Genomic DNA, 144,179 nt, shown 5'->3' on the forward strand with positions numbered 1-144,179 from the left:
TAATACAGGATTGTGATTTTTTCTTCCTTTTTATCATGCATGTATATATATATGCATCTAATCAAAAAAAGAATATTAATGACTTGGTAAGCAAGAATCTCACACATGTTTATTGCATTTATTATTTTTTTAAGTGAAAATCTTTGATAGGTCTATTATAAGAAAATATTGAAATAAATGAAGCAAATTATAGTACTCGTATAGATTTCTTTAGTATTATTATAATATACAAATATTTTCTATAATATGCATTCTTATTGGGACTGTTATATTTATATTTAGTTAATTTAAAAATATACATTTAGAATATATGTAAAATGAAGTCAGTAATATTGAAAAATGGAAGCTTAAATGAAATAAAGCAAAACCAGGAATATATACTTACATAAATTTTAAGTGTTAAAAATATTTGCGAGGATAAAGGGGGTGTTGTATTTGCTGCCCATTGTTCGATCGATCGTTTTACCAATTAATTTTACAAATTCGAATACACTGGCACAATTATGTGAAATATAAAAAATTTTTTGCTGATTTCTTCTAACATTTTTTTGAGTTTCTTCGTTTCATCAAATGAATAACAAAAAAAATAACAATCAGAACTTTTAATATTACAATTGGTGTACTATTACCACTTTCATAAATTAAACAGACATAAATAGCAACGTGACTACTTTTACTAAAACATCAATATATTAAGTTACTTAATATATACGTCAAACTGGCTATAACTGGGCGAATAAAATTCTTTAAATGTCATAATAATTAGTTCCTTACACATACTAATACCATACATCATATTTGAATGCGACTTTCTAAACAAGTGAACAACACAATAATCCAACATTGTATTGTAAAAAAAAAAACATTTATTATACAAAAATACTTTAATTTCTTTGATGAGTAAAACATAAGACCTTGTGAGCCAATGAATAAATACAAAGGATTTATTGTTATAGAGAAAACGAATTGTTAATTGAAATTTTGGTTTTTTAATGTTTTTTTTGAAGGGGTCCAAATTTAAAATGGAAATAAATTTCGATAACAGTCTTCACTTATTCAAAACGAATTTCGTATTCACTTTTTAAATATTTGTAAGTATGTTTCTAGTACAATACCTGTAAATAATGAAAGTATATTATTTATATTTTTTTTTCAATTTTTTACGATATTATGTGTTAGACCAAACAGGAATAATTATAACTAATAAAATGTATATATTATTCTATCAATCGCCAATCACTACAATTATGTGGTTGGCAAGGCAAGCTCTGGCATTTATTAAACGCTGGTCGAGGAAGTTTAATTACCCCTATATTTTGAAATCAATATTTTGACTTATCTCTGGTCCGTCCCCATCTTGAATATGCCTCACAAGTTTGGTCGACTTTTTATAATATTCATATTAATAGGATTGAGTGGGTTCAGAAGAATTTTTTTGCGATTTATGCTTCGTCACCTTCCTTGGGAGGATCTTATTTTTTTTCCTTCTTAAGAGAAAAGGCTCAAATTGACTGAATTACCCACTTTAAGTAAAATACGTGATATTAATTTTTCAACTTATGAAATCTGATTTGATATCTCCTGATATTTTTAATAAGATTATCATTAATTCTATTGTTAGGTTTCGTTCTACTAATTTTTTTATAGTTCCGTTTCGAAAAACTAATTATGCGAAAAACGAACCTGCTAGTAGAATGTAGAAACTGTGTAACATACTTACAAGAACATTCTTGATTTCACTTTAACAAAGAACACTATATAAAAAAAAAAACACTTATTTTCTTATAGATAATTCATCTTTTTTCTAGACGATTCTAGCTTAATTAACAATAATACATATATGTATTGTAATTTTAGAATATCTGTAATTCTTTTTATTTTCTATTTTCGATTTAATGTAGATTTTAGTTTTCTGTAAGTCTAAATACATATGTAAATTGTATAATATAATTGAGCTAAACATGTAAAATAAAATAAAATTATAGCTCGAAATCGAATTTTGAATGATGCCCTTGACAAAAAATCATATAGTCTTTTAGGTAATATGAATTGCTTTAATCTACATATTACTAAAAAGTTTTCAAGAAGCTATCTATTATAAAGTCTTTGTCTTTTAATTTTTTTTTTATATTAAGAATGTTTGCTCCAATAAATTTCATTCAAATTGTTGATTAGCATTTTAGTATATATAATATTTTATTTTAGTAAAGAGAAGCAATAAATTTCTTACTTCTTTTACCTTTATTTCATCTAGCTTTTTCCTAATGTTTCCAATAATTCTAATGTTTAATAATGTTTACAATATATTTACTTGGAAATTCATCAGGCACACTCAATTACCACGAATTTATATAGGGACCGGAAAACATTTTCTCCTATATGAATAAAAATATTTCTTTGATTTCGAAAGAGTTTTAAATTATAGAATTATCAAAATCTGAAAAAATAAATTTAAAATTATTCTTTTCTATAATATTTTAAATTAAAATTTGCACAGATTAAACAAATTTGCAGAATATTATCTAAGATAGAAAAAAAAAAAAAAGGATCACAGAAGGAATCACAGAAGTACAAATATAAATTTTTTTCTCTTGCAAATTAAATAATTTTAGGATTATAAAATTTTCCGGATACAAATAAATCCAATTTAATTTTGTAGGACTCATTCGTATATAAATGAATTGATTTTATTGAAACAATATTTGTTTTTTTTTTTTTAAATAATTTTATTTCACATTTGCTTCCTTTCTCTTTTTATAATTTTTATTTTTTTTCTTTCTTTTTCAAATCTTACATATATAATTGTTTATTTTTAATTTTAATTTTTCTCTTGAATTTATTATACATTTTTTGTTTGGTTTCCTTTTTTAACTTTTTAATTTTTTTATTTTTTTTTTAAATATATTTTATGTTTATAATAATTTCTATATTAGCAAATAAAAATGAAAAAAAAAAAATTTTTTTTATATGAATCAAATAATTATATATATATATATATTTTATTATATATACATAAGTACATTATGTATATAAAATACATAATAATTTTTCTATAAATTCATTTTTTTGTTTTTACTTTTATAAAATGTCATTTGAATCAAATAATTTTTTTCTTTAATAAATTTTTATTTTATGCGATGATTTTTAATTTCCATTCATTTATCCTTTTTAATTTTAGATTTTTGGTTTTTTTCGTTTTCTATTTATTTGTGTCCTTTTTTTTTAATTATGAAAGTTTTTAATTCCTAAAAATTATTTTTATAATTTTTTTTTTTTTTTGTAATTTTTAATCCTATTAAATCTTATATGTATATATGTATTTTTTGTTTTTTTTTTATTAAATCTTAAAAATGAATTATATTTTATTTTTTTTAAAATTTCCTTTTCTCTTTATACATACTTATATGTATTATATGCAAATTTTAAAAACCATTTTTTTTTTATTTATAATTTTGTGTGTTAATTTCATTCAAATTTTTAATTATTACAGTTATCGTATATATTTATTATCTACTATATGTATAATGTACGTAACCAGAAGAAAAATTCTAATAATAATTTTTGTCAATACTTAGAAATTATATAAAAATTTTGGAATTTAATGAATTTTTTCAATGCGTTTGTGTGGGCAGAAATAAAAAATATTTGGAATATAAAAATTTTAGTTGAGTATAGGTACTGTAAGTATATTATACCTACTGTATTGTGTATGTTTTTTAATACTACGCGCAAACCATAAAACCTTACTCAAATTGCAACTATCGAAATCTCAGAATTTGTATAACAACATATGTTTAATAAGTTTTACTTCCATATTATCCAAAATAAATATTTTTAGTAATATTTTTAAATTCTTTTGGTTTTTTGACGTCGATTTATTTTGCTGTAAAAGTATACCGTCAAGAGTTTATTCATATTTTCATATTTCTCTTAATTATACTGATTTTTTTTAACCCATTCTTTCTCAGTTATTTAAATATAATGACTTTCGATATAAACAGTGACATTTTTTATCTATATAAAGCAAAATCTTTTGTTTTTGGCTTTAGAATACCGTACGAATTCGTTTATTTATTCGATATAATGTAACTTGAATAGTATTAATAAGAATTTATTAACTTTCTTGTAATTTAAAGGGACTTACTCAATTTTATCAGAATATTTTGCAAAATAAAAAGTCAATAGATTTGATTTCCATTGAAGTCTCCATATTTACTTTTAGAAGTTTTTCGATTTTGTATATACAGAGTCAAATTTCTCGTATACGAGTATTATTTTCCTCTATGTTTATGTATATAATAATATGTATATAAATTTTTTTCTGATTTATGGGAAATACACAAGTTTGGCGTAGCATTACAATGGCTATAAGAAAATAAAAATAACTTTAAATTAGCTATATAAATTTTCATTTGTTTTATTGTTAAACTAATATTCTTCTGGTATAATGCCAATTATATTATATGTATGTATATAAATACTTTTATATATAATTTAAATTTTTATTTATTTTAATAATACATTAATATTATTGTTATACATATAATAAAATATAATTTAATGCCTACATATAAACGTTCTTCTTCTATAACGTAATTAAAAGAAAATTTTTTAAATAAAAATTCTTGTATATTATTATATTATATATTTTTATATATATATATTTATGTTTTGTGTATGTAAATGTATATATATGTATATTTGAATTATGTGTGTAAATATAAATATTTCTTATGTTTTATAACTATATATAAATATTAATTTATTTTATTTATATTTTTATTATTTTTTTTTTCAAAAATTTCCTATTAAATATTTTAAATTTCTATAATAAATAAAAAATTTGGTTTTTTCTTGTACCTATTTTTTTTTTTTTTTTAAATTTTCTCTTCTTTTTTTTTGTTTTTATTTTAAATTATTTAATTTTTGTTTTCATATATAAAATTCAATAAAAACAAATATAGAAAAATTATTTTTATAAATATAATTTATTAAAATGTACAGAAAATTTTATACAATTAATAAAAATTATTTTATAATAATTAATAATAATTTTAATTAATTAATTTATATTAAAAAAAAAAAATAGAAAATTTTAATTGTAAATATTTTGTTTATAATTAAAAAATAAAGGAATCATCAGGGAAACATCAAGGCTTTGGTTTTTTTTTTTATATAGTTGATTAATAATTTTTAATACTTTTATATGAAAATTTGTATGTATGTATATGTATATTATGTACGTATTTTAATTTTAAAGATTTGATTTTTATACATTGATGAGAAGGAGGATTTTTTTTTTTTAATTTTTATTGTTTTATTGGATTTTTATTAACTATTTTATTGGTTTTACATTTAAAAAAATTGAAATTAAATTTTGAGTTTTATTTCATATTTTAATTTTAATTTTTCTCTTTTTTTTTTGGTTTTTAACATATCTATGTATATATTATATATATATATAGGAGTGTGAAAATATATTATTTTAATATTTAGTTTTTAATTTTTAATACAATTAACTATTTTTTTTTTTATTTTTCTATTACAAATATATACATGTATATATATATATGTTTATGTATATATATGTACATATGTACATATACTTTTTTATTTAACATTTAACTAATTTTCTTGTTGTTGTTGTATTTTTTTTTGTAATTTTTTTTATATTATTTTGTATTTTTTATTTTCTTTTATGTCAAAATATTTTATTTTAATTCAGTTTTTATTTCGCTTCTAAGCTATATATGTATGTATGTATATTACATAATTGTATATTTTATTATATAATATTTATTTTACATAATTAAATTTATTTTATACATTATAATTATTTTTTTTTTTTTATTTATTTATTTATTTTTAATTTTATTGATGTATTAAAATTTAAAGCTTAATTTTTAATTTGAAATTTAAATTATTTAGAAAAGAAATTTTACATAAATGTGTGTAAGTTGTATAAAATTAAAAAAAAAAAAAAAATGAAAATTTTATATAAAAATTAGGTAAAGTTAGTTAGTTATATGCTAGTTTTCTAGAAATTACTTAAATAAATTTGGTAATTTTATGATAAGATGAAGTCTACATTCAAGATAATAAAAATTAATTGAATAAGAATTAACAAATTTAATTGAAAATATAAAAGGCCCACACAAAAATACATTAAAATTGAGAAAAAGAGGAAAAAATGTAATTTTCAATTTTAATAAGAGTCTGATTAATTAAATCATGTATGTGTGGCTAGAGAAATTTTACTTGAAATTGAACCTGTCTTTTAACGAAAACGCTTGATTAAATTTTGATTTACAGTTATCATTATAAGCGAAAAATATCTTGCAATCGAAAATATAACGGGATTTTACAATAATTTAATATACATTAAAATTTTTGTTAATTTTTAAATTTTTCATATATTCACATCTCAAATTTTGGGATAATTTGTAGTCGACCCTCAATTAATTTCACTTGATTTTCCCTATGTTTTACATTTTCCTTTTGTGAAACCAAATGGAATTATGTATTCTTTTGTTCTGATAGCCAAACTGTTAACAGAGACTCATTATAGAATTATAATTTTACAGAAACTTTTCAGATTTTTAAAAATTTGAAATAAAATATTGAAAAAATTTTTGTTCTTTTGCATTGGAATAAGATAATTATAAATTTCACGCAGTGTTCATGGGATTATCACGCGAATTTGTGATTAAAATCAAAATATTTTCTATTAATTTTTATTATCTTGAAACAGCGACAATCTTACTCTTTTATATTTTCTACAATGATGAAAATGTTTCAAACAAAATTCAAAAAAAAAAAATTTATTAAAAACTGAATGAAATATTTTTTGTTTTTAATTTTTACTTTTAAAAGTTTATTTTAATTTTTTAATTATTTACAAAATATTAATTTTAAACTTTTATACTTTTAATTTTTTTTTTCTATTTTATTTTTTTCCTTATATTTTGGTTTTCAATCAAAATTTTTTAAATTATTGGCCATTTACATGTTGCCTTTTAACTCACATTTTTTTAAATTAAGTCTTATAAGTTTTGGCAGATTTTCTTTTTATTAAAATGTTATAAAGTTAAAGACTTAATTCCATTTTATTTTCTCTTGAATTTTAATTATTCACAGTAACAGCTTTTTATATTACAATATTAATATTTTAAATCATGACCATTTTTCTTTAAATTATGAATGAATTCAATTTTAAATTTCGAAAAATTTGGGCTACGTTTGGCACATCCTCAAAATTAGTTTTTCGTAGTGAGGTAGCTCAAAAATATAAACCCTAAAAATGAAATGGAATCTTAATAATGCATGCAGGTATTCATTAATTCTTTAGAGTTGAAAATATTTCTGTGACAACACTTTTAAAAATATTCCCTTTTCGTATTAAATCCGGATTAAAAAAGTCGCCGTGAGAAAAATATATTGTAAAAAATTCTGACCAGTTATTTACATTAGTAAAAATTCTAGCAAAGATTTTGCAATTTATTAGGATTACCCAAGTGCACTTTCATTTTGAAGTTGCATTTATTGCTTTTACATTTAAATTTCATAAAAATAAAAACATTTTTACTATACAACGAATAATCTATGTAAATTTTTTTTTTTAATTTTTTTATACCGTTAACAAAATAAAATATACAGTTAAAGCTTATGCATACTAAAAAGCAAACAGAAAAAAAATTACTATGTGCATTACATTTTAGCAAAAATAAAAAGAAAATACAACGAATTTTTTTTTTTTTTTGCCTTTTAGACTTTAATTCCGGATTTCGACAAAACGTTTTTATTCCATAAAAAAAACTATAAAATGGATGGAAAATAAGCAAAAAGCAAAAAAAAAAAAATGGGAAAGATTTATTTTTTTCGTTATTTATTTCTTCCCCAGATAAAGTTTATTTCCATCGAGAATTATTCAAATAATTTCCACGTTTTCTATTAAAAAAAATGTTTAAAAAAAAAAAAAAACAAAAAAATTGTGCACAAAACAAAAGAAAAATTTTTTATATCAAAGACAGAAAAAAGAAAGCATTTTCCTTGAATTTCTTTTTTTTTTTTTTATTGTAGATTTAAAAACGGTTTTCACTTTTCTTTTTCTTAAAACCAAAATAAATATAAATTTAAAATTTCTTTCCGTCTTATTGCGGTTTCCTATACTAATACTGAAGTTATGTCAGATGTTTTTGTTTAGAATTCAAAAATTTCACAGTTACGGAACAACAAAACACAAAACAAAGATGAATTATTTTTAAAAATAATTTTTTTTTTTTTGATTTGGTTATTAAAATAAATTTTACCCGAAATTCTCAGTTGACCATTTTAAAAAAGAAATAATTTAGGGTACGATTAAAAAAAAATATGATTTTTCAATTCCAGTGGAGCAGTTTTGTTTATTAATTTCATGAGTTTTGTTTGTTTATTAATTTAGTCCCAAATTTCCCAAAATAGTGAACATTTAATCCCAAAAATAGTGAGTCAGTAATGCATAAAACTATACAAAAAATGTGTGGTTATAAAACAATCACTCATTTTGAAATTGACTGGTAAGAATAAGGATCTGAAATAATAAAATATTTGATACTTTTCAATAATTTAATTGAAAATTTTAAAATTGGTGTTTAAATTACATAATAAAATTTTTGAAAGACATGGACGTATAAAAACGCTAGAAATGCTATAGGGTATGTACGAGTATATAAAAAACTCAGAGCACAAAATGCAACTAGAAGCTATAATTCATTAAAGCATTTTACAAACCTTCTATAGGCAGGAAGTCATAAGTACCATCTAATATATAATATGTGGAAGTTACATCTCCTGCCTCAAATTTTCTTTAAACCGCCTTACTTTCGTTTTATATTTTTTGAAATTTCAGAATTTCTAATTAAAATTCACAATTAACAATTATAGTTAAAAACTTAAAATCTACTATACATCAAAAATAGCAGCCATTGTTAAGATCAATTTAGAAATGCCTTGTTTCTTATTCCTTATATATCAAATATTAAACAACTCAGTTGCAACATTGGTCCACAATTATACCTATTAAATTAAAGAAATTCTAAATCAGAAAATTTTGCTCTCATTTTGAATATTAAAACAAACAATTTTTTTTTTGTAAAAGAATCGCGTTAGAGTAATAATTTAAACAAAAAAAAATTCTTTTTTTTTTTTTATTTTATCTACATAAAAATTATGTATATATCTATATATAATGTATATATACTATTATATATGTACATATTTATATATAATTTAAAATATTATTAAAACTGTTGGAAAAATTAATTTTTCTATTCATTGCCATTCCACTGGAAAAGATTAAATATCCATAATATTTTCTCATAGTTTTATTTTCAATGCCACCATTTTAAAAAACATTTTTTGTTAGTATTTCTGATTATTTTAGTTTTTTTTTTTGTTTTCTTTTATTACAATTTTCCACTTTTATACTGCTATTATTCTTATTTATATATTAGCTAGGTTGTTGTTGTTGTTATTGGCGTTGTTGGTGGTTTTGCTTTTGTTTTCCCTTTTGTATTCTGTTTTCTCTAGCTAAACGAGAAAAAGTTAATGTTCACTCAACCAAATTTTTAGTTGATTCTTTTTACCGACCGTATTGTGTAAACAATAGGTAGGTTATGTGATGGTAACAAATTTTGCATATCGAGTTTTCGGTGGGAACGTACTTCTCCATAGTAGGGAAGTGTAAATAAACTGTTTTTAGCAACCTGTCGGTCTGTCGGTCTGTCGGTCTGTCGGTCTGTCGGTCTGTGTGTGCACGCGTGTATCTCAAGTTCGGCTGAACCGATTTTGATGAAATTTTATATGTAAGTTTGTTTCCACCATGGCACGGATCGATCAACTTTTAGTATATATCAGGCCTCGGAAACTGCACTTTTTAGCGGGCCTGTTTTACATTTTTGAACATTTTGAAGAAAATATTCAACCGATTTACTTGAAATTTTATATATAAGCTCAGCTCGACCGTCCGCAAAAATTCGTATGTTTTGGAAGAAATCAGGCATCGGCAACTAGACGTTTACTACGGGCCAAAGATACATTTTTGTGTATATAAAGAGAAATAATCAACCGATTTCATTGAAATTTAATATATGAACTCCTCATATTAAAGCAATGAACATATAACTTTTTTGGAGAGATCAGGGCTCGAGAACTGATTTGCGGGCCGATTTTACATTTTTCACCATATCTACGGAACGAACTGATGGAATTTCTTGAAATTTTATATTTGAGTTCTGGTTGTTACCGAAACTAACTGGCGAGCATTTCAGGGAATTCGGGTACACAAAGCGAAACTCTACTAATGGCCAAATTTACATTTTTCTAAGTATGTTAACTATAAGCTTACTAATGTCCTAAAAATTGGAAAGAAGTATTTAACAGACATTTTTATAATATTCTTTAACACTTTCATTTAACTAGACAATACACAATGCGGTCGGTTATGTGCTGACCACATCAGATTTTTTTTTTTTACAATATTATTTTGTCGGTGAAGATTATGATTTTTAACTTGGTTTAGTTTGGTTTTTTTCATCTAGATTTTTTTGTGAAACTCATAAATACATATACAGTGTTACATTATATTACATACATTGTCTATATATTTTAATAATAATAATAATATGAATAATTTCTGTCTTCCTATTTCCATTTTCATCTTTTTTTTTTCTTTTTCTGAAAACTTATAAGTACATAAAGATATACCTACTAACATGAATAATTTAGTCTTAGGTACATGTACATACATATATGTATTTACATAATATATTATTATAAAAGACAAGGTTGTTTGATGAAATTTTTGTCATCATTTAGTTCTCGGAATTTTTTTTTAGGAAAAAAAGAAAAAATTTTTTTTTTTGTAAAAGTTATTCGGATGTAAAAGCGTTTAAAATTTTAAATTTGTAAATTTTTAGCTCATGCACATGTAAACATACGTATATATGGTGTGTAGGTATACAATAATTATGTGTATATTGTATTCAAAACTTCTTTATGACAAACAAAAAAAGTTCCATAGTAATTATTGACAAAAAAAAAAGTAGGTAAGAGATGAAAAAAAATCAATAATCGCGAAAATATTTTAACAAGGCCAAAGAATTGAAAACATTAAATTAAAATATGAAAAAAAAACACTAGAAAAAAAAAATGAGAAATAATGTCCTTGAAAATTTTATTTTTAGAGAAAATTAAAAAAAAAAAAATAAATAAATTCCAAAATGTTTTAATTACTGCAAGTATTCGACACAATGCCGCTACTTAATTTGGAATTTCACAATAAATAAATTCTAAAATTTTTTTTTTTCTGTAACATAAAAATTCTCTTACTGAAGGTCATAGACGTTTCTGTTGAGATTTTTTCTGTTTTTTTCTGTTTTTTTTTCAAATTGAAAATCATAAAAACAAATTTATTAATAGGAATACAATTTTTAGAGGACTAAACGCTAAATTTAATGAAAATGAACTGTAATTAAATGAAATGGTTGTTGTACAGGTGAAAATACTAAATTTTTTTAAAGATCATTGAGAAGTTACTAAAAATAATAAATTTTATTTGGTTATTTAATTTAATTAATAAAAAAAAATTTAATGAAATTTAATTAATATATTGAGTAGGAATAAATTATAGTAGTGCATTGAGTATGTTGTGATGCGATAAGACCAAACTCGATCTCACCAAATTCGATTTGGTATTTCGAATGAAATACTACTAAAAATTTATTCGAAAGCGATTAGAGTATGTAATGGAAAATACGCAAATATGGGGCTAAACGCTTTTAGGGAAATTCTTATAATTTTATTTGCTTTCTTCAGTTTCATATAAATTTTACCATGTCTAAATGGAATTTCTTTAATATTTAAGACGTTGATCGATTATGTTTGGTCCATTTCTTAATTAGTATACTGTTATACCTATAGAAGCGGAATATATAAATATTTATACCTTTTGAAACAAATTTGTTTTCCTCAATAATATACTAAATGATATTCCGGCCCAAGAAACACTCCACACTTTTCAATTTAAAATTATCACTTTATAATTTCAATAATGAGTGTTTTCTTTACTCCTTGTTAATAATTCATAATTTTTAATTGGTCTAATTCATTACTCATTTTCAAAACAAAATATATATACGTACTTTTAATATGAAAAAAAAAAAATCAAATTAATCATCAAGAGTAACATAAGTAATTGGAAATTTGACACAATTGCTTCATTTAACAAAAATAGGAAAAACGTTTTAATATCGAAATTATTGAATAATTCATTTTTTTGTTTTTTTTTTTCTTAAAAATTTTTCAATTTCTTTCTTCTCATCTTAAGATTCCTCTAAATACTTGTATACATTTCTTATTATATACCTATTTTTATGTATTTCACATATTTTGTTACATGATTATAAATATATAAAAATTTATTTATAATAAAAGTATACAAGTATGTATATATAGACTGTAAACATAAAGCATTAACATTAAAAAAAAACGAGAAAAAAAATAGAGTTGACCTTGTCAACTCTGTGATACCCGTACGAATTTGTTATCCTATGTGCGAATAAAGATGCCCTAACTGACTATGGGACAGACTATGACTTTAAGTTGCCGTATTACCATATTAATTTATGCAAAATTTAACTGCTATGTGTTTTTCAAAATACTGGTTGTCCCAAACTACTATTGAAGTTGTATGGCAGCTACCAGAAAGAGCCAAGAAATTTTAGCGAATTTTATCAAGCACATCGGCCCTGCTAATATATTCACTTGTGTGAAATCTCAATATCACAGCTTTTATAGTTTCTGAGATATAGCCAAATAACTTTTGAAGTTGTATGGCAGGTACCAGAAGGAGCCAAGTAATTTCAACGACTTTTATGAGACACATTGGCCCTACTAATATATTCGTTTGTGTGAAATTTCAATTCCACAGCTTTTATAGTTTCTGAAATATAGTCAAATAACTTTTGAAGTTGTATGGCAGGTACCAGAAGGAGCCAAGTAATTTCAACGACTTTTATGAGACACATTGGCCCTACTAATATCTTCGTTTGTGTGAAATTTCAATACCACAACTTTTATAGTTTCTGAGATATAGCCAAATGAATTTTGAAGTTGTATGGCAGCTACCCGAACCGGTACCCCGATCATGCCCAATTTAAATAGGGTTCTGGCACTTACTACAATAAATCATCTGTGAAAATTTGGTGAACTTAGCTCAATTAGTTTTTGAGTTATCGTTCGGACGGACGGACGGACGGACGGACGGACGGACGGACGGACAGACAAAGCTAAATCAACTCAGAATTTGACGCTGATCAAAAACATACACTTGAGTCTATATCTAACACTGTTATTTCTTAGTGTTACAAACGGTAAGGCAAATTTAGTATACCCTTCGAACATACGTTCGTACGGGTATAAAAATTTTTATTTCTTCATTCTTTCGTCATAAATTCAAATTGACTCGCTGAATCGTATTGAAATTTATAGCCTGACATTAAAATCAGCACTAGTTTATATCATAATTTTACACTTATACACGCATACATATTTCTATATACATATGTATTTGGAATTGTACGTATATAAATATATAATAAGGATAACAATAAGAAACAAATAGGAAAAAGAAATAAAGGAGACGAAAAATTTAAGTCAATATTTATGAATAAACTGGTGCAAAAAAAAGAACAATAACAAAATTTTTGTATAAAGGACGAAAGGCGGCGGGTATAGACGAGAAGAAAATAAAATTTCAGTCAAAAGAATTTTATTTTTTTCTATTTTATTTTTTTGTTTTCCTTATTATTTTTATGATTATTATTGTTTTCTTTTTTTTTCATTTCTTCACAGCTTTTCTTTTTTAATTTTGTGATGAATTTTTTGTTTATTCATCAATTTGTAAATTTCTATAATATAACAAGGGTTTCAAAAAAAAAAAAAAAAAGAAATTTTTTTTTTCTACAATTTTCACTTCCCCATCTATAGTTTCGGAATTTTTTTTTTATTTTATTTTAATTTTCTTTATTTTCTCTCTCTCTTGACTCATTCTCTATATAAAAGTTTTATTGTATATTCGAATAAAGTTTTAGAAAATAAGAAAAACAAAAATTGAAATTTTAACAACTTTATTTTGAATGCTCTATGGCTACTTTAAAAATGAATTCGTGATTTGAAATGATAAAATATTTATATTAAGGATTAAAATAACTTTTATATTGAATTGTGAAACCTTAGACTATTATTATTATAAGAGTATTATATAAAAATACACATAATATATAATAAATTTTGAATTTTGTTATACACATAATGTGAAATTTTGTTGTACAACCATAAGAATACCACAAAATTTCAGTATCTTAGAACAAAATAATAGGGTAATTTATATACTAGGTATATATGTACATTTCATATGCTCAATGTGTGTATGTATATATGGTATGTATAATTTAAAATCATTTATACCGCATATATCCTAGCAAGCATGTCCTAGTTATAGTTTTGAATAATGTTATTATTATTTTGCCTTTTTTAAATAATTTTTGGTATATAGGAAATTTACATTTTAATTAATGAAGTTTATTTAAACAAAAAATTGTAGAGAGAGAGAGAGAAAAAAAAAAAATGTATAAAGAAAATTATTATGGTTTAATTTTATTAGATTTTATTTTTGGTGCCAGAATGGTAAAAAACACAAAAAAAAAAAATCTTTTAAATTGGGTCAATAAATTTAAACAATCATTATACACGTAATAAAAAAATTTTTTATATACTTATTTTGGATCCTTTTTGGTATGAGAAAATATTTTATAAGCAAAGGTATGTTTTTGTATATATATATATAGAAATTTATTTGAAAAGCAATACAATAAAAACTAATTTTCTGAAATAATATCTTAAAAGAACGTACAGTCTACTAAATATATAGAAAATTCACGAATTCTGAAAGTAGTTTAAGTAGAAAATCACCTAAATTTCAAGTATAATTAATATTTTATTTCAGGTAATTTTATGTATAATTTTCAATTGGTTTAATTTTAAATAAAATTAAATTATAATTATATGGTTATGAGGACTGAATGCCTCACAACGTAAAACTCAGATTATCGTAAAATTATGAGATTTAATAATTTGGTTTTAAGTTGGTCCTGAAATAGAAAACATAATTGCATTAATTTATTTGAAATATTTATGTGCCCGCAATCTGATCATTGGTGCAGTGGTTATGGCACCGGCCCTTTAACCGAAGGGTCTCGGGTTCAAACCCCGGTCAGGTCACTATAAAAATTATATTCAATATTATATAACTTAATATGCAATACTAATAAATATTAAACAAGTAATTTTCAAATATTCATAATATTCGATACTAAAAATTAAGAAAAATAAACAGTAAATATTAATAACCTCAAATAATTAATATAAATAAAACTACGGTAGGCTAGTCACCTACCTAGCTAACTCTCTATGACTATAGAAACTAGGGCATGATATAGATATCATGCACTAGCCCTATACTCCTCCTAGGAGTGAAGAAGGAAAAAAAAAAAAAATGTGCCCGCAAGTGCCACCTGTTATCCATTAAAACTACAGAAGTTTTATAAGGAAAACATCCCTAGGACGACTTTTGTACTCAATTCTTAATTTTAGTTAAAAAAAATTGTTTCACTTTGCTCAGATCAGAATTTTATCATAAATTCAAAAATTTCAATAGATTTGTCCACATTTGAGATTTGATATTATACTGTTAATTACTGTTAATTATCACGAACTCGTCACGCAAACAAAACGTATACTCTGTTATATTTAAATTTCATTTCTGATTTTAAAATCACAGGACTCTATAATTTTATATAAAAATACAATATTAAACTTTTCGATGTTGTTCCCCACATTGAGACAACAAAAAACGCTTGTTAAACTTATCAATTAATTATTTTTTGTTTTAATAAAACCAAAACTATTTTTAAGTATTGGATGTGCCAAACATAGAATTGAATTTTTTGTTTTTCATATTGCAATATTGAGCGCAATCAAATATTAATGAAAAAAAATAGAAATTAATAAAATCTTTTATTAAAATTTATTATAAAATTGCATTTAAAATAATTTTTTTTCTTTTTTGCATCCAATTTTACAAATATTTTAATGGTTTGCTTGTACGTATAGAATGTACACAGTTGGAACGTTCAAAATTTTTTTTTTTTATTTCTAACAAAGAGGAGTGATTTATGCAATTTAGTTTTTTGTGTTTTCCTTTTACTAAATTTAAAAGAATTTTTTGCGCTTCTTGCTAGATTGCAAAAAAAAAAAAGAATTAAAAAAATTGGTTTTCATTTAACAATAATTTTGTTAAAAATTGGTTTTCGCAATTGGTTTTCGACAACACAATTTCTCGTCCAGAATAAATTATACACGATAACAGGAGGAAAACAAAAATATGTCGCATCGCTGTATTTTGTCTTTTTTCTCAACGTGTTTTAAAAAAATACATGGTTCAGCAAACTGTTTAAATGCATATTGTATATATACCCACATATATAATAAAAACTATCTATGCATTGGTAACGGAATAAATCGCATTTCTAATGAATTGATTGTGATTTTTATTCAACTCAATAGTTTAAGTTTTTTTCTCTCTAGTTTTTCATTGAAGCTGTTTTAATTTAAATCTGTAATCTTTGCCAACGTTTTCTATTATAAATTTTTTTCTTAACGTTTACCATCTCATTTTCCTGAAATGAAAATCACATTTTTCAATATTCCGAATGAATTTCCCGTTTTCAAAATTTAATTTTTTAATTCTTTTGTTTTACATTTTAACTTAAAAACAAAGAAGAGAAAAATCTTTTCAGTATGCTAGTCTTTCATGTCAGCACAGTAAAGAAAAAAAAATATTCCAACTTTTTTTTTAACACTCTCTGTTTTTAATTTTTAAGTCCTTCCTCCCGCGTTTTTCTGTTTGCTGCCTTGTCAACCAAAAGATAAATATGAAGAAATTTTAAAATCCATCATGGTAATTTTTGGTTAACAAAAATTCCAACAATTTATAACCATATATCCGTTTTGATATGACATACTATATATATTTATATATACATCTTGTGTACACGTTCATAAAATATTTATAACTTTTGTTCCACCAATTGTTATTCCTCGATTGCATTTAGGATAAAATGAGAGAACAAAAAAAAACAAAAGGGAAAAAAAAATCCCTATTGTTTTTGATGCATTTGCATTAAAATTAATTGGTGCCGTTGTTGATAATGTTGCTATTGTTGTTCATGTTCCAATAATGTTGTTGTTGTTGCACCTACAACCGAAATATATGAAGTTGTAAATTGATTGAAATTTTGTAATTCGATATCATTGTTGTGATGATGCTGTTGATAATAAATATTTGGTTCATGAATTGGCGTTTCAAAGTAAAACTGCTGAGCTTGTTGTTGTTGTTGTTGCAATTGTAATTGTTGTAATAATTGCTGATCGTCATGATAATCGTGCTGTTGTTGTTGTTGTTGATTTTCTTTTTGTTCATCTAAAATTGTTTGATTTAATTGCTGATGATTTTGATATTCATTAACATGTAATTCATTTGGTTGCTCTAGTTGTTGTTGCTGTTGCTGTGACTGTGACAATAATGTTGTTGATGATGATGGCGGTGGTGTTGAAATTGGACGAGCAAAATATTATAAAAATAAGAACGATATGCAAATTAATACTATAACTGAGTAATTAATAATACTATGATGCGAAAACATTATTGTTGACGCTGTTGATGAAAACGATGACCATGGAAATATCGATGATGATGATGATGTACTACTATAATGTGTAACACTTAAATCTCTCATTTCAGTATCTGTAATTGATAATTGAGAAAAAAAATTATAAAACTATTATTTTATTTAACTATTATTGAAATTGTAATTACTAAATGTACCCTACAGAGTTTTGCGAGGCCCAAACAATATAAGTATTATAAACTAAAAAAATGTTATTGACCCTAAAAAACGCAACTCTCTTCAGATTTTTTCATAAATATTATTACAAGAACTAAATGCAATCTCGTACATTAAATGCCATATTTACTTAAATTATTTTTAGAGCATAATAAATTCTTTTCCCTCGAATAAGTCGTAAAGAAAATTATGGATAGATGAAGATATCCTCAATTTTCGAAGCTAATTTCAATTTAAACTTTTAGGAATAACAGCAATTTTTCAAATATCTAATTTCTACAATATTCGTACTGAATTTGTAAAATCTTTAAGGATTAACAATTTACCATTTTTGGAATTACTAAAAATTTTATGTCCGATTCGATTTTAAATTTATTTATTAACAATAAAACCGACTTATTTCAAAAATTGCGTAATTTTCTTTTCTTTGTTTTATTTTATTGATTTTATAAAACAAACTTGAAACAAAATCACTTTACACTTTTGAATCAATTCAAATTTTAATGGAAATCTTTATTTTCTATTATATTTGAGATTTTCTTAAAAAAAATTAAAGTACAAAAACAATATTTAAATATTTTAATTTGTTTTTATCCTGTACATCATTGCTTTTATAGAATGTATAGGTACTGAGGCTTAGCACTGTATATGCATTAAGAATATTCTTTAAGTAAACTTATGTATGTGCATATACAGATGTAGTACCATTCCATTATTTCTTAAAGTAATAACATTATTCGTACACCCAAAAGGTACTTTTACTTTAAAAAAATATAGCTACGTATATAAAGCAAAAATATGTATTCAATATTATTATTGTTTTATATATAAATGTATAAATATTTTGTACATAATATATTTTATAATTATGTTTATCGTATATATTTCTGGTTTTATATCCTTATTCTTATATAAATAAACTTGCTTACCTGTATTCGATGTTGTAAATAGGAAAATATCAGAAAAATCACTCCAACCAAAACGATTTCTGAAAATTGAAAAATAAATAAACCGAGTTAAAGAAAAATACTTAAAAAATGAAAAAAAAAATAAAAATATAAAAAAAAGGAAAGAAAAATAAATTGAAATTTTTTTTTTTTGTTTTTGTAATTAATATTTTTGTAAGAGCTTCTGAATTTCTGTCTTTTTTCAAAAAAAAAAAAATTCTATTTAGAAAGTAAGGTCTGAAAAACAACACAACACCAAAAAGTAAATCTTTTTTTAATAAAATTGAAAATTTTGTAGTTTGGAAAAAAAAAATAACAAAAACATAACGGCATAGTAAATATAAAAGAAAGAGAATAAGTCTGCAAATAAGATTAGTGCAATATGAAATCCTTATTTATTTTTCTCAAATATACCGACCGAATATTAAAGGGAAGATTTTCTTTTTTTAAAATGAATTTGATACTTCTAGGTTTAGAGTTTTGGGATGTACAATATATAGGGACATACAAAACATTAATTCATCTAAATTGAATATAACAGTTAAGATTTAAAGTTTGAAACATTTGTGTAAAGATTTTTTACTCAAAAATTTGCCCAAAAATTAAATAAAAAGAATAACTGTTTTTTCATAAGAATATCATACACACATAATTGAATCTTTAATAGAAAAATAACAGCTTAGTTAGGTTTATCTCAATAGCAATAAAATAGGTATTTTAAAATTTGTGTTGATGAGTGTTGAGGTGTTTGCTTCAGAGAAGAGTTTTATTTCAGATAAAACCACTAGAATTAGAATAATTAATAGTATTTTAACTCCTAATTTTAGGATTATTAAAAATAATATAAATTGAATGCAAAAAAGTTGGAAATTTTAAATAAAAGATAAAATAAATTTAATATTTTTATTAATTAATTGGCCACGATAGCGATATTTGATGCGAAAACATTATTGTTAATTTATTTTTTAAAAATTTTGATTCAAATAATGCAAACTCGGTAACCTCTCTGCTATATTAGCATTCACACAAAATATGAATTTGTGAGAACGTGCCTACTACTTGTCTCTTGTTAAGTATTACGATATTTTGTATTGAAGTTTTTTTACGAGCATGAATACAAAAAAATTAAATCAAAGTTCATAATATTCCACAATATTTTTTTATTCTCACAAACATCACCTTAAATGAATACAAATTCCAAAAATTTTATGAATTATTCAAAAATTCTCTCGTAATTATTAAGAATTAAAAATATTGAATTGCATTCACATACTCATACATACATAATTATAGCAAATATTTGAAAAAAAAATGACAAAAGAAATTCTTACCTTGCTTGTAATTTTGCTTCATATTGCTGATCGGGTTCTAAACCCCTAAGAATATAATTCATTCCTTGTGTATAACGACTTGTACCTGACATCGCTTGTAAAATAATTTCACGCCATTCATATCTAGACCAATGCATACCCGTACTTGAATAACCAGAATGAAATAGCATTGAATCCATAAACGATGGGTTCAATGGATCATCGTCCTGTTTACAAAATACAAAACAACAAATAAAAAGAAAAAAAAAATTTCCATTATTGTCATTATAAAAAAATAAAATATTCTTTGATGTCAAAAAACGAACTACAATAATATTCTTCTCATTTAGACATTGTAAAAAATAGAAAACAAAAGAAATGTTTGATAAAGATTTTTATATAAGAAATTCGCTTTCTAACCTAAATTTACAAAATAAATTTTTTTATTTTGTTTTCTATTTTAAAATAGTGAATTTTAATTAAAATATGCTAAATGCGAACAAAAAAAATAAAGGACAAAAATCCAATTTGATTTATTTTAAATACTTTTATTTTGTTTGTACATTAAAGTCAGTTTTTTTTTTTAAGAAAAGAAAGGATAATATTGAACTAGAAAGCAAGAGAACAACTGTATGTGAAAGTTTTATAGTACATGTACAATAATTATTTTGAAGCGAATGTTCTAAGCAGGAACATGTATAGAGAATATGCATGGAAATCAGAAAGCCTGTTTGATTTATATTCCCAAATTTATTTTAACTTATATTTCGAACACTTGTAATTCGGACACAGAATCTTTCATTTGTAATACTCGTACATTAAGAATATTTAATAGTTTGCCACAAATCTGAGTTTATTAGTAAACTTTGATAATATTAGTAAAACTTATCATAATATTAGTGAACTTTATATAAAAAATATATGTAGGATTATGTTGACTGAACATCATTATTGTTGCTATGAAATACACATTTCGCCGGTAACTTAAAATACACATTGCCGGTAACATGATATTCACATTTTGCCGTAACATAAGTAAATTACTGTAATTTTTTAAATCGTATGATCTCTATTACTTTGAATTTTATGATCTTTTGTAAAGCACATTCAGTGTGTATTTTATTGAGCTGCAGAGTTGTTTAATATAAATTTAAATCGAGCTATTGCGTTAAATTAGAGTAAAAACCTAACACGTGTTATGTTGTATCGCTTTGATTAATTAAAGAAATTTTGTAAATTACGATAATTATAATTGAACTCAATATTAATTTGGATAAATAAAGTGAATAAGCCCAATATTAATTTAATTTCGGATTTTATTTCCTACATATATTGAGTTTTAAATGAGAATTATGTCAGTAGCCCCTTCTCTAATAAAAGTGTAACAACATTTTTCGCCTACATGTAGCCACAAGTATTACCGAAATTTGTTTTTTGGATCCTATTAACTTTGAACTTCACAAATTTGAAATACTTTCAATGTTTTACTGAAAAAATATTGAAAATTTTAATTCCAAGTAAAAAGTAATGTGTATACATACGTACATGAATATATTCATTTATTACCACCAACGGATCTACCATATATGCAAAGTAAATATTTTCAATGAGCGCCGAAGATTAGGAGGTGCAACTGAAAAAATTCTTTCAAATTTTTTCTATTATAAGTGTTCTTCAAAAATTTTTTTCTTTCAATTTTTTAATTACTGCGAAATTATAACTTGATAGCATGTACGTACGTACAAAAAATTTTAATTCTATGCCTAATGTTTTGGTTCAATTGTGCGCTATTCGCAATGTTTTTTGCATATATTCATTGCTTTGAAACGAAAGGGGAGGCACACATTTTGGAAACCGTATAGGGCATCGAACAAGCTAGAACCGGGCTTGTTTATTACATAAGGTAATAAGATTTTGTTTAACGAACTAATATAAAACCTGAGATTTTTTTATTAATTATTGTGGTAAAACAATTTAATTTTATTTTGATTATTAAAAGATAATGGTATAAATTGCATATCTTTAAAAAACCAAAAATTTTAAAACACACTTTTTACTTGTCTGATATTTTTTTGCAAATCTATCATAAAAAATATTAAAAGTCATAATATAAAATCTTTTACAAAATGATTTCTACAAAAATTTCATTTTGATTTTACCATTTTTAATAAATTTTTAAAACCCTTGGGTTATTTATTATATATATAATATTGTTCTATATTATATTTGTTATACGTATAATATTACGATGAAGCCTTTTGATTTTTGTTTTTTGTACAGTAATAAAATGTTCATATACTATCACAGATCACGAGACATAAATTTTATATTTATAATTTTATAATCTCTGAACGTCGCTCATTTCAATTCCAATTTTCATACGAGTGCATTCAATTTGGTATAATGAAAATGAATTAATATTTATTTTGGTCTTTGTAGAAGAAAATGTTCAGTAGACATGTAAATTTTTTATATCAGACAAAATTAATTTTATTTTCTGTTTTTTAATAATTTTTATCTTTCTATCAATATAATTATATATATTTATATAATTATATATATTTATATTTGCATTTTAATTATTGTCCCCATACACCTGTAATTGAATTCGTATAAATGTTTAAATCAACCACAATTCAAAAAAAAAAAATGGAATTTGTGTATCAAGCTGTATATGAAGTATTCTGAATTTTACTAAAGGCGCTATTATTATTGTTCAGATAATATTTTACTAATTACTGATGATACAAAGGATATTATGTGAATTATAAGGGGAGTATTTGTTTTTTATGTTTTTGAAAAATGGGTCAACTATATAAAATATTTTATATGCTGGTTTAATAGATATTATAAGTTTTCTTCATCATTGCGCCAATATAATGAATAGTTGAATAATATAATATTGAAGTAAAATATTTAAAATTGTCATTAATATAAATGTTTTCTACATAAAATTGCATTTTATTATTTATGCAGGAAAGAAACGTGTAAAAAAGTTAATGCATATTGTAAATGCTCTATGGCATTGTATAAAGACTAATTATTTTAGTAAGTATAAAAGAAATTTGTTATTATAAAATAGTTTCCATGAACTCTAAATGGGATTAGATTCAAATACCTTATAGTATATTTTGAAATAATACCGAAAATGGTGTCAAATTAAATGCATGCAAGATTACCTTCCGATATGATTATAATATAGCAATTTTGTAAGATAATTTTATGTTGATTGCCATCATCATATTGTGAAGATTTTGCGTTTTTGGAATAACATTACTATTTTTATTAGGATTATAATTAGTATTAATTGAAAATGTTTAATTAATTTTCATTATTTGTTTTATTTTTTAGATTTTATTCATAATTGAAAATTTTATTACACAATTATTAGGTCCAATGAAAAGACTGAACGGTTCAGTTTTTGAAAAATATTTATAATTGCAGTAAAAACCTTAAAACGGTATGGTCTTTGAGATCAGTCTATATTGCCTTCCCAGAAGTCTTAATTAAAAATTATCATATTGAGTTACAAATTTTAACATTAAGGTCATTGAAGGAGGAAATAAGTGAATAAATAAATTTATTATCATTTATGAGAACGTTCAATTTGCTGTTTTAATAAAATCAAAAACTTACATTTCTTTTTAAATATGGATAATTTCTATTAGGTGGATTTCCAAAACCAGGAGCTGATGCAACTGCATTATGACCACCATCGAATGTATTTTCAATAGCATTTTGTGTTGGTCGATAAAATAATTTATATTCCTCGATTGGAGCAAATGAATTCACAATCCACGATATGTTATATCTGAAAATAAATAAAAAATATAAATTTGAATGTCATACAATAATTGAAAGCTAACCCAATTAATAATAATGATTTACATAAAAAAAAAAACAACAAAAAAATATATTTTCATCTTTATTCTGAATCATTATAGTAATAAAACAAGATCATCAGCACAGATTATTATGAAAAATAATATTGTTATACGGCTGTTATACTCGTATATTGAAATTTTGAAAAATTAAATTTTATTTTAAATTCGCTTCAGGCCCAAAATTTAATAAAAAAAATATACTTATATTAAATAAAATTGATGATATAGATCAAAAGATACTTGAAATTATTATAGCAGTCAAGGACATTTTACATTTCAATTTTATTTGTAATTATATTTTTTTATGGTTATTTGTAGAAAATTGAAAATATTTTATAGATACAGTTCGGTTATCAAAATAATTTTTTAACAAAAAAAAAAAAAATTATGAATAAAAATTTTAATTAAAGTAAAAGTAATTTATTTTTATTGATAAAGTCATGCTTTGTGGGAACAAAAAAAATATATGGTAATGGAAAAATTCATTGCAGAATCAATATGTGAATGGCTGGAAAACCAATCAGTGACATTCAGTTTTTAATTTAAAATTAATGCCTTTATGCAAATGATTCGTTATTCTGAAATACTTTTCAAGAGTATATTGGGAATAGTTTTTGAAAAAACTTTTATGGTCCCTAATATTGTGATTTTGGAAAAATTTTTCAGTGCTTCACTCTCAGTTCTTCTAAGAATTTAAATTGAGATGACTAAGTTGATATTGTCGCATTCAGAATGGAATTTATTTACCATATTATTACATGCTTATATTAGGTACATTAACTTTGCGTTATTAGTTAAGACAGATTAATATTTACTTATTACAATTTAACTTTATCCTTTTTAGGAACTGGACATCTTTTGCCCTAACATTAAAGAATTATTTGAAGATTTTAAAGCACTATTACAATTTATTATAATTCATCTGTATTAATCATATTCTTACCTATCTTTCCATTGACTTATTGGACCAGAACGAAATGATGGTATATTTGGTTTTCCAGTTAAAGAAATTGTTTTTCTTGCTTTTCCTAATTGATTGTCTGCTTGACAAGTATAATTACCAAAATCCGTTGAATATACTTTACGTATTATTAATGAATGTCGTGCTCCACGACTCTCCATTATATGACGCTCAGTTGTATCTATTTGCATCGTATCTTTTAACCATGTTACCTATTATTAAAATAAAAAAGATTGATGAAATTAGTATGTAATAATTTATATTCAATTTAAAAATAATGATAAGAGCTGATGAAAATATTAAAAATTTTATGTATAAAGATTATTTGTAAAACACATAACCGAACGTTGTACAAATTTCGTTCATGACGTATTAAAAAAAGAAATTGATTATGGCAATCAATACAGATCATAGTACTCGTATGTATACATTTACGCCTAACTTTATGCAATAGTTATGTATCATGTTAAATCAATAATTATTAGTATGTAAGTATATAAATAAATACTGTTATAAAGGCTAATAAATACTGTTATAACGGATAATGTTATAAAGGCGATATACACACAAACACATATATGAATATAACAATACTTATGTGTTATATGTATGTAAACTTTTTTTTTGTTGAAAAAAATTGAAATGTGAGAAATTAATGGGTTTGTAATTCAATTATAATTCATTTATTATATTATATGGCTGAGGATATTCAGAAAAAATGTGATGAATGGTAACGGCATGGTTAATAGAATGTGTAGATTGATATAAATAATTTAATATATAAGCTATATAACCTAAAAGTATAATTATATATTATATAAAAATTAAAATCAAATTATTGATTTGTTAACAGCCTTTTGGGGTCAATAAAACAAAGAGGAAATAAATGAAAAAAAATATGGTTAACTCTTCATTTTTAAAATTGAAAGTAATATTAAATTTGTAAAAAATTCAAAATCAATATAAACACGTTATGACCCAAATAAAAGTTGAATTTAATTGAATTTCATTAATGGTCATATAAATAGAGGGAGTTTTCCAATAAGCTTTAATAACTAAATTAAATTACACACGTAGATACAATGTAATTTTCAATTTAAAAATGAAAAATATTTTACATGATATATTCAACTTTATGAAGAATATGGCAGTTCCAATATAATTTAAAAATCGCACCGGTCAGATTGATCGTCTCTAACTAGTTTTCGCAAATGCAAATTATATACTGTTCATCTACAAAAGAACGAGCGTGGGCAAGTAAAGCTTAAAAGGAATCGTGTTAAAAGGAATTGAAATATTTAGATATTTTAAAAGTTTTACAATTTAAATCCCTACACTATAAAAACCTTCTTAAATTAATTGAATCAATTATATATTCTTTTTATTCATTTAAATTTACCTCTGGTTGTGATTCACCGTGAACAATACAAACAAGCACTGCTTCCTGACCTTCTCCACTATACACAACTGTTTTTTCTACTGTTATTTCCGGTGGATCTATATGGGAAAAATTCAATAAAAATGTTTCAAAGTTTTATTCTAAATGTATTAAAGATAAACTAAAATTGCTGCTTAAAAAAGTCAAACATATCATCTCTAAATTAGTTCTATTAAATCAGTTTAATCTCTTCAAAAAACCCTCTGTAAATAATTTCCGTAATTTCTAAATAGTTTCAAATTGAACAAAAAAAAATTTCTTAAACTAGACACAAGCGCTTAACTAAAATGGGTAATTAATTACAAAATAAACGATTATAGGTCATATTATATGAAAGCCCAGTCATTTATACTATGAGGTAATTAAATTTAAATAAAAAGTTTTCGGAAGAACAAAAAAGTTTCTTTATAAACTGACGAACTACTTTAATGAGACCGACCATAAATAAAATTTTATTTTCTGAATTTCTTTATAAACATACATAAATAATTCTTTTAAAAATTCAAATATTTGTAATTAATGCTAAAGGGAACTAGTGCTGCAGGTTATGCAACAATAAGTTTTCTCTATTAATTCAAATATTTAGAATTAAGAAAAGAGGGAAAACAACTTATAAAATTCAATTGAATTACTTTTTGTTTACAAATTTTTTTTTACCTTTTAGACCTTTTTTTTGTATTCTCATAATATGCTTAACATTATATGCCTATACACACACACATATATTACATTGAATCTCTTGTTTATTAAGAATGAACACAGAAAGAAAGAGAAATGGTGGACGTCTGCTTTAATACACAAGCATTTAAGTTAACAAAAAGCATTTTTCTATAAATAGACTAACTATGTAATTTGATTTTCATTACAGAATTAGGCATACAAAAAAAAGGACTTTTATATTTTTTATTAAAGTAAATTACGATCTAGTATTTTAGAAATGAGAGAAAAAATTAGTACAAACACATACGAGTATAAAAATTTTTTTTTTCATACAACTACTCTGAGCTTTGACTATATTACTTTTCGGCTAATAAAAGGTTAATTTAATTAATAATGGTAAATTAAATCCGGAAATATGTAAAAACTTATGTTAAGTCAACTGTATTTTTTACTTACACAAATTTAAAAGAATTTTATTTATTTTTTTTCTTTATTTCTGTTTATTGGGTAGGTACTTTGATGATCCTACATAATATAAGAAGACTACAAAGATGTTATAAATATGGTCCCTCTCTATTCTATACTTGAGGAGCATTTTTAATATTACGAACTAAAAATTTAATCGAGGGTTAAGTCTAACTAAAATTAGTTCTGTTAAACACACATAAACATGTAATATCTAAAATGCTAAGTACGGAAAATATTTTGTTTACTTTTTATTTACCTATACGTCTTGTAATGTACCTGTACCTATGTGTATTATGCGATAATAGTGCAAGCAATTTGAATAAAAATAAAAGATTAGGGTGATATTGGCTTACATAAAAATAAAAATGTGAATAAATTACTAAATTAAACAAAAAGAAAAGACAAAAAATTATTAAAGTTTTATAAACTCGCAGTTAAAAGAACTATTCCACTATGTGTGTAAGTGTGTAAGTAATTTATTAAAAGATATTTCAGTGTGGATAATCCTAACCGGAAGACTTCAGAGTAGTTAATTATAGAGTAAATTTTTAATAAGAAAAACATATTTAACGTGAACAAGAAGATTAAGTGGGAGGTAGATAATGTGGGAGATTGTCTGACAGATGCGGTTGGTTTAATAATACAAAATGTAAACACTCTAAATAAATTCAATAAGAATTGAGAAAATTTGAAAATTTAATTAAAGTGTTAATAACTAGTTATAAAATTTTATAAAACTTACATAAAACATGTAAAATAATTTGACTTGATGCTGGCTGACCTACACCATTATTTGCTGTACATGTATATGTTCCGCCTTTATGTCGATCCATATTTTCAATTATATAAACATTAGAAACATACCTATCCTCACCTGTAAATTAAAAAAAATTAATAAAAATTATTATTTTTCACAAAATTTTATCTAATTATAAAAAATAAGAAATGAAATACAAAAAAAAAATTTGTCAATAAAGTAGGAGACAATGAAAGCCAATTAATATGAAATCAATATTGTCTTTTAAATTACGAAATCAAGAGTTGGTGGAAGTCGTAAGAAATCAAGAATAAGATACATTTCTGTTTAAACTTTTACGGGTATTGAAGTACTGGTAATTTCGACTAACATTTCCAAACCAACCAAAAATTGTTTCAAGCAAAATCAAGCATCTGGAATAAGTTTTAAATTATAATTTAAATTCTTTATATACCCGACACCATTAATGAACTTATAGGGTGAATATAGGATTAACAACCACTTAACACAGTCGTCTGATCAGTCATCTGAGGTCTGTCGCACGTTTGACTTAAATAAAATTTTAGCAATAATTTGGCGGTCGCTCAAATACCCCGTCTGTCCGTCGTCAATCACAGGAATTTAATACGAAATTCAGAAACAATTTTAGCATCCAAAGCAATGTGTAGCTGTGTGTTTTGTTGTTGAATCTAGGCTGTATAATAATTTGCCGACTGATCTCAAAGATATTATGAACATTGCAGTATTTAGAAGGTTTTAATTCTAATGTATACATATCTATAACGTGTTTATATAGATTCGTATAATACCAATACGGTGCCAGAACATTTTTAATTTTGAATTATTTACTTAACGCTTTAAGAAAAAGAGAATAATATATAAATTAATAAATAATAGTTTTGGTAGCCGCCATCCTTAAAACAAATTTTAAAAGTTTGTTATCTGGAAATTAATGGTTACTTCTTAATTAAAATTCATAAAATACTTTCATGAAATTTATGTAAAGAAAATTGATTATAAATGTGCTCTACATTTTTAATAATAATTCATTCTTTTATTTCATACCACAATAGCCAGAGAGATCTAGCTAATCTTGCCGGAGATATTATAATATTTCGATATCAAAAAAATCTGTGATTTTCTAATAAAAAATAGCCTTATTATAGGTAATCGAAAATGGCATTTAATAACGGAAAATAATGTGCAAATATTCTGAAATTAATTTTTCTTCTCACTGAATAGAAGATTAAAAAAAAATAATCAAGAAATATTGAAAAAACAAATAAAACATAAAAGCCTTGAAACACATATGTTTAGAGAATGACCTAGATTTCTTATTTTATTTACTACCTACATTTTAGGCATAACAAATAACTATAAAAATAGAAAAAAGACCTTACAGAATCTAAAGATTTACGAGAATAACCTATTTTTTTTCTACCGTTTTTTTATTTTTTTAATTTTCAAATATTTCCTTGAAAGTGTTACAAATCGACAAATTTTAAATTAAATTTTAGATAAACCAATGTATGCATATGTGAATCTATACACAAAATATTCATAAGAGTATACTCGTACACATTATTATGTAAAGTTTTTATTCATGTAATGTAAGTAAGTATTTTGAAGTGGAAATTCGAATGCTATATGTATTTTCAACCGGAATCTGGACAAAAATTTATAAAATGTTTTTCCTTTTATGTAAACATTATGCATAATATTGTATATACAATATTCTGTACGTAAGTTGAACTTTTTCATGTATTAATACGAGTATAAGCATTACATCCTGAAATTTATCAATTAAGTTTTTAAAAGAATTTATATTGAGGTGTATTATAGATACACCGACTGGGTACTATCCATTGGTCAAATTTGCATTCTATTTATAAACTGTTTCTTTACAATTACTCGCATATCATTGAAAGTGTCGTGTCTTTTAGACGTAGGTTCTAAATAAACCTTATCTTAACATATTTTATCCTAAAATATTTGACACTTTTGACAAATTAGAACTATTATATGATTTTGATAAAGGATGGGAATTTAAATACAACTAAATTTTGATTCAGTAATTTCGAACGTGCATAAATAACCGAAAGTATGTTAAGATTTACGGCAATAATAACTTAAACTCTAATTGAAATAAGATCACAAAATTTTCACAGGGTCATGCGGCTAACAATGATATAAAAGTTATAACTGTCTTTAACTGAAATCGATCCGAACACCGTTTTTAACAAAATCAATCCGAACACTTTAACCAAATTCGATCGAGACACCTTTTCATGTAGCTAAGTATATAAATTCAAAAGTAATTTGATCATGAAAAATATCAAAGAAGAAAAGAGTTTATAAGGTCGTAGGTATTGCTGAATGAATCCATACTACTATATACGATTTATTATTAAAATTACATTTTAAATTAATATAAAACAGATTCTCATCCAGAGTACCGAATTTCCTAACTAAATTTCATTCATGTCAGTAATCAATAACAAAATATTTTACAAAAAAAAAGGACATCAACTTTAATTTTTTAATCTCTTTAAAATTTAATAGGAATTTCTTGCTCAAATTGAAATAATTTTATTATTACATACATAGATAAATAATATGACCATATATAATATAGAATAAGTGTTTTTAATGTTAAGTCCAATTCCATTAGGATACCTCGGGATATCAATGATCTATTTAAAATTTTTCTTTATTTATTTTTATTTTTGCATGTCTCATTTTTACATGTGGTTTATCGATTTTTATTAAATTAATATTATACATGTAATATGCACATATATAAGTACAATATGCAGGTAGATGAAGAGAATAATTTAATGTTATCTATACAGGATAATTCAATTGAAAAGGAAAAGCGTATACAGTAAGTGTTCACAATATGTGCATTTTTGGTGATGGAAGTAAGCAAATCTGTTACATCAATTGTATTTTGTATCTCGCAAGTATATATATACATATATGTATAGATTGTGTGTGTGTTATTTTAAATGTATTAAGGGTAAACAAGATATTTTTAATATCCTTTTGGAAATGGTTTTTAACGCGAGCGAAACAAAAAAAAAAACAAGTTATTTTTGCCGCTTTTTCTGCTGGAAAATATTCTTTTTACTTACTTATTGCGTTTTTGTAAAATTTTCTCTGTTTTTAATTTTCTCTCTTTATACTTACATAGGTACTTGGTTTTTTTTTTTTTTTTTTTTTATTAAATGCAGATCCTTGTGCTTTTTTCTTGTTTTATATTTAATATATTTTATTGTTATTTATTAGCGTATTTTATTACAAAAACTTTCATAAAAGGATTTATTTACAATCACGTTTTATTTTATTATCATTTCGTTTTTTTCGCGTATTTGGTATAGCGAAATGGCAAAATAAGAAAGAAAAGTAGATAAAAACGGTAAGAGATTCAAATATCAATGTTATTTTATATCCTCTTTTCTCTTTTACTCATAGTGTGCTCGCTTCTCTCTCCGTATTCCATCCCATTATTTAATACCGGGTCTACTGCATTTTCATTTCACTTCGTCCTTTCCATAAGGCTCCATTCCTTCTCTCTTTTAGTTTATATTTAAAGAAGGGGTGGTGTGAAATGAAATGTAAAGCTTTTAATATGTAGACCATTGCAAAATGGTGAATTTACTTTTTTTTGTATTTCCTTTGTTATTATAGAATTTTTCTTCCAATTTTTTTTTATTTTTGTATTTTGAATGTGATTAAATTGCCTGATTTCAGCTTTAAAATCAATGGACATAAAATTTCTTAGAAAAAATTTTATTTTAAGGAATTAATTTACGCAAAATGACCAAAAAGTATTCACAATGTGGTATTTAACAACTCCAGCATTTGAGAAATTTAAAAAAATGAAATTTTTGGTGTAATTTACAAAATATAAAGTACGCACTTTCTTACATAACATGGTGTCGAATATATAAGACGATTCAGGGTGTTCTTATCTGTGTTAGTATCTGTGATCTTAAAAATTACTAGCTATTTTTAAAAAAAAATAGTTGTTATCTTTTAAATTTACCTATAATTTTATAAAATCATCTTGAAAGATGATAAAAAAATTTGTTTCAAAACTTATTCGATTTCCATATTTCTAATCATATTTTAAAATAATCTCGAGATTCCAATTTTTTTTGTAAAACTTAAAACTTTAAGAATACTAAAAATAAAGAAGTATTATCTTCTTTCCTGAGCAGCAGGATATATTAAATATTTTTTAATACTTAGTCATTATGTTCTTATTATAAACATATTTCAAAGCCTTTCGTTGATATTTCCTATATTATAACGTTACTCAACAAAAAATAACTCTAATACAAAAAGCTTAATACCTACTTAATTGTAATCATAGTTTTTCATTTTGTTATACTAGCTTTGACCCATTATAAATAATAAATGTGAAATAGTCGTATTAAATTATTGTAGTTATAGTATACTTCCGTTTAAATATAAAGTAAACTGGAATACAAGAATAAGCAAAAAAAAAAATAATAACCTGGTAAGGAATTAAAACAAAAAAAAATATTGTCCTTTTTTTGTAATAGAAGAGAGAATAAGCGAACAAATTACAAAATGACACGTAGATATCGCAGTGTTACGGACTATGTAGAACGAGATTACTATTTACAGGCATCCCATGGCTATTGGAATAAATAATTTGCTTTATATATATTTTAGTTGAACAGAGATAGTTGTTAAAAAAATTTTATCATATTGAAAGGTGTTACCAGTTAAAGCATATTGAATATTTTTTAGCGATTTATTTGTTGTGTCAATATTTTTTTTTCTAAAAACACTGAAAGTTCCCCTATAGTGCTGCAATAATAATTAGTGCAGTTTATGTTTTCAAAATTGTCAACAAAATTTTATAAAAACAATATTTGAATTGAGCAAATATCGAAGTTACTTTTATAGATTTTTAACATAGGATCTGTATATTATTGTTTTACATCTTAAATTGTCCTGTACGAAAACCTGCATGGGAAAATGTATAGAAAACTAAGTGAATCCTACATCTACTCTTATCAACTTTTACTTTGACTCGAGAGCTTTTTTCGACTACCTTAATCTTTAATATTAAAATAGTTCTAAAAAATTACGAATAATTTTTTTTAACACATTTTCATTAGTGCTCCAATTTTGAAAGGTTTCCATAATATAGTTAAATTTTTGAACAACAAACCAATGCTATGTGCTTTTCTCAAAATTTATTACAAATTGCTATAATTTCAAATTTTTCAGTGACAACACTATTCAAAATTAAGATAAAAGATTATATTGAGAATGAAATGTATATACGTATAAACAAACAACGACATAGAAAAAACGGCAAAATAAAAAAAAGCAAGGAACAAACCAACAAGGATAATAATAATAACAATAATAATAATGAAAAAATAAACATTATTCTAAAAGATAAAAAAAATGTTTATTTGTAACCAACACATTTGTATTTACTTCAATAAAAAATAAATAATATACAACACTGTGTAGGTATGTACATATATATATATACATATATATACACAAGGTGATTGAGTAATCAGTGACATAATAAATTAAGGGCATCCTAAATACCATCATTTAGGGCTTCAAAAATGAGTAAAATTTTTGTTCATAACTAAGTGTCAAATTTCAACGGAGGTACGAGTTTGATTTTAAAGAATTTTCTGAACAAGTGGTTTTGCTTGTAACTTCCCTTTCGAAAAAGATAGAAGCTTCCACATCTCAAATAAATCAAATATACAATTTGAAGAAACAGGCCTGTAACCGACATAGTTTTTTATTTAGTATTTTGTGTACTTTCGGAATATAAAGCATTTTCCCTTTCTTTTACCCGATAATTTAATACAAAATTTCCAACCCGAGAATTTCGTACAAAATTTTTTGATACTTCAAAAATTTTTTTTACAGAATTTTGTACAGCTACTTCAGCTGTAATTTAGGTAATTAAACGTTAAAAAATCCGTCAGATAATAGGAGGTATATTACAATAACTATTTCTATGTCATGATTTCAAAACCCTTAACAAAACGTAGAAACTCAAAAAATTGTCACTTTTTAGACTTTTATTGATTATAAGGGTTGTTATTATCAACTATCATTAATTTTTGATTACAATAGTCAATATAGAAAGCAGTCGACTTTTTTGTAGGCCATTTTTGCAAAGAAAAAAAAACGAAATTTTATGTTATGTCACTGGTTACTGAATCACCCTGTATATATTATATGCACAATATAAAGTAAAAAAATAGAAATGAAATAATAAATGAAATAATAATCTTACCATTTGGCAGAATATTATTTTTTCTGGTCCATGTTATATTTGGTGTTGGATTGCCTTGTGCTGAACATTCTAATCGTACGGGTGAGCCTTTTTTAACTTGTATGAGTCCGCCATTTGTTACGTGATGAATTTTTGGTGGAACTTGAAATGGATAATGAAAAAAATGAAAAAAAAAGAAAATTATTATTTTGTTTTTGTTTTTTTTGTTTTTGGAAAACTCTTGTTTATTATGATGATTCATTTTCATCTTGTTTTTTTTTTTATGTTTCCTTTTCTTATTCCTACTTTATGAAAAATAATTTTCATTTAGTTTTTTTTGGCACATTTTTGATTTTTCTTTTATTATTTTGACTTTACTTAACTTATAAATATATTACATACATACATATTTTTTTCTTATATTTGGTCATATATAAAGTTGTAACGTAATTGTACATACAAGTGTATGAACAGTAAAAAATGTGTTTATTCATAGTTACTTTATTTGTACTCATATTTAAATAGCAATACGTGAATGTGTATGTATACAAAGTAATTTATTTGAGACGAACCGTGAGAAGTTTATAATAAAGTAAAATAAAGTGGGAGCGCGAAGAGTAACAAATTTGTTTATGTTTCTCGTTTCCGGAACGTTGCTTATACCTAACCTATTAAAATAACCAAAAACAGAAAAATGAAAGTAATTTTGTACGTTAATTTCTTAATGACAAAATGGAGAACTGAAAAAAAAAATATTATTTTTTATCATTTCCGTAAAAATAATTTAGTTTATAAGAAGATTTTCTCATACTTTAATACTGAAAATTATTTGGTAAAATAAATTTTATTTATGATTTTTAAAATTGATGCTGGTCTGCAAGATATTAATTTTTATAAAAACATTTTAATGAAAAACATTTATAAAAATCACTTGTAACTTTGAAAATATTGGCATGTCTCTTTGAATAAAGAAATTATGAAAACTCTAAAGAACGACTGACATATTTGTTCCATTTACAGAAATTTTACGCTCATTGCATTTTAGTGTCTAGTGTTTCTCTGATAAAGTGGCAATCTTATAGAGATGTGGTTAAATTCACAAAATTGAAACTTATAAAACTTTATAGACGACAAATAAAATTTTTATTTATATAGGGAAATTTGGTTAGAAAATTTAAATTTTCCTAATAAATTAAAAATATTATTAATTAATATTGTAAAACAATAGTAAAATTTTTTAACAATTACAAAAAATTGCATAATTATTGGCGTAAACTTATTTTTTCTATAATAGTATCATAAATAAAATATGTTTGAATAGAATAATTATGACGATTTTGAATTGCAGGCCAAAGATATGGGTTGTTCACATTTTAATCTGATAATATGCAAAAATATTACACCGGGTAATTTGTTTTTCGTATTTTCCCTATTTATTTTAATTATAATTGTAAATATGCGAATAATAACTCCTGAATAAAATATGAATTTCGTCGTCTGTTTTTGATGTATTTATAGAGATCTAATTTAAAACTAAATCTTTCTACTTGCTTTCAAATATAAATATCTAGTAAATTTACCCATATTAATTTCAACTTATTTTGCAGCATTCTTATAAAGGACTATTTAATTAAATATAAAAATTTAAAGCAAATTCAGTCATATTTAAAAATTTTCCAAGTTATAAAAAATTTAAAGAACTTCTAATGAAAAATACAATGACTTTATATGTACATACAAGTGTATATGATATCATAATTAAGATAATAGACTTTTCTACTCTGTCATATTTCCATATATATATTTAAAATTAATGAAAAATGAAAAAGAAAACATAATTATAATAATAATAAAAATTAAATTTATTGTTTTCCTAAGGGTGAAACACCTTGTCAACAAAACAATAATAGGCGGTAAAGTTGGCTAGAATGTTAAACATATCTATACTATACGTACAAGTATATTCATAACACATGTACCTATAGTTATTCGCACATAATATTTTATATTGCCACGAATCTATAGAAATAGTATAGGTAGATATATAAAAAAAATTTCTTTTGTTTTTTATATTAAATTATGAAGTTGAAAAATTTCTTCATACTTTATTTTTTTGTCTCTCGAATATTTTCTTGTTTAATTTTTTTTTTCTTAATATTTTCTCATTATTTTAGAAAACAACAAAAGATTTTCTCACTGATAATAATAATTTACGGAAAAGAGAATTCAGTGACAAGGTTATAAAATACGCCGCTCTTTAATTTGCCAATAATCATTTATTTGAAATCTTAGAGTTTATTTTAAATTTTATTGTATAAATTTTAATTTTGATCGGAATTTCATGTCAATTTAAGGATGGTTCTATATTAAACATGTAAGATTTTAATAAAAAAAAACAATTCCAAGATTGTGTTTATTGAAATATTATGGGAAATTAGAAAAAAACATGTTAGAAACAACTCATTATGAGCAATGCTAAAACAGGGAAAAATTTCAGGAGCATAATCAATATTGTCTTTCGGTTCCGACGAACAAAATCACGGTATACAAAATTAACAGCCAAAGAAAAGGCATTTTACAAAAATTGATTGTTTTTATTTTTGCCAATTTAAGTTAATTTTTTTTTTTGGTTTATTTCTTTTATGCCCTAATTTTCAACATATTATTAAACAAATATTATAAACATAAAGTACAATGTTGAAAATTGTGGTTTCTTAGGAGACTCATTTCATTTTATTTTAATTTTTGTTTTTCTAAAATTAATTTATATCTTCATTTCCATTTGTTTTTTTTTATCCTGATGAAAATGGTAAACAACAATAGAATTTAATTTTGTTTTTGTCTCGTTTTTTTTTTTTCATTTTTCCTTGTTATGCCTCTTATTTTAATAAAAATAATTTTTTACTTGTTGAATATTTTATGAAATGACTTTTGGGATCTTTTATATTCCAATCAAATAATTTATTTGAACTAAATATAATTCTAATGTTTATACGTTCATGAGGGATTACATTAAAATGAAAAAATAAAAAATTAAATATTAAAAAATTTTGCGCTCCAAATGATCGTATGTACGTATAATGATTTGCAAACTGCTAAACCTTAATTTAAATATTGTTTCTTACACATGATTAAAATAACATTAGAATTCAGTGATTTTTTGTTTAATATTATTCCAGTTTAATATTTTTATATTTTTTTAAAAATAACGAGGAGATAAGGTAATGTGATTGCTTATGCGTTCTTTATAAATTAAAAAATTAACAGTATATTGTTACCAATTTAACAATAATGACAATATTTTAGTGGAAAACTCCTATAACTTTGCATTAGTATTAATTCATACATAGGAATGAGGTTAGAAAACCACAATTTCAACTTTGATTATTGTGGACAGATAAGTTTACAAAAAGGCGATATATTTGTATTAATGGCTTCGATTATCATTTCGAAGCTACGCTCCCACAATGTATGCACTTCTTTAATAAAATTCTTAGAACCAAAAAATTATTTTATTCAAAAATCTCATTCATACCTCATAGTTGGTTCAACTCACATTTTATATATTAAAAAATATTTCGTTGCTAAAACTGTATTTTAAGATTTTTATTTAGAAAAATATCTCATTGAAATCAAATGTTATGAATTACGATGTTATTCCTCTTGTTCATTTTCCTTGTTTTCGAAACAATTTAATTGAATTTTTTTTAGAAATTTTGTGAAAAAAAATATGCTTTAATTTTAGATGATAAAAAAAATAATAAAAAAAAAAATTCTTTTAGCCCCGCATCCGTTATTTCATTTCTCAGAAAATCTCATTACCTTAAAATATGCCCTGTAGAATAAGGGAAAATTAATCTTTAAAAAAAAAAAAAAGACAAAAATTTTTAGAAATAAAAAATGGTATCACTTAAATTATAAAACGATATTAAAAAATTGGGATCATTCCACTTTAATCCCAGAAAAAATACATAAATTTTTATTTAACAAGGAAAAAATAATATAGAAAAGCGAATATAAGGTTTAAGTATTTCAATTAAATTGTAGCTTATGTTAAAAATTCAACGTGGGCAATGTTATAAAAATATCTCTATTTGAATCTAATCTAAATTTTTAATTAATATTTTGAATTAGGTACAATTTGAAGGTAAATTTTTGATTTGTAAACAATTATTATAAATTACATTTTATCCATATTAAAAATTCTGTAAATAATTATGTATAAAACTATATGAAAAGTAAAATATACTTACTTAAAATTTCTACATGATGAATTATTTCTTTTGGTTCCAATGTGGCTATTTGGCAAATATAATCACCAGCATCAGCTGGTGTTGCATCTCTAATTTGTAATGTATTACCATTAACTAAACTAATTCGGGGATCAGGTGATACCCTTACAGAACCTGCTGTTAATATAGCAATTCCTCGTTTCCACGCTAAAATATATTGACCTGGAAAAATAACAAGGAAAATATGATTAAAGAAGAAATTTTATTTAAAATTTTTATAAAAATTTTGAACATTTTCAAATGAAATTTTTTATAATAATATTAGTTTTAATCCCTCTTAAAATGATGAGTTCTATGCGTATCAAAACCTTAAGTCTGCCGTAGCAGGAAAACCTATTTGAAAATGTTTGACCTACAACAAGTACAGTAGCTGAAAAATATTTGTTAAGCGAAATTAACTTAGAATATAATAAGATCCCTGCACAGGATTCAGTAAAATTTCAATCAATATAAAGCATTTCAATAAACTGAGTTTGTAATCAATTTAAATTTTCCTATGATTTAATAAATATTTAATCTAATATTTAAAAGTTTTCGAATGAACAGTTTTCCAATCAAATTCAATAATTTATTGTGGAAGAGCGTTCATAAATTCCACTAAATATAAAATTAGCACTTTATGCTACGTTTATATAGCAACTTTATTGATTCTGATGTTTATCTTCATCTTTTATGTGCTAAAAGAAATTTTGTTAAATCCTGTTAAAATTTTTTAAGATTTTCTAATAAAGCGGAAATAAATATTTTATAGACAGAGCTAGCAAGCCAAAAATAATCATATAAAATAATCTGAAAATAATAACTTCTCATTTATAATGTCTGATTGCAGAATGTGTACATACACTTTTATATATATTATTTATTAACGAATGTTATCATGTGAAATCGAAATAACCGCAGAAAACCATAAAAGTCGAAGTGATCTTCGAAAAAATCCACCAGAAATAAATAGATAATTTTTTGCTGTCGTTTCGAATGTTCATTATTTTTAGGATTTTATTATCAAGCAAAACTAATCCTCATTCTATACAATATTTTTAGGCTTCTCTTATATTTTAATCTATCTTTCTCTTTTATATCAATATACTTCTATATGAAACATTCAATGACACATAAATATAATTTTATATTTTCCTCTCAATAATACATCAAAAACATACTTTCAATCGTATTATCCTTAATCTGATTTTGTAAAAAATAAAAGAAAAATAAAACGTAAAACAAAAAAATTGAGAAAATAATAAGCAAAACAAAAATAGTGGAATGTTTCATATTTTCTTTTTCTCTCTTCTTTCTCGTATTTGTTCTAATTTATTTTTTTTTCCTTTTATAGTCCAAGATTATATGGCAGAGTCCTTCCGAAGAAATAATAATAAAATTACTAGGTTCATATTTTATTATTCAATGAATTCTTGGAATATTATATAAGACTTCATATTGAAAATCAAATCGTTATCACAATATAGGATATTAAAAAACAAGAAAAAAAAATTGAAATTTTGGAATGAACCCGAATGACTCAATCATCTATTAATACGATAGCTATATGTATATAATGTCCATAATAACGAACTTTACAAAATATACAAAAATTTCCTCTACGTGTGCACATTTTGTATGAAAAGTATTAAACAGGGTGCTTTTTGTCAAAATAATTATTGAATTCTGAAAGAAGTAAGTCTGCAATATCGCATTTAATAATGTAAGCTAATTTTACATGATAATGCTGCTGGTTTTATTTGGCACATTTGTTATATATGACGTGGCTTATTTTCGTTGTGAATAGATGGCTTGTAAACTGCGTGTATCGTAAAAATTATTACTGTAGAAACCAAAATTTTGAGAAAAATCTCATGATAATTTTTTTATAATGTTTTACATCTGTTGCTTAGTTGATTGAGCATTCTCCCTTAAAAATGTTTGCAAAATGGGGGTCGTGCAAAATTTTAAAATTTTTTATTTTTTTGCCTAGGTAGTTATTTTAAAAAGTTTTATTTTTTTGCCAAGGTCGGGGGTCGTTCAAAATTTTAAAAAATTTTTTAATTTTTTGCCAAGGTTGGGAGTCGTTCAAAATTTTAAAAAATATTTAATTTTTTGTCAAGGCCGGAGGTCGTTCAAAATTTTAAAAAATTTTTAATTTTTTGCCAAGGTCGAGGTTCGTTCAAAACTTTGAAAAATTTTTAATTTTCTGCCAAGGTCGGGGGTCGTTCAAAATTTTAAAAAATTTTTAATTTTCTGCCAAGGTTGCGGGTCGTTCAAAATTTTCAAAAAATTTTTAATTTTTTGCCAAAGTCGGGGGTCGTTCAAAATTTTCAAAAAATTTTTAATTTTTTGTCAAGGTCGGAGGTCGTTCAAAATTTTAAAAAATTTTTAATTTTTTGCCAAGGTCGAGGGGCGTTCAAAACTTTGAAAAATTTTTAATTTTCTGCCAAGGTCGGGGGTCGTGCAAAATTTTAAAAAATTTTTAATTTTCTGCCAAGGTTGCGGGTCGTTCAAAATTTTCAAAAAATTTTTAATTTTTTGCCAAAGTCGGGGGTCGTTCAAAATTTTTAAAAAATTTTTAATTTTTTGCCAAGGTCGGAGGTCGTTCAAAATTTTAAAAAATTTTTAATTTTTTGCCAAGGTCGAGCGGCGTTCAAAATTTTAAAAAATTTTTAATTTTCTGCCAAGGTCGGGGGTCGTTCAAAATTTTCAAAAAATTTTTAATTTTTTGCCAAGGTCGAGGGGCGTTCAAAATTTTAAAAAAATTTTAATTTTCTGCCAAGGTTGCGGGTCGTTCAAAATTTTCAAAAAATTTTTAATTTTTTGCCAAGGTCGAGGGGCGTTCAAAATTTTAAAAAATTTTTAATTTTCTGCCAAGGTCGGGAGTCGTTCAAAATTTTAAAAAGTCTTTAATTTTTCGTTAAGGTCGCAGTCGTGCAAAATTTTAAAAAAAATTTTAATTTTTTGCCAAGGTCGGAGGTCGGTACCGCTTTGCACTACCCGAATTCCCTGAAATGCTCGCCAGTTATTTTCGGTAACAACCAGAACTTAAATATTAAATTTTAAGTAATTCCATCAATTCGTTCCGTAGATATGGTGAGAAATGTAAAACCGGCCCGCAGATCAGTTTTCGTGCCCTGATCTTTTCAAAAAATTTATGCGTTCATTGTTTTAGTACCAAAAATTTAAATATTAAATTTCAATGAAATCGGTTGATTATTTCTCTTTATATACGCAAAAATTTATATTTGGCCGGTAGTAAACGTCCAGTTGCTGATGCCTGATTTCTTCCAAATATATAAAATTTCAAGTAAATCGGTTAAATATTTTCTTTAAAGTGGTCAAAAATGTAAAACAGGTCCGCTAAAAAATGCAGTTCCCGAGGCCTGATATATCTCAAAACTTGATCAGTCCGTGGCACAGTCGAAATAAACTTATACATAAACTTTCATCAAAATCGGTTCAGCCGAACTTTAGATATGCGCGTACACACACAGATCGACAGACCGACAGACCGACAGGTTACTAAAAAATAAAAAAAATACCAAAAATGAAGCTAATTGCCTATTTTTTTTACAAATTCTTTAATAAACTTTAAAAAATCTTTATCTTGAATTCTGTAAGGTCCTTATTACATAATTCCATTTTGCGTTGCAACCTTTTATTAACTTTTTTTAAATGAATTTTACATTACAAAAATTACTCTGCATTGCATTATAAATTAGGTAACAGTATAACATATAATTGTTATGTAACAGATTAAAATAAATTTGTAACATTGTAAGCTAATTTAAATTTTATTGTAATATTAAAACTGTTATTAAGGTAGTTACAATATTATTATTGCTGTTGTTTTCATAATAATAAATAATTTGGAATATAATGCTTGCGCACGTACACAAATTAAATTCCAATTTGTGTGTTTGTTTTATATAGAAAAAATGTAGCAATAATTTTGGAAAATTTAATATTATTTATTATAACTTTATTATAACATAATTTAAAAAGTTACTTTTAATCGTTCTATGCACTTTTAGTTGGTCTTATTAAGATTTTTTTGAATGCTCTAATTAATTATTTCTTACCATTTTATAGATTGAAAATTTTATTGAAAATCTAAATATTTAATAAATTTTTTTTTCTAATTGCAATTCTTAAAATAAAAGAATTATGCTTAGGTTTAAAATCGAAAGTAAAAAATTTTAACATTTGAGTGTCTTTTTTACACATAAATAAGTTTAACTGCAACATTGCCAAACTATTCTGCACAATTATTTTAGAAATAAAAAACTATCTTGTGTTTGCAAAAATCAAGAGCTTGAAAAATATTGAGATTACTTTTAAAGATATAAGATTATTTATTACTGTTATAGGCCCATTATCTTCAATTTTACAATTTTAAGAAAACCCTTCTTATATACTCGTACATTACTAACTTATATACATTTTAATTACTATACTCATATACATTTTTCCAACTCCGCGATTAATCACTTTTATATCACCCACCTATAATTAGGAAAAAACAAATAGTTAACTGCTTTAATAGAAAACGAGAAAAAATAGAGTTGACCGTGTCAACTCTGTGATACCCGTACGAATTTGTTATCGAATAAATATGCAATAGCTGACTATGGAACAGACTATGACTTTAAGTTGCCATATTACCACATTAATTTATCCAAATTTCAGTACTGTGTTTTCAATATTTTCCAAGAAAGACCCAAGCAATTTCAACGAATTTTATCAAACAAATCTTCCCAATTAACATATTCGCTTGTGTGAAATTTCATTATCACAGCTTTTATAGTTTCTAAGATATAGTCAAATAAGTTTTGAAGTTGTATGGCAGCTAATCGAACCAGTCTTCCGATCATATGCAATTTAAATAGGGTTCAGGCTAATACTACAATAAATCATCTGTGAAAATTTGATGAACTTAGTTCAATTAGTTTTTGCGTTATCGTTGGGACGGATGGCCGGACGGGCGGACGGGCAGATAAAGCTAAATCGACTCAGAATTCGACGCTGATCAAAAACATACACTTTCTTAGCGTTACAAACGGTAAAGCAAATTTAGTATACCCTTCGAACATACGTTCGTACGGGTATAAAAAAAAATTATTTTTTTTGTACTATGATTTTTTTGTTACTATTTTTTAATAAAGTGCAAATTATTTTTTAATTATGTGATTTAATAAAGGAATTACTTAATTATAGCAGTTTTTTGTTTTATTTTCGCAAAATTTTGAAATTTAATAAAATATAATTGCATTCAGTCATTGTTATCATATACAGTTTAATTTTTTAACTTTGTCACATTGAAGACAAAAAAAAAAAACAAAAACATAATTATTACCATATAGACCTAACCTATAATTTAATTTCAAAAACATTTGCTTTCATGCATTGTATTGTCATTCTTTAATAACTCGAAACACTATATACTATAAAAGGATTTATACGCTGAATATTAATTACTTTTGATAATATTTAAATAATCATAAAATAAAAATAATATTGTTAAAATTTAATACATGTGTACATTTTTAAAATAAATTTCAATAAACTGAATCGGAATATTCAATTTCCAATAATGATAATTTAAAATTTTATTTTAATTAAAATAATTATTATTTTTTTGTAATTAATGATTATTATAGGTTGACTTTTCTTTGTCATAAACAAGCCAACAATATGCATACCTGATAATAATAGTGTTGTGTTATGACTTTTAAAAATTTCATTAATTAAAATTGTAAAAGCATTTTTCAAAATAAAAACAAAATTAATTTTCTTTTGTTTTAATTCACTAGGGTAAATAGTAACTTTCAAAAGCTTTGGAAACATTATTTGATTTTTTGTTAGCTAATTTACACAAATTTATGCTTTTTCATGTATGTAGATTTAATTAGATTTTTCTATTATTAACAATCACAAATGTGGGCAATTGCCCCAAATTTGGAGGCTTTTTACCCAAATTGGCAACTATTTTCATCGCAATTAAATTTTGCGTATTTGCCACGCCTATTATACCCCTTGAAAATTTCGCAGAAGAAAGGCTTTTTGAGAGCAGAAGAATAGGAAGATATCCAAAATTTTCCTTATCACCAAAAAGTAGTCATATGTGAGTTCAATATGAGCAAATAAAAAGTAGCGTTTTGAAGAGAATTACGAAAACAGTAAATTATTTACATTATGTACATGTTTATACCGTAACTGGAAATTAAAATTACAAAAATCTAGCATCTAGCAGTCGCATATAATTTATGCGTTTTTAAAATATTTTCCATATTATAAATAAAAAAATTTTTGCAAATACCAATTTATTTTGTAAAGAATCTTCGAAAAATTTATTTTGACATACAAAAAGTATATTTTCTTATGGTTCTACCAGCCTATACATACACGCCAAATACAATTTTTATTAGACTGTACCATTTTATATTTATTAATTTAAGAAAATATATTTAGTTGGTTTTTAAAAGTAATAAAAATTATTTACGATCAATACGCTGGCTGCAAAGGTCATTCAAAAATTAAAAAAAAACAAGAAAATGTTTTTCTCACATACTTTTAACATTAAATTTATTTTAATCATAAAAAAAAAAAAAGAAATTGCACAATATAAACTTTATTGAAAAAACGATGATTGATACAATAATGAAATGACATAACATAAAAATGAAAAGGAATAATGGTAGTCCTCCATCACACTCAACATTAAGCTCAACTGTATGAAGATAACAAAAATATTGAAATGCGATTTACGATTTTGTAAATTTAATGTGGAATTTGCGTTTGCAAAAAGCTGGAAACAAATCTCTTTGTAACTTTACAAGTCTTTGTATGTCGCATGGAAAGCATTTCATATAACAATATTTTGCGTATTGTACAATTAAATTGAACGGTACTCCCGAAATTTAGGAAAACTTTAAAGCTTCGATATGCAATGCTTCTTAAAAGTAAATTTTTTAATCTTTTATTGCTCAAAAATACCTGCTCAAAATTCTCACTGTTTTGTTTTAATGAGCCCTCATTTTACTCTTAATATTGTTCGCTGAAAAATATTTCTGTATCTTACTTTCTGCCCCTATTTTTTCGACCTAAAGACGAACTCCAAGTTAGTTATGCAATACGATTTTTATTAGGTAATCCCCTTTTCGAAAAGAATATATGAATATAAAAATTTTTCCCGAATTATTCAATTTTTGGCATTACAAATCAAAGTGGACATCATTGATTTACACTCTTCGGCAGATTTCATTCAACACAACAACAAAAGAAAGGCGGAAAATGGCACATTTAAAATGTTTTCCTTTTTTTCACGAAATGAATAAAAACAAAACAACGACCTAAATTATTTCCTTCAATAAGAATCAAAAAAAAAAAAATGCAAGGAAAAAGAAAAATTGATCGAAAAGGAAGGTAATAAAATATCCAAACAAAACCAATCGTTCGGAAAACAATCTAATGGAACAACTTACAAACGCTTTTTTTTTCTGAATTTCCACTTATTGTATATATCGTTATAAAATCTCATAAAAAGATAAATATCCCTTAGGAATTTTTAAAGATACAATAAAATGCTGAAAGAAAAAATCAAATAATTCTTAAAAAAAAAAAACAAAAATAAAGCAAAAGAGTGAGAAATATAAAAAAAAATTGGAAAAAAAAAATTAGAATCCTTATGTATCGTATTAAATAACGAAAAGTAACCTTAAAATTTACGATAAAAACTGTACAATCTATTTCAAATGAAATAAGAAGAAAAAAAATAAAACAAAATTAGAAGGTCATAAGCATACCTGGCGTTCTAACTTCACATGGCAATTGAATTGTTTGACCTACAACAAACTTAAATGCCGCTGATGTGGAAAGAAATATTGGCTCAGTCTTCATTCCAAGTTGACTCGTTGATATTGCTGAAAATAAAGGAAAAAATTAAAATTGAAATAAAAATTAATATTTTTTTCTTGTTCCTTCATTTTATTTTATATTTTTTTTATATGAAATTTTTTTGGTACATGTATGGTGGCACAAGGTTGGTATATTTTCTTTAAATTAAATTTAAAAAAAATTTAGACTTAAATTTTGAACAGACCAGCCTAAAAATGAAGTTCAATGAATTTTTTCTATTTGTCCTGCAGGTTTTGTGTGGTCCTCTAAATTAAATATGGCAAATAATTATTAAAATTTGTAATAGAAAATAGTAATGAAAATATGAATTTTTAAAATTTTTAAAATAAACTTTTAATTTTCAAGTAGTAATGACCACCGTACCGTCTTTCTTCCATAAAATACCAATGTTATTTTAATTTAACATATTTTCCGCAATAATATATATATAAGAGGAACCTATATCGCGATGTTACTATCCTTAAGCAAAATTTAAAATTATTTTCAGGAAAAGTGTGCAAAAAAATATTAATCTTTCAATTATTTGGAATGTAAATGGCAAAAAAACTTAAATTAAAAAAAAATGTTATCGTCCCTAATTTTTTAAATGTTTCAAAGGCTGCAAGGCTTTGTTCATTAGTATAATATCAAAACTAAAAAGTAAAAAAAAAAAATCCAAATTTAGAAAATAAAACTGTTTTAGAATTGGAGAATAGGAAAATGGCAATTTAGAAAGCCAAAATATTGGCCAATTATAAGATTTTTTGATATTGAATTCATTTAGGTCCTCATTACAATAGGTACTCTAGATATCTAAATACCTAACTATTCATATTTAAAATTTAGTATTCCTGATAGCACATATATTGCTGACATCGTACGAAAAATATTTAATTTTAATGGCCATTAAAGCTATTTAATGTTAATACTTATGTACTTAAGGACCAAAATTTTTTATAATCAAATTTTAAATGTTGCTTAAAGAAAATTACATAATAAAAATTTTTTTTTTTTCTTAAATATTTTAAAGATATTCCATGACAAGATATAAAACCGTACCCTTCCATTCTTGATATTTAAGATTTCCTATTTCAAGCAGTTTTTCAAAAAAAAAATGAAGAAAGTTCTTATTAGTTTCACTCTTTCCGTCCGTGCACATGTTTACAAAACTTCTACACTCGTGGAGATAGAAAACTGAAATTTCATACGTACATAGACCTTTTCTAGAAACTTAATTTCAATTTATATAAATGCAGAAAGCTAACGGGAACGTCGTTTAATTAAGAAATATAATTAGTTTTCTTAACTCACAAAAATAGCCCAATTTTTTTTCTCCACCCTGAAAGTATGCAATTTTTATGAATTATGGTGTATGAATGAAAATTATTTTAATAATGTAGTGCGTATAATTTTTTTAAAAGCAGAATCTTCACTTGTTTAATTGAAAAGTGCTACATTACAAACCATTGATTTGACCCAATTTTATTTAGATATATAAGATGAATTGTACATTAAGATGTTGATTTTTTGAAATGAAACATTTAACCCTTAAATGATAATGCGAAAAAGAAGAAAAGTAAAAGGGTTTTTGTCTCCTTTTTTATCATAAAAACTTTAAAATAGACACATTTTGTTTTTACTTATAAGTAAGTGTATGTAAATGTATAGGATAGTTCCATGTAATATGAGAAAATCCCTTTAAACATTAAATTTTTACATATTGAATGTTCGTTATGATATCTTCCTTAAAATATACTTTAGGACACGTAATTTTATTTTTTTTTTCCTTTACTTCTGATATTCATTATAGATTTTCAACACATAATCTTATAAAAGGAGTTAAATTACCCTAATGAATGCTTTTGGCAGTAACATAATCATTATAATGTTAGGATTTAACTATAATGCCCAACTATCATAAATTAAAAATAAAAACAAAAATTATTTTTCTAATTATGTTTACACAAAATATTATTATTATTATAATATTTTTATATTACTGTTGCAAATACCAACATACATATAATATACTACATTTATATTATGCTATATGCCTATACAACAGGTCCATTTTCAAGAAAATTCCATGCTTATGTTTAGTTGTCATCGAAACAAGAAATGGGAGATATTAAATTATTAGTTATTATTATACAAAATGTATAATATAATAAGAAAACTAATTCGAAACCCACATTAATAACTATTATTTTTAATGTTAGTTCATGTGTATTGTTACGAATTTTAATGAGAACTGTTTTCTTTTTTGGGTATAAAATTAGTATATGCATATATAAGTACAGAGTAAATTACAGAGAAACTTTAATATTTCAAGGAACCTTTAATAAAAATTAACAATTTAGACTGTTTACTTTCTTTATTCAGCAATTTAATTACATTAAAGCATTGAAATCTATTGAATTTAATTTTGTTTTTAATGACTTTATGGGAAATGTGTATAAATATGGATAAGGAGGAAAAAATACAAAATGTATAAGATTTTTCCTGATAACTAGGATCTTTTGTTATTAGGCTTAAAAGAACTCTAAAATTGAATACGTAATTATGCTTGTTTTTTAACTAGTGGACTGCGTAACTTTGTAAATAATTTGAAAACTTTTTGAATTTAACAATTTTCCGACTCTCTGTATAATTTTATAAGATTCAAAGCGAAAAATATCTTAAATTTAAAGTTAAAATTATATTTTTTAGTCTTTCAACTTTCAATTTAAAAAATTCATATGTACATACATACAATAAATATATATTTACTCAATATTTATGTAAAATATTTTTACTTAAACCACCAGAAGAACAAAAGAATAAAATTAAAAAATTTAATGAAATTAAAATTTAACTTTCTAAATAAAAAAAAAAAAACATTAAATATTTCTTTTCATTTATTAATATCATTTTTGTGGTATTAATTTTGTACATTCCTTCGCTAATTTTCAAAACTTTTCTTATTCAATTTTTACCCAGGATAAAGTAAAATATTTTTTCATATATCATAATGACACAAGTTTTTCTTATTTTGTCTTTTTCATATTATTTTTCTTTATTGTATGAATACTGGTTGCTTTATTACCAGTCATTGTGGTATAAAAAGGAATTCTTATATGATTAATTCTTATGTCATAACGTGATATACCATATATTATATTATTATGTATGTACTCCTGTTCGTCTATATACACGTTGTATATTTATAAATGGAGTTATGTATATTTTCATTTGCATTACAATAATAAATTTTTGATATGAAAAATGCCATACAGGGTTGTTGCATTTCAATTTTTTGATACGACACAGTATAGATTAATACTTGCTTACAATAAGCTTTGCTTTTAATAGCATCTTCTAAACTTAAAGGTGATGAGAAAAAGATTCATAAGGAAGTGCGATATAAAATGAAAGACGCAAACCTAGTGTGAACATATCCAATACTATTAAAATTTTTATTGAAAATTACAATTTAATTTGAAAATCTAGCTAAAAAGCTATAAGTGTAATCAGGTTTTTTATAATAATTTTCTTACTATTAGACAAAAGTGTACGCTTTTGATCAGGATCGAATTCTGAATAAGTCCGCCCTCGCTCACCCACCCGTCCGAACCGAAACTTAAAAAGTAATTGAGTAAAGTTTTTCAAATTTTCACAAATAATTTACTAAAGTGAATACCCGAACCCCTGTTTGTTTATAGCTCAGAAACTATTAAAGCCGAAAATTTAGGCAAATAAATTTGGTAATGTAGCCATTACTTTCAGTAAAACTAAACATAAAAAGCCAGACCTTGCATGAAATTTCGAAAATCATTTATTCGTACGGGTATCACACAGCTGACACGGTCAACATTATCTATTCCCATTTATTTTATTTTTCATTTTCTTATACGACAGGTTCTTATGTTTTCGTTTACATTAACTTGCCTATAAAATTTTTCCTAAAACTCGATTTACTTTTAAAGTAACAAAAAATTCTTGACTTAGTTAACTTAGATTGATTTATAAATTTTGAACACAATTTTCCAAGACTAAACATTTCGGAATATAATGTTGCATAAATTTTTTTTTTCTTCACATTTTATTCGGTTAAATATTTTTAAGCAATCAGTATCTCAACATTATATAAAACTTCAAAGTAAACAGTGCTGAAATAAAATGCTATGTAAAGTGATTTGTATTTTTTTCTTCTCATAACTTATTTGAAAACGCAGCACAGTCATGATTGCTTGAATATAAGAGTATAATATAATTGCTTATACTACATAATGTTATACATAATGTTATACGTATGCATATTACAAGCATAAGTTCACGTACTTTAGTATAACGAAAAATTTCAAAATATTATAGAAACGTATAATATTATGTGTAATTGAAGAATTTCTGAATTTGTAGTATTGTAGAGTTAAAAAAAAAAGAACAACAAGAATAAATGAACTGAGTTTCTTATACACTTAGCATTTGTATATCAAAAAAAAGACTAGAGAACAGAAATAGAAAATTCAACTGTGTTATTAAAAAACACATTATTTTTTTTCTAAATATGAGTAACTGTATACATGCACATACTTAAGGAGTTTTTTTTTTTTCTTTATGTTTTTATTATCAAGGATTTTAATGAAAAATTCTCTTAAAAATTATTTGCGGAGATTTTTTTTTTTGTGATTTTGATATTTTTTTTTTCTTTTTTTAGTTCCTTATTTTTATTTTTCCATTTTTTATGCTATTTTTCTTTTTTTTTTAACTTAAACGAATTGAAAAAAATTTTCTATATTGTGACATTAAATTGCTCTGAATCCCGATTAAAGATTTTAAATATAAAATTATTTTGGTTTTAGTTTATACAATCACAACCCGCATGTTCCTCATAATATATCGTGCGAGTGTGTGTAAGTATATAGCATTCTACTTAAAAGATTTTGCTACCTGATTATTTATATACTTTGTAGATGAAGTCATTTACATAATACATCATATTAGGGGGTAATTCCACAATTGTGACTACATAACTTTAATTATAGGCTTCCAAAACCACAACATAAGTTTCGTATTTCATATTTTAAGTAAAATTTTCCAAAAACTCTTAGTTTTTACAAATACGTAAATGTTTATATACATATATAACGAAGCTTGATTGAAATAAGCAACCTTTAGCTAACAATTTTTTGGTGTAAAATCAAATTTTACTTTGAATTCTCAGTAATTAACATATGCATTTAAAATGAGTTTGTAAAATGAAAATCACAGAAAACAATACTTTAATAATTTAAATTTTTAGATGAATTTTTATAATTTTGAAATTTTTTGAATATTAGCTTGAAAGTCTTTAAAATTTTATATAATTACTTAATAATTACTGTACTCTTTTCAATAGTTTCCTTTGGGGAAAGGAAAACTCTTCAACTTGCTATATTTCATATTCTATAAATATTTCAATAAGATATGGAAAAATATACGAAAAATTGCCACTAAAAAAATTATATTTGGTTTTAATCCAAATACAATATGTATGTATACATGTCTATAATTTATAGTAGCGGTTTGGTATACGCGATATAACGCTTTTATTCATTCAAGTATGTTAAACATTATTTAATTAAAATTCTCTTCTTATCTTCTCATGTCTTTGTCATAAAATATCTACATATATTTTTCAAATATTTTAGATCTAAACATTTATAAATTTAAGTGATATTTTTAAAAGAGAAAATCAAACAAAAATACATATATATTTGTATGTATGTATATATGTATTTACATGTATAACATCGCAATTTTAAAATAGTGAATTATGAATTCAATTTATTTGTTAAATAACAACAGATGGCGCATTTGTGGATTTTTCTTTTCAACTATTTTCTATATGTACTTAATTTATGTAATATGAGAGAAAAAAAAACGTTGAAAAATATTAAATTAATTACGAAACTATGAGGTTTAAGTAGAACAAGCGATTATAGAAGAAATATAATTTATATTCCTCTCATATTATAAAATATTTAAAAGGATAATAAGTATATATACATATATGTTTACATATTATACATGTATACAATATGTAAAATACGAATTAATGGTATATAATGTTTACATAAAAGTTTATATGCTTTAAGATACAAGGCTTACAAAAATTTTCTTTTTATATTACAGTAGAGTATTTATATGTAGCTGTGTAGGTAGTAGCACAAATATATCTTCTAAAATTTTAAATTTTATCTGCTTTCAAGGAAACATCTTTCATTCCAATTTTATCGCGTATATATTTTAAAAGATAGGAATTTTACCTTTACTTTTCAATTTTCGTATATTATTAGCTTTTATTTAATAACAAATTATTGTGTAAGTATTATTTTTTAATAAAAACTACTTTACAACTTTTTAACATTTAATATACATAAATTAATATGAAATAATTATTAAATATATACATACATACATAATGATTACATTACCTACGTATTATATTACAAAACTTAGAGAATTTTAACATATTTATGTTTGTATACCTCATTTTACGATATGTTCTTGAAAAATAATTTATTTGATGGAAATATCTAGAGTAGTGTGCTTATATGGTGGAATTAAATTCCTATAAAATTTGTTATAATGTAAGTAGATATATTGTTTTTATATTCCGTTACTTTCGACGTTTACATTATAAAAGAAATGTGTATTAAATTTACTTAAAAAATTTACTAATAATATTAATTTTATGTACTTTGAAATAATTAGAAAGAATATACTTGAAAGTGGTTTGTAAAATGAGTTTTATGTAACTAGGCAGTAGTCAATGCCGAACATTTTAGTTTTTCTTTGTATTCTGTATTGCACGATCCAAACCGAGTAGGTTTTATATAAAAATAAACGGAGCTGTTGCAATATTTAAAAGAAATGCACTAAACACTTTTCCAAAAATTTATAAAAAAAAATAAAATATTTCAAATATAATTCAACGCCAAATTGTCGAGTAGTCGAATTGTATCAGACATGCTATTTAACAAATTTTGATATCAATTGTATTTTGAATGTAAACAAAAACAGGGTAAATTGAGGATCAGAACAGTCTTAACAATACAACAAAATACGTTCCAGTATTCTGATAAAATTATTAAGAACATAAAATGTAGAAACCTTTGTGTATTATCTAAGAACAGTAATTGGTGTCAGTACACACACGTGGTTCTTTTCAATTTGTTATACAAACTGCCCATGGCTTAATAAAATATTTTTAAACAATGTAGGCCTATAAATATTTATTCATTATTATCTATATTTCAATTTTTAGTTTTGCAACGGTTTGACTGCTTATTTGTATTCCATGGGTTATTGTTCAAGCCCGTACAAATGCAACAGTATAATCGCATGCAACTAAGTAATCAAACAGTTTGCAATTGTTTGCGAACTGATTGTAATTTGAATTCGTGCAATAGTTTAGTTGATTAGATGTTAGCGCAATATTTCGACAATCAAGTAGCCATTGCAAAACTAAAAATTATATGTCTGTCTGTGCCCTTAGTAAGAGAAATGAAATTTTCTAAATTAAAATGAAATCAAATTGGGTTATAAGAAATTTACGTTATAAGAATAAGAGATTTCATTTGAATACTAATTTTTCTCTTTAACATTTAAATTTTCATTATCAAATTCAATTTCTATAAAAAAAAATTCTGAAAATTTCTAAGAACTTTCAATTTATAATTAAAGTCGTATAAAAGTGAATTTAAATGTAGCGGCTGTTGTGTTCAATTCACTTTTAAAAAATTTTTAATTTATATTTAAGGAAGCTATGAATGTATAATTATTTAATTAATTTAAATGTTAAAGCTAATTAACTATAAGTTTTAACATGAAAATTTTATTGTATTGTTACTATTTTATTCGATTTAAGTATAATAACTTTGAAATAATATGGGAGAGAATATAAAGTTAGAATTTTTATTTATAAAATTGTACTCTATGCGAATACGACTAAAAGCCTTAAAAGTTCTCTTGTACATATATGTAAATGTAGGTACACAATTCCATTTACAATTTATACAATAATAATATATTTGGCAATTAATTTTGTAAAATAAAAAATAATGTTTTATTTTTCATTTTCTGTTTTGCCTTTCAAATTAAGTATATACGAAGTGTAACAAAAGAGAAAAATATTTTACGTATATTTTCACCCATAGTTTTAACTGGAATTAATCCTTTTTCTGTTATTTGAAATATTATTACTGACACGTATTATAATACGAACGTAATGACTAACAAAATTTTATTAAGCGTATACAAATACTCTTTTTAATTCCGAAAAATAATATCACCTATGTGCCGTACCTCATATTAGTCAAATATTAATAATGTCAACAATATTTACTAATTCCATTAAAGTTTTTCACTAGAAGTTGCCAATATTATTAGAGGATACACTAAGTTTAATTCGGCCCGTTGTGATACCGCTAGATGCCATATTATACAGTACATGTACAGTTTTGAGACATTTAAGTGGGAAGTGGGTTTGACTTTTTAAACATGTCTACATTATGAACGTACAGTAAACATAATTTTAATTTTATTACATAACATCTGCCTAAAAGCTATGCATTTAACTTTTTTGTTTTCTACTTGATTCAATGTAAAATGCTTGTTCTCTATACCCATTTATTTTTCAAGTTATTTTCAGTATTTATTTTCACAAAGCAATTTATTTAAATAAAAATGAATTCCACATTTTATGGTTTCACATCTTTAAAGTTGTTTATTGCCGTTGTTGTTCTGTTTTCATGTTAATAATTTTTTTTTTTTTTGTGTATTTCTACTCTTTGTGACAACTATTTTGCCACACTTACTGTAATTGTTTTTTCTTTCACTAACCAACCATACAATAATACAGAAAAAACTTGACTTTCATAGCGCAAAAAAAAAAAAAACAAATATACAAACATTTATTATTGTTAAAATATTCTGTAGGTACGTGTAAATATTATAATATGTATGTACACATACATACATACGTATATAAAAATTGTAAAATGAGCAACAAAACAAAAACTTAAAATAAGTGAAAAAACGAGCTGGCTTATTTTTGAAAGTGTTGATCTTTTATGAAGCGCGCGAAATAGCTTTCAAAAATGTAGAGGGCGCGAAAATGAAATAATGAAAGGAAAATCAAAGTCACACGAGAGGTTGTTACGAGTATCAAACACAAAAAATTAAAAAAACAGAAATTTTTTTTTTTCTTTTACAAAACGAGTTCTGTTTTAAATTTTTCATTTACAGTAAGTAGAATTTCATTTATGTATGTGTATAAAGAAAATTTAAATAATAATTTAACATAAGCGGAAAAGGCCTTAATATATCCAATAAAATAAATTATAAATTGTAAAATTTTAATAAAAGTATGTATGCATGTTATTTTGTAAAGCAATCGTTTTTTTACACTGCAATAGGCAGATTTTTTAAACATCAGATTTCTTTGTGAGTTTTGCCTTATCACAACTTTCTTTGGTACAGAAAATTTTTAATTTATAATTTTTTCATTTATGGAATCAATGGCATATACTCGTTTTTCACTCTCTTTCACCTATATCAGAATTTTTCTTTCGGCCGTTTAATTACAAATTGAAATTATCTATTTAAAATTTTCAAAAATTTTAAAAAAGGAAGGATATTTTTGTGTTCCCAATATAAAGAAGGCGCTAGTTCAAAATTTTACGACGTCTTGTCAAATATAAGGTTTTAGAATTAATATTATAGTTTTTCCATTAGCTGTCTTCCTTAAAATTTTAATAAAGTAAGCTACATTATAAAATCTACCAGCGGCTTTGTTATGAAAAGAGAACTCTATTAATGTTATACTTATATTGTAATGTACAGCAATAAATTTTATTTTATATACCCAACTAATTTGTATTGCAATATTTTTGAAAAAGTTCTAAAGAATTAGCAATTTTTAGATATTTTATAAAGAATTTATGTCAAAGGGAATATATTTTTATAATATGAGACTTTTATACTTTGAAATAATTTACAAGAAAATTTGTGTTCCTTTAAAACTTATACCATAATAAATATTGAGTCAGTTTGTAGCACAAATTATTTAATATACATTACATATTATAATGTACATTAAATGATTTTAATATTTCGACTGTATATTATATAACGGTACTCATACAAAACTTACCATTACACAGGTTCATAGTATTATACACAAATATCACTAAAATCGTTAACAGATGCTTTATGGCCCATCTTCTTGATGTTGTTATTTCATCTGTTAAAATTCGATTTCTCTTTTTATTAAATTTATCATTTTGTTTCCTTTCCTTTATTCCTATATCAATAATATCAGTTGTTTCCACTTGTTTTGGCATAGTTACAAATCTTGTTTGAAATATTTCTGCGTTTGGTAGTATTTCTTTTCTAAATTTATTTTCATTCCTACTGTTATCATCACATTGTGATTGAAATTGTGATCGCATATCTACAGTATCATTATTGTTATCCTTATTTTTATTATTTATATGATATTCTATGTCAATGCTATTTTGATTTGGAGAGTTTCTTCTTGTTTTCATTACGTCAATTTGTCTTAATAGAAATTTTTTGTCTATTTTACGTTTAAGATGAGATTTTTTAATATTTTGTATACTTGAATTTTCAGAACTAATAATTGTTTCTATTAAATTTAAATTCTCCAACATAATTCCAGTTTATAGTTTAGATATCACCGCTCTAATATATAGTTGAATGATATTGTTTTTCAAATCAACAAAATTGTTTAATTAAAGCGTTCAATAAGCGTTTAAAAAAATCAAATTCCATAACAAAAATTATTGATTTCATTTTGTGCCCATTTATATTGGGAATTTTCGAGAGTCGAATGTGTTCTTTTCTGGATTTAACCTGAAAATAAAAGTATTAATTATTAATTTTGTTAATTATAAAAAAGAATTAAATATTTTTTGAATTTATGAATTCTATATTGAAGTAATGACATAATCTGTACACTAATAAAATCGGCTTGCTCAGGTTTTAAAAATTTTTTATAATCTAAAATTAGTAAGAATTTAAATTTTTGACTTTAATATTCTAAAATGATTAAAAAAAATTTTAACCACGAAAAAATAAAATTAAATTAATTCAGAAAAAAAAAGAAAATTTTGGATCATTCATGTCATTATTTCACTTTCATTTGCTTGAAGCAAAAAAAGAAAAATAAAGGGTTTCTTCCTTATTAAATTAAAATTAATAAAATGTTATAACAGGATTAAAAGAAATCAATTTAAAAATTATTTCGAATTCATCAAAAATAAAAATCCAAGCAAAAGAAAAAGAAAACCGAAAAGATTCCAACGCGGTCCCCTTCTGAATAAACTTTTAATGCGAAACAATAATTAAAGTAATTAAAATATGAAGGATATTTTCCTTCCTCAGAACTCGGAGTCATTATTATCAAAATATGTAAGTAAAAACAGTCAATATAAAATTCAGGATTTAATATTGTATTGTAGTTTTGTATAAGCGTACAAATTTTTTCATTAATATCTTCTTAAATAATCTTTTTGAGTTTCACTCCCGGTACCTGAATCTGTTGTTTCAATTTGGTTCAATTGTAATAGAAGCCGCTCTTATCAGAAACGAAACAATTTCTGATATTTCGGTAGTGTTTTTGCTTTTTTCGGTTTTGTGTTATTGTGTTATCGAATGAACGAACAGCCACGACTAAAACAATTCTATATTATTTATTTTAAGCAGGAATATATTATGAGTACATTTGTGAGATTGAGTGATTAAATTTACTTCATTTGATTACTTAATTTATGCTAAGTTTTCTGATATTCTTCATAACTCAAAGCAAAAGCTATTATAACAAAGCCTGATCGCTAACGAATGATATAAAAATTTTACAAAATAATTTTTATTCAACTTAACCCAATTTAAACTTTTCAAAATTTTTTTTTTCTATGCTCTCACACTCTTATATCCTAATTAGTCAACATCTGTTTTCTAAGGGTTGTTCAAGAGAAAAACAAAATAACTTTTAAAAATGTGATAGAATAAAAGTTTTATAACAAAATTTTCTAATTTAAATACATCTTGGATACTAAATAACTAAAATGGAAAAATACTTTGTACACGTTTTTTCCTTCTACAAAATCTAATAAAACAAGTTTTTGGTAAGGTCAAAAAAAAAAACAAATTCCAAAGATATTTTCATTGAAATAAAAATAACAAAAAAAAAACAAAAAAGTCGACAAAAATTATAAAATATCGAAACAAGGATACTTAGGATACAAGAAAAAAAAAATAATTTTTTTTTTATATAATTTACTTTTAAGTTTTGCCAATTAACCTAATTTTCCAGTCAATTTGGTTTTATATTTTTCTCTTAATATTTTTCTCCTGCACACTCCAAACATATTTATGTATAGTGCTTATATTGTATACCGTGTTACATTTATTTCAATATTTTTATATTAGCATGAATATATTGGTATGATATTATGCGTATACCAGTTTTTTTTTCACATCTTTTTCCAAAGAAAAAAAAATTATCAAGTTATCCTGTTATAATCTTAAATACAAACTATTCTTTACAAGATAATTAAGGACCATGAATTCTTGTTGCAACATTTTTAAATAAAATTTACTGCATAAAATAAATTTTAACATTACCGTAAAGGATATGCGTAAATTTTCATATGTATAGATATTTAAAATATCTACATACATAATTTATGGGAACAAAAATATTATTGTAGGTAAACCATTATAAAAGATAGCCACTGAAATTGAAAGTTTCCATTATTTCTCACACATATTCAATTAAAAAGCCCGCTGTATTTAAATTCAGAAATGTAAAACATATTTTTGTATAAAAGAGAGTGGAAAATCTCTTTCAATTTGTATTGTACGCAACTTCGCCTTTATCTACATTCGTGTTCTCTTCTGGACTACTTTCTGAAAAGTATGAAAGACTTGAATGGGTAGTTTGTAAAAGTATAAAAAACTTGAAAATTATGAACTGTAAACAGTTTATAAATATGAAATATTATTTTGGAATGCTACAATAATCAATTCAATTTGAAATTTTGTTGGGCTTTTCTTTAGAAACTTGTGAATCTTGTGAGAAAATCTATTTGAGTCGACCATACTTTAATAGGTAGTAGGTTAAAATTTCATTGTCTTTTTCAATTTCAAAATATTGAACTTCAACCTTTATTAAAATATTCTGGAATAATGACGTCAAATGACACAGATATTCAAATTTTAGAATCGGCAACACAAATTTTATTTTCTATTTTTCAATTTACGATATCAATTTAATCTATCATATATGAATTAATTTTATAATTCGAATCTATATATAATATGAAATATTTTCACTTTTCATGCGTACTTTACATAATATATTATTTTGTTAGATCTATATTAGATTGTAATGCCAATTGAAGAATAGATTTTGTATGTACAAAAATAAAAAAAATGTAAATAAAATTTTTATTTTAATTAAATTATTAATTATTTTGAAATAATTTAATTAAAATATTTTGTTATAATTTATTATCTTCAAAAAATTTAATATATTAAATTTTCGTAATGGTATAAGTTTTAAAGATAATTAAAATTAATTAATTAATAATATAATTGTTTTTTTAAAGGTTACTGTGCAGTAAATACCACAAATATCAATTTAATAAAATAATTATTAATAAAAAAAATTATTTAAAGTGAAAAATTATTTTTTGGCAATATTTTCATAATTTATTTGGCTTTGTTTTCAGACAATATTATTCGTATATATTACATATATACGAGTATATACAGTATATGTACATATTATGCAGTTTACATAATATACAGTAATTTTTCGCAAAAACTCGCTATAGGAAAATTCAATATACTAAGTGTCTTTGATTGTATCTCTCTTTGAGTAATTTCGCAAAAAGTTGAAAATTTTCCGTCCTCAAAATAAAATCGTAGATGTTAACTGGTTCAATATTTACAATGGTTGCTGTAGTGTGAGAGAAATGATTGTTTGTTTTTTCCGCTATGATTTAAAATTTTTATGAGAATTTGTAAAAATTTTTGAGAAATTTTATGTAACATCGAAGAATTTATATAAAATTAATATAAAATTTCTTTTCGAAATTGAAATTGGTATCTGAAATTAGTCGTAACCTAATTTTTTAATTATGTATAAATTCATTGTGAATGTCCATTGTACAATTCTTTAATATTAGCTGGAATCAATGATTTTATTTTTTAAAATTAATTGAGCAATTTTTCAAAGATTAAAATTTCGATTTTGTACAATAAAATAAAGTAATTTTATATTTTATTATTTATTCATTAATATATACATATGTATGTGCGTACATTCCACATAAAAAAAACATACATACAAAATACATATTTATATTTAATTTCATTATTTTCCTTAATTTTTTATTTTTCCTTTTTTTTTCGTAATTTTATCCTAAAATTGGGACATAAAATTAATCAATGTCACTTTCATAATTCAATTGAAATTAATAGACCTGGAAATTCTTTTCATTTTTTTCCCCCTTATTTGTCTTTTCTCCAACCAAGGATCTATAAAAATAAAGCCAATATTAAAGAAATATAAAATGAGAAAACAAAACGCCAAATAATAAAGTAAAATGAAGAACAAATAAATATTCTCAAATCAAATAATATATAAAAACCAAGAAATAGATATGTACATACATGTTGGTATATTTGTAAAAATTTATATTTAGGCACATTATATAATAGGTATTTAAGTAAAATTGCTCCATTGCGAAAATACTGAGACAAGAAATGATTAAAACAATAAAGGAAAACAGATAGATAATGGAAAAAAACAAAACACACTTTGTCATATTTTCACTGCTCTAGTTCAGTTGTTCGGTCGCTTTAGTATTTAAAACGAACTATATTGGCTAATGGCCAAAAATGAAATGATAAAAATAATAACAATAATAATAATAAAACATAAAGTATACGATTATAAAAAGCATAAAAAGTAAGTGACCGAATTAAAAATAAATTTCATAGCATCTTTCTTAACATAAATTTCCGTAATATTTGCAGAAATAATAATGAAAAAAAAATGGTGGATAATGAAAATAAAGTTAGGTCAAATCAATGGTTTGTAATGTAGCACTTTTCGTTTCCACAAGTGCAAATACTGTTTTTAAAAATAATCTTGTTAAAATTACTTTCATTCATATACAAAAAAATTGCATATATTTAGGATGAGACAAAAAAAAATTCAAAGAGGCATTAACATAATGCTCGAATTCAAAGGTTATTTGCGTGTGTTAAGAAAAAAAATATTATTTTTACAGCATGGCATACATCGTTAGATTTCTGCATATTTATAATAATTTGGAAAAAATTGCAGTATCGGAAAATTTTTGGTGCCAAAAATTTAAATTTTTCAAATTTCTAGAACCGAAAATTTAAGACGGTGTACAGATGAAAAATTGTTTTTCTAACAAAATAAACTTTTTATTATAATCTAAAATTAATATAAAATTATTAAAATTATCGTCTGGGAGTATAAAAATCTATATACTTATGAAATTCCAGTTTTCTATTTTCAAGGGTGTAGAAATTTTTTAAATATGTTCACGGAAGAATTGACCGACACACAGAAACTAATATGAACTTTTTTTTCGAATTTTTTTTTTTTTTTGAAAAATGCTAAAGAGTATACAGTAATGACATTTTTAGTTCGAAAAGTTTTTGTTAATGAATGTGTTGATTTTCCAATACTTATTTGATTTTTATTGTTACACTTTTAATTTATTTTTTCGAAAATTATTTAATTTCAAGAAATTCTACTTAAGTATCGTCTGGTGGTGGGGAATGCCCGTACGTAAGAAAATATTCATTTCAAATTGGGAAACTTAAACAAACTCACTTACATGAGACGTTTATAAATATTCAATAACTATTTTATTATTATATTGAGTACTCACTGTATATTTTTTTTCTTCTTCCTAAAACACTTCGGAAAATCTAGATAAAATTATTTTGCGAATATAATATAGATACGCTATAAATATATTCTTACATTTAATATACATATATATTTAGCAAAAATATTAGTATATCACAATTGTATATTCGTATCAACTTTATTACTAAGGTAAATGAGTCTAGACATTTATAGAATACAATTAGTTAAAATGTGACATATTTTGTTTTTCCATTTTGTTTTGTATTTTTGTGCAAACCATTCTATAAGGTATAAGAAAATATAATTTATTTAAAGGGAATATTTTGTTATATTTGTTATACGAGCTCGTATCTATACGTACAAATATAATGTTATTGTAAAATTAAGTGTATTGTTTGTCATAATAAATAAAAATTTCACAGGTTTAACATTAAAAATTGATAAAATTTATTATTATTGCAATTATTATTTTGGGATAAAATTAAATGGTTTAAAATTGAATACTATAATAAATATAAATCTCCTCTTTGTAAATTATTAGTTGATTGTGTATTATGTACTTCCATATAGGTAGTATTTATTGAACATTAAAGTTACCATGTGAATTCACACCAAATTTATAGTTAAAATTTAAACTAAAAAAACAATAGTTTGATATCATTTATAATTAACCATATTTTATGGTAAAACGTAAACAATTTTAATTATAATTGTAAACAAAATAATAAATAATTAAATTTCAATTAGAATATTTTTTAATGCATTAATTTATATTTAAATACCAAAGTGTAGTTAATTAATGAACAATAATATTGCATATCAAGTATTTTATTTATTATCGAATTTGAAATTTTTGGAGTTAACCATTGTTATTGCGTAATTTGTGAGTATTGTAATCAAAAATGTTATAAATACACTTTGTAGTATAAAACAAATTTAATTAAAATTTATATAAATTATTTTACTATTAAATAATATTATCAGTGTTGCACACCATTTTTGATATTTTTTGCATAAAAAACATTACTATAACAAGGTAAATTCCATATTACTTTAATAAAACCAAAATATCCAAAAATATGAAAATCTTATTACACTCAGAATGTGAAATTTTTATAACTTTCATTTATTTTACAAAAAATCTATTTTTAACCTTTTAAGAAGTAGTCATCAGCATTAAACTACAATGTGTATTTAAGGTTTGTTAACAAAAAAATCAAAATCTCAATAGTGTAATTTAAAGTTTAGTAGAATTAAATGTTAGGCATAAAAATACTGATTTTTGTCCCTTCCTGTTACAAAAATATGATGAGATCAGTGTATTTTAATCGAATTTATTTTCATTTATTTAAGAGCCATTCAGATTATTTAATGATAAGCATCATATGAAATTTAAGGTGAATTCCACCTTAACTCCTTAATAGATAAGCATTAAGAGAGCTTTGAATATATTTTGTTAAAATGGAGATTCAAAATAATTTTTCTTTTTAGCTTTCAGTTCGGATTATGTCAATTCTTTAGCAGGCAATCTGCTTCTGTGCTTATCAATGAAAAGCTGCATAAAAATGAAGCCATTAATAAATTTAGAAATCACTACAAAATTGAACTGTAGTAATAGTCTAGATAGCGAGATTTAATATATGCCACAAGTTGACTACTCTAATGACATAAATAAAGTAAACTAAAACATAAAAAAACATTAAATCGAATCAGCTGTGTGTGCAGCTGATCTCATTGAAAATGGTTGATTTACGCTTTCCTACCATATAGAAGTACTTTATCGTCTAAACCTGTACAGGAACAATTGGGCGGCATCACGTAGTCTTCCTTATTGTATGTATTGCGATCGATAATATTTTAGCCCGCCAAACAACATCCAATATACAATAAGTAAATTGAGTTTTGGTTGGTGGGATCGGTTAGGATTTTTTCTTTCATCATCTTATTTTATCCTAATTTTCATAATATGAATTTGACAAGAGACACTAAGGAAATATGAGGGTTTCGAACAAAATTGAATTGAACATGAAATTAAATAAAATAAACAAAATAAAATGGAAAAAAAATTGACAATTGCATGTTTGTTGCTAATAATAAAAAGAAAAACAAAAACAACAATACAAACATAAAAAGTATAAAAACGTTAAAAACATTATTACGGATAATCAAATATGTATAAGAAAAAGGGAAACAAATTACGGAAAAGATTTTTTTTCTTTATATCAATTACCACAATGTTCTCTTGTTGTTATTATTCTTCAATTTTCTATCATTCTGGAAGTAAGTTTTCGAAAATTTAATCAAAACAAAATAAGAAACAAGATAATAAAACCTATAAGGATAAAGATAACAATACAACAAGTAGACCGCAAAACATACACATTAGAAGAAATAAAAACTGGGAGGTAAAATGGGACACGAAAGGATAACGATAATATTTTCATTTCATTAAAGGAAAATATGAAGGACAATATCGCAACGGATCCTAAGCAGACAAAAGCTTCCTTTCTTGAAATAGAAACTTCCTTTTTTTTTGTATATTTTATTTTTATATGCCTATTTTCTTTTTTGGTCCTACGCTTTCCTGTTTATATAAGCGTATTGTTCGGTTTCGTATACATCAGTCCTTTATTAGGATATTAAATCTCAAATCAATATAGTTATCTAAATAATGATTGAGGTAAAAAGGAAATATTCTTTTATTTTTGTTCTTCCCCTTTTAAATGTACACGACGACGTACATACGAAGTATATACATATTAAAGTTGTTATTCCACCTATAAGCTTCACGTTATATAAAAAGAGAAAATAAATGACAATTTAAATTGAAATAATTGAATTTTTTGTGCGATATTAATTTTTAAACCGCAGTATAATCGAATGAAATTTGTCATAACAGGGAATTGACTAAATATGTGTACAAAAGAAGAATGTACCAATACTTGATGACTTTCAACTAATAATGAAGGTATTATAAATATAAAAGTCATTAACTGTACAGATGATAACAGATTAAAGTTTATGAGTTAGATGCATGCTTTAAAATTCTATTATACATAATAATTCGGCTTCTTAATCGGAAATAATATAAAAGACGAAATATTATAGCTCTAAATTGTTGATTGCGGATATCCAATGGAAATTAAAATAATATTAAATAATTTAAGAAATTTTTATATTTTAAACAATAGGAAAGAAGCCGTTTTTGTCCGTTTTATTTCATACTTCATTTTAACAAATATTATAACAATGAAAAATTGTATACACAACAGAGCTATCAAAATACTATGAAGCAGAGGTGGTCAAAATATTATGGTTTTCCTCAATTTAATTGTTAAAAGGAATTTGTTTGAGAGAAATTTAATATTGTATTTATTAACAAATTTAGCTTTCAGGCCGGTCTTTTAAGATAACATTAGGATTCTCAATACTTCTAAGTGATAATCAGAATAAAATCAATATAACGGTGCACTGTTGCCCCCGTTGTGCAAATCTACAAATTTACAAAATCAATATAAAATAGGAGATTGAACTCTAAACATTTGATTTAAAATAATTTCTTAAAAAATCCTAGAATAAAGAATTAGATTTTTAGCTTTAATTCAAAATATTTTATGTACCGGATATATCACATATAAGTACAGTTGTTGTAAGTATAGTTCACCGTTCAAATTTTAAGTTAGAGCTTATAATTTAATTTTACAAGAAACTCAATCAATAGTATCTCAAAGTTGCTTTGAAATTATTCTGATACTATCCTAAAGCATTGTACACATACTGTACACATTATGTACATTTTAATGTAGGAAAAACTTTTCATTTTATTTATTTATTTTTGTGTTTTATATATTTCTGTTTTTTTTTTTATTATTATTTTTTTTTATCTTATTACCGATTTCTTTTGATGACATATAAAAAGTTGCTGATGGTTGTTAAGCTTTGACAGCAAGTATTTTTGTCTTTTAATCAGATCCAATATACATAAGGATTTAAACTACACCTACATGCACGTATATTATATAAACACATTAATACGATGTAGATTTTCCTTTTAAGTACACAATATGTGTTGTAATAGTAAACACAAAATGTATGTAAATGTATACGTATAAAAATATGTAAAACAAATAAAATAAAATAAAAAAAAATTATTAAGAAAAAGAGGAAGTTGTAAAAGAGAAAAAAAAAGAACAAAAATGATGAGGAATAATCAAAGACATTAAGTGCAGATGTTGGCAATTTCGGAATAATATGATGTGTTATTTAATGGATATAAGGTTAAATAATATTGACGTAAGAGTTTTTATACGAGTACATACACTCTGGTCCTATATAAGATTTTTTGTTTTTCTAAAATAATTTTTATACCAACCAGGATCCCACATTTATGTTTTCATATTAGACAATATACAGATACCTAAACATACATTTTATATATCATATATTTACAATAACAATAATAATAATAATAATGGTATATAAAGTAATACAATGTTAATCAGATATTATAAAATAAGAAATATGTATAAGGTTATATTAAACGTTATAAAATTGAATTTAATACAATCATCAAATTTATTAACACTAATTATTATTTTAACAATGTTTATTTAATCAAAACAGAAAAATGAAGATATGAAAAGGAAATTGCTTAGTAAAATTTATTGCGATTGCCATATATTTTTTAGTATAAGAAATTTATTATTGGTGTACATAAGGGCATAGTATTAAAAAATTTAATGTTATTAAGGAAACTATTAAAATTTTTCATAATATTAATAAAAAAAAAACAAACATGTTTTTATAAAACTTTCAAATTATAATTGGATTTGATAGTGCAGGTGAATTTAGGAACCCTATATGGTAAAATGAGTTCGGAAATAAAAAAACTTATTTCCATATCTAAAAGATTTAATTTCTACGGGGTTAGCTCAAATTCTGAAATTTTTGGCACTAAAAAAAGCAATCTGAAATTTTCGTACAACTTCAAAATCGTTATCTTAAGAGGGAGTTAAAAAGTCATTAAAAATTTTAGAAATTCAAATTCCTCTTCCAAATTTTTTTGTGCTAGAATAATATTGTCATAATTTAGTTTAGCATGTATTTAAAATCTGTTACATTTGCTTTACTTAGAATTATCTAAAATTTTATTTATAAAAACTTATCGAAGAAGATGTATACATATTTCAAAAATCACAAAAAGGACACAGTAAATGAGAAAAACAGCAATTATTTTTCGTAAAATTCTATTACGGTACAGCAGAATGAAGAATGACTTAATGCTAATGTTTCACAAATCCAGTCCTTTTTTAAAATTTATGAATTTTACATTAATTTTTTTACTTTTATAAAATAGAAAAATATTTATTGCATTTTCAATTTAATTTTAACTTTAAATAGTTAAAAAGAATTGTAATTTCCGTAATAATTAATTCTATTGTTTTGTTAGTGTTGCCTCTTAATGATTTTTAAAATGGGAAAATTTAAAACTTTTTAAACAGTTTCTGTTGATGATGGTTCTTTTACCGGAAATAATAACGAATATTGAAGAATATTTTCTTAAAATATTGGGTTTGTTTGTTTGTGTTTATTAAATTTTTTTTCAAACAAAAAATATTTAATTGATCGCATGACGTAACATTTCGCTCTATTATGAGGATTTCTTTTTTTTGTAAAAAATCGTTACTTAAATTGCTCAAAGTAAAATTCAGTAATGAAAAATGACAGAAATAGTTTCTATTATTTCCGTCTATACAAAAGCAGTTGTAAAATATGAGAGAATATTTTGTACTTTGTCAAAGTAACAAAAAAGTTTTTAATAAAAATTATTTTCGTACTCTACTATTTACAATTTATTAAATATTTCTTTATAAAAAATGTTCCAAATTGTGCGCGTACAATATTTTTTAAGAATATTGAGTTATGCTTAACAAAGCAGAGACTGATTTTATGTTTCCTTTTGGATACTCGGCTAAGATATTATTCTAGATAATAATTAGAGTAGATAATAATTAAAGTAGATAGTAAAGTAGATAGCAAATAGAAATCATTATTATTTTATAGATAACAATTATTGTAATATAAATTATGTAAATTATATGAAAATTTGATCTATACGCCAACGATTTTGGATGTGCATTAAAATGCGTTCCAAATCCATTTGAAAATGGACGTGAATCAAAATAACATTTGAATATTTATGAAACTAAATGAGAAAGCGAAAAACGGATAACATATTCTGGAAGGTCTTCATTGGAAATCTGTAAAAGTGTTCTTAAGTCAAAAATCACGAAAGTGGCGTATGCATCAAAATAGCACTCAGGTGACTGACAATTTCCTGTGGTCCGCCAAGAGTTATTGCTTAAACAAAGAAACTAACAGTTTTTGGTTAATAAAAAAATTCTTATAGAATTTGCTGTTTACTAAAAATTGAAGTTATTTCTTAAACATATTATAGGGAATAACTCCTTTGTTTTGTAAAATTAGTCAAATCATATAGAGTGGGTCGATTTTATAGGGAATCTTTTATGAAAAAAAATGCAAATTTCTTTAATATTCAAACATCTTAACATTTTATTAAATTACAACTTGAAATATCAAGTTCTAATAGAAAAAAATAAAAGATTCGAAATAGCTACACATTTCATCATTTCATATTATACAGAAAATAGAAAATTAACTGACATTGTAATTTAATACTTTAATTGCATGGGACTACTCCAATTACTTCAACTTCAAAGTCTAATTTTATTTTCGCAAGCAAAACATGAACAATAAGGGCATTTCTCATTTTTAAAAATTTTATTTTAATTTTCATATTCTTACGAATAAGCAATTTAATATAATTAAAATTTTAATTATTTTCGATTAAAATTTTTGTCAACAAAATTATTGATATAAGGATCTTATTACAGAAATTTAAAATTTATTCTAGGTAAAAATTTCTATTTCATTTTGTATTTAACTATAATTTCTTATAAATAAATTAAGAAAAAAAAAATGTTAACTTATATATTAAAGTATTCTTCTACTTGTATATATAAATATAATAATATACTACACGTCTAGCACCTAGAAATTTTTACTGGCTCTAGGTGTTTTATTCCATTAAAATTTTAATTACAAAACATTAAAATTTCAAGTGTTTGCTCGTTAATTTATTGTCGTTTTCATTATCAATTCTTAACAATATTATAATACAAAAATTTTCCTAAATCTTATTTACCCTATACAATTTTATATCCCTACATTATTTGCCCAAGTTTGTAAATATGTGTATTAATAATATGATATGTAACATTATTCACTTAATATTATAGTACAAAATAAAATAAGTATAATATTGTGTAGATGGTAATTTTGTTCGGTAACAAGTGCTTTCAAATTTAATTATACGAAGTACAATGAAATTCACATAATTACATAATATACCACTTTCAATTTAGTGATTTTTAGGGTGATGTGTGTATGTGTGTTGTGTTATATACTTTGATTCAACTTTTTTTCTCATTGGGAACAAAAAAAAAGAAAACAAAATAAAAAAAATGCAAAAAATGAACGCTTTCATCAAGACGTCTAAGTTCATTAAATTAAATATAATGGTTTTCTAGTAATAATAGCATTTTTACCGTTAATTATAGCATAAATATAATAGATTAAATTACAGACATAAATGTTTAAGACGTTTACAATTACAACTGAATTAGAATGAAATTTTGAAATGTTTGAAAGATTTTCATGTATATATGTGGAAATGTAGATATTTGTACAGGTCTAGAAAAAAACAAGTAAGATTTGAAGAAATTTGACAACTTACTGTAGGATAAAAATTAACAAATATTGTTGGTCACTTTTGTAAAAAAGAGAAAATTTTTCTATTAAAATCATTTAAAACGCAGAAACAATTTAAAAAAAAATTAAAAAGCTTTGGATACTATAGTATAACAGTTACATTGCGCAAGTAATTAAATTATTTAAGAAATCGATAGGTTATTTAATTAACATCCATTATAAAATTTTCAAAAAATTTCACTTATTTCTAAAGTAACGCGGAGAAGTCAATTCGATCTCAAAATTTAAAACTGTTATACATAAGTATACTAAACAGGAGATTGGTTTAAAAATTGGTTCATTAGCTGTCAAATACTTATAGTGTTAAAACTTGAGAGGAACCGGCGATAAGGTAACATTTTAGTTCTGATCAAATCTTCAAATGATCTTCTAAGTTATACTCCAAGACACAAACATATACGTTATGCCAACAAAAGAAGGTCACATCTTCAAATGGTATTTTTATAAAGTACGGTGTATTCCAATTTGTGTTGACATTATATGTAGGTCTTTCAAAATGGATTGCAAAATTTGTAATATCCAAAAATTTTACCAATGTGTCATTGTAATAAAAAGGATTCTCAGTTATATTTTTTAAAGGTAAACACCATAATATATCAAAATTTTCAAATAAACCAAAACGGAGGCCTAACAATAACGACATTTAACATAATTTCTTTTTTTTTTTGTTAACAAGTATAATAAAAGGTTTTATTTATTCGTACGTATTATTTAAAATAGCGTACAATTTTATTCGCATAATATGAATTTTTTGTACCATTCTTATACGGGCACAATATATACATACACATATAGGATGTAGAATTTACATTTTTAAGTGGCAATAAAAAAAAATCTGTTTAGAGTATTTTTTGTATAAAGAATGTGTATATGTATGTATATTATATACAGTTGGGCATACTTAAATGCCTTATGTAAAAATATTCTCACTAAATATACATAATATTTTTTGTGATATAAAATTGTGTAAACAACACTGTATAAGGCTAGATTAGCGTAACTAAAAAAATTTTCATTTTTTTATCAGTGAAAATATTATATACCTGTATATTATAACAAAAATAACTCGTTAATTGCGGATACAGTATAACACACAGGGATATTCATTTAAACATGCGTTAAATATAAGTGGTAAAAAATAGTTCATACCTTACATAATTATATTTAATACTTAAGGGTAGAGAAAATTTAAAATTATTTAACAATTATAAAAAATTTTTTTTTTCTTAATAATTCTTATAATATACAAGAATAAACTGTTTCTATTATATTTTATTGAAATATTATACTTTAATATTAAAGATGCATTGAAGATAAAAAAAAAATATTTTAAGGAATTGAAACTGTTCTACTTGGATTTTCTTAATTCTTCTCGTACTTGCTTCAATTCAAATGGAGACACAAGTTAATATTTATTTCTAACATTTTCTAGCTATGGATTCCTAAGTTATTGTTATACTAACATGAGATAATTTGAGATTTACTTATTGTTATAAGTAAACTGTCTTTGCCAAAAATAGTTTATAAAAAATTGCATGTTATTCCAATTGAATACCGAAAAGCTTACAAAATTTTCTAATAGATAAAGGAAAAAAATCCAATATGTTAAATATTTTTTTAATCATAAAACTTATTATTTTGTATGACACATTGTAGAAAATAATTTAGATTCATTGTTGTTCTAAAAATCTTTGATATTTCAAGAAAAAGTAAAAGTTTTCAAATTAAGATTAAATTACACAAAATCGAAATTTTTTTCCTAAGGACTTTTCAATATTATTAAAAAAGACAAAAAAAAAAAAATTTTTTCTTTATTTTTCGTATACAAGTTTTCCTTATTCTTAAGTAGTTTCCGTCTTAAAACTGTATTTACATAGTAACTTTTTATAAAATGTTTGAGACAATTATTACGAGTTAGGAAAAAGGGGAGCTTTCATATGCATAAATACAAAATATTTTTTAACAAACTTTTATAAACTTTTCATGTTTTCAGTGTTCTTTTTGTTGGAATAGTCTAAAATCGTTTGTTTTTTTTTTGCTTTGTGCTAAAAATATTTTTTTTTCTATATAAAATGTACATAATTTTAGAATATAAAAAATATATGTATGTTTATAATATAAATAATTTAAAAAAGAGAAAGAAAACAAGATTTTTTATAACAACTGAAACTGTCGTTTCATGTCCCAAATATATGTTAAACCAAGTTATACAAATGCTTTGACAATCTTATGTTTATTATGTAAATTTTAAAAAAATTTTCTCATCTTTTTTTTTTTTTTTGATAATATTTTATTCATATTTTTTTTATATTTTTAAAAGAGGGAAAAAAATAAAAAAAAAAAATGAATACAGGAAAATTTAACCAGAAAGCAACATGTGTTTGCATAATTTTAATACAATATTTTTATATACTGTTATATCATTATTATTATTATTATTATAAAAATGTATATGTATGTAATGTACCTACAAATTTGTATAAATATACAAAGTTATCTTTTTCTTAAAGGACATGAACTGATATCAATTTCATTTTATAAATACATAGAACTATTTTTTTTTTTAAATAAAATTTGTATACATTTGTGTGTTCAAAATGAAAATATTGCTTAAGGAATTCCTTAACTGAAATTATATATAGAAATACACAAGTTTATTGCATAATATTTGGTTTTGAAGTTATTTGTCAGGGCCATATGTATGGCGATATGATTTTAATAATATATGAAATTCAATAATTATATTATTAAAAAAATATTTGCTTTTAGTGTGTCATTCTTTTAATAACTTTTAATTTATTACAGTGTCATGCGGAGTCAGAATTATATGTATGTATACATACAGTTTTTACATTATGTAGTAATTGAGTAGAATTAAATTATACATTAAATGTAATTTCTATTTAATTGAGGATTATTAAAGGGTATATTTACTGAAGAGTCAACATAATAACGGTAAATTTTGTTATATTTTTAATTCAACAATATTTTATTTAAAGAAATATAATAATATTTTACAGAATTATGAGAGTGAGTTTTGGAAAGTGAGGAATTTTTAAAATTATAGCTATTTCTTTAAAAATCCTAATTGAAAAATTTTTTGTTTTTAATTATGTACTCGTACAACCAAATTTAAAAATTTAGTCAAAAATTTTAATTTACTAGATTTTCAATTTTACCTAAATCAATAGAACCTTACATATTTACATATATTTAAAATAAGTTGTTGAACAATTATTATTAAAAAAAATTATACAATTTGCTGTGTTCCTTTATAAGAATTGAACACTGCAAATTAATAAATTTAAAGTATTTGATGATAGTTTCTAAATGAAGCATTAATTTTCATGAAAATCGTGTTAAATAGGAATAAAAACTAATTTTCATATAAAAATCTTGTGCCATCCAACATCTATTTGTATGAATAACTACTCAACTACTACATTATGTAAAAACTGGTTTCCTCTTGATTGTTACGTAACTAGTGTATTTAAAGATCTTATACGACCTTATCTTATATAAATGTAAAACAAGAAATAACTTAATATTTATTATAATCTCTTATAATTCCTGAATATCCTATTATATTGGGTACAACTACTTAAACTTCAACACTATACAAATATGCATACTTTTAAACATCTTTAATTCTCATACATTGTATGTACACTTATTTTTCTACCCACATACGTACCTATATTATGTAGATATTTTCTCATTTAATTTTATAATTTAGTTTTTATGTATAAATTGCAGTATAAATATATACATATACATATATATTTATATCTATAAACTTAAATAAATATTTAACAAAACAAATAAGATAAAGTTTGCTTTAACACTTTTGCTGATATTGTACAAAGCTTTAAACATAAAATGCACATGGCTATATAAGCTTCATATGCACATTATATATACGTACAAATTTATATACACACATAAACGTATATGGTATACATCACGTTAAGAGTACATTATCCTTATATTTTGTACACAAATAATAATTATATTCTGATATTTGATTATTATTATGTGTGTTTATAATTACTATTTTGTGTACGTGACGGATTTGATATTATTATACTTTTTGATATTGTAAAAATTTCTGATTTAAAATGTCATATCGGAATAAAATTTCTATATATGAAAATTTCTATATATGAAAATTTTAATTGACATTGACATTATGCAATAGAGAGATGAAAGTAAAGACCAAATATACAAGATATACTTAAACACAAATACACAAGCACATCACATATTTTATTTTATATGAATTTTACATAATAATTTTTGAATATATGAGAGATTCACTTTATAAGTACTCGTATGTATAGCTACATTGCATATAAGCAAAGTTTCAGGATCTATAATAGATAATATCAATACAGATTTTATAAACGTATTGTATATGTGTATGTATTTTATTTATGGATGTATGTTCAAATAGTATTTTAAAAGCTAAATATTTATCAATATTATTTAAAAATTTTTTTATTCTGATTTTTACGAGTATATGTATATGATTTGCAATTGACACTTTCGAAAACTTTTTAGTTTACTTTTTTCTCTTCATTATTGGTATGATAAGAAAATAAAAATAATAATAATTTTTTTTTTTTTTGTATTAATCTACATACGATTTATTGGGAAAATATTATTTATCATGTATCTATAATAAAAATATTACATATAAATAGTGTATAACAGTAGACATACATACATATAATATATTAATATAATAAAATTTTTTCATCATAATTGGATTTATAATTTTCTAGATCATTCAATCGATAAATTTTTACTCTTAGTATAACCAGAAGACATATTATAGCTTCTGCTTGAATAAATTAAGAATATTAAGAAATTTGGAAGAGGAGAAGAAAAAAAAAATAAAATAATTTATGATGAAAAATTACTTTTACATTTTGATTTATACAATCAATAATTCGTAAATTCAATTTATGTATACATAATATTGTATATGTACATTTATATAATATATAAATATTGCATGTAAATAATAATATGTATACATTTACATAATATTTATTTGCAAATAAATTGATTATTTGGTATTCCTACCGTTGATATCATAAGGTAATCTGTAGATATCATTAAAGTTTAATAATAAATAAATAAAAATTCGAATAAAATAATTATGTATAATATTTTGTATAATATAAATTCCTTAGGGCTAGATGAATGTTTATGTGTGTGAGTACTTACATATGGTTGTATTTCTGGACAAGAAATATTTTAAGATTAAATCAAAAATGTTTACATATGGGTATTTTGTTTATAACATTTTATTGATTAAGATTTAAGATTGAAAGAAAAATTGTATATGATCCAAATTAAAGTGTTTAATTACGTAAATATGCACATTTCGGATTACAATCACAAAAATTATTATATTGCAATATTCGTTTTACAAATATTCCATATAGTATTCAACATTTTTGAAAATCTAATGTTTTGATTAATTTTTCATATTTTTAAAAGCAAATTGTATTTATGAGTCATGCTTGATTTAATTATTTTAGAAAATACATAATATTTAAAATAATGTGTGATATGTGTTTGAATTTGGTGTTTGAGATCCCTAATCAAACTCCGTTTTCGGCAAATTCCCTTCTATACCGCTCACCCATCGAAATTCAATTCCATTTTATTTCACAGATAGCGATGTTTTCAGGGAGGGAGGTATGGTAAAAACAAAATTCTACCTTCAAGATATTTCCATCGAGCCCTTTCTCAGCTCTTTAAGTCATCTGAAACCTCATATCTGTTAATTTATCTCCACCAACCAAATCTAAAAACTAACAAAATATTTGTATATAGAAACTATTGTTAATAGAAAGCTATACTCTAACGAAATATGAATGATGTTACAAATATTTTGCATATTATACATAATCATGTAGTTCAATTAACATTTTTGAAAAAAATTTATGATATTTACTTGGAGATCAGCTTTAAAAAGGTTTAAATGTATGTGCATATTTATACAAGAGGTTCGAAAAACTCAAAATGAGTTCAATACAATTTAATGTTTTTTACAACAAAATATAAGTTAAAAGTTTTTTTTTTTGAACAGAAGAAGAACTTAAGAAGATACTATTTGTATTAAAAATATATATGAACATAAAAATAACAATGGTAATTCAGAGACAAAAAAAACTATATATTTTTTTAAATATCCTTGAAAAATGCCCCATATTTACGTCGCATTATGCCAGTGTATTTATTTTTATTTTTGCTTTTGTGTTTCCAATATTAAATTGTGTCACATGCTCATATATACTTGTAATATGTATACGTATGTCTAAAATATTAACATTGTTCTTTAAAAACTAATAGAAAAATGAAAATTTTTAACTAAAAAATATTGTGTTATTAGCTAGCTGGCGAGAAATAAAAATTAGTTTTTTTTTTTGCTTGTGGCTTTTTGCGTCTGTATAAATGGTTATGTGCATGTAACAACATAAATATCCTATTTTCTATATATTAAATATGTAAATATTTTTATAGTAAAAATTTTGTCGAAACAATTTTTTTAACATGAGGTTAATATTCTTCCAACTTGTATAATATTGGAAAAATTACGAAAACTGCGAAAAGAATACATAATGCATGAGTAATGAATACTTTGAAAAACAAATTTTGATTTGAGTCTTTAACCTAAACAATTTACTCATTTTGCATGACTTGAACAAGTTTTTACGTAAAAAATATCTAAAATTTTCTACATAATACGGAATTGTTATCAAATTTGTTCATTGGATTTGCATTTTAGGAAAATATAATCTCTCCATCTTGTTGTACAATTTCTTTTCTTCTAATTTAAAATTATATTTCAGCACTATATACGTACAATGTTAATACCACTACTTGAACATTGCCTGGCAATATCTGATATAAAATTGTAGATTCAAAGAATTTCATTATCTTTTACACAATATTCACGATTAAATTATTATTGATTTAACAGGATTAAAATAAGTAATTGAAACTTTCGCGACTAACGATCATTAATAAATATTCTGCATGAATAAAATTTTTTAATTATTTATTTTTAATAAAACCTTACCTCTAATCTTTTAATTTCAATAATTTTTCTTTAAAATCCTTATAATTTACAATTTTTTTACAAATATAGTCCCTACATATTAAATTGTGTAATATATTAAAAGTAAAATAAAAGTTTTTTCTTTCCGATAAGCTCATCACAAATTCATTATTTATGACATTTAAAATTGGAATAATAAATAAGGAGACTATTAAAATATTCTGATAAGTGGTATATAATATTTTTTTTTTTTTTTATAACGAAAACTTTCTTAGAAAAAGGATATACAAATAATTTTGAAAAATAAAAAAGTATAAAAAGTTTTTTAACCCTTTCGGTAAACACAAAAACCAAGAAGAATAATAAAATTGCCTTATATTACGTATACATCAATCTTATTTTTCTCACTTGGTACGCACATTTTTTGGCATAATATACAACCATATTATTATAGGTACATTATTTTTTACCAAAATATATTATATTATAATAAAAATCTAAAAGTCTATAACATATTATAAGACAACACAAAATTAATATATGTATATAAGGATACTGAATGTAAGCAAAAAGAAAAAGGAATAAAACTTGGAGCATATGATAAAAAGTGTTGAGGCTAAAAAGACACCCAAGAGAATTAAAAATTTCCTTGTAAGCCAAAAAAAAAAAAAAATAGTAGTATGTATAAAGAAAAAAAAATAAATAAGTGAAATCCCTTTCCGATCTTTAGATCGTTTTGTAAAATAATCCTTCACTTAAATAAAACAAAATATTTTTATATTGAATATTCTTATATGGCATCTTTGTATAACTATTTGTTTAGCTGTATAATAGAAATACATATATAAAAAATGTGTATTTTACATGGTTCCACATTCACATATGTGTGCAAGGATAATTATATATATTTATATGCCCATTTCTTATAGAAGTTGTTTGGTATACTTATATATTTCATCTTTATAATATTTGTACAATTTATTTGCACGCTGAGTACATACATTTATATATAAGTACATATTTGTGCATCTACCTACAAAAATTCTGTGGTTTCAACAAAAAACTTAGTAAATTAAAAAAAATTTATCAGAAGCAAATTAAGTTTAAAGTTTTGTGCAAACAAAATGCATTTGAACGTCTCGGAAATAGCGAGTTGACAATTTGTATGATTTCTGAACAAATCTTACTTTATGTCACTAACATCTCAGATGTAATAAGGTGTACACTAAATAAATTACGAAATATATATTCAAATAGAGAAAATTAATATTTTTTAGTATATCAAGAACTAATAAATTTGATTGGGGCAGAATTTGTGCAAGAACAAAAAGTATTGTATGGACAAACAATGTGAATGAATATTATTTACAATTTGATTTTGAGACTTTCATTTACTTCTATTCCATATCATTTATTGTAAAAAATTAAAAGTGTTATTCTCAATGTACAAAAAATTCCACAACTTACTGTTATTTTCGTTTTTACTTTTATTCTTTATTTTTTTACTTAGGTACATATATTTTGTATATACATATTTTACTATAATATTTTCATTCCAAATTTACTATCCACTTTTCCATTTAACATAATACAAATATGCACACATTCCTATAATATTTCTCTAAAGTCTACGCACGCACTTATAATATTTTATCTCTTTCCTTTATAATAAATATTAGTCTCTATTTTGTGTTATACAATACACTTACGCATGCATGAGTATACATAAGAGATGTAAAAGGGGAAACAGGAATGAAAAGAATTGAAATAATTCACTAGAGATAGTAACTATTAAGCAACAGTGCAGAATTAAAGCATATAGATATTAAAAATATGAGAGTAAAACGAAAATTTTTTGGTTTTCATGTTATACGAGTATATACGCCTAAATTTATGTTAAGTAAATAACGTATATTATAATTTTAAATTTTCGTTTTAACGAATACAAAAAAGTGATTACATACTTTTATTATGTAAAATAATTAAAATACTGGACATTATGTTATGGATTTAATTATAGATAGTGCTTTTATTGTGCTCCACTTATACATATGGAAAGTATATTAATTTGGAGAGAATTAACTTTGCCAAAGATTAAGAAATTAAAAAGTCAAATTATAAAGTAATTATCGAACGAGGTCATAATTTTGTAAAAATATTCCGAATGAAAATTTATCAATTTAAATTTAGTTAAAATTTCAAAATTATTGCTTACGTACATTTATTTCAACCTTATATCGTAGCTTAGAATTTTTAATATATTCTAAGTTACGATAGAATTTTTAATATTAATAGGTTCGATCATAAACATGAGTATATGCTAAAACCTCATGATTGTATGTGAATATTTTTACTTTTATCAGGATCTTGAACAATGTAATTTTTTATTTAAATACCTTATTTATTGTGATATTCACATATTTTTAATAATTTTGCCATAAGAATACCACGGGGAACAAATTTGACAGCAATTCAGTTTACATTTAGATAGTTACAGTTCTTAGGCCTAACAATTTGTTACTATGTTATAAAAAATACAAAAATACAAACTTTAACATTTATGGCAATATATTATATTATAGATTAGGGTTTTAGTTGAAAGGATACAAAACTATAATATTTTCTCAAAGAACGTTCTATTTAAATACTCATAATTTCAAATATGAATTATGGAAAATAAGTTTCACTCTTTATAATGTACTTACATAAAATATAGGAATATTGTGCTACATAATATATGTATTTAATATTTTCGTAAACGAATTGTTTCTTAGGATGAAAATGCTTTTAATTAATTAATGGTAAAACAATAATTGATTAAAATCTTATTGAAATTATTTTAGCTGAAAGTTAAATTTTTGGCAGAATTCCAGTAAATAAAAATCGATTTCAATCTTGATTTGAATAAAATTTGCAAAACTTTAAAAAGGCTAGTTGAATTGTAAATAAATGTAGAATTTTTTGATTATTTTACGCTGGTCTCAAGGCCTATTAAAACTCAAAATCATTTGTCGCATTTTATCATGCAACTTTATTTGCATTTTCAATTATATTTTAAATTTAAGTAGCATTTTTGATATTATGTTAACGTAATCTACATATTACATAAAATTTATTAAGTGTCTTCTCTGCACTACTAGCGATCGGTATAGGAATTAAGAATTATTAGTTTAGAAAAAATAGTTTAGAAAAATGTAGGGATTTTGGAACTTGTTTCTAAATAATAGACTTTTTTTCGAGAATTTCGAGTTATACCAGAAACAACAATTTTTCAAGTCCTATCAAGGCCTGTTGTACTAAAATTAACAGCTGCCAAATGTAGCCACACTATAGGAAAGATTTAGGCGAACCGTAAATTATGATCGCATCAAGAGATTTCGGGATGTATCAGAAAAGCAACCCTGTTAAAATCAAAGTCCAAAGGAGAAGAAGTTAAAAAAAACAAGAACGAGTTAGCTATACTTTTTTTTTAAAACCGACTTAGTTCCTGGGGCGAAAATCGTTACAAGTATGTATATTCTAGATTTGGAAAATATGTATTTATCACATAATTTCGTTTAGTAAAACCTTTTGATTTATTCGTATACATATTATACGGAAAACAAAAAATATCGAATATTGAAAAGCACTAGAACAAATAAATAAAAAAAAATGTAATTTCCGTTTTTCTGAGATCGTAGCAATGCGCAACTTCTTAGCTACATCATTATAAAATAAAATTAATTGAACAAACACTGTAAGATTTCTCTGTTAACTTCGATTTCCTGAAACACGAAAGCCGATTATTTCGCTTGTATTATGAATGAATATAAACCTTTATTTAAAATTAAATGCGAAATAAATTAAATATTAATTCTAATGTAAAATTGAATTTAATCAAAACTTTTTTACTCAAAATTTAAGAATTTTATTTTAAACTACACACAGCTTTATACTGGACTAAACTGAATCCCTTAAATTGAATAAATAATTTGTATATAGTTGGTCCTTTTAATATTACTTATATGATAACCTTACAGTCGACCGCAATATTTTTAACCCAATTTTATTTATTCTTTTTTTCGGCTTTTTTTTTCATATACAACAATAAATACTGAATTTTTTTCTTTTATTCCTCTTATAATATATATATACAGAGAGTGAGAGAGAGAAAAAAAAAAGGATGAACAGGACACGATTATCAATAAACAGGCACATTATATTACACAAAAGGCACAATATATAAAAATATAAGGCGAATTTAGTTATGGCAAATAAGATCTATATAATATCTGTTATATTATATTATAATACGTGCATATATAAGCGTATATTAATGTTCATAAACACAAATAATCAATAAATATACAGTTAGGTACATACGTTTGCTAAGGACTTGGTTTTCGAATAAATACACAAAATGTGTATTGAGTATGTTTCCATCTATAGTGTAACATTTAATATATGTTTTTTCTTTTTTGATTTTTTAATATTCTTCTCGTCTCCTGCTCCCCTTTTCTTTCATGTTATTAAATGAAGTTCGTGGACACATCCATCAAATTTTTGTTTTCCTAACACTTAAGACACATTATTATTTTGTTATTATTTTCTTTTATTCTTTTAGTTATTTTCATTTATGGGTTGTTTTTAGGACAAAATGTTTATATCTTTATTTATTTATCCTCTTATTATTGTTGTCTTTCTTTATTAAATAGAATTAAAACGAGAGAAAAAAGTGAATTATATTTTTTTTTTGAGAAAAAAAAACATTTTGTTAAGAGTTTCTAAAAGATATCAAAATAATCCGATAAAAATATACTCATCCTTATTAAAGATTCCATATTAAATTTTTCATCATCAAATGGAAATCAAGGAAATTTGATTTTGAATTTTTGGTTTAGATATTTGTATAACACTCTAAGATAAAAGACAATAGATGCTGTGCGAAATAATTTCAGAAAATTTGTAAATTTAGACAATTTGTAATTATAGAAATACGTGGCTTTTCAAAATATTTTATATAGTTATATTGCTCATTAAAGAGATGGAAATTTGACTGTTTCACATTTAGACATAGGGCAAGTTAATGGTTCATTTATTCTACATGGTTCATATAATTAAAAATTTTTCAAAAATAACCCAATTTTTTGGTATAGAAAGCGGTAATGTTCAAAATAAGATGTTTTGAAAATTCCTTTTTATGCGATTAAAATTTTTATATCAATAGAATTTTGCTCTTGTTATTGGAAAATTTAGATTTAAATTGCTTCTAAATTTAATAATAAAATATTATTTTTCTTTAAATTGCAACACTAATTGGACATAACTAAAAGAGAATCATACACAGTCAAAAACAATCATACAAATTTTCAATTCATACATAATTTTTTCATACAATTCGTATTGTCCCAGAGAATTTAATAATAAAAAACACACAATAAACCAATTTCATTTTGCAGCAATAAATTACATTCCTATAAAGGAATATATTATTTCCTTGCCAAGAAAATCAAATCTTCATTAGGATTTTTTTGATTTCCTATTTAAAATTTTATTTATAACAATAGAATTTAGATTTTTGCACACAATTTGTACTTTAAAAATATTCTATATTGAATGAAAATAAAAAAAATGAAATTGAAATTAATACTCCCCAACCTGAGATTTTACATGTAGACATCCTTTCATTATATAGGTACATCCTTTGATTGATTTAGTAGATTTTTATCTTATTGCGATACAAGAAAGTTTTCATGATATGTCCTAGATTTTTTTCAATAAATTCGACAGGTATATGTTACATATAGTTTTTAATGTATACTATACGAAAAGGTATAGTCGTACGTAAATAAGAAAAGGAAATTTTAAAATATACAGTATGGAACCTATGTAGGTCTGGTTCATTTTGTAAAAATTAGAATAAACATATATCATGTATAATAGAATTGATTTAGTGTTTTATTTCATCGAATATTTTGATTGTTATTTGAACCTAAACCTTGATAATATTTATTTTGCTAAAATAATATAAGAAATTGAAATTTCTTACAAGTATATCCTTTTATATAACCTCTGTTAAATAGCTGTGCTTTTTATGAAGGCTTCAACTTCGTAATTTGTGAGGGAATATTAAAACAGAATATAATTTTAATCCAGATTTTAAGCTTTGTCCTAAGAACATTACTTAATCTCTATAAAACAGCATTCTTATATACTAAACTTATTGTTTTTCTTGCATCCGGTACGTGAAGATCAGCCAGGCATATGTTCTGTTTCAAATAATTTCGGTTTATTTTAAAATTTTTTGTTTTGAAAATCGATCTTGTGTTCTTTACCTTTAACCCTATTGTATAAAAGAAAATTCTTCAAAAGCTAAAAATTTTGAATGCATATTTCATGCCATTTGCACACCATTTGAAAAATTTTTTGAACATGTCCATATAAATGTAGATATATTTATAATATTAACTGAATGAAACTGATTTTCTTATTCACAAGACTCTACATTTTTTTTGTACAATTTTATAGTTTCTTATTGTTTTATTCTACATATAAATTTCATATTACTTTGTTCCCCCTTCTTATTACAAAAAGAAATTATTTGTCATTAGTGCAATGAAAAGGAGCTAGAGAAAAAATAAAACACTTAAAGTCATAAATTAGTAGACGTGTTAGCGAAAACATAATAACATTTTATATACATAATATGTATATATACTTATGTATACAGTTAATTTTTTACATTTATATTTCACTACTATTCTGTTTGCTTTAAATAAGAAATATGAGTACAATTAAAGTGTATATGTATGTAAATAAATAATATATGCCAAGAATATAATTGTATATATAATAAATGTCTTATATACTAAATTATATTGTATATAGAATATTATTTACGAGAAACAAATGAAAATATGCATTTGCTTAATATTTTATGAATTAATGTACAATGTGCACATGCATTCACGAGTATAACGTATAAAAGTGGAGAAAATTATTTTCAAGAAAAAAATGATTTTAAAATGGGCAAAATTTTCTTTTAAAAACACTTAAAATATATAATATACCTTATATACAATCACAAGTAGGCACCATATATACAAAATATTTTGTGAGTAAAAACTTAATGTATATAATTGTGTTAAATTAAAGGAAATGAGAACAAGCACTCTTCTTCTATAAATTTTCCTACCATTGTACTCATGAATCTATATAGCATAATATATATATATGTGCATCGTATGTGTGCATATATATAAAATAAATTGTTGGTTTTTCTATTGTTATCAAAATGAACAGAAACAAAAACATGTAATTATAATAAAAATAATTTTAATTATTAAATTATAAATGAATAATTTAATTAGAAAACCTTTGAACTTATACTTTAGAGGTCAACATTATTTGTAGACCACAATATTTGAAAAATAAAATAATATAGTACAAACAAACTTGTCACTAAATATTCTAGTACGAACTGCTTTCTATATGTTAGCATGTATAATTGTACAACAACGCTTCATATAATGAAATTTATGGCGTAAAGTCTTTGTTTTATTATTTTGGAAAAAAATATTAAAAACAATATTGTTTATTTTTAGAAGGAGGCGTTTAAAACTTGTGAGGGCAATTGTAATATTTCGTAAATTAATATATTAAAGTTAATGAAAATTTTAGCATTTATTTTAATATTTGCAATTTAATTAAAATTTCCATAAGGTTTATTAGCTTTTTAAATTTTATTTAATAAAATTTTCTTAAACAATTTTCTTAACAGAAGATAGATTGTAGATTGTAGATTTCAAGGGAACCGAGTGGGGCAGGAGTAACCCCCCAAGCCACCGCAGCCATTCTTGACCTATTGTAGCCTCCCATCTATAATATCCCCGTCCCAACCACAAAGCCGGAGATATCCCTAAGGGACTTGGACAACAGTTCCCGAACACTTAGGGAGCCATGTTCAAGACAATTACAGCGCCGAACAGCCAGTGCCGGACAGTCGCAGAGAATTTGCACGGCGGTCTTATCGCCGCCCCCACAAAATCTGCACAGGGGGGAGTCCGACTTTTCCAGCCTATGCAGGTGGTATTTCACTGGGCAGTCACTCACCGCCTGAAGAAATTCGCAATAGTGCGAACCCGGCTCCTGCTCATCCCCAGCAACTCTGCGGTGAAAGAAACACCTTCGCATGACGGCACCCTTTCGTGTCCCGCCAGTGATGGCCGCATTCCGCCGCGAGCAGGCAGGCAAGCCTTAACAGAAGATAATTTTTATATACAAATGAAATTTTAATTTTAAACTTGAGATATGCGACTTTTTACTAAATGAGAAGGAATCCGTAAACCAGTGTATTGACATTTTCTTTCACGAAATGTCATAAACCGTTTGCAATAGATGCTTGTTGTGAAAAAATTAATTTTTTATTAGTAACGAAAATCAACAAACTGGTATATATGTTAGGGCACTATTAAACGAAACACCTCGAATGTTTTGGAAAACCATCTTTTAAATAATAAAAGTAATTCGACTCATTTAAAATTTCCACACTTATACAAATCAAAGTTAATGTTTTCATAGTATTGCCAACATTTTGAAATTTATAATACAAAATATTATATTTCATAAAAATTTCCGCATTTTCATTAATTAATTGTACCTACATACTACACCATTTCTGAAATATGAGAATTTTTTTTTGAAGAAGTATCCTTATATAATCAATTTACTTACATTTTTTTTTCTATGTTCTTTAATAATTTTTAATATTAATGAAACGTATTTACGTATTTAAATATGAATTATGATATCCTTGAAAAATTTAATAGCTACCTTTAAGGATATTTTAAATATTAATGATTATTATAACCTTGTAAATTATATTTTATATTTAAATAGAGATTTTTTTTTTAAGTATAAGTATTATAAAAAAAATTTACTTGTATATTAAATTATTTACCTTTGTTGCATGTATATGTATAAGTAACATATAATTCAACTAAATTAACAGTAATTTGAAAATGAAGAACTTGTTCAAAAGAAATTGATGTAGATAAAAAACTTCATCAATTTTTTTTCTTTTGACAATTTAATTTTTTATGAAGGAAATTAATATTTTACTTAATATTCATAATTTTCTAAATAATAATAATTTTTTTTATAAATTATAATATCTATATTGTATTACTAATAAAATTACAATTATGTTTATGAAGAGCCTTATTATATTACAAAATAATTAATAATTTTCTCTTTAATCGAAAAATTTAATGAGAAAATCTTTTATAATAATATTATTAAATATTTTTTTAAGAATATTTCTTTATATAAAATATATCCTTCTTAAACCTATATTATTTTGCAGAAGTATCATATAAATATAATTATGTATATAATAATAAAGAAAATGATTTAGAATTAATATTATAATTCAAAATAATTTTAGAACAGTTGAGAAGATATTATTATAAGAAATTCTTTATTAATAATTTCCTATAAATTGAAGTTCAAATAATTAATAATTTAGTTCCTGTATAATGAACAGTACACATAATGCAATAATATTTTAATAATTCTGTATTACATTTAAGAAGCTTTATAGGAGGACAGCATTTAAGCAAGGAAAACAAAACATTGCAATTCGATTTTATTGTAAATTGAAACTTTACCAAGTTAAAATATTTTACTACATTCTATTTATTAATCTTAAATTTATTTTGAGAAAGTTTCCAAATTATTTTATTATATTTTAAAGATCTAATATCTTCTTTATATCGTCGTTAGTTGTTATTTTTTTAACTAAATTTTATATAGGTAAAAAATTTTTTAATCTGAATGCCGCAGGTATTTTAATGTTTTATGTATCTATACGCGTATATGTCATTTGTAGATGTAAGTATAGTTATAACAATAGAAGGGTTGTCAACCTAAAAATTATTTAACTTGTCAAGGTCACATTACTAAAATAATTTTATAAAAAGGTCTTAAAAATTATCTTATATTATATATAGGTATATACTTCTCTTTTGATATACTTAAAAATTTTTGTGGGAATTGACATATTATTATATAAAATATTATAAAAATATTTATTTGTAGTAAAAACTGTAGGAATTTTTTACTTAAAACGTTTCTTTTTGTGCCTTTATTTATAAATAAACAGGAATAAATCCTAAAGAAGCACATTTCCTTATTTCGAAATTTATAATACGGATTTAAAAGGGAATGAAAATTGTGTATAGGAAGAAAACTAGTTTAAGTACCAATTACAGCAACGCTGTAAATACTTTTGTAAAAACTAGAAAAATTGCATATATTCAGGGGCTGTAAATTTAAGTAGCACTACGTATATATGGAAAATAAAAGATTTATATATAAAAGAACTATTAGAAATTGACCTTCACAATTATGAAAAATTCATAACAAGGCTATAATTAAAAAAAAACTTTTTGTATACATGCAACTACAAAGAAATAAGAATGCTTAACAAAATATTAAATAATATTTTGAAATATCCCACGAATTTTAATAGAAGGCTGGCGAACAAATTAACATGAACTACTAGAATGATATGCCGAAATCTATATTCTCCATTTTTTTGAGAATATTTACAAAAAACGAACCGTTTTTTCAACCATCCTATATAATTCTCTTTCTATTAAATAAAAGTTTGAAATAAGTGTCCTTAAATTTAAGTTTTATTTGTTGTTTTTTTTTTTGCTATAGTTATACACATTTCTTTTAGAAGCCTCTTTTAAAATAAAACGCCTGTCATCACAATCACCTTTTATATAAATAGATTCTGACAAAAATACATGAAAAAAAAAAAATAATATTCTAAGGTACGCCTTTTATTATGTATGTATGATTGCATATTCAAAAACAAAAACAAAACAAGAGTGGAAAAAATGTTCAAGACGTTTAAGAATTAACAACAAAAATAAATGAATAAAAAAAAACTGAAGGATCAGACTAAAAAATTGTTTTGGAAAAAAGTCTTTTTGTTTTCTCTTTTTTTCAACACCAATTCATGAAAAACAAAGATGAATTTGAAGACGGTGGGTAATTTTATATTTTCTCCTACTTATGTTTTTCTATTCAGCTTTCATAGTAAAACGAAAAATTCCTTTATAAGCAGCAAAAAAAAAATTTCCTTAAAGGAATTATACACAGAGTATCCTGTTATTTTTGATAAATTGATGAAAAAATTTAAAAATATTTTTGATTGTGTTTTACAAAAAATTTACAGCAAATTTTATTTAAAATCTTCGTGGAATCTTCGTGTAATATGAAAACCTTTTGTGTATAAAAAATAATATGCAAAATTTTGAATCGATTCACTTGAAATTTCTAGAATATTTTTCAAATATGGAAAAGAACTTTCAGTATTAAGCATTTACGGATTACTCTATTGCATTAAAATCTTGTGCTTCATATGGTTGAAAGTCCACAAATCGTGTTAAGTTAATTCTTTTCTAGATTCCAGATTGTGAAGATTGAAATTCCATTTAATTTTGTTGAATTCAACTCTTTCCCAAAATAACACTATACCCTGTAAAAAATTTAACGGAACCGGTACAAAAAAAATTTTTTCTATTTTTTTATAAAATTTTTCACGTTTAACATATTTCTTAAACAGTTTTCTAATAATAATGATGGTATTTGAAGCAGGCACTCTACTATAGCATCACAGACTTTTGCTATATTTCTAAAAAATCTTTTTGCATTGAAAGGCAATAAATTTTGGAAGAATTCGAACTGATGTGACATAGGAAGAGTATAAGAAAATATTGAAAATAAAAGAGAAAAAAAAAATGGTTATACACGGATCTTCAAGGACTTGTTGTTCCTATGCTTAACAAAGAATTTTTCTTTCTAATTTTTTCTTCTTCTTTTCTTTTTTGCCTTCGTTACTTTGACATCTTAAGTTTATGCGGAAAAAAAAAATAAATGCGCAAAAAAATACTTCGATTTTTTTTTTTTCTTTTTGTTTGGAACAAAAGCAACAATCTCTCTACCTCTACATTTTTGTAACATAGATTGCGCCATTGGGGCGCGAATAAGTGTGTGTATACATATAAAATATTATAAAAGGAAAGGATAATAAAGAAAATATTGACGTTTTCCATTCATGAAAATCGCTTCCTGAATAAATTAAATAAATCCCATGGATTGGGCTTAAGCGTTTCAAGTTTTTTCCTTCTTTTCGTTCTTTTTTTTTGATATTTCGATTTTCACATATAAGATTTGCTTTTTCCCCTTTTGACTTGGTTTCAATTGTATTCAGTTCTGTTTTTATATGTTTTGTATTGTTAAGGATATTATTATTATGTAGATATGAGCTGTGCCTATAAAAACATGGGTATAGAACTTTTGTTAAAATATAACTGGTGTTTATTTGCCACTTCAATATTCACCACTAAACTTTAAATGATTAAATTTATCATGCAAATTTTTCAAAAAAAAATAAAAATTTTTTTTTGTTTTCTCTTACTTTAAGCAGTTTAAAAGAACGCCATTTTTTTTTGTGTAGTTTTTGCCTTTTAATATTTTGAATTTATTATAAATACAAGTGGATAAACTAAGGCTTTTAGAAAAATTGAATAATAAAATGATATTATAACAAAAATTGATATATTTATAGAATTTCAAAGGGTTTAAGATAACTTTGTAATTGTAATTGATTTCTGTACTTTGCAGTATTTTTTTTAAGTTTTAATACAGAGAAACTGTAAGGATAAAAAGTTGAGAAAATTTTAAAGGATAAAAACAGGCGATTTCAACTTGGTTTTATTAAAGTGAGTATGTGTAAATATTTTATAGTTTAAAGTAAAAATTTTAAATCTCAGTAAGGCCATACAAAATATGATATTCGAAAGGGAGTTTCGTTTTTTGGAAAAGACGAAAAGCAAAGGAGTTACTGTTCGAAAAATGAACTATTTTCAATGCTTTTCTTTACTACAATTGCGATTTTGAAATATTCGCTCGTGAAGTTGTCACATATATTGGAAAAACTTCAAGAAAATGAAAGTTAATTTTCGTTACTATGAAAAATACCAAAATATTTCCCATATTGATGTAAACAGCCTATTGTTATTTTTATTAACACTTAAAGTATAAATTCTAAAAATTTAAAAGTTATTCGAATTGAATCAAATTTCTGATTCAAATGAGATTCAGTCTTTTATATATCTGACATTTGCGACAAAAGTTGTTAGACCAATATCATTTTTTGACCATCAATAAGTCACATTTAAGCTAAAGAAGGACTATATATGAATTACATATTTCAAAATGTTGATATCTAAGTTATAAGAGTTCCGAAAGTATACCCAAAATTTTCAATTTTTCATTTAAATCTATGGTATAATACTGTTACAACAATTACTGTTATAACTGTTAATTTAACAGTTATAACTGTTATAACTGTTATAACTGTTAATATAATATGAAAAAAATAATTTTTAATTGAATATTGTAATAAAAAATAATTTAAAAAGTAAAATTAAAATTGAATAAGAAAACTTGAATGATTGAAGTTTCAAATATTGTTTAAATTGAATAATATTTTTAAAACTCATATATCACAATATAAAAGAAAAATGTTATCATTTTTATAAAAAAAAAATTGAAGAACAAAAAAAAAAATAACAACAATGCGTTTTTCTCCAAATTGAATTTTTTTTTTGTTTATTTTTATTTTTTTTTTTCAATTAAAAGAGAAATAAATCTGTTCATCTACTCTTCTCTATAATTGAAATAAAGTACTTCAACAATAAAACATAACTAATTCTATAACATATCCGAACGACAAAATACAAACACCCAAACACAATTATCGTATAGAGTCCTTTTTTTTGTTGTAAAACCAAAACATTTCAATTTTTCATTTTATTTCTATTTTTCGTAATGGTGCTAGTTTTCTTTTTTTCATTTGTTTTGATTTTCTGTCTTTTCTTTTTTTTTCTATTTTCATTTATTTTTAGTCTTCATATTTCAAATCAAATTTAATTTTTCCATTATTATTATATTTCTGTCTTGTTCACAAAATAAAGGACGAAAATAAATAATTTCAAAAGGAAAAAATATTTAAGATCGTAAAGGATTTTTTTTCTTTCTTTATCAAAAAGCAAAAGAACTCATAATTTTTCTCATACTAATTTTATGTGTTCTGTTGCTGCTCTGTGTTATTTTTTCGTTATATATACAAAAAAAAAAAAAATGTTTCAGAAAGTACCAAACGTAGAAATAAAATTTTAAAAGTACTGTAAAAAAGAAAATTATTAAATAGAACAAAAACTATTTTGAAAGGAACATATAACGAGTATGTGTATGAAATTTCATTATAAAAGAAAAATATATTAAAGAAAATGAACATTTCTTTTCTGATTTAGTCCTTTATCATATCAAAAAACAAAAAAAAAAAGAATCCCATATATACTAAAATGTCCAGAATCACATAACACAACAAAACTCATATATCTATAAAAATTATTTTCTCAAAAAAATATAATGGTAAATTAGGGAAAGGCTAAAAATAGACAAATTTTTATTTTGTACCTTAGTAGGCACAGGGTTATTTTTATTTTTCTAAAAATAAATTTTTCCTTTTTTAATTGAATGAATGAGTTTTGGTAAAATAATTTATAAAGAAAATAAGCATTATTTTCTTTTTAATGAAACTTAATATTCAAATCAAAAGGGTAATGTTTAAATTTAACATGAGTATCATTATATAAAATTACTCACCATAGTGAGAGGGAAATATTTTTAGCAGATAAAATATGAGTAAATAATTATATATGTTAATTTCTCTTTGCTTTTAGAATGAAGTATTTAAAAAGAAGAGAATAAATTCAATTAAGATGGTTAGAATTCTAATTCAAAATATTTTCCAATCCGATTACGGAAAAAAAAGAGAGATCATTAATAAAATTTGAGGTTTGTTTTACTGGTAAAATTACAAATAGTAAGATTCTTTAAAATAGAGACAAACAATAAATTTTCGAGTTTGCTACAGACCTTTTCTGTCAAAAAAATTATTAAAAAAACATATTAAAAATTTGTTGAAATCAACTCTTCCACAAAAATAACGAGTTATGAGTTGAGAGACTCAGAAGCAAAGTGGTCTAACCCTTACTCCCAAAAAATTGCCACAATCTATGGATTAGGCCACTTTTGCGTTGGAAAAAATTAAATTTTGGGTTTAGGCCAAAAAAAATAACTGAATGGAGGAAATTTTTGACTTATTTGTCGATAAATTTAAATTCGGAACCTAATTTCGAACAAATTTCTAACAAAACAAAAATATTGTAAGTGAGGGTTAAGTCACTTTGCTCCTAATCCTCTCAATTAAGCATTTATTAATTTATTATTAAAATTTTAAAGTTTTACAATAAATTCAAATATTGCTTCCATTTTTTATAATTTCTCAAAAGATTACTCTTTTTCCAAAAATCTTAAATAAAAGAATTATATCCAGTAGGGCTTTTCTTCGGAATTTCAATTTCTTTTTTATTTTCCTTTTATTTTCAGAATCTTGCACAAAAAATTTCTTATATCTTTAGCTCATCCTGTATACCAATGAATTTATATGAGCTAATATGGAAAGTTTATTAAAATTAAAAAAAAAAAAAGTATTTTTATATTTTAATAAGTTTCTTGTTTTTTTTTCATATTTTTGTACCTTATATGTGTATTTATGTATTCTATTTACATGTGGAAAAAAATATTGTGTAAATTTTTCATAATAATATTTTTAAATTGCAGTATTTTTAATAACTTTTATTTTGCTTGAATGGTTTTATTACAAAAAAAAGAATCTGATGGGGTCAGCTCATAACCGACCATAATTGTGTAATTTGGCGAATATGTTTCGTAAGATTATTGAAATGCATATAAACACTTTTTCCAAACTTTAAGGATCCTAGTAAGCTTCTAATTAGCGTTCCTAGAAAAATGTGAATTTGGATTTTTGTAGAATTTCGTTTTATGTCGTTCAAATCTCAGGAGGTAGCGAGTTCTTAAAGCGAACATATCTCAAATATTAAATTTCAACAAATTCCGTAAATTAGTTGCTTAGATATCGTAATACTGTTAATTCGGCCACTTGTTCGCTTTTCGAGCCCTGGTGTTTTCAAAAGTTTTACACATTCACTTTTTCGTCACCCTAAATCCATATATTAAATTTCAAGAAAATTTTGTTGATTATTTTCATAAATATAGTCAAAAATTTAAAATTCTCTCCCAAAAGTTGATCGAACCGTCTCATCTCCTATAAAAATCAGATATAAATTTGCGTAAAATCAGTTCAGCCGAAGTTGAGATAATGATCTACAGAGACAAACTGACCGAAAGAGAGATACACAGACAAACAGATTGACAGACCAATATCTCTCTAAAAATAGTTTAATTACGCTTCCCTAGTATGGAGAAACACATGACACCCAGCAACCGAAATTTTTACATGTGAAATTAGGTGCCATCACATAACCTACCTTATTGTATGCAATGTGGTCGGGTAAAAAAGAAATCGTTCTGTTAGAAATAAGACTTATTATATTTAGAAAATTTTTAATTTTTTTTGCTTCAAAATATAAAACAACTTATGCAATAACACAATTATGTTCGTACTTTTTTATAGGTGACGAAATTTAATATAAAATTGCATGTATGTGTGCTTTAGCATATCATTGAAAAAATAATTAAATTTTTTTTATAAAGAATACCATAAATACAAAATACCGAGCTTTAAAATTGATAGAAAATCTGTTTGTGGTAGAAGAGTTAGCATGAATTTAGTACAATTGTGTAAGGTTTAGAAATTTTTTGAGCTATAAAGATAGTTTAAAAATTCTCATAAGAAAATAGATCTATTTCCAATAATGTTAAATGGACATTTAAGTTTTATACACTCCGATTTAATCGCAGGGGTCGAGGAAATTTCATCTTCTGGAAAATATGCGTTGGCAGCCCGTTATTTTATGTATTAATTGCCTATTTAAATTGTTGTTTATTTTATTACTAGTTATTTTAGAATATGGCAACTGTGTTCAATTTTTATTCCATGTTAAGAGAAGTAAACATTTTGTAATCTATCAATTTAATTATAATAACTATCAAATCGCAACAATTTCAAATCTCTACATGAAATCTCATAGATAATTTTCTCTTTAAATTGTTCTAAATATTCCAAAAATTTTATACAACAAATCGATGGTCAAGCGAATATTTAGTACTGTGGGTCCATAACGTTACATGTTCTAATGCTAGTACACACCGAAAACCGAAGCATTGAAGACAAGAAATGAAAAAATTTCATTGTATTTCTAAAAATAATTCTATTGTGGACATTTATTTGTTTAATATTGTTATACACACAATAATGATTCTTTCTACATATGTAATTGATAACATACACATATGTTGGCTATATTTTTGTTAAAATTAATTTAAGGATATTTTTTGTTTTCGCTTCTTGATTTTTGTATTTGGTTTTTCGATTTCTAAACTCAAAATATACTTTCAAGTTTTATTTTATTTTTTTATTTTTCTATTGTTGGCTTACGAAAAGTAATACTAGTATCCAAGCTGAGGGTATAAAATCCATCAAGTTTTTGCCTGACATTTTATTCTTTGTTATACAAAACCTAAATACACTTTATTTATGTATGTATGTGTATGTTTAGATACATGCATTTGTCATCATTTATTTAATATTATATACCAGAAGATTTATACGTTTTATAGTTTAAATAAAAAAAAAAAACATACAATTTTGGATAAAATCCTTTTTTTTTTTGCTTTTTTTTTTCGTTTTTTACCAAAAAATAATATTGTAGCAGAATATCGAAACGAAAGCGAAAACTTTTTATTTTGTATAAATTTTTTTTTTTTTTTGTGTAGCAGATGGATGGATCATAATGGTATACAAGATGAGGATGAAAACTAAATATGTAATATTATAAAATTACATACAGAGAAAAAATGTACGATATTTAATTTATGTTTAAACATATGTACAACAAAAGTAAACACGTTTCGAAATAACAATATTATTTAAAAAAAAAATAAATCTTAAAAATGAAATAAAATTGTAAAAAATTACAACAAAGTCACGAAGATGATACAAATTGTGACATAAATTTAACATCCTTTTGTCTTTAAGGATGCCTATATGTAGTATAACTAAATCTATATTATATTTTATTGTATTTATTATACTGATAACAGGATATGTACATAATATGTGGTTTTATAACTATATGTTGATATTTAGGTATTTGCATTTCGGTTTGATGCCTAAATTTTATAGAAATTTTGGTTAGTTCTTATATGAAATCCAACTACATAAAATCATACAAACTTTAAAGTTAAACCATAAATCTAGAGAAGCGTATCATTTAAATTATCAAGAAAATTTAATAATTTCAATGATACGCTTCTCTAGATTTACCAAATATGTTAGCTTTTAATTTGCAGTTTAAAAAACAATTATGTAGCAAAATTATTATTTAAAACAGCAAATGCCATACAATTATAATCATGAAGAGCAAAAACGCACAAATGTTGATAAGTCACGTTCATTTTTTCTAATAGCTAATAGCCGGTTTTTTTATGATACAGATATTTTCATAATAACAGTCAATGCCTATTGTGGAATAGCTATAATAATTCATTTTAATTAATGTATTAAAAATTCATAAAATTCATAAATATTTTTCAATTTTCTTCAAAGTTCTAACGACTGGACGAATTATCAGTGACAAGATTTCAAAAATATTCAAATTTTTAAAAAATACTTTAATTCTGACAAAACAACAGTCAAAATAACCGCCCGTGTTGCATGCAATCCGGTTGGTAAAAATTAATTATCCAACTCTTCTCATGTTCTAATATTTTATTTTTTAATCGAATTTAATCCTTTTTGGTTCCTACAATATTTCGAGTCACCCTATTGTAAGTAAGAGAATGTTTCATTTGATTGAGTTACCAAAAATATGTATTTTATATAACTCTATGTATAATGTGTAATATATAATATAAACAGAATACGCAAAATAAAAAAAAAACGAAAGAGGAGCGAAAAGGAACCAAAAATAATAAAAATATCAAATATTCGTTCAATACGCGTGCATGAAAAATAATTAATATAAAAGATATCCTTAGCGATTTTGGTATATTCATGTGGTGCAAATATATATACATATAATACTAATAATATATATACAATGCAAGTATAAAACAATGATGTAAATCGTGTAGAAATACTAATAAAAATGTTTTTACTTGAAAAATTTATGTTATGTATTTTAAATTTTCATTTTGATATGAACAGGAAAAGTCTTTAAGTTGTTAACAATATTTAAAGGATGTATATATATAAAATAAAATTGTGGGACTCGTAAAATTTGAAGTGATTTTTGATTTAAAATCGTTTTCTTGGAAAAAATTAAAGAAAAAAAATAAAAATTTGAATTTTAGAAATTTTGCATATTTTTAGGGGTAATTTATTATAATTAAAAATTGTTTTACACAATTTCATTTAAAATTTTTTTCATTTTATTTCTGGATTCCTATTTATCACAAAAATAACCAATTAAAAAAATTATTAAATTTATATTTTTCTGGGAAGAGGACAAAAAAGGACTTTTTTTCCTACTTATTTTCCTTATATTTTCACTTCTTATATTTCTTATATAATTTTTTTTCTTTAATTTCTAAAATTGCTATAATATTGTAACAAACTTTTAGATATGATCATAAAATGATGTAATTTATATGTATATATATATATACATACATAGTGTCTAATAAATTTACTTATTTCAGTTATTTAAACATTATGCTTGCTCCGGTTTATTTCCTGGCATGAAAATTGTTAATAGAATTCAACTGAAGGGCACAAGAAAAAAAAATATATATGTATTCAATTGTACACATCAATTTTTCCACTTGAACAAAATTCCCTCTTAAAATGACATTTTAGTGAAAACAAAAATAAACCTTTTGAGAAAATATAACATAAAAAAAAAACAAACATAACTACAAAACAAAATTATTAGAAATCTCATTTTTATTGGACCGTTACTATGAAAGCCCTATAACAATATCCTCACAGATGTTAAATATTATGTCTTTTGAAAAGGAACAACTGATTTTTCTTTCTTTACATCCTGTTGAAAATAAATGTTTCTTTATAGAAATTGAATTCATCTTTTTCTTTAAAAATATAATATATTTTTGATGATAAATTAGGGTATACACACCATGGTAATCGTATACATACATACATATTTTTTTTTCTTCATATATTGAACTACTATACAAGAATATATTTGTGAGACAAAATTAGGTCAGGTTTATATGAATTGTCTGTATATAATATGTAAAATAAGTGAAATTGGTAATTTGTTGTTTGATTGATTCAACAAAATTTTAAATTTTTAAAAGTATGTATATTAAAATTTTTCAAATTGTTATATTATGTTATACAAATAAATTTTTTGAAATTCGATATTCTCAAAGTACATCCAGTTGAATTTAGAACAGAAGTTCTAAATTGTAATTGAACGAATAATTAAGTGTCGCATGGTATGATTTTGGTTTGTGATGTAAAATCTGTTGTTAGGAAATGCGAGTCGATTCTAAAACATATAGGAAAAACTAAATTAAATTTTAATATAGCATAAAATTTTCTATTGCAACTGATATACAATTTTCTCGACTCTCCTATATTTTATTGTGAGATAAGATCGTATCTGGTAATGTGCCAAAACAAAAATATTTTGATTGACTTTATAAAAATAATTGATTTTTTTACATAGTTCTTCAGTCAAAATTTTGTATAAATCCAGTTTAAATATACATTGTATAATACATTTAAAAAAATTTTTTAATGAAAGGATGAACCAGTTAATTATAAAATTTTGTAGAAAAAAAAAGAAAACTGTTAAAATCTATTTATAGTGAGAATTCTTTGTAATTTGTATACACACTCTTATAAAAAGTTCAGTTTTTATGAACCACCACACTATTGACACACCAATTATGGTGAGATTTCGTTTTCTGATTTTTTTACATACACCTTTTCAATTATATGAAGTTCTACTTTTGATTCCTCTTTCTTTCTTTTTTCATTTTATAAGTATCCGACAAAAAAAGCAATCATGCAATCAATCATTATGTTCTGGTTTTTCTTCTTTCCTCTTTACAATGTAGATATACATAAATTTTATATCTACATATATGTATGTATATGTATGTATGTATATTCAAATATACCTGTAAAATAAAATTTTAATAAAAATACAAAATACATATTTTTTTTTCATCCTTACAAAAAAAAAATAAGAAAAAAGAAAGTTTTGAAGTGAAAAGCGATTAAAAAAGGAAAATGTAAAAAAAGCAAAACATGTGTTAATGATCCTTTTATTGGAACCGGAAATGAAAATAACAGAATAAGTGTGTATAATATTGGTACTTCACAGAAAAAAAAAAAACATAATGTGAGATAAAAATTCATCAATCCCTTCCTTCATTTTTTTTTTTTGTACTTTTGATTTCTTTCTCTTGTTCCATTTAAGAATTCGTAATGATGTTCTTTTACAGTGACTCAATAGAAACATATGTATGTATAAACATATGTATAACCTGAATACATACATATGTATGTATTCAGGTTATAATGAACTTGAAGGGAGAATCTTTATTAAAATGAATTTGATTTAAATTTTTTAGAGAAATTTAAAAAGAGAAAAAAATTTTTTTTTTAAAATAACATTGAAAAAAAATATTACTACATCTGACATAGTTTGGCATGGTCCTAGTGATTAATTTTAGCAAAACTGGTAAAAATCGAAGTATTACAAAAAATTAACACTTCCAGCCATGTTCTATTGCACTGTATTCTTAACATTAGTTGTTACTTTTTTTATCTTGTGGTACTAAAATAGGCAAGTTGTTTTCGCTTCTCAGAGCTAATAGTTACTCAGATGCAGTATAAAATTTTATTATTTTCGCAATTATTTAATTTGACTTAAGCATTCTCTTTCCAGATTTTATATATAAATTGGCCAAATTGTCTAAAAATATTTTAGCTATTACAGCAATATTTTATTGCTGCACAAAAAAAGAGCATTACAGTGAGATTCGTAAGAAAAATATGTTCTGTTGCAAAAACAGTCATACTATTTGGTTAGACATTATATATCACAAACCAGCTGTGGATATAACCAGCTACAGAATAAAAATGCTTTCAATATAGAGGCAGGAATATTGCTTATTTTGTAAATTTTTTTAAGCAAATTCACATTAAAAAAAATCTAGTTACGTTTTTTGGCTACTAAAATAGTGAAAATTTCTTTCAGAGAAGGAAAGCATGAAAAATATTGAAGTGTATTTTATGGAAATCTAATACAGAAGATTTAATAAAATAATTTTATACACAATAAAAATCTAAACCTGATTCTCCATGTTATCTATATTTAGAAGAGGAGGGTACCCTTCCAATGTTTTGAATAGCTACAACATAAATCATATGAGCATCTGCTATAATATCGGAAATAATATCAACTGGTTTGTTATATATACAACAGCTGATGTTGAATTCTTGAAACCTTATTGTAAAATTATTTTTCAATAGTTATTCCATATAAGAGCAACAGAAAATTCATATGAAATCGTACTTATTTCTCTACATACATAATTTACAAAAGAAAATATGAAAAAAAGAAAATAATATGATAATTTTATAGACGTTAAGAATAGATAAGCTGATTTGGAGACATTTTTCTCAGAAAAAAATACAAATAAAAACGCTATTCATAAACTCACACTCGTCAAAATATTTTTTAAAAGAAGTGCCTAATCTTTGACAAAATCATACAAAAGAATTTAGTATAGTTAAGTAATCTTTTTTGAGGAAAAAAAAATTTATAAGAAAAACTTTTATAATTGAGTCAAAAAATTTTTAAATAGAACCATAATTATAAAAGTATTTCATAATGATGTTTTGCCCTTAAAATTGTGTTAATTTTTTATGAAAAACTTTTGTATATAAATAGTAATTTTTACATTGGCTTGAATGTGAACAATAAAATAATTACGAAGTTGCTTTATTAATTGTAATTAAATTTAGTTACCAAATATTTTGGAACTGACAATAAGGCAAAGAGACTCATATTGTGTAATAAATGAAAATTTAGATATTGATTCACTCAATTTGTGATATTAAATCTGACTAATATAATCAAAATACAGATGTATGAATGTCGGAATAGTTAATTTGCCTACTAATAGTTGTAGTGTGCCATTACAGTAATCTATATTATATTACGATATTCTAAGAATATTTTTATAAACCTTTTATTTTCAATTTAGAAATTAATTTAAAATCCCATTTGAATAATTGAACATTTCAAAATATTTACACTACACCATAGGTTTTGATTTCAATAATAATTGATTCTCACTTGAATTTAAAAAAAACTCAAGAAACTCTCATAAATTCCAATTAAAACTCAGTATAGTAAATTGACTCGTAAGTACATGTAAGAAAAAAAGCAATAAAATACCTTTCTGAATAATCTCAAGACATCGCAAATTTTTTTAATTCTGACACTCAGCGCGCTTACAAACTGAATAATATTATGTACAAATATTATGAGATCATTTTGCTTGGAAAAAAATCTTACTAAATCATCATTATTACTTATGTGAATTTTCTTTCTTAGCTCATCAGAATGAAAGTATTAACTTCTCTCATATTTTCATTTCCATTTTAAGAATGCCATAAAAAAATGATGAAAACCACATGCAATTTAAAAATATTCCCAACAATATTTCAAGTAATCTGCATAATATTTACGCTCTTATGGATGTATGTAACAGGATTTGATCATCATAACATTTTATCCGAAATCAGAAAAAAAATATGTTTATAAAAAGAAAGAGATGACAATAAAATTAGCATGTAAATATTTCAGAAATTGAGACGTCTATATGTATATAGTAAATATTTTCAAAATTTGATTATTCTTTTGTCAATTTTTAGCACTTTTCCAAAAAATTTAAAAAAAAAAGTGCGTATTAGTTTCGCTCTGTCCGTCCGTCCGTCTGTTCGTTTGTCTGTTTACAAAACTTCTACACCCTTGAAGACAGAAAGCTAAAATTTTATATGTACACAGATCTTTACTAGAAACTTATTTCCGTAGAACAAAATTTTCACCTGTCTCCCCCTATTTTTCATCTCTAAAAGTAATACCCTAAAACTCTAAAAACGACATCTTTTAACTATTTATTACAGTGAAACAATAAGTATTTTTCAAATATTGCAAAAAACAGAAAAATAGTGGCTGGCTTCTTCTATCACGGCATATTATTTATGAACTTTAAAAAAACAAAATGGCCGTTAAAATTTACCGTTATCTAAAACCCGTTTTTTTCCAAATTTTTAATGCCGTTTTTCTTCTATACTGTGCGTTACAGGAGTCTGAAATTTTAGCAGCTCTTAAATATTCATAAATAATTTATTTCGTTAACAGAAAATTATTTTCCATCTCCAACCCCTCTCAAGTTATCGCCTCTTGAAATTTGTAAATTTTAAATTTTTGACACCTTATATTTCCGAAACCACAAGCTTTTTTAAATTTCTATAAACACAAAAAGCTAACGGTAAATTCCATGATATTAAAAAATATAATTATTTTTCTTAACTCACACAACTAACGCATAAAATCGAGCATTGTGTGAACCCATCTTTATATTTATTTTTGCTTTATTTCAAAGACTTTATTGGAAAGACTGGAAAGAATTCTCATTTGTTGAAGGAAAAAGTACTACAATACAAACCATTGGTTTGAACCAACTTTATTTTGTATTATAAGTACGTAGTGTTGAAGACTCAAATGAAATACTTGTAACAAAAATTTTATAGAACTTTTCATATAAAAACAAATGATTATTATTTTATTTTGGAACGTGTCTGCAAAGTTTAAAATAAAAATTTATTTTTATTTTGTCTTGTTTTTTGGGGTCCCCTTCAAATAAAGTTCAAATGATTACAACCATTTCTTAATATCGTATTTCACTTTTCCAAAATTTATTCAAAAATTTTCTGTCATAATTTGTATTTCAATTTTGAAAAAAAAATTTTTTTTTTGTTTTTTCAAAAAATATCATGTTGACACATTAAAGTTAACCAATAAAAAAACCAAAAAGTTTTTAGTGACATGTGGTTGCCATTATGTGTCAAATTTATTATGCCTATTGTCATATTTTTTGACATGTGATGGTCTCTTACTTTTGATATGCTTTCAAAGGAGAGTAAAAAAAATACAAAGTAAATGTTTTGATAATATTTCAAGCACCATGTAATAAATTTCTAACAAGCAAAAAAAAGAAGAAAAAACAAAACAGATAAACTTTTTTTTTTACCTTTTTTGCTTTCTTTTTATTTGAACTTTCCATAATGCGAAAAAAATAAATTTAATATAGACCTTGCACTGAATGCGTGAGGAATGAGAAGGAAAAACAAATTGTATCCTTTGAAGACATTAAGAAATTTTCCCGATTATCTTCAAATTGTTATAGATTTTTTCTTAGAACAACCACCCTCACATATCGCAATTTAATTGGAACTATTAACAATGTTTTAAAAATTTATGTAACGAATCTTGAAAACATTTAGTATTCGTAAAGCCGAATAATTATTCAAGCTGCATTACATAATTATTTTTGAGAATTGGCTGAAGGTGTGCTTAAAACAAGCATATAAATCAAACAAATTAGTTATAAGTTAGTGTACTGCTATTGTCCTAAAACACTCAAAATTAAAAGTAGAGTGTTAAATGAAGAGCCCGCTTTAAAAAGTGTTACCTAAAATTTGGCATATATCGGGAAATAAATTTTTATTCATACTGATAATTTTAATATTTTGTAGTTTACCCACATCTTTTTCAATTTTAAACTCTGAAGAGCACTTAAGTTGTTTTGTTACTTCGAACTGAGTACATAAAAGAAAACAAAAACAAAATCTGTTCTTCACAAAATTTTCTTTTTTTAACTTTTCAAAAAATTACATTATGAAAAAAGATTCATGCCGGGCCAACTTATAATATAAATGAGAAAAAGTAGAGTTGATCATATCAACTCTCCGATACCCGTACGAACTTGTTATTCTATTGGCGAATTTATAATACCTTTCGAACACACGCTTCTAAGATATGAAAAAACAACTATTGAAAATGTATGGAAACTAGTACAAGGAATCAAAAAATTTCAACGACTTTTATCGCATATAACAGTTCCAACAATGTACTTGTTTGCACGAAACAGCTATATTATAGCTTCAATAATTTCTGAGATATAGGTATAACTTCAAAAATTGTAGAACATCTACCCGAACCACTGTCTTGATCACTCATTCAGTAATGTGTTTACCTCAATGAGTTCTTAGGGTTAAAATCGACACAGAATTCGACGATGATAAAAAATATACACTTATGTCTTAGCGTTACCATTATTTCTTAGCGTTACAAACTATAAGGTAAATTTATAATACCCTTGATCACAGTTCATATGGTTATAAAAATATTTGAAAAAAATTAAAAGTGTAGTTGCGTACAGTTCACAAGAAAATAACTGTAAATCATATTGTATAAAATGAATAACGAAAACTCTTTTATAATATCAAGCTTATTGCAATGGGGGGCTATAATTTGATTTCCTCTATAAATCTTAAAAAGAAAAATCTTAAACTGCAATATAAAAGAAAACTAAAGTCAATGTCCTTACAAAGAGTATCATTTTTTAAAGTTATAAATGAGTTAAGATCAATTTTCAGCATTAATTTTCATTGATCAGAGAATCTTCCAGAACTCTCCTCTCTCTTTTTTATTGCTTAGGAAGTACTTTGTGTATCACATTACTAATGCACTTTTTGTAGCCGGAGATTCACAAATATGTGGAATTGAACAAATTCACTGTATCACAGAACAAATAGCAACACTTAAACTTCTTCTGATATTATTTTGAAAAAAAAATTCCTCTAATCTTGAACTTTTGCCTTTTTCATATTTTTCAAGATCAACAATGTTTTTCAAACAAACATTATAATAGCTCTCAGTTTACGTATTCTTAAATTACCTCACTTGTTCCCAAAACGTTCCGAAACTTTGAAATAATACGCATTTTTACGAGTTTAATTATAGCAACAGAAAATTATGAAAATATTCGTAATTGAAAAAAAATGTTTGGTCTTTTAACATAAAACACGCATTTTTATTCTGGTAAAGTTACAAAAAAAAACGAAAATAAAAAAAAAAAAAAATTTTCTCCTCCTTTTCTTAAAAAATTTTTAAGGTTATGTTTAAGTAGGTTGGTTATTGTTTTAATTTATGGAAAAAGTTTACTTTTCACTTTAAAAAATAATACCAGAAAAGAAAAATGAAAACTTGTAAAATTTTTCATTGCATTTAAAGAAGGAACCTGATGGAAAAGAAAAGCATACCACAATTTCAACAAAATTTATAAAGTCGATTACGTCCCATTAAATCATTTTTTTGTGAATTGAGTGTAAGCTGCGCTGTTTACACATAAGAAATAAAAATTTTCAACATTATTTCTTATTTACAAAATATTTTATAGAACGAATTATTTGCTGTTGTTTTTAGTAATTGGTCCTTAAATCAACAAAAGTGTTTTCTAGTTCAAAAAAAAAAAAAAAATTCTGTCAAATAAATTATAAAATAAAGGAAGAAAAAGAGGCCAAAAACGAAAAATTGGTTATGGAGGAAAAATTTTAAAGTTCTCTTGTTTAATGAAATTTAATTTTACCGAAACTTAAAAACAGAAGGAAAATAAGAAATGAGTACTTTTACAAAAGACTAAATAAATGTGAAGGCAAAAATCGCGCTCTATATGGAGAAATTTAGTTTTTTGTAAAAAAAAAAGGCAAATCGCATGCTATCGAAGGCAAAATTTAAATTTTTTCACCAATTTGTTAAGTTTTAATACGCTCGTCTCTATTCTTCCTCTGTTAGAAATTTTTAAATTTGTACTCACTTTCTAGCATTTTACCATATTATTATTGTTATTCTAATTTGAATAAAAATTGAAAAAAATCATGTTCATTCAAAAGCATAATATGCACTTATAATGAGAACATATTTTACATGAAAAAAGAAAAAATTTTTGCAGAAATTACTATGCCTGCATTAGCCAGGTGCAATGTATCCAAATTATCCTTTAAGTTTGTATCAAACGTAATTAAAACTTGTCTAACACTTTTAATAACAAAATACATCGTTTCAAGGAAATCCTTTTAACAACAAAATTTAATATTGAGTACATGCAACGACTTGAATAATCTAAGAAAAAAAAAAATAAAAACAATTTTCGAAAGTTCTTTAATGACTTTAAGTAGATATCTTTAAATTTCTTACATGTATACATTGGAAAGTGTAAAAGTACCTTCCAACTATGCTTTCGGTTTATTAATACATTTAGATTAAAATGTTTGTTAGCATACTTAAGTCAAAAACTTAATAATTATTATATTTTACTAAAAACTTTTCAAATTATTTTAATTTCCTTTAAAAACCGAAAATTTTGTTTTCAAATAATTAAAAATCTGCTCTGCTGTATAAGAAGGAGAAAATTTTATTTTACTGCAGGATAATGTAAATTTAATTTTATTTAGAGATTAAAATGCATTTCGAGTGATTTCGTGTTAAAATGATCTTCTACATATTCTATAGAATATAAATTTCATATAGAGTGTACCAATAATTGAAATTATTAATATGCGTGTTGAAATTTTAAAAATTAAATGAAATAATCTCGAATTAGAGATTTTTGAATTTATGAATACGAACATGAATGAAATTTTTATTTATCTAGACATTTGGCGTCCTAAACAAATGCATGGTAATTTTTACTCGGCCACCTGACTGTCTATTGTTTATTTTTAATTTATTGAAACCCTAACTTACTTTTGGATTTCATAAAAAAATAAGCTATCAATTTCATTGTGCTACCATCCATATATTGTAATATTTCTTTATTGAGTTTGCACATATGTCAATATAGTATGTACAAAAAAAATCTTAATATTGAAGGACGAATTGAAATGTGAAAAACTGATTCTTTGATTTTTTTTTCAAATTTTCATATATTTCATAATAATACATGCATAATTAAATAGCTTTATATTTTCTATATAATATTTGTAATTAGAAACACAGTGTACAAGCATTCTACCGTACGGTAGTATTACAATATTATATAATAATACTTTGAAGTGTATATATCGTAATACTATAACGTGTTATAATCTCTCGGGGCCAGAAAGTTGGAACAATTTGAAATGACTATTTAACCCTTAAAATTTTTGGTTTCGACAAAAAGGTGTATCGACTTAAATGGCTATAATTTCCACAATTATTAACCGATTTGAAAAAAAAAAAAATTATATACAATGGAAAGCGTCCAGATTACAATCGATAATCGCACAAAAAAAATTTTCTAAGAGATAATTTTAAGACCAACTCAAAATCTTTCAAATTATGTAAAAAAAAATTGAATAGTGTAAATCTTTTAGTACTTAATTGTCCACTTTTTGAAAAATTTTGACAATTTTTTTTCTTTGAATTATTTGCTTTGAATTAATTTCTTAATTTATTAATGTGATTCTCTCTTTGAATGCCTCATGTGACACACTGTTTTCTCTTTAATAAAGAGCTACTTTTAAGCTCTCACAAAAATTGTCCCACTTTTCCGCCCCCGAGAGATTATTTCACTTTAAAGGTGAACTCTGTAAAATAATTCTTATAATCCTTTAATTAATATTATCATAAATAAATAAAGTGCCCTATGTAAAAAATAAAAAATTGCATTATAAGTCCTTACCTAATAAATTCAATAATATAAGAAACTAAAATTTCATTTTATATAGGTAGATACTCTTACTCTCAAAGTCTAGTACTAAAGTTAATAGTTCCATTTTCAATGATATTTGCATACTAAAGTAGATTTATAAAACATAAAAAATAAAAATATTATTTTTATTTTAACATTAATGAAATATGCACCAATTAAAATTACTTTTAAAATATTACAAAATTACAATATTTTTCTTTCATATTTTATTTTTATATATGTATGTATTTATATGTTGATCACGATAATGATGATGATGAAGATGACCTCCTTCCTAAATCTTAAATTCACTTAATCTTTTTAATATTATGATAAGTACTGCCTTTAAATAATAATATATAATATTCATAATGAAAAAAAAAACTGTAGTTATTTACAGTTAAAAACAAAGTACAAAAAAAAAAATATTTTCTATAGAAAATTTTCTCAAATAAAAAAAAAAAGAAAGGAGAAAAACATAATCTGAGAAGAAAAGAAGAAAAAATCACTTTTATTTCATTACAGATATTATGATTTCATATTATCCTATTTCTCTGCAACTGAATCCAACTAGGTCAATAGACACATTTACACGAAATATGAGTAAAAAAAACAAAAAACAAAAAAAAAAAAATAGTAATTTTTTTTTTAAACAAAAAATATATATGAGTATTTTTTTTTTTGTTAAACACAAAAAAAAAGGATATTTCACGATAATAAAAAAAAAGTTGAGATAGAACGAGACAGAGAGAAAGAGAAAGACAGTAAGTGAGTTAATATCTAAATTTTCTAGGTTACTTTTTCTTTAGCTTACCCTAGTACTATCTATGCATGCTTAAATAGTTTTTTTATTATATACTTGAATAAAAAATAAAAATTATATTAATTTTTTCTTATAGAAATTTACATGTACTTATGTTTTATATATAATAACATCGGTACGTACATAAACAAAAAATTTGTTTTAAAATTTAAAAAAGAAGAATGAAATTTTTTTTTTAAATTCTTGTTTTATGCCGGCACATTAAAGAGATTCCATATTTTAATAAGAATATCAAATTCTTGGCACAATTTTACCATTATTATGTCAAACAAAATATTACATATATATAAATGTAGTTAGCGGATTTTCTATAATATCTATGGAAAAAGAGGAGAGTGTATAGGAATTTAGATTTCACTTATAATTTCTTAATTTTATATCTAAAATAACTTTCATTATTGCTAACATTTGATAGTGTTAAACAGCAATATTAAATTTTTAAAAATATAATATAGATCGATTGTATACAAGGCTTAATTGTATACCTATATAATTTTATACCTATACAATTGAGCTTGGTATAAGATAGAAACCCCTACTTAGTAAATGTATTGTTTGCGTCCGCTCAATTTGATTGAATTAGCTTAATGTTAGCTTTGATTGAATTATTATTGCACTTTGTGGCTCATACTTATTCCTTTAGTAAATTTATGCCATTTGCCATTTATTCCATTTTGTTTTTGCTTGTGAATTTCGTTTTCTATTATAACAACATAATTTGTTAAGAAGGCCATGTACTTATTGTAGTATAAGATTAAAAAAAATTTATAGGAAAGAATACAGATTTTCTATGTTTTCTTCACAAAAAAATTAAAATACAATTATAATACAAAATTGAAAATCTGTCGACTGATATTATAATCTAGACCATAATAATCTGACTATCAAATTAAAACATAAAGTTTTTGAAGCATGTATTAATTATAATTTGGCATTTCCTTACTAGAATTTACAGAGTTTTTGAAATATTTCAAATTATTCACCGAACCTATCGAGTCATTCTAATAAAATTTTCATAATATATATTATATAAAATCTAATTTTCATATTATAATAACTTCATTGTGTTTTGGAATATTTAAAATAATTTGTTTGAGTTGCATGATAGCTATCCCAATCCGATTTCCAAATTAGTCCAATTACTATAGTTGGCCTCTTAGCCAAAAAATTAATATTTTCTGTAAGTTTGATGGTGTTTATTAGTTATCGTGCAAAGATGGACATATCTAAATCAGCCCAGAATTTTACGCTCAACAAGAATATTGTGTACATTCTCTTACAGCACTCATTTCAAGTGATTTCAATCTCCGTATATCATATTTATTATACCCTTCATTATAGCTTATGTTATATACAGGGAGTACATACATATACTCGTATATAAATATAAATATTTATATGTAGAATTTTATATAAAACATTTCTCCTATTTATTTACTTTATTTTTTGTTGATAAAATAAAATTTTAATATTTTAGAATTGAATCTGCTACAGGCGGTACATAAATAATTAAAATGTCAAAAATTCAAAAACAAAATATTTTTTTTTTTTACGAGTAGCTTCCTTCTTTTGTTTTAAATATTTTTTGCTTTATGACTCTGTGATAGTATTTTTATTAAGTACTTTTTTATGAAAGTTCATTATATATCAAATGAAAAATTATTTAATTTTAAAATTTTTTATTTATGTATAGAATACCTACATGAATACATACATAATATGTATACATTCTTAGATTCTTTATAAGAATTTCTTTGATTGATATCCTTAATTTTGTTTTAAGGATCATTTTAATATTTATTTATAAAATATTCTCTATTTTATATATTATAAGTGTGTGTGTGTGTATAAAAATGCTAGTTTTTTTTAGCTTTATTATAAGAAATTTTTGCTTTTTTTTTGTATTTTTAATAGAGTATGTTGGAATAGGTATCGTACCTACCCAGTTAAATTGAGAAGAAATTTTAAGAATATTTTGAAAACTTATTAATAATATTTTGCCTTTAGGGATTGGTTTGTTTTTAATGAAGGAAGTGATCAAAAGAATTTTAGATTAGTAAATAATAAAAATAATAATAAAATAAAAAGGAAATAATTAATTTTGTTGTTGTTATATAATATTGCTTTTATTATTTTGTATATTAGATCAGTGATAGTTTATTATTATTCTGATAAATTATTAAATTTTGCATATTCAAAGATATTATAAGCAAAAAATAAACCTACATGGCATTTTAATACAAAATTTTATAATTTATGACAATATTAGAATACGTCTTGAAACAATTAAAGGATATAATATTTTCTCTATAATTATTATATAAATTTAGAGTTTATTTGTATAGAATTTTCAAGATTATTTTTTTATTAAGAAAATTTAAGTAAGATTTAAGGATGTTATGAATAAAGAGTCCATGTATCAATGAACTCTTTATAACAAAGAACGTTATTTCTTAGGAGACTGAACCAAAATTAAAATTTAATAGAAATAGTAAAAGAGTATGTAAGTGGTAAGGATTTTTAGATGAAGGACTTTTATTGTTGCTCACAATTTTTGATAAAACCTAGAACTTCAAGATTACCAATAACTTAAAATTAAAACGAGAAAAAAAATAGAGTTGACCTTGTCAACTCTGTGATACCCGTACGAATTTCTTATCCTATGTGCGAATAACTAATGTGCCATAACTAACTATGGAGCAGACTATGACTTTAAGTTGCCGTATTACCATATTAATTTATGCAAAATTTCAGTACTATTTGTTATTCAAAATACTGGTTGTGCCAAACTACTATTGATGTTGTATGGCAGCTACCAGAAAGAGCCAAGAAATTTTAGCGAATTTTATCAAGCACATCGGCCCTACTAATATATTCACTTGTGTGAAATCTCAATATCACAGCTTTTATAGTTTTTGAGATATAGTCAAATAACTTTTGAAGTTGTATGGCAGGTACCAGAAGGAGCCAAGTAATTTCAACGACTTTTATGAGACACATTGGCCCTACTAATATATTCGTTTGTGTGAAATTTCAATACCATAGCTTTAATAGTTTTCGAAATATAGTCAAATAACTTTTGAAGTTGTATGGCAGGTACCAGAAGGAGCCTAGTAATTTCAACTACTTTTATGTGACACATTGGCCCTATTAATATATTCGTTTGTATGAAATTTCAATACCATAGCTTTAATAGTTTCTGAAATATAGCCAAAAATTTTTTGAAGTTGTATGGCAGGTACCAGAAGGAGCCAAGTAATTTCAACGACTTTTATATGGCATATTGGCCCTACTAATATATTCATTTGTGTGAAATTTCAATACCATAACTTTTATAGTTTCTGAGATATAGCCAAATAAATTTTGAAGTTGTATGGCAGCTACCCGAACCGGTACCCCGATCATGTCCAATTTAAATAGGGTTCTGGCACTTACTACAATAAATCATTTGTGAAAATTTGGTGAACTTCGCTCAATTAGTTTTTGAGTTATCGTTCGGACGGACGGACGGACGGACGGACGGACGGACGGACGGACAGACAAAGCTAAATCAACTCAGAATTTGACGCTGATCAAAAACATACACTTGAGTCTATATCTAACACCGTTATTTCTTAGCGTTACAAACGGTAAGGCAAATTTAGTATACCCTTCGAACATACGTTCGTACGGGTATAAAGAGAAGGTTTTAATATACAATAAAAGTTTTAATAAATAGAATAGAAAAAAATTGCAATTATTCCTTTAATTATCTTTTAAAATATTCTTTTTATTAAAAACAAAAAACAATAAAAAGAATTAAAAAATTTTAAATGAAAAACCAATAAAAGTTTAATCTTTTTTTTTTTTATTTGCTTTTAATTTTTTTGCTAAATTCGCATTTTTAATTAATTTCCCTTTTATTCCTCTATGCTTCCGTTTTTTTGGTACATTCACAGAAAATTTAAGAAAATATTGCACTTCTACATACCGCTTCTACGTATCGTAATGAAGGAATCACTATTAATCAGGAATATGCGGAAACTTTAATTGATCACCTCTCAAAATTTATAAATTCTCAATTTTAGCGTTTTAAAAGCAAACACTTAAATGTAAATCAATCATCTAGCATTCTAGAAAATAATTTTTTCAAACATTCATCCTATTGATATGCAATATTAATATAGCTTTGTTAAATGCTTTATTTATGAAAATTAGAAAAATTATTAAATTAAATTTGTTATTTTATGAGTATTTCTTAGACATTTTTTTAAATTTTCTTATCATAACAAAAGTATGTCGTTTAATTTTAAAATTGTAAAAATTTTTATTAACACAATTAAAATTGATTTTTGGTTATTAAATTTTATTATTCAAAATTAAGGACATAATTATGCGCTATTCTTGGGTACATACCATTTAAAATTTAATTGATGGGTTCACAATTAAAAAATTTTAATTTGCAACATTAATAGCATAAAATAAAATAGTACCAATTTTATTAATTCCTAAACTTCCTCTCAATAATTTCTTTCAGAAATCCAATTATTTTTTTTATTTTAATAAAAATATTTTAAATGTATTAAAATACACCATTAATTGTAAAATTTATTGGTTCTCTATTCAAAATAATATTATTATGGTAATTATAAAAAAAATTTCAATATTGAAATATTTTATAACTTAGAATAATTGGGGTAGCCAATATATACCTATATATATATATATATATATTGTAAAAACCATAAAATCATTTATATACTATCATATTTCGCTTGTATCCCAATTATATGCAATATTAATTATATCAAATATTTTATAACTTTTTAATTAAAATAAAAATCAATAACGAATAATATTTGAGTTGATATTTGATATCAGATTTAGACACAAAATTAAAAATATCAAATTTACGCCATTTATTACGCAATATTCATAATTAAATGAGTATTATAAAAAAAAATATTGGTAGCTATGTAAGTTTATAAAAATAATATTGTTATAAAAATAAATAGGCGTACAGGATGTCCAGCAATATGAGCCATTTTTACTCAAGTTTAGATTTAAATTTATAATTTTTTTATGAATGCTGGTTTATTTCCATATATTTGCTGAAACAGAGTTGTTAGTTATTAACCTGGATATATTTGGAATACTAAATATTTCCAACTCATATACTTTTACTTTTTTGACTCATTTTTTATTGGTCTTTAATACTTTACGTGATATTTTTATTAAAATTTATGTAAAAACATGAAAAGTTTGAATTTTAAATTTAAATGTAATACAGTACCTTACCTATATGTATATAGCCCTATAATTTTCTTTAGTAAAATATGTAGTATAGACTAATAGGTCAAAGTTTCTAACACAATTCAATATTCAGAAAAAAAAGAGCACATTCGAACGTGCCTCTAAGTACATATTATTTAAAGTATTTTTGATTTAAGAGAGCAATCAAAAAGTTAACCTTGTCATTTCATTTTGATATTTAATACAAACAAATGGCATTATACAAGTACAATGTATATATAAAAATTTAATTTTATATAAAAAAATAAAATAAAAGACTGAAAAGTGGTAATCAAAATAAAAATTCTTTTTTACTTTCCTTTTTGAACCAATTATTAAATTTTCTGGATACAGTTGAAGTTTGCCCTAGTTAATCGATTGATTTTCTTCTACTCTTTTCTTTCTCTCTCTCTCTCTCTTTCTCTCTTATTTGATATCCGTTCCTTTTTTACGTTTTGCTTGCTGAATTATAATATTGGATAGATATATAGTTATAACAAGCTATATGCTTACATTTAGCCGTAATTTTATAACAAAAAAAATTCATATATGATTGACTTTACTTTCATTTAAATTTGATTGAGGTTCGTCATTTCGAAAAAATAAAAAAAAAATGAAAAGGAGAAAGGTTATTGAGTATTTTTCTAAAATGTCAAGTAAAAAGCTAAGTTAAAACTTGGATCCTTTTTTTTCACAGTTACTAACATTTTTCACTATATAGAATTTCGTTTATTGAAATTTGCTTTAGTACCTTTAGCTTCTAAAATCAATTAAATTGGATAAAATTATACGATAAAGTATTAAAGGCATTAAAAGTTTTCATAATCTTGATTCTGGTATGGATGCTATTTGAACTTTTTTTTGTTTTTTTTTTCAATTTAAAAGTGAAACTTTTTCTGAGTAGGTTTTTTCGATTATTTTGCATATTCAATTGTTGGATTTTTTCGTCATAGAATAGCATATTAAAATTTCCTACTTGAAATGTCCTAGAATAGCATATTTGATACGTATTCAAAAGAAAATAATAATTCGTAATACTTTCTATTAAGATGACGGTTTACTGATTATTGAATTTTATTCCTAATTGTGATAAAATTGCTTATACAAGTTAGACCAATGTAAACAATTTTTTACATTGTTTCGTACTAAATTCTCCTTACCGTTTGTAACGCTAAAAAATAATGTTCTGAGTTATAGACTCAAGTGCATGTTTTTGATCTGCGTCGAATTCTGAGTCGATTTAGCTTTATCTGTCCGTCCGTCCCAGCGATAACTCAAAAACTAATTAAGATAAGTTCACCAAATTTTCACAAATCATTTAATTTAGTAAGTGCCAGAACCCTATTTAAATTGGACATAATTTTTTTTTTAATATTAAGTTTTACTTCGCTTTTACAATATTTTTGCAAAACACAAAAATTTGAATTTCAAAATTAGTCATTTTTTTAATGATAAAAAATATTGGTATTTAAACTTAAACATTATTTTATCGTTATAAAAAAAAACGTTTCTCTAAACTATTTTTGTGAAAACTTTGCAAGAGGTTTGTATAACAGTACAGTATTGCCGAAATAATTCAGCCAATTAAAAACTCGGGTCTTTCCGAATTATCAATTTTTCAGAATTTCCGGGTCTACACAAAATTGACTAAATGATAAGTTGCTGAAATATATATCCTCCATTTCAAACAACAAACCCACGCTTTAACAAGAAAACAACGCTAAAAATTAAAACCAAATTCGAAAACTCCTTACGTACAACATCGTATGACAAGAGCATTGACTTGAATTTTATATTTGCTTCGTTATAATATTGAATTAGCTACGTTATATACCTTGCATTAATAAAAGTTGTTTGTCCGGATTGTGAGTTTAGAGGCACCAACTATATTCAAATTATCATAACTGTACTGTATATGTTATTTTAACATATTATGTTTTTGAATACCTTTGATAATATGAAGACCTTAATTAAAATAAATATTCAAATTTTTTTTATTATTTTCGTCATCTCATTTCAATTACAAAATTATTAAAAAAAAATCTTATTAAAAATTAATAGTTTTTTAAAAAAACAAAAACAAAAAAAGCGTTCATATTTTAATTTTAAAGAAAATTAATAAATAATAATATTGAAATTTATTTTAATTAACTTTAACCAAAATTAAATTTTAATTAAATCAGGAAAAAATTTTTTTTTTTGTATACGCGTGTAAACATTTTTTTTTTTAATTTTCGTTACTTATTTTTCTGTGTTCGTATACTTATAAAAATTGGGATGGGAGTTATCATGTTAATGAAATTGTTGCAAATTGCAGTAAAATAGCAATGAATTTTTAGAGGAATGTCCAGTTTTATTCTCAATGATACAAAAAGCTCTATTTTCTATAGTTTATTTAATTCCAATATAATATATAGAGACTATATTAATATGGGGGAGTTGATTCTTTACAAAACTTAAAAAACTAAATAAAAACAATACAATAACAGCTGAAAATTACTAAAACTGATCATATGCACAAAATTCTAAAGGGTTTAGTAATTTACAATACAAATTTTCAATAAATTGAAACGCATAGCCACAACACCAGAGACGCTTCAAGAAAAAAATCAAAGCAGGTTCAAGTAATGTTTACAAGAAGGCATTAAGTGAGTTCAATAAACTAAAAGTATGGCTTAACTTTGCAAGCACCTTAGCTTTTAGGAAAAACTTAGACAATTTTTAAATAAAAATATAAATTGTTTATAAAAATAATTTACATATTATTTCACAATAATTAAATAATTAATTTTTTAGTAATTTGGTGTATTTGACTAATATCTGCTTTAAGTTTTTAACAGTAATTTTTAAGATTTTTTCAGTTTAAATGCTTTGAAACCAGGAAGCAATGATCAACTTTTCACATTTACAGTGTAACCTGCCTATGAATATAATGTTATATTTGCTAAGAAGATAATACTTCTCATATTATTTTGTATTATGAGGCAAGCGCAGAAGCCTCATTGAAAATATTCTTTTTATATGCAAATTAATAATGAGGTGTAAAATTTAAATAACATATTCTAAAAATGGGTGGAAAAACATCAGAAGGAAATTTCGTGGAAATATTAAAAAAGGTTTTACATTACATAAGCTTTAAATATAAATAACAAAACGTGAACAATTTTGGTCGTGCCTTAATCTTGAATAATTTTAAATTTAAAACTTTTCTTTTCTATAAAGTAGGTTACTTTTGTTTTTTAAACGGGTTTTATATTTAAAATAATTTCTTATCGCATAATCGTTGCTTTTTTAATAGCTCCATTAACTTTCCAGAATTGGAATTAACATTTCAAATTTGCAGAGAAAAGAGTAAAAAACTTTCGTCAACTCAAAAATTTCAGAATAGTACAAAATTTCTGAAAGATTTGAAACAATAAAATTAGAAACTGGGTTTTTAAATCTGTAGATATGCAAATATCCTGATTCCTGTTTTTGACAAAAAAAAAATAATCGCAGTAGAAATTTCTTTCGTTTGCTTTAAGGGAACCTCTTTTCTAAACCTCCAACAAATCTGATTCAATACTACCTATGCATTAAACGTATTTTACATAAACAAGGTATACAATTCTGAAAAATTTCTGGGTATTTTCGAGATCTTTATTATAAGTGAAACCAAGTAACCATGAAAAATTATTATGGTTATTCTAATTTTGCCATAAATAACAATATTTTAACAAAAAAGTTCACAATATAAATGACGACAAATACAATGTACCTACAGATAAAGATTTATTTCTATATTAAAACTTATAGAACCGTTATTGTATATATGTGTGTATGTATAAAAGTTCCAAATATGTTACTATCTGAAAATGGTTTATAACATTAATTTTTCTCTACTTTTTTTTGTTAAATTTTTTTTTCTACAAAATTTATTTTATCATCTGACACCTATGTGTACAAAGAAAAGATTCCTTATAACGCGACAAAATTAAAATTTCAAAAGTAAAAATTTCGTTATTAAAAAATATGGTTTAAGAGTAATGTGTGTGTGTGGAAACAAATAGAAAATATTTTTGCTATAAAATGCATTGTAGCCGACATTTTTATTTATATAACAAAACTAATTATTTCAATTCAAGAATGTTTTATTGCAAAGTGCATAATCCATGTGTATTATAAAGAAAATATAAAATTTAGAAAGAATAGAACATCTATTTGTGGTTGCGACTCAAATTATTTCAGTAGGTAATTCAAATGATTTTATTTTTACACAAGAATAGTATGATAGAGAATTTTAGAAAACGTAAAGGAGATAATATTAAATAGATAATGTACACATAACTAAGTAGATGAAGTAGAAGCTATTTGGGACCAAGTATAATTCAAAACAGAATAAGTTTGTGTGTTTAGGATATAATTATACTCAATTAAAGTATTTGGAATACGTATTTTAACAAATTTTAAAATAATTATGATATTTTCCCAGTCAGAATTTTTAAAATAATTTTATCAAAGCAAAAGAAAATGAAAAATTAGCACACGTAATTGTAAACTCAGTAGAATTTATTTTACCATTTTAAGCAAATCTTATAATTCTTTAGAAAAAACTTCGAATCGAAATTTTACAATAAAATTCTGCAGCTAGTATGATAAGCAATTATAACACAATAATAACATCATATTGTATGTACTATAATCCAGCAAGATATTTAAGATTCATTTAGCAAGATATTGGATGTATAATGGCAATTTTTTCTAACACAATTTCTCAAAAATAATCTAATATTATAGACTTGTTCCGTTTTTTCTTTATTAAAATGAACGCTAATAAGGATAATAAATAATTTTGCATATAATATTAATCGTATAGTCATATTTCAAAATTTATTAGTGGTTTCCTATAAATCAATAATGTTACTTATTAAAATGAGGGAAGGTGGACCTTATTGTTGTTATTGCAAATAATTTGATTTATGAATTTCTGAAATTAACTAATCCCATAAACATATACACTTAATATACATAAAGCGCTAGAAACATAATAATTATGTATATAGAGAAAGGGAATTTTCTGTGTATATATGCATCCATATTCGTATGCTTCCTTAATATCAAAAAATTCTCTATATTTTGTATTTAGGTTATATTTAATACAAGGCAACCTAAATTACATCAATGTTATAATATTCATGTAATATTTGTTTTATGTATATTATAACAGGATGTGTACAGATGTATACTACAAATATATCATTCAAGGTACTATTAAATGAATTTTCATTATAAATTTATAAAAAATTATTTTGTGATATTTGCAATAAAACACAATACTGATTTTCAATCACTTTTCATTAATTTGATGTTTTCATATTATAAAAATATAGATATACTTAGATGAGAAATTGGAGTTTAGTGATATACCAAAAAATTTCCCCAATTTACTTTAACGTGCCAATTATTACTGCGTTAGTTTTACAAAATTATATAGAAAGTAAAAGTTAAAATTGAAATAATTTTGTATTAATATATGAAATGGATGCTGTGTATAAATTTTGGGAGGAAAAATTTAGATATCATATAATTGATTCGCATAGAAACATGCTGTGGATAGTCAGGCTTAAAACTGTGGTTGAAATTTCTATTAAAAATGATAAATAGCTCCTATACTTTGTAGGATAGTTCCTATAGTTTGTTTTAATTCTCACAATTTTATTAATGAATTAATTTCGTTAAATGATAATATTTTTAATTATAAAGATATTCTGATTTGATCTATTCCATATTTGAATAAAAACTGTTCCGATATTTTCAATAATTTTTTGAAAAATTTGCAAAAATCATAGCAAAAATTATCGCATCAAGATATTTAATTAAATCTAAATATGATTTATGCATGGTTGGTTGGTTGATTAACGTAATAAGTGTAGCAAGCCCACCGAACTACTACATGTTCACCAGACCGTCATTGTGCCTATCTAAGCCACCCGATTCTCTTGATTAATCTATCAATATCGCCGACACTATAATCTGAACCGATTTACTGAAATCTAGTCCAGCCGCACCAACCCAAAATTCATTCATTCATTTATAATTTTATTGTTCCACCTTAGAATATTTACAAATATTTACGAAGGGTCAAATTTAACACAGAGATCGGTTTCTTCCTTATACCTACTAGAATACAATATGAAATGTTATTTTTGTTTCAACAAATATTATAGTAAATTTTGGGTATTAGTAAGAGGAAAGGAACAAAAAACCTGTTTCAGGTTGTTTTTTGAATAACAGCTAAATAAATCTAACCTTCAAACAACTACGAATTTTAAGGAAAGGGAAAAGAAGGGAAAAATTGGGAAACTTTAATGTTAATAATCATTTTATTATACATACACACATATTGCTTATTAAAGAATTTATTGAGTCATTACTCTTATCAACAAAAAATTTCTTTTTATTCTAATTCCATCAAATAGCCTTACTATACATAACTATGTATAAAAAGCTTAATTTTTAGCTTGTAAGTCGAATTAATTACATAGTAGTAGCAAAGTGTCTAATTATATAGTGTATTCAAAGCACTTTATAAAAGAATTAATATTAACATTATTTATTTCAATATGGTAAATTTAATTGAACAATATAAAATTATTACCTTTATTCATTTAATTATTAATTATATAGGAGTGCCACTGTAATTTAAGTTTTTTTCTTTATGATTTTCTTAAAATATCTGCGGATAATTCTATAATAAATCCTTTATTTTATATAGAAAATTAGTTCATGTGTAAAAACATTTATCTTATTTTTATTTTTATCTTAATTACAGCATAATTCACTTATTTTAGTAATTATTTTAATAATTATTACTTTTATTATTTAAAATATTTAAGATGTTAATTATATTTATTTTATAAATAACCTTGATTTTAATTATATATACTAGGTATTACAAAAAAAAAATGACTTATTAATTTTCTTTTTCTGAGAAAATTTGATCCTTTATAAAGTACAAAAGACTATATGGACATAATTCTGGTATATATATATATGTATATATAAAATTATGTGAATATTATTTAATTTATTTTTTTTACATTATTTATTTAAAAATAAGCAGTATTTTTAGATCTATGTCATTAATAATGATAGAGCTACAATTTAGTAATTATACTTTAATTTTTGAGATTAGATTTGAATAAATTTCGAATTTCAAGTTAATAATAACTTAGTATTATCAAATATTTTTTTTAAGTAAATTTAAAATTCTAATTCACAATTTTTGTTTGGTATATAAGAACATTTCAAATATTTTATTACAATATGAACCCGATTAACACTATAAAAGCGAACATTAAATTTGATTATTTTATTATTATTTTTATTTTACATTTTTAAAAAAAATATTCTAAAATTCACTTAATTTAAAAGTAAAAGAAATATTAGATTCACTTTAGAATTATTATCAAAGGAATGAAAACAAGAAGACTAAATAAATTAAAGAGGAGCGAGAAAAATGGAAAAAATTTCTTTATATCCTTGTGTTCCTTTCAATAATAGTTATACATAACTGTTCATTCAATGTGTATTTATCTTTTTTTTTTTTATATTTCTTTTATCAAAATTTACTATTAAAGTTATATGAGTATTTTTTAATTTTTTTATTCATCATTAAAATTTCATATAGTTTTTTATTATTATTATTTTTTTTTATCAAACATCCAATAGGAATAATAAAAATATTGTAATAAATTTTTACAATATAACTCTTGATATTTAATATTTTTTATATCGATAAAGAAAAAGATAGATAAAATATGATTTTTCAATTTTGTTCGATAGGATCAAATGAAAAACCCGTCCGTATTGGTTAAGATTACCGTTAAAACTGAAAAAAAAATTATTGAAATTAAAATCAGAATTTTTTTTTATATCAGGAATCCCATATTAATATTATACAGAAGAAAAATTTTAGTATAAAAAGGAATACTCAATAAGTCTCCTGTATAGTTAGTATATTTGTATATTTTTATAATGTGTGCAGGATTTTTCAAATTCCTTTTATTTACTATATAGAAATGGGATTTATCGGAAAAAAAAGGAAAATAAATGAGGGAAACATGTTATATAGTTACTGGCATTCGTAGATTTTTTTTGTTTATCTTATTTTCTCTCATTCTCTCTCTTTCTCTTTTGAAGCATTTCTCTTTATAATCAATGAAGTAAAGGTAAAAAATATTCATTCGTATTAAGGAAAATAACAATTTCGGATTCAAAAAAAAAGGACTTTTTCATATCTTATACTTATATGAAGAGAGATTGCGAAAAAAAAGGAATTTTTGAGAGTTTTTACTTTTTATAAAAAATCAAGAGAAGATTGTTTGAATTTTCTCTCTTATTTTTAATTTTTATCAATATTACTCTCATTGTTTGCCACGAAAAGAGAATGGGTAAAAAAAAAATTCTTTTCTCTTCACAATTTTTAAAACACCTCTCTTTAGTCTTTAGCATAAATTTTAGTATTAAAAGTTTGTTCACTTTAGTTTTCTTAGTTCATAGCCTAATGTCCTTTAGTATTTTTATCTCTATCAATAATATTATATAAATTTTATATATGTACACCTAAGCTCTTTACTGTTTCTTTATTCAATGTTTAGATAATTTTAGGAAAATAAAATTAAAAGAACTCTCTTTCATACAAAAAAAATTTTTCTCTTTTATCAGTTTTCTCGACCGCATTGCGCGTATATAATAAGGAAGAGTAGAGAGATCGCACCAAATTTCACATGCGGAGTCTTCGACCGAAATGCGTTCCTCCATGTTAAGAAAACTAAATAAATTGGTTTTAGAAAAATTTCTGGCATTTTTGTATCTCAAGTTCGGTAGAACAGATTTTCATGTAAATTTATATCTGAGTTTACTTTGAAGATGACACAATTTAATCAACTTTTGTCAGAAGAATATGTTAGTTATCTGAAATTGAATCTTATAATAAATACTATAGTGACCGATTTTACATTTATGACTATTTTAAGGAAAGTAATTAGCGAGCTTTTTTTTAAATTTTGCAATTTAGCCCTGCCTGACCATATTAGCTTCACACACCTGTACAATTACACAGTACAATTCACGTAATTTTCTAAAGTAATCAGATATCTGTCAGTGGGCTTATACAGAACATAATCAACTAATTTCTTTAAAATTTTTCATATTTCAGGAACTAATTGACGAAATTTTTTGAAATTTAATACTTGAGCTCTGACTGCTAACGAAATCCCTTCGGATTTTCGGGAAACTTTGCATGGAAATCGGATTTCGGAAAATTAACCTCTACTATGGACGAAACAAAAGGCTACTATCAATAGCTTTCATATAGAATTTTAAATAAATGTTTAGGAAATTTTCATACTAATTATGAAAAATTATATTAAACACTTCAACACTGTTGTCGGTTAAGTGCAATCGGTTAATAAATTTACAATAAATTTACATGTTTTTGTGTTTCAAATTTTTTATACTCGTAATAAGAAATTGCACAAAATTTACTTACAAAACCACTACAATATTTTCAATAATAACGTGTAACGCTCACAAAATAATCACTTTACGCTCTTTATTCTCATTTTATTCTGAATTTTAGCAATACCATTTAAATACACCACGAGTCACATGTTTATGTTGAATAAATAATTTTCACATTCTTTTCTACTTACATATTATACTTCATTTTACGAATGCATGCGCATATTAGAATGCATCAATATAATATGAAATTTTGAGAATTCTAATTATAAGGAAATTATTTTCATTATGCAAGGATATTATACTCAAATTTGGTATTTTATTCTACTTATGTCTCATAGAGGATATTATTACATATTCACTTGTATAAAGCAAAATTCTACTCACAATTTTTTAATAAAATCGAAAAAAAATGAAAGCAAAATAATAATAAGAAACTCATACTTCATACAACTTTATATTAAAAAAAAAAACAATCACAGAAAAAGGAAGAAAAATAACATTGAAAAAATATATTTAGTTTTACTTTTAGCGATCTATTGAACTCCAAAGAGTGTTTTATATGAAAAGAGCAATAACATACATACAAAGATAAATTTTACATATAATGTGTGCGTTATATACGATTGGATATGAAAATATAAATGAAAAATTCGAAGGGCAAAAAGGACATTTTTAACATTTTGTTTTGAAATCTTTTTTGATTGCATTTTTTAGTGTTTGCTTTTTCTTTCTTTTATTGCATGCAATAGATAACTAAAAGATTATAATAATAAAAGTGCACAATGTTGAAAACATTGAATTGAACACATAAATAAACAACATCTATATAATATTTAAAAGTATGTATATATTGAGTAACATATAGAAATATACATACAATATTATGAATGCATAATAAAATTATGGTACTTTTTTTTTTAATATTAAATTTGTTTCTCCATTGTTTGGACAGTTATATTTAAAATATTAAAACAGAAATAGTGGGTGCAAGTTGATTTAAGTTTACTGACATTTTTATGCATAATAAGTACACATTATTGTGTGTATGCATGGTTGGATCATATTGTTTTTTTATATACATACTTATATGAATTGTTTTAATAAAAAAAAAACTATCTATAAGAATATAAATATATAATGTTACAATCAATGTTATTTATACGCTTGTTTTTTTATTTTTTTTTTTTGTTTTTTGAAATATTTAAGTACATTCTCTCCTTCCTATCAACATTCATTTGTACATACATATATTTTATATATGGATTCAACAGGTTATTGCATTCTGATGGTTCTGTATTTAATTTTGAATTTTTTTTTTTTTTTTCATTCTTTGTTATAAAAAATTTATTGAAGGTTATTTGAAGGACATGAAATTGGTATTATTTTTTTTTTTTTTGAATTTTTCTACTTTTTAAAGAAATAAGAATAAACAAAAGTATTGAAGTGAAATAAGGATAATAATAAAACCAAAGAAGAAAGTAAATATTAGCTAGAATAAATTAAATTAAAAAAAAAAAGGATATCAAAAATGCACACATATGTGTGTACACAGATTTTTATATACTTTATTATATTATAATATATATATGTACACATTCATACATATGTATTTTATTCAATTACTTCAATGATTTCAATGACTCTTTTGAAAGAAAAACTTTGTACATTTTCATTTTAATTTTGAATTTCTAAAAAAACAAAAAAAAATGAGAGAAAATTAAAATTACAAAATGGTAATAAAAACAATTCATTTCAACAAGATATAAGCTATTATAACTTGTCATTTTACAGGTGTTGCGTTTCTTTTTAATTATAATTCTATTTGTATGTATATGTGGTGTATATGCAATTATTCTTGTTTCAGATAATTTTCATTTACGAATGCTAAAATGGTACTCGAAAGGATATAGATAATAATATAAAAAAAAAATAAACAAACAATAATATAAAATTTAAATTAAAAATAAAAAAAAAATAATAATATTGTTATCTATATAAAAGAGAACAGTTATTTCTTATCAAATTCTATGTAATATTTTCGGGTAAATGAGTTTTTTATTAAAACAACATTCAAGGGAATATTAAATAAAGTTGGGTCAAACCAATGGTTTGTATTGAAGCACTTTTCCCTTCAACAAGTAAAAATTCTGCTTTTAAATACAGTCTACGAGTATGTATACCTATCACACTATTAAAATTATTTTCATTCATATACAAAACTATTTCTAGGATTGCATATATTTAGGATGACGCATATATGCAGTCTTTGAAATAAAGCAAAAATTAATATAAAAAGAGGTTAACATAATGCTCGATTTTAAGGGTTAATTGTGTGAGTTAAGAAAAATTATTATATTTTTTAATGTCATGGAATTTACCGTTAGGTTTTTGCGTTTATAAAAATTTGGAAAAGCTTGCGGTTTCGGAAATATAAGGTGTCAAAAATTGAAATTTTACGAATTTCAAGAGGTGATAACTTGAGAGGGGGTGGAGATGGAAAAAAATTTTCTTCTAATAAAATGAACTATTTGTTAATGTCTAAAAGCTCCTAAAATTTCAAGCTTCTACAGGCTGGGGTCTAGAAGAAAAACGGCATCAAAAATTTGCAAAAAAAGGACTTTAGATAACGGTAAATTTGAACGGCCATTTTGTTTTTCTAAAATTTAACTTTAGTATACCGCGATAGGGGAAGCAAGCTAGTGCCTTTCTGCGTTTGCAAAATTTCAAAAATGCTTATGGTTTCATTGCAACAAATAGTTAAAATAGGCCATTTTTAGTGCTTTGGGGGGGTATAACTTCTAGAGGGGGGGAGATAGGTAAAAATTTTGTTCTACGGAAATAAGTTTCTAGTGAAGATCTATGTACGTATGAAATTTCAGCTTTCTATCTTCAAGGGTGTAGAAGTTTTGTAAACAGACACACGGACAGACGGACGGACGGACGGACGGACGGACGGACGGACGGACGGACGGACGGACGGACGGACAGAGTGAAACTAATAAGCACTTTTTTCAAAAAATTTTTTGGAAAAGTGCTAAAAAAAGAAGAATATTTTTAAGTGAAATTAATAAAATAAAATAGAATAAATAGAAAAAAATTAATAATGTGGTGCTTCATTAAATTTTATATTTTTCTTTTGAACAAAAATATTATAGCAATAACTTTTAATTCTCTTATAAATATAAGAAAATTTTTGAATTAAATTTGAAAATTGAAAAAGAAGCAAATTAATGAAATATAATTTAATATGCTCATACTTATTAGTTCAGGATTCCGGTTGGTTTAAATGTGTGGCGGAAAAAGGGAGATTCAGAGGTACCATAACGGGTCTAGATAGCCTATGTGTAACCTTCGGGGGACCGCGTTAACCTAACCTAATGTAATAGCTCAGAATGTTGAAAAATACAAAATGATACAATATTATTCTGACCCCCAATTTATTAACTTTAAATTAATACTTCGAAATCGATAACATCTTTAAATATAGAAAAAATGTTGTTTTCCATTTTATTCTTGAAAAAATATAGCGCAAAAGTTCATTACACTTTCTTGAAATCCTATACATTAATATGTATTGATTACTCATTGAGAAAAAATATTATATACAAAATTCTTGGAAAGTGAAAAATCATTTAATAAAAATAATGATTGGAAAATTTCCAAATTAAAACGATTTTTGATTTCATATAGAATACACACATATCGCATCTTTAGAATAATACCGAAACATCTCAAAATTGTTCATTTTTTAACCAGACATGTAGTTGAAATTCTAAAATATTTCTTTATATTTTGCCGCAAATCAAGTAACGGTATATCACAAATTACCGCTCCAATTCAAAATTTTCTGTAAATTCAATACCGCTAGATATTGAAATAGTACACGGTTTTCTTAAATCGTTTTCAGGAAAATTTCGATTTATACCAATTTTATGAAGAGAACTTGAAATGTAAACAGCAATTCTTGAAAGTATTGTAGTCTCACATTTTATATAAAATAAAATATATTCTTTTTCTATTGAATATAACACCGCAATATTTCATTCTATGCTTTTTATTTTACATAACTTTAAAAACAATACTAGTATAAAACAAAATTTTTCAGTCTTTAATTTTCAATATAAGAAAAGCGTAATTTTGAACTGAATTTACTCGAAACTATAAATTTAGAGATATTGTGGTATTATTTTCAAGTTTTCAAGATATACATATGCTATTATAAAAGTTCTTAAGGCCAAACATCGAGAAATTCATTTACATATAGATTTTTATTATATCATCCAAATATTATTTGATTGAATGACATTTCAAAAAGACTTCATTACACATACAATTATTATATTTTATAAAAATATTTTTTTATACGTATACATATATTTATATTCACCATTTTAAAGTTGAACGATTAATAAAAAATAAGTTTCATCTTATTTCTAGAATATACTTTGAGTTTAAACTTTATGAACATATATGAATTGTGAATTTTTATACTAATGGTAATTTAAAATCAATCGGAAATCCCAAGATATTATAATTTTTTTTCTAATTTCTTTAATAAATTTTATTCACCACGTCATTTAAAATTAAGTAAAATACAATATTCATTTGGAACTTGATTTCTTATAAACGTGCGTCTTTAAACAAACATTAAAGTCTCAGTTGTCAACAAAAAATGTAATAATAAAATTTTCTTTTTTTCTCCTTATATATGAGAGAGAAAATTGTATTTGGTCTCGTGCCATATATTAATTTATTCTTTTTTTCAAATACCTGTTCAAACAAAGGAAAATTTTTTATAATTACACTCAAATTGTTTGTATACATCCGGAATTCTATTGATCGTATATAACAATACAATATTAAATTTCAAAGGTTAGTGAACTTTTATTAAATTTTTAATTAAATACGTGCATATGGTGTGTTTTTTTTCAGATTTTTCTCATGTGTATAAAGGAGATTGTAATAACATTCACAACCATTGACATTCTAATGAATTTATTCTTATGGGTTTCCTTAATTGGTGAATAGTACACGTGCGATGTTACCTTGTTCAAGATCTTATATAATAAACAATTATTTCAAATGAAGTAAATAATATTAAAGTTAAATAGGCAAATAAAAGATTCTTAATTAAACCTAAATTTATTGCGATTTAAAAATTTAATGTTAAATAATTCTATATGTAAAAATTCTTTTACATGTCGACATTAATTTTGGGATATTTTCATTTTTTAATGTGAATGGTTTGAGTTTTGTTTTATATGAAAAATTTTCAGGTTAATTCAGGTTTTATGTAAAGAATTTTCATTATAAGTTCTGCAAATAGTCGATATTTTGTAAATTTTTTCGGGTTGTTTTGGTAGTTCAGCTGATTTATCTACTATATTGAATTCTGTGAAATGAGAGAATGAAAGAACCTCAATTTGTTAGAATAGGTCCGATTGTTGTAGAAAATTTTTTGAAAACAGTAAAATTTAACTATTAAATTAATGAAATTAAAAATTTATAATTAAAACTTTCTTAACTTTTAAGTAAAATTAAAAAGATCCTTATAAAGTTTTACTATTGGATGCCCAATTCGTAAATAAAATTTTTGGGATTCATTTAATCTATAATAAAGGACAATGACATATTGGGAAGTCACATCGATTATTCATATAGAAATCAATTTGTTCCCATTGATTGCACCATCCTTCATAATTTACGCAAATAAAAGTCACGCTAAATTTATAAATAATTAAAATATTTAAATTAAAATTTTAATAATTTAATTAAGTAAAAAAAAAAACAAATTTTATAAGTGACAACTTTTCTTACATTTTACTTTTCTTTACTTTATTTTTTATTTATTTATTTTTTTTATTTTTCTTCTGATTTTTTTTAATGCAAATTAAAATTTTTAATTACATTTCTTCTAAACATTTATTGCTTCTTAAGTCTAGACACAAAGCATCTGTGAACAGATTTCATGAATTTTAAATTCGATATTTGCATATCTACAAAAAACATCTTAATCGCTATTTTAGCACTGCGTCTTCTTTTGTCAATAATGGCCTATTTCTACAAGAAATAAGTAATAAAGGAAAAAAATAAATAGAAAATTTTTTTTTTTTTAAATTACAATCTAAAATCTTAAAAATAGCGTCTACGAAGACATTAAATTGCAAAAAAAATCTTACAATAGCACTTAGGATTTTTAAATAAAGTTTATATTTAAGTTTTTTTTTAAATTATTCTGTTTTTTATAAGAAATTGTTACAAGTATATGGAAGGAAAATCCTTGTGCTTGACTACACCAAAAGGAAACTATATTTTGAAAAAAAAATCCTTGTGTTTTAATAAGGGGTGATTTTTTTAAGTATTTGATTTAAAATGAAAATTGAAAATTTACTTATTTTGTAGTATTGTTCCAAAAAAAAAACATTGGCCCTAACTAAATTTTAAGTGATCCATTCGATGAGTCACATTTTGAACTACTATTTTATATATTTCGGTTAGAAAAACATTAACTATAGATTTGATATTGCTTTTGTAGGGTTAGGGATTCTAGTTAGTTATATTAACTGTCATGTCACATATCATTTCACAAAAGTATCTAGAACCAAAAATGTAGTCAGAGCTATAAATCCATTATTGTCACGTAAGTTTTACAAATAAAAGTACGAAAAATCAAACAGCGAAATAATCACCCATTCTCGGATAAATTCGTACGCAATGTGTAACTGTTATGCTTAGCGTCTTTCTGAATCTCCCTGTTAATGTCGCAATAGTGGCCGACAGTCACGTCGCGATTCTGGCCCTAAGGTCGCCTTATGGTATTCTTGAAGCTGGTGGGCTAATACTGTCGTCAGCTGGCTGGAGTGTGCACTCGCCGTAGAATCATAATTCTTTTTTGTGCTGGGCTATCATAATAGAGCGAGAAGTGAACGGGCGGATAATATAGCTAGGTGTGACGCAGTCAGTAACATTTTCTTGTCGAAACGGGTTTTTGTTCCGTATGTAGTTCATATATGTAGGCATTATTTATCGTTATTTAGGAAATTGGATGGGCCCCTGGGATGTTTGAAGAGCATGTGTAACGAGGCTGCCCAAAATATCGCAGATTCCCACCGGGAATTCAGATAGATTCCAAAGGGAATCGGGTGGCTCAGGTAGGCTAAGGAAATGGGATGAGCTACTGGGATGTCTAAAGAGCATGTGTGACGAGCCTGTCCGAGATATCGTAGATTAGCACCGGGAATCCAGATAGATTCCCCAAGGGATTTGGGTGGCTTAGGTAGGCTACTTGATATAAGGAACAAAAATAGTTTCACAATTCGACACAATCCAATGTATTATTTTCTCTCACACCATGCTGATAATTATATTAAGAATATTTTGTCTATTGTTTCCCCCCCTCAATCTTCTTGTATTTATCAGATTAGGTTATAATACCAAAAGAAAAAAAAACAAACAAAACAAAAATAAACTTTTTTCTCCTAATTAAATCCCTATGAATATTTATGAAAGTTTTTTACTAATGAATAACAAACCAAAAATTAAGGATTTTTTTTTACATTCTCTTATGAAATTTTGGGGATGGGTGCTGCTACACTAGTTAGTTAACTAATACAAAATATGTATGAATATTTTTTTTATTTATTCATTGATATTGAATAATTAAATTTTAAATTAATATAGGAAAAATATTACAAAACAAAAATTTTATTTAAAAAAAAATATCTAGGTAAATAATGACATTTAGAATTCATAATTAAAAATTGGAAAATAAAAATAAAGAAAAAATTTTCCAAAAATAAGAAAAAAATATAAATTTAGATAAAGCCATTTTGTTAGTTTCAATCTCTTGTCTTATGGCTACTAATAAATTGCTCCTATATATAGAATATATGTATTTCCAAATATAGCTGGCTATTAAGTAGCTAGTTTGCATTCTAGAAAATTATTATCATTAATATTAAATTTATAAGAGTTTACTTGTAGTTTTCCAAAATTTTTGTTTATAAAAGAAAATTATGAATTCAACAATTCATTTGTGAATTTCGGAAATTAGGAAAAATTTCGAATATTGCCACAAATTTCTTCGCGCTTCAAAATTTTGATTGCCGAGTGGAAGCATTATATTAACGTATATCTTTGTTATAATTAATTCACCTAAATTCTAGTAGCTATTTTATTCTTTTTTGCTCAAAATTACTATAGATATTTTATTAGAAAAGTCGAAAATTAAGCTCACAATAGAAAAATATTATTCACATACAAAATTTATCTTTCTGAAGGATTTTTGATTCAATCGTCATATATATCACAATATAATAATATATTATATAACTAAATATATATAGCACAATATAATATTTTATATATAGAACTTCACAGTGCTTCACATAAATAAAACTAAAGACAATTAAGTAAATTTTGATAGTTATAGAATATTTATTAGAAAAAATAATTCCTTTTCCATTAATATAGGTATTCTACTTATTATAAACATTGTTTCGGATATGAAATCAAAGTATATGATTAGAAGGCAATACTGATAATATAATGCTTCCAGTTTTAAGAACTTTCATAACAAATTCAATAAAGTTATTTCCAAAAGTTTAATATTCAAAATAAACTAAAAGAAATTCTAAACGCAATAAAATAGAAAGCAATTTTTGTATTCAATTTCAATTCAACATCACTATGCTCGCTATTATTGCTCCGTCATTTACTAATAATGTGGCTCTATCAAATTCAATAGAATAATTTTTGTTCAAAATATTATGTTGTTTATAATAAAATTAACATTAAATAAACTATATTTCTTTTTTTCTTAAGGTCCTCGAATTTTACGCAAAACCAAATAGGATTTTTATTACTCTTTATATCACTATATAACTGACAAACTTCATCTTATCTTCATAATACGACGTACAAATATTATTGAAGAGTAAAGCAAAGTAGTAATAAAAAAATAAATTGCTTGCAAGAACGTTTTCCGTTCATATATGAAAATTAAGTACCTACACTTATATAAATATACATATAGGTCTACATAGGTGCTTACACTTATATTTTTATACTAAGGTAAAACTAAAAACACTAAATTTGATAACTTTTATTTACTAAACGTACTTATACAGAGTAACTTTGTTTTTTGTTTTTTCTCTCTAATTTTTACTTAACTTTTATATCCGGAAATATTAGTTTCCGTTTCGTATAGTTTTTATATTATGCTCCTCAATTTTACCTGCTGAAACTTTATATAATATACAACCTACATATATATAAATATACAATGTAAATGAACATACTTAGTTCTTTATGTATGTTAGAATGTAAGTTTGTATAAATAGAATATATTCAAAATACCTAGGCAATATTTTACTATATTATATGTTTGTATATGCATTATGCATACATAGTTACATACTATGATGTAGGTAACTTATATATAAATTTTCTTAAGATTTGTTTTTGATATAATCAACCTACATAAATCGTGATGAAATTGTACGTGCGAAACACTAAACAAACGTTGATTGCCTTTCAAAGTTATGTGGTTTTTTAGTGTCTAAATATTTTGTTTTTCACATATGTGTAATAATAATATTATGTAATAGATGTGTATATAACTTCATTTTAGTTTATTTATTTTGGGTTGGGGGAGGGGGGGGGGGGGTGTGTACGGAATACAAACAAAAACTTATACTGTGAAAATTTCCTTGTTTATTACTAAATCATATTCGACTTTATATTCGATAGAAATATATAGATGTGGGAAAAAATGTAGGCTTATAGAACTTATATTCGTATAGTTAAATAAATAATATGATAGACATTTTTTTAAATTTTTTTTCCAATTTAATATATACATTATGTATACGTATGTTTCTATATATCTAAATCAAACATTATATATACATAGGTATATACAAATATTATTTGTTATATATACACATATTAGGTTTCCCTTTTCTGAACAATTTTTCCTTTTGAAGAGGAGCTAAATCTTTTTAAGGATTTGCAAAAAAGAAAAAAGGCAAGAAAATAGACAGGAAAAAAAATGTGTAGCTATTTCCAAAAGATTTGACAAAATAAGGATGCTCTTCTGAGAATTCAAGTGTTATTTACTTAAATAATACATAAGTATATAAGAATTGAAATGTGAAATTGCTTTTGAATTAATTTTAAATTTTTAAGTTAAAAATAACATTTTTTACTTTTAGCTTAAAACATAAATTTTCAAGATATCTTAATTTTTTCCTAAATATTTGGAATTTAATAGAGGGCTATAACATTTATAATTTTCGAAATAACATGACTTAAAAATGTTTAAATTTTTCAACTGACGTAAAATTTCAGTCTTATACTATGATTTGTAACATTCACGTTCTGTAATTGTTTTAATATGGCATGTTAAATATTGGAACTTTCTAATATCTCTACTTTTTTTCGGGGGAAATGCAATTCACCGTGCTAGGAAAGTGTATACCCGGAGTTTCATTAGTACACCAGAATTTCGTTAGAGGCGGATTTTATATAATTTTAACCGTATCTGTGGAATTTATTAACAAAATTTCTTAAAATTTAATATTTAGATTCTGTTTTTAACGCATTTAATTGAAAAATTATTCCTCTGAGAACCAAATTTTGTAATTAACTGGAATATTAACTATGTATAACTAACATTTTAACTGTAGATTAATATAGTTTTCATAAAATTTGGTGTAAGTGTTAAAAATTCGTGTTCACAAGTTAATATAGCAAATTCTTAATATTATTAAGGTGCACAATACGTTCGATTAAGTACTGGACTACTTATATAAGTTTTTTTTATTTCAAAAGAATTATTATTCAAAAACTGTTATAATAAATATTTAAAGTTTCCAAAACAACTGTGAATTCAAATTTCAAAACAAGAATTAATTTAATATGTAAGTGCAAACATAAATTAATCTAATTTATAAAAGTAATACGATTTCAAATACATATACCGTAGCGGAATAGATTGACAATAATTTGCACATATTGTTATATTACAAAATATATAAGCTATAATTTATCCGCTGTACGCACTTTTGCTGCAACAAAATCATATAAATAATATGTTATAATAATAACAAGAACATGTGGTATAATAAATACATTTCACAAATCAGTATACATTTTCTTTAAATCCTCACAAAACATTCGTTTTCGTTTAAATTTGTATAACAATTTTAAGTATAAAATTTATATACATATTATTTGTATTTGTCCTCTATTTTTTTTTGTAAAATTTATTAAATATTATTTCACCTTTGAATATCATACACTATTATGCAAATATTGTATTATATAACTGTTATACTCATATTATATAAATCACCATAAGAGTAAACTGAAATCAAACAACTGCACAGGATACTTATTGCATATAAATACAATTAAATAAAGAAGAAAAAATAGTACCAGAACGAATATTGTATGTTTATATATATAAATACATGCATGCACATAAATTCTGTTATATTAATATAACGAAAAAAAATTAATAAAAGCAGTAGGAGCAGCTGTTAACATCATTTTAAAACTTTTTATTTAAATATTTTATTTTATATTCATATATAAATAAAATTAATAAAAATAAGGAAAAACAAGAGCAGAAAGGATACACCAAAATTGTATTAAAAACTCAAAAAAAAAAAGTTAAATGGGACAAAAGAACCATAACTGAATTACTGAGAAAATGAAAGTTTTGTCTTTTTATTTTTAACCATTATCAGGTTCAGAGTACATAAAAGTTATAGTTTGATCGCATCTGTAAAAAATTCTGTTAAACGTATTTATTTTGCTTACTTACCTACACTACACGGGTTGATAGCAAATATGAAAAGTGATTAAAATCCCTTGAGGTTATTATAACAACGACTTTTAGCCTAATGTCATAGAATGTGTACAATATAATTTATATAAATAATAGTTTGTGCGTACATATATAGTGTTCACCTACCTATTACAGTGCTTATACATTCAATTTTTTTTATTATTTAAATTTACGCTATTATTTGAGTTTTTTATTATTTTTATATACTCTAGCACTTTTTATTATTTAATAAACACATATAAGGAAAACTTTAATTCAAATTGTGTTAAAAATATAATTTTGTGTTTTTTTTTATTAGGTGCAGAGAGGTGGACTTCATAATTATTATTGTGTAGTTATATAGAATTTTTATTTTTCCTGGAAAATTAATGTATATGTAGTAAGAGTAAGAGGGAAAATTGTAGTAAAAGTAAAAATTCTAACATTTGAACAAAACTTTTGTTGAAAAAAATCAACCTATAAATTTACAATTTTGAGGGTTTGATATCAAGCTTTCATGTTACGGCATAGGTTTATACAATTAGGAATGCTTTGTGCGCTTGTAATGCTAATTGTGTAAAGTATTTTAGTTGTAATATGCGATAGACTTAAAATAAAAGTATATAAAAGGAATTTGCTTAGTTTTTCAAAGAGACTCTTCTTTAATTATCTCTATGAATTTTTTTAATTCAAATTCATGGGGGTATTTTTGAAAATTTTTAAAATCATTTATATTCCGCACAAAATGTTGCGAATCATAAAATAATAGTAATAGCTATTCTTAATTTTAATGAAGAATTTTTGATATTGTGCAGTTTTGGAACAAAAATTTCATACCAGAAATGAAAATTGAAAAAAAACAAACGGAGCGTTCGGATGACCATTTATTGACGAATTATGAACATACTCATAGTCATAGCATAATAAATTTTAATTCGCACGTACGTCATAAGTTGAAGGTTTCATTAAAATATGTAATCCCTGAAAAATTTGTCATTTACACTAAGATATATGAGGGCCTCAGAAGTAGAGTAACGTACAAATAAAAAAAAAATTTTTTTTTTTTCTGCAATCGGTTATGTACATCTTCTAAAATCAGTGATACTAGTTTCCAGTTTCGAAATAGTTTTTTTCCTATTAATTTTTCACAAAAATACTCTGCTTCTGAGCCCCTCATATACAAAAACGTGTTGCAAATTATTGTTCTAAGAATTAGATGTAAAATTCAAAAGGCGTAATCAACCGAAATTTCCAAATTTTCAGGCACAGAAATAAAAATAAAATTTCACACTAATTCAAGAATTTTTTTTTACTTACGTTGACTATTTTAAATTTAAGTAGAACGAAAAAAAAAATTTAACCTTTTTTTCTAAAAAAAAAATCCGCTCCTGTTAACACTTTCGTCCTTAAATTAAATTCAAAATGTTGTTCCATACGTAGTTTTCTTCTTCTTCTTTTTTTTCATATTTATTAATTTTTTTTCTTTTTTCGTGTTTCTCATTTTTATTTGAATTTCACATATAGGACACTTTATTTCAATTTTTAGTCTTTTGTAATTAAAGAGGGTCAAAAATGGTTTTTCCTACTAAAAAGTTTTTCTATAGTAAAACAAAACAAAAAAACCCAAAAAAAAAGGATAATATTTTTCCTCCTTTTTTTTTTTTTGTTACTACTAGTTAAAAACACTTGATTTAAAAGAAGAATGAATATATAGAATGAATAAAAAGAGCAATAAAAGAACAACAAAAATTATGAATGTATAGAAAGAAAAAAAAAGGATATTAAATTTATTTTAAATAAAAATTTACATTTTGAAATTAATAATAAAAAAAAAAATTCATAAAAAAGTGGTAAAAAAATTTTTTATACTTTTTAAATTCATACAGAAAATGAAAATTTAATTAAATAAAATCTTTTAAGCTTCACCCAATTAAGGAGTATTTAAATAAGTTGTTTAAATTTTTTTTTTTTTTTTTGTTCTTAGGTGAGAGAAGACAAGAATAAATCTTTGAGTTTAATATTAAGTGAGAACGAAGAGAAGGGAAGTTCATTCACCCATTTTCTAATGAGGTTGAATTTTATAATATAATTTTCCCATAAGTTCATGTCTACATTCGGTCTATAATTTGGGCTTCCTTATAATAAAATTACAAGGAAATTATTGATTATTAGGAAAATGTTAAAAAATTTGAAAAAAATTGCATATTTGCTAAAATATTAATAGTCCAAATTGGATGAGACTTTAAGATTGATCCTAAAATATCATGGTTATATAGATTGTAGTTCACTTACGTATTATGATAGTGTTATTACTTAAAAGTAATTTTATTCAAAGCAATGAAAGGTCAATGGTGCAGTGGTTATTGCACTGGTCCTTTAACAGAAGGGTCTCGGATTCAAAACCCAGTCAGATCACTATAAAAATTATATTCAATATTATATAGCTTTATACAAATTACATGATACTACGAGTATATATATTTACTAATTGCCATATTTCAATAATATCCAATATTAAAAATACCAGAAAAATAAAATAGTAAATGTCAATTACCTTAAAAATTTAATATAAAACTACGATAGGCTCGTCACCTACCTCGTAAAACTCAATAACGTAAGAAACTGGTGTTCACGATTATCTACATTATCATGCACCAGCCCTATTTTTTTTTTTTTCCTTCTTCACTCCTAGGAGGAGTATAGGGCTAGTGCATGATATCTATTATGCCCTAGTTTCTATAGTCATAGAGAGTTAGCTAGGTAGGTGACTAGCCTGCGGTAGTTTTATTTATATTAATTATTTGAGGTTATTAATATTTACTGTTTATTTTTCTTAGTTTTTAGTATTTATGCACCAGCCCTATGCCTAAAATGAAAGGAGAGCAATGTTAGTTATTGAAAACTGCAATTATTTAGGGGTAAGCTACTGCTGGTAAATTTGAAAAGAGTGATAGGTAGCGCCACAAATTTTAGCCAAAAGTGAATTCTGGATATAATACGTAAATATTTCATTTCTTATATGAGCCTCCTCAACTTCGATCCGAATTCTATAAAGACAAACAATATCAACATTATTTAATTAAGTCATAATAAGGGATATTTTAAAGCATGTTTCTAAAATTAGTTCGGTCTGAACATGGTGCAAAAACTAAAAGTAATGAACTTGTTAACGCAGTCGTTTTTACATTTATATTTACGGAAGAAAAAAAAGGGGAAAAAAACATACTTGTGGTTTTTATTTTTCAAATGAAACCAAAAAGGAAATTCTATTTTTTATTTTGTTCTTTGTAGGCTTTATTGTTTTTTATACTTTTCCATTGATTACAGTTTACTTTATCATTTTAATATTTAAAAAGAAAAGGAAAATGGTCCCATAATAACCATTTTTATTGTAAAATGTTAAGGAGTGAATTTTAATTTCTTAAATTTAGAAAATTTATATAAATATTTTGTATATACAATGTGTAAATTGGTATGGTTCTTTACCGTTCTAATGAATACATTTTGTAAGGAAAATTTACATTTTTATAAAAAAAAAATATCCTAAGTTTATGTCTGTGTAAATGAGTGTAGGTATTGGAAAATCTTTAATTATTTAATTAAAAGATTTTTTTTATTAATTTCTATATTAAAAGAAAAGGAAAAAATTTTTATTATAAAAAAAATATTTATTATACGCATTTTATTGTATATAATATGTATGTGTGTATAACATATCGTACGTAAATAAAAGAGATAAAATATGCTCTGGAATTCTCGTTAAAATTTTAATTGTAAGGAAATTTCCCAACAAAATAAATAAAAAATAATATTTTAAAGAATTTATAATTTTAAAGCAGCTCTTTTTAATGGAATTTTCAGTTTGATTTAAAGAGAATTTACAATATTTTCTTGTTAGTTAAAGTTTTTATTAAACCAGGACTTAAAAAATTTAATAAAAATTAGTTTTTCTCTTTAATATTATAGGAAGTAAAATAATGTTAAATAGAATTTTATAACATACTTTAAAATAGATTTCAAAAACATAAGTTTTGCGGTAGAGTTTTATATAAATTTTCCTGGGATGTGAAAAAGAGCACTTACACTTTCCATCTCACTTTAACTTTAAAAAAAAAAGGATCAAAATGACAAATAATTAAAAAAATTTTTTCTTTAATTATTTTCTACCAACTTAATTTTCTTTTATTCTATAGCAAGAATTTATTCGAGTTTTTATTTAAAACTATTATACGAAACTATATAATGGATAATATGATGAAAGAAAAGAAATTGAAAAGTTGTTTAATTGGTAAACTTTTTAACACTGCGCTCAACAACAAAAATGTGAAAACAAAACAACGATTGAAAACAGTTTTATGTAATAAGCGCAAAAAAAGTGGAACACTTCACAGTTAAAGTTTTTTTTTTGTTAATCATTCGGAAATATACACACTTTAAGAATTTTTAACTTTTAATAAAGCACAAACTCGAAATAATAAGGAAAAAATAGAAAAAGTCATTGAAAAATTATTACGTACTTCGAAACTGATACTGGAGGAGTTGAAAGTTTTCACAATCTTTAATTGATTGCCTAACTTAATTAATGATCTACAATTCATATTTTTAACGAATATCAAATAAAATTAAGTAAAACGAGAAAAAATAGAGTTGACCGTACGAATTTGTTATCCTATGTTCGCATAAATATGCGTCATACCTGCCTATGGAGCAGACTATCACTTTAAATTGCCATATTACTATATTAATATATGCAAAATTTCAGTACTGTGTTTTCAATATTTTTTTAGATATGACCAAACTACTCTTGAAGTTATATAACAGTTACCAGAAGGAGCCAAGCAATTTAAACGACTTTTATCAAACACATTATTGTTTGGCCCTACTAATATATTCGTTTGTGTGAAATTTCAATACCACAGCTTTTACAGTTTCTGAGATATAGACAAATAAATTCTGAAGTTGTATGCCAGCTAGCCGAACCAGTATCCTGATTATATCCAATTTAAATAGGGTTCCGAATATTACTATAATAAATAATTGAAAATTTGTTGAACTTAGCTCAATTAGCTTTGGAATAATCGCTGGGACAGACTGACAAAGCTAAATCGACTCCGAACTCGACGCTGATCAAAAACATACACTTGAGTCTATCCGACCATTATTTCTTTGCGTTACAAAACGGTGAGGCAAATTTAGTATACCCTTCGAACATACGTTCGTACAGGTATAATAACATCAGTTTAAAACTTTTTTCTTTTAAGTGCTGGAGGAAGATTCTTGTATTGATGAAATTTGTAAAATTTTAGAATTTAAAACGCTCCTTTGTTGATAGCAAAGCATACTCTCTTAAAATGCTGTAAATAATTACTTGCATGCCGGTATAAATGTGCTCCATTTCCAAATGACTGTACACATATAACACTACATTTACGTCAATTAAACTTCCAATTTGAAAACTTCTTAATAAAATTTTAAAATATAATTAGTGCTGTAATATTTCTCAAATTCAGTTTCTTCCTTCTTGATTCCCCGTATCCCTTATCTATGTATCTGAACATAGATAAGGGTTCGAAATTATTATCTCATTAATATTATACGTATCTATATTTGTTCAATACTTCCGGTAAAAGTGAATTATATGTAAATTTATGACTAGACAATAAATTCTTACTACTTGTATATGCGTCTTAAAATTAATCAAACCAAGTATTTTCTTACTGTTACTAATATTCTTATTGTTTCTTATTGTTCCTATTTAAAATGAAAAAAAAATCTTAAATAAATATTATTTTTGCATTAATCTTTACGCTCAATAAAGCTGATTTTATCATAACTATTTTTATAATATTGTTCCCCCATTTTTTAAAATTTTAATAACCATTACAATTTTAGTGTACTTGAAAAGTGTCTTAAGTATGTACGTATGTATAATGCAAATAATATCCTTCAGCTAATATGTATAACAAATAAAAATATTCAACAGGAAACAATAAGGAATAAATTATTATTTTCTTCCCCTTCCTATTATTTAAGATTAAAGTAAAATAAAGCATATAATAAAAAAAATATTAGGCACACTCACATTTAATCATTAAACATTACAATATAAATGAATAAGTACATAATTTTAATGAAAGTGATTGTTTTATTTATTTAATATGTTGAGTAATTTGTTTTTTTTTTTGTTATATAACTACATAAATAAAAACTACTCAAATAAAACGCAGCCTGGGATGTACAGAGCATTTCTTAAATTTTAAATTCATCATGCTTCATTTGCTTTTGCTTATTTTTTCTATTTATGCATAACCGCCTTACATTTTTTATTGCAACAGACAATATTAATGTAAGATTTGCGTATATTAAATTACTTTGAAAAATTGGTAGGTATGTTGAGTTTCAAACTCAACTCATAGGTTCCAATCAAAAACTAGCAAAAATGAAAAATTTCAGTCTCATTTAATGTAAGTAAATGCATAAAATAACAATTTCAACATTATTATTCAGATATGAAAAAGGTAATCAAAATACTGTAAAAAGAACGGGTACTTAACTAAAGTACTCGTGTTCGAAACGTTTTGTAACGTATTTGTCAAAACAAAACAATGAATAAAGTCAGTTGAAAATGTCATTTGCTCTTGTAAGGAGGTGATGTTAGAAACTCAAATAACCCATACTCATACTCACATAGACTCACATAGTACATATTAGACTATAACACACAAAACGTTGCCATAAACTATATATTTTTAGTTTTCACAAAAATTTTGTAATGTATACAATCCCGACGTACATTATACAACTACAAATTGTATAATTTGGCTAAAACCTTAACCCTTAATGTACAGAATATTTCAAATATTTGAAATCATTCCCAATTCCTCTAGACTGGATTAAGGTGTTATACAAGCCGTGCCAATAATTAACTTGGCTGGTGGCCCAGACAAATATCCCAGTCGCGAACGGAGTATTCGGATACCTGTCACCCTCCGGATTATTTAGCCTTATATAAGTATAGCAGATCTTTGCTTAAGTGGCATCCATTCTCCGCAACTCGTGGGAAAGTTAGGAAGAAGAAAAATTCAAAAAAAAAAGAATGAATTCGGTACTCATCAAAAACCAGAATTTGACTAAGTCAATTTCGAAAATCACCGCTTGAAAATCGCGCACAGTGAACCCATAACACGTGCCGCAAGCAGTGGTGTGAAACCGAAGGTGATACAAAAACCGCAATCTGGGCCAAGCTGGCAGAGACAAACTTATGACAAAATCAGGCTGAGTAAATGCAAAAGCTACACACATGACAGCAGAAAAACCGACTATCATAAGCCACAAGCGTATGCCTATAGCAGCTATAGCACCTTCTCCAAGCGCTTATAGAAAGCGTAGATCGTCTTTTGAGAATTTAGAGAGGATCGGCTGAATTGCGGAAAAATAGAGATCGGAGGAGGTGAAGTCCACCTACAGGAGGGCGAAAAGTGCAATAGAGAAGGGAATGATCGAGCTAGAAGCGGCCAAAAAAGACAAAAGATCACAAGGGTGTCGCCTCGGGAAGTCAAAACTACTCTCTGAGCCATTTAGCAACATTATGAAGGGCCATCTAATCATTGTGATAGGTGGCAGGCAAAGTTATGCACTGGCTGTTGGCCAACTTCATACTTTGCAGGAAAATCAGTATCTTCACTGACAGCCAGGCAGCAATAAGGCCGCTGAAATCAGTAACATCTACTTCTAGAACACTCTGAGTTTAAGGATATTTTTTGGATTTTTTTGCAAAAAGAAAACTTACCGGTCAACTTCTTATCGTATAAGAAAAAAGAAAATCTATATATACTTTGAATTGTTTACACTTACTTTGAAAGGGAAATTAATAAATTAAATTCTGTTGGGGTCTATCAGACCCCAATGTGAGTATCCCGTGTTAATATATTATTATTATTATCTTACACTGGTACATACGTATATTATAATTTTCGAAATATTTTTGCCATCGGTCACTAAATTAAGTTTTTATGGTTTAATTTAGAATTTCTACATTAATTTTATTATTGAGTTCTTTAATAATTTTCCTTACATATCCTTATATTTTTTCAAAGTTGAATGACTATGTGTAATTTTATTTTCACCCATAGGAACAAAATAAAAATTTTTAATACTTTTTTATGTTTAGATTTTTCTTTATATCCTTTCATACACACAAAAATATTTTCATCTACATTATTATGTACGAGTATGTAGATATTTATATTATGGTTAAAAAATGTCAATGTTCTTCTATAAGTTTGTAACAATAGAATAGTTTGTGAACTACAATATATATGTACATATATGAAAAAACTCTTTAAAAAATATTTTCCTATTAAAATCGACTTTATAATAAAATAATTTGTGAAATTTTTATATGTGAGATGAAATTTTTAGCTCAACTACTTTTTATTGTGCTTTCATGACAAAATCAACATTTGAAACGCTTTTTATTAATCTAAACAAATTAAATAACCTTAAGGGCGATTAGAATTTCGAATAAGTCTTCATTGGTATAATTAAATTTTAGAATATAGAAATAAATACTTTTTGAAATATTAGCAAAATTCCAAATTCAGTGATGTTAAAATTTTTTTTCATATCAACAATAAATTCACGCCGAAAAACTTTATAACGAAATATGTATACTATATAGGACACTAATATCCTTCCCTTCGAATTCCTAAATATTATAAGAAATTTTGTCAAATTATAAAATTTTTTATGTTATTAGATGATTTAATACAGAGTTTTAGATTAAAAGTATGAAAGTAAGCATTAAAAATTATATTCAATCTGTTTATTCAATCTGTCCACAGAATTTAATCATTCCAACTAATACTTATGTTAAGTGTGTAGAGGTAATGTGACAATTGTTATTTAGAAGTCGCCATTTTACCGCTAATTATTTTGTAAATCAAATTACGTATATGGTTATTATTATTTTTTTTCTTCATCATGAAACTTATCAATACTGTTATTGCTTAATTCAAAAGTCACGCAAATTGTTATTGCAAATTAAGAACTTCTAAACTAAAGCA

At 24.1% G+C, this 144,179-nt stretch overlaps 1 protein-coding gene across 1 annotated transcript; it reads right to left on the reverse strand.

Annotated features, from left to right (window-relative positions):
- Positions 1 to 16,117: 16,117 nt before the first annotated feature.
- On the reverse strand, positions 16,118 to 120,531 carry LOC129618503 (neural cell adhesion molecule 2-like). Its single transcript, XM_055533298.1, has 12 exons — positions 120,412 to 120,531; positions 57,070 to 57,791; positions 46,802 to 46,918; positions 38,973 to 39,173; positions 34,741 to 34,881; positions 28,413 to 28,544; positions 26,504 to 26,601; positions 25,087 to 25,316; positions 23,896 to 24,070; positions 20,281 to 20,486; positions 18,932 to 18,990; positions 16,118 to 17,902 (listed from the first exon to the last, which is right to left on the reverse strand). Exons 2-12 carry the CDS (start codon positions 57,587 to 57,589, stop codon positions 17,730 to 17,732), a joined length of 2,052 nt encoding a protein of 683 aa, XP_055389273.1. The 5' UTR covers positions 57,590 to 57,791; positions 120,412 to 120,531; the 3' UTR covers positions 16,118 to 17,729.
- Positions 120,532 to 144,179: the final 23,648 nt, after the last annotated feature.

Source organism: Condylostylus longicornis, unplaced genomic scaffold (assembly GCF_029603195.1).
Source record: "Condylostylus longicornis isolate FDR11 unplaced genomic scaffold, ASM2960319v2 ptg000008l, whole genome shotgun sequence".
NCBI lineage: Eukaryota > Metazoa > Arthropoda > Insecta > Diptera > Dolichopodidae > Condylostylus > Condylostylus longicornis.

What these genes read in the sequence shown, in the direction of transcription:
- LOC129618503 (XM_055533298.1), bottom strand. Translation starts at nt 57,589, where the DNA reads ATGTTGGAGAATTTAAATTTAATAGAAACAATTATTAGTTCTGAAAAT. An exon ending in TCATCATGTAGAAATTTTAA is followed by an intron (nt 34,882 to 38,972) that starts GTAAGTATATTT and finishes ATCCATTTCAAG; the next exon opens with TTCCACCAAAAATTCATCAC. An exon ending in AAATAATATTCTGCCAAATG is followed by an intron (nt 28,545 to 34,740) that starts GTAAGATTATTA and finishes TTTAATTTACAG; the next exon opens with GTGAGGATAGGTATGTTTCT.